Genomic DNA, 137163 nt, shown 5'->3' with positions numbered 1-137163 from the left:
CTCCTACTGGCTCAGCCGAGCTCAGGAAAGCTGACACTGCGCCAGGGGCCTCCGACAAGCTGGATCTTGAAGGCTCAGAAAACAACGCCCTGACAACTTTTGTATTTGCATAAACATTATTTAATCAGTTCTGTGCCATCTCATTTCTACGGGAGGCTGTGCCCAGACAATTTCTAAAAATGAGTTTAAATGCATGTAATTCAGGTGGGAATTGCTTTCCCCGTGACACTTCCTGGAGGCGAAGTGTGCTGGAGGAGAGGCCAGGCAGGGACAAGGAGCACAAACGTCCCTGTGCTGGCTCAGACAGACCCCTGCACTGGGCTGCCAGTTCAGCCCACACAGTCCAGGGAGTTCAGCAAAGGTTCCGGTGGATGCTCTTCCAGCAGCTTCCACTCCAGGATCTTGAGGCTAAGAACTCTTTTCTAAGACATGAAAATGATGTGTTGAGGGTTGGCCTGATCACAGCTCCGAGAAAGAAAATAACCCCTGTGCTTTCTCCTGGGCTGCTGCTGAATGTTTCCAGAACATTCCTGCACATTCGACCTGTGACACATCTTTCCTTGAAAGAACAGACCTTCCTGGATTCCTTTGACTTGGTCTTTGGAATGGGAAAACTTGCTCAGAGGAACTCCAACCCTTTGAAGATAATTCGTACATTGGTCAACAACTGTAATAATGCAGCTAAAATTACAGTGTGCTCCAAGCACTGAACATTAAAGACTCTGCATTTTATAAAACTAATAAATCAAGCAGGGTAAGTGCTCAGCTCCTGGCTGAATGCAGATAATGGGAGCAGCTCCACATCCCCGAGTGGCAGCGGGGTTATGCACTCGGAGTCGCTCTGCCTCCCAAAGTCACGGACTCAGCAGCGGATTTTGCAATGCCTGCTTGGGCTGTTCGAGGTTCAGAGACTCACACGGAGCTGTTTAGCACCAGAGGCTGATCCAGAGTGGCCTCTTCTCCCCTTGTGTCTCTCTCCCTCTTGTTTCTGTCTCTGATCTGTTTTGTTGCTACCAACGGGAGCGATTTTTTTCTGAAGCTGTGCACTGCTGGTGATACGTTCTGAAAAACAAACCCTGTCTTGGAAAACAAACCCTTTTGTGTTCTCAAACACAAAATCAGAGGGGTTTCTCTGACTTCAGCTGAGTTAGGAAGTAGTTCTGCGAAGACTCTCACCAGCTGAAGGGTAACAGCCAGGCTTCTAAGGACAGGAAGCCGACGTTCACATTTTCATGGTGTGTCTGCTCTGTTCTCATGAGAATCCAGGAGCTGCCTCTTCCCACTGGCCTGAAAAGTCCTGGAAAAGCAGCACAAGCTAGGGCCAGGTTTTCGCTTTCCCTTTTGCAATAGTCATAATATTGTACCTATAAGATTTAGGGAGATGTGGGGTTTTTTTCTTGAACAGGGGATGAGCCCTTTGCCCCAGCTCAGTGCAGCTGCTGATTTACGTCCTTTGAAACAAGACAGCTGTCCTGGTTTGTGTTTCTGGCAGGACTCAGCAGGGGATGTGACTTCCCCATGCTTCTAACATGGAGAAAGGAGTAAGAAAAGAAAATTACATGACTTCTTATGTTGTTCTTTTAGGCATTTTTGCACTTTCTTGAAGTGGAATCGCTCTCACTTTCCATTTGGGCGCGACAAGTAATGGCTGGTCTCTGCAGCTGAGTTCAACTGTTTGAGGTATCCCCAGTTCCTCAGCTCAACATCCCAGAAAAGTGCCTGGGAAGGTGACAGAGCACCAGGACCGTTCCTGCAGCTCTGACCTGGCTTCGTCCCCCATCCTGTGCATCCTCCTGGGGTTGTGGATCCGCTTAGCTGTCAGCCCAAGCTGGAGACAAAGGGAATGGGGAATGGAAATTTACTTCCATTTAGCTGCGACTGGGTTTTATGTGGAAAATGCACCCCACCCTCCCTATCCGAGGATCAGCAGCAGCAAGCTCCCAGCGCTGTTTTGCTCAAGGGGAGATCTCCACTGTCAGGTTGATTTGCGACGCGTTTGAGTTGACAGAGCGCCCGGGGCAAGGGAGGAGGTGGGTTTGCAAAGGAAGGAAGGAAGGAGATTAAACCTCCATCAAAATGTGTGGTTACCTGTGCTAGGAAAGGAGACAGGCAGTGGGGGAGGGTGGAAAGGCAGAAAACCTGGGAAAACTGCATTGCCAAATAGGGAAATGAGGAAAAGACAGATTTTACACGAGATCCCGGGTTTTCGGTGCGCTCCTCCAACAAAGCCCCATTAGGGCACTTTCCTCCAAATCAGTCAAGCGCCTTAAGGGAAGCTCTCCCAAGAACAGAGTCAGGAGGCACCAGACATCCCGATGTGAACCAGCAGTGAGCACCAGGCAGGAAAAGGAGCGTGTCCCGATCTTCAGATACTCTAAAAACGGGCAGCTCCTTCGGAAGTTCTGGAAACTTGGATTGCTCAGTACCCTGACAGTAAGATTCCAGGGGATTCCAATGCTGTCCTCATGTCTGGAAACGGGTGACACTGTCCATGCTGGAGACACACAGATACTCCCTGTTCTGGGGAAAAAACAGGCAGTTACCCCTGAGGGAACTCTGTGTGGCTCTTTCTGGTTGAAGGAACATCTAAAAATAAAGCCTTGAATGACACGGAAAAAGAAAAGCTAAAAAAAAAAAAAAACCCACACCAAAAACAACAGTATTTTTTTAGTGCTGTGCCTGCAGAAAAGTACAGGAGATGATCTCAGGGCAGAAAAATTACAGCTCCTCCTTCATGGCCACACACCTGAGTATCCCTGAATCTGGCTTATCAGACTCGATCTGAGACTGAACCAAATCAAAAGCAGTGTTTCCATCAGGTGGTTGAAACGCAAACTCCAGAGTTCTGTTTTCCCTCTTTTCATTCAAACATTTTTTTCAGCCCCTTAGGCAGTGGCACAAGACCCCAAAAAAGATCGTGAAGCTGCTGGTTCCTTTTCCTGCTGGTGCAACATCCCTCCCTCTCAGCGGGAGCAGATCACGGCTGGATGTTCAGTGGGGTTTGATTTCCAGTATTTTCTGTTGAAACCATCACTCCTCTGGGCACATTTCTGCTCCTGCAGCATTGAAAGGCAGCTCTCTGTTTCACCCCTCGCGAGTGGCACCTCCCCACATCCCCAGGAGCATATGCAGGGCGCAGATTGTCAGGAATACGGGATGCAGGATTCTGAACCACACAGCCAAACAACAAATACCTATCACATGGGTGGGAAAAATCTGTGAACCTTATGGATCCACCTCACACCTCCTCCCAAAGCAGCTGCCAGGGAACTCACACTAAAGCATCACCAAGGACAGTAAATATCCAGAAATGAACAGGCCTCCCTTAAGCAATGAAGGCAATAAATTTGAGTCCCAATTTCAAAATATGAGCATTCCAAAAACTCCCTTCTTCCTCCCAGCTTCACAGACTGGGAGAGAGGATTAAGATCTATGGTTTCCTCTCTGGCTCCCTTCTGAGGATGTGTCCAAATGTGGAAATGATTCCTCCTGGGAGCCTGGATTACAGGCACCACTTAGATGTCGTTATGCACTTTCTGGAAAAAGGGCAAGGACTGACGCTGATGGAAACGCAGGGAGGGTGTGCTTGGAACATCCTTGTTCAGTAACTCAGGACTTGTTAGCTGGACCTTCCACCTGGGAAAGCTCTGGCACCACATCCCCATCCCGTGGGAAGGACAAGAATCGCCCTGCCCTGTGCCCCGTGACCAGGACCCAGCTCAGGTGCTGGTGACAGCGGCTCTTTGGGCAGGAGATTTTGGGGCTGCCAGGCCAAGGCTGACCCTCAGTTTGCTCCTACCCACTCCAGGGGCAGCGGTGGCTCAGCAGAGACGTTGATCAAGGGCTGGTAACAATCCCACAATGAGGAATTCCCTCCTAAAACCGCCGGGATCAATAAGAAAATCTTTCCGCTAAAAGTCCCATTGATACCTCAGGACCCCAAGCTCGCCACGGCATTGTTCTCTGACTCAACACCCGACATTCTTCTTTTTAATTGCCCACTGAATTAAAAACTTTTGAAACTCCTTAATGACTGGATTTATACTTCATGAAAGGATCGTTTGTAATTACAGGCAGTTTGGGGAAGGGGGTTTCTCTTTTCATTCTAATTGCAAATAATTGCAGAATATTTCTGAGCATTGCATTTTGAACAAAGATGTCTCCTTTGAAGTCAAAATTCAGTTTATGCCTTTCTGCAAAGGGGATGCATAAGAAAATATGTCTTGCTTCTGGTAATGGGTATTTATAGTTACGGGAGCCAGTGCAGCACTCAATCAGAGCTGGACTTTCTGTGCAAAATGCTCCACTAAAAAAAAATGGATGGTCCCTGCTTGGAGAGATCAGGAGGCATTTCCAGGGTGATTCAGTTACAGGGAGCAAGCAAAGAAATAACCCAGGAGGAAACGGGAAGGGCTGCATCAATCCTCACCTGTTCCCAAACTCACATTTTTTTTCCATACTCTCATTTTCTACCCTCCTTTCCCCATTTTCAAAATACTCCACCATGAATTAATTGAAGAAGGGATGTGGCAGGGGACATCCAGCACCGTGGATTTTAATTCCCAGGGGATAACACACTGAGGCTGACCTGCTGGGAGAATGAGGCTTTCCCTGTCATGGTGTGACCTCCATCATTATACCACAGAGGGAGGAGAGCTCTCTGGGTAAGAATCTCCCTCTCGAGCACAATCATTTCAAAGGACAGGAGAATCTGAAGAAGCCGTTGAGGGCTTGGGAAAGATCAACACCCATGGAAACGTTGAATGAACGGTTTAAAAGTGCCTCTGATCTCCTAATCTCTGAGATTCCCACTCAAAGGAAGGCAGGAGGAGCCCTGGAGGCTGCACACAGAGGTGAATTCTGTGTTTATTTAGGAAAAAGATGACATCTAAGGAAGGGACATACTGAAAGGAACACCAGTGCCTGTGCTGTATCAGGAAAAAATAAAGTGAGGGTTTGTTCTGGGTGAGAATTTATTTATCTTCATTTTCTACAAGTAAAGCATGAAGCAATTTAAAGACATTGGATCATTCCTTTCAGTAAAATAATAGAATTATTCAAGATGACTTGAGAGATTTGGGCCCAGGCTTGCAGGTTTTCATTATTTTCTCCACAGCCTTGAGGGTGTGATTCATCTGTGTTAAAGTCTGGATCTGAACTAGGCACCTTAGGCTCCTCTGAGAGATAAGAGAGAGAAATCAGCACTTGCAAGGTGTGATTCACCTCCTCCTGAGGCAGACACCCAAGCTGGTCCCACAAAGCCCTTCGGAGCAGCCCTGTCTCGGTGAGAAGGAGCAGAGGTGCCCCAGCCCTGCCTGGGGAAGGGTTGTAACCCCAGCTGTTGGAGGAGTCACGCTTCTGCCTGGCTTTAGGAGAGGAAATGTGTCTGCGCCTCTGATAAGGACAGAGACAACCTAAAAACCACCCCCAGACCTGTTCATTTACTTAGGAAAAAGAAAATCGGTCTTCCTTCATCTCCCCTGCTTGTGCTCCTTGAAATCTCCAGGACATGAAATTTTATCCCAACTATTGAATAAAATATCTTTCCTGTTCTTGGTTGCTTAAATTTCAGTAGCCTGTCATCATCCTTCTGCTTTATGAGCTCCCTGATAAAAAAGGAAGTTGAGGTTTTCTGGATCTTGTTCCCTGCTATATTCCAGATGAATGTATCCTAGATTAAGTTTGACAGAAGCAGTGTGAGTTCGATTGTTCCTGGAATATCTCATCTGTAAAAGACGAGGAGAAATCAATTCCACAGAATACCTGGGGGAAGAGAACAGGAGGAAACAACTCCCCTGCAAAAGGAGGTTTTGTCACGATGAGGGAGCGAGGAAAATACAACTCTGGGGTTGTTTTGACAATGTACCCCTGCCCGTAGGTGTGCCTGTCCCGGGGAGCCTGGCAGGGACCATGGCAGTGGGAAAACAGCAGGGAAAAAAAAAAAAAAAACCCTAAAAAAAAAACCCAGCAGGGAGAAAAGAAGGCCAGCAAGAAATAACAATAACGAGAAAAATGTGACACTAAATTGTGAGCGCAGCCCCGGCAGCTGCCTGCACCTGGAGGGGCTGAGCGCGGCCGGCGTGCCGCGGCCTGCGCGGATTCCTGCGGCCTGCGCGGGGCCCGGCGCTGCGGGCAGGCCGCGGCAGCCCGGAACATTCCAGGGCAGCCGCTCTGCCAGCCTGCTGCTGCTCGGGAGGGCTGGGATGGGCTGCTGCTGCTCCTCTGAAAGGGAAACACAGGGCTGTGATGGGCTGCTGCTGCTCTGAAAGGGAAACACAGGGCTGTGATGGGCTGCTGCTCAGAGAGGGAAACACAGGGCTGTGATGGGCTGCTGCTGCTCAGAGAGGGAAACACAGGGCTGTGATGGGCTGCTGCTGCTCAGAAAGGGAAACACAGGGCTGTGATGGGCTGCTGCTGCTCAGGAGGGGAAACACAGGGCTGTGATGGGCTGCTGCTGCTCAGAGAGGGGAAACACAGGGCTGTGATGGGCTGCTGCTGCTCAGAGAGGGGAAACACAGGGCTGTGATGGGCTGATGCTGCTCCTCAGAAAGGGAAACACAGGGCTGTGATGGGCTGCTGCTGCTCAGGAGGGGAAACACGGGACTGTGATGGGCTGCTGCTGCTCTTGAGAGGAAACACTCACAGGGCTGCCATGGCCTCAGCCTGCGCAGCACAGGGAGATGGGGCTGCTCAGACACCCCAGAGCTCCTCAGCAACCCCAGAGCTCTTTAAACACCCTTCAGTAACCCCAGAGCTCCTTAGACATCCTTCAGTAACCCCAGAGCTCCTCAGCAGCCCCAGAGCAGCTCCGCAGCACTGGTGGATGCTCAGGCAAGGGGCAGCAGGGCAGGTTGTGGCACGACAAGTGGGGACTGTTCCTCAAGGGCCCTTTGCTCTATCTTTGCTCACACGGATTTGGGGTATTCGTTTGCAGGAGAAGGAACCCTGGCAATGTTCCTTCTCCTTTGCTCAGTCCCAGTCCCAGCTCTGCACTTCTGAGGAAGCAGGGACAAGACAGCTCCTGTAAAGGATCAGGGAACAAAACCCCCAAAAAGATGAAATGAACCTTTATCTCCCCACGGCTTCACAGCCCCTCTGCTGTGAGAAACTGCTCCGTTTGTGATCAACTACTGACTCTGCTCTGGGTTTTCCCTCAAAAAATGTCTGTAAGCACTTCCTTCCCCTGCTGTGTGCTGCCCTGTGCCATTCCTGGGAACAGGGGACTCTCCCTCCCCAGGACATTGCTACTGATACCAGAGGGGTCTAAGCCCACATCAGCAAATCTGAGAAATCTCAGGTTTCCCCAACTCCATCTCCCTGGGCTCAGAGCACCAAGCAGGACTCCTGCCTCCCCAGGATGCTGCAGCCTGGAAACCTCAGGAATGCAGCATCCCAGGCTGACCTGGAGCAGAGTTAACTGGATGAATTTGTCTCCATGTGTTCTGTAGGATCCCCAGCCTGCTCTAAAAAAACCGTTGGAAGGAGTGGATGGATGGAAACAGAAAGCACATAAAGGCTCAGTTCAGCAGATCTGTCTTTGTGCTGCCTCCTTCCAGTCCTCATCTGCTGCCTGCTGAGCTGACAAGAGGTGCACTTCAGCTCGATTTTTTTCTTCCCTTTTGCCTCCTGTTGTCTTCACAGAGTTTTAGAATATGCTGCCAGATGCTCATTCATGCCGGAGCAGGATGAGTAATAGTTTCTACATTCCGAAATGAACCCCTCTGATTCATGGTATGTGCAAGTCATTTTCTGCAAACACCGAGGGAATCAAAGTTCCTCCTGGGCCCCTGTAGAAAGATGAACATGCCAGCAAAACCCTGGTTGGGAATGTGGGAAAATAATGCTGGTTTTGTGTGTTTGCTCTTTGCCTGCAGTTCTTCCTCTCTGAGCAAAGCCCATCAGCATTTCCATGGGTATTACATCCATTATCATAATGAGGAGGAGGTAAATCTTGCTCACCATCTCCTTGCTAATTCTGCCCTGACTGTGCTGCTCTAATCTCCTCCAGATCGCATCTTCTGCAGAGCTGCAAGAGCTGGAGCTATGAGATCACGGCCAAGGAAGCCCCAGGTTCGTGTCCATGGCTTTATATGGTTTTTCTGAGGAAAACACACAGAGGAAACTCATAAAATGTCTGCTCTTTCTTGTGTTGCTTCAGAACTAAGAGACTTGTAAATCACTGCTGAATGGGATGCTATGTGCCTTTCTGCCTCTATTATGTATTATGGGGAAATTAATAAGTAATGGGATTTGCAAGATGAAAAGCAAGGAAACCCACAGGGCAGGTGATGGAGAGGCATAATTTAAAAAGTCAATGAAAGGTTCCGTTAAATCACGGCTAAATTATGCTGATATTCACCAAAATCCTGTGGTAAATGCCTTTTTCATAAAATATTGAGACTCCTTTCTGCAGTGACAAATGAAGGTTTCCACAGTCCTGGAGGACAGCAGGAGCTGGGGATGAGCCCTGTTTCCCAAGGTGTGAGGTGCTGCAGCTTCAGAGCACTGGCTCACCTTCCCCTGAGCTCTTTTGGGAGCTCTGCCCAGCAGGACAGGCTCGGGGAACCTGCAGCACTGCAGGGCTCGAACTTCCCAGGAAATGTCCTCTCCCTTCCCAGCTCCTCCCGCTGCTGGGAACTCACAACATTAATTCAGATATCCACACAACTTCCTTCAGGCTCACATAAAACCAGGCCTGTTTCGTTCCCTCTGGCCCCATTTCCAGGGGAAAAGGAAGCTCTTGGAGGGGAACAGGAGCTCGGGAGAGCTCGGCCTCGCAGACACCTGCAGCGCTCTGGGGGTTGGGCAGAGCTGCACCTACGTTACTCAGCCCTTTACTCGCAGCAGGAGAGCTCCCCGGTGCCCAGCACAGCCCTGGGCTGCAGGAGCTTGTCAGCACAGGGAAAATGTAAATAACCCTGCAGACAAATCCCCTCCAGCCCTTCCCATTCCCGCTCCCGCAGATGCTCCAGCCTGGCTCAGCTCAGCAGCTTCTCCACACGAACCCAGCGCTGGTGGGGATGTGGGCAGTGGGGTTTTACCTCCCACCCCCTCAGGGTGTGAGAGAAGCCCCTGGAGCCCCTGAGCTGTGCCGTGAAATCAGCACAGCCTGGGACATCAGCTCTGCCTCCCTTCCCTGGCATTTCCCTGGGAAGCTTTGCCCTTTTATCCGTCTGGTGGGTGAAGCAATGGGAACGAGGGTTTGCAGAGGGTCAGCCCCACAGAGCTGAGCATCAGCTTGCTGCTGGGTGAAGGTGGCTGCAGCTCCTGACCCCAGGGACAAACATCTGGGGGGAAAGGATGCAAGGGGAGCACATGGATAAAAAACCAAAACCTCTTCCTGACACCTACGGATTCAGAACCCCATCGGGCTTGAGCTGCGTCCCATCCGCAGGGAGAGGCTCTTCTGGTGCAATCAGTTTGTCTGGGTTATGTTGAATTCAGGGGAAAAAAATGTCCTTTTTCATCCTCCATGCCTTGCCCTGTTGGTGCCAAAGGTGATTTGGCTTTGGCAGGAGCAAGAACAGGCTCCAAGCCTCTCCCAAGGCAATCCTGAGATACCTGAACACTCTCTGTTAAATGGATTCTTGCAGGAAATAGTTCAGCGCTGAAACTCTACCTTAGATCACAGCACTTTAATGCCTTTCTTTTCTTTCCCACCTCCTGTTGAAGCTTGTAAGAAGCAATCTCTGTCTTGTGAAGAATTGTTTTGCATTTTGAGACCTTGGGGAATTAGATGGGGGCTGAGTAATTATCAGGAAACTTCCCCGAGTTGAATACAAATGGACTGAATGGGCAGAAAGCTCCACAGCGCATTAAGATAAGGAAACTAAAATTGGGAAAATGACTAAAAAAGGTACTTTAACCTTTCTGCTGCCTTTAGCCCACTTGGAATTGATTTGAATATATATTTTAAAGGCTGTTTAAAACTGTCTTCTCCAAAGTGCCAAAATACCTTTGTACACCAACACTGCTTTTGACCCAAAGGGGAAGGAACCTCTCTCAGCCCAGGTCTTTACAAACATTTATACACATATTTTCCATTTTGGCATTAATTTAAATTTCACATTAATTTCCAGTAGAATTCCAACATCCCCATTGTTGGCCAGATCTAAAATATGCAATGGGAGAGAGGGAACGAGAGACAAAAGACAATTTGGGAGGGAATTTTGGCTCCCTGTGGAGGGATGAGCAGAGGCAAAGTACTTCAGGAATGAGTAGTACCTGCCTTTCTTTTTTGATGGAAAAAGAAAGGGGTTTTTCTCTTCCTTTGAAGATAAGCAGGAGCTGGGCCCTTCAGAAAGGAGCATCCATCTCTCACTTCCTAAAAATAGCTGCTTTTCAAAAAAAAACCTACTCCCCTACCAAAATCTCAGATTCAGATAAAGCTTCCATCTTTGCAGAGTTATGTTCCCATTTGCATCCAAACTCGGTGTCTGACACTTTATTTTTACAGCGCAGCAGATAGAAAATCTGCTTAGAAATAACCTGACAAGAGAGGCTGGGACTGAGGAGCTTTACAGCCCCGTTTTTACTGGGAGACTCCACTTTCATCACCCTGGCGTTTTCCTGAGCTGCCCGTTACAATCGCCCATTGTTCTCCCTTCGGTTTTCACTGGGGCAAATCCCAGTGATCACAACTTTCCATCCCCACTCTGCACAGCCCCGGGAGAGACATTTCCAGTGCCAAAAGACCTCGAAAAAAAGACACAAAGGCCTCATTCTTATCTCCCGTGGGGCTCAGAACCCTTGAACATAAAGGCAATGGAGGGGAAGAATAATTCCAGTGAGGTGAGCACGTGGAGACCCGTGCTCCAAACCCACAATCCCAGCTGGACACCGGGAATCCCCCAGCACAGAGCAGCACTGCCCAGGATCGGTGTTCCCACATCACAACCTAACCCTGTCCTGATCCCTGCTGCAGGGAATCTCTCCTTTTCCAGGCAGAGATGCACGATTGTTTGCAATTTCCCTCTCTAAGGAAGACAAGGGATCACTGAAGGGGACGGGGCATTTTCCAGCAGCTTCTCCGGGTGCTGCTCTGTTTGGATTGGCGCTGGATTTAACCCCAGTGACAGGCAATGACTTGATCCGGGGGGCTGGAGGTGCCCGTGCGCTCCAAGGGGGCTTTGGATCGGAACTGTGGGAGCACAGAGGCAGGGAGAGAGCTTCCCTTGGGGCCGGCTGCTCCTGGTAGCTGTGTGCACACCTGATGGGGGGAGGAGGAGCTGCCTGTTGCTTTAAAAGTCTCCTTTTTCTTCTGTGCTGTGTCTGGGCAGGACCCACACGTCTGGAATGCGCCTTAAAACAGCCTTATCTCCAGAACCCATCATTACATGGCAGGTGCTGGAGCCTACTTGATTTTCTCATTTCTCTTCTGTTTCTTCTCCTCCTTCTTCCCTCCCCCTCCACCCCAGGGTAGGAATTTCTGAACCCCAACCAGGGAACCTCACACACCTGGACTCCACTCAGGGCTCCAGTGCAGAAAAGCAGTGGGAGGAAGAGCATGAAAAGCCACAACAGAGAGGCCGTGGACTAATCCAGAAGATGCCCGTAATACCTTAAACTTGCACAGCAATGTAACATTAACTTCTCTTCCTATTTACTTGCCCTGGTCCCTGATAAAGACAACTTGTTTCCCCAGCAGGGACTCTCCAGGAGTGGTGGCACTTGGCAGGAAGGATGATCTGGCAAAATTCTGTGTCCAAAAGTGCTGAAATGAGCATTTAGCGCCCAGCTCTACCATCACTTCAGGGAGAGCTGCTGAACTTGGCAGCATTTTCTGCTCCAGCCCAACCAGCCCAGTCCATGAGGATTAAACAGGACAACAGAGCTTCTACTTGGACAAGAGGAGCCATGGAGTGACCCTGCCCCTGCTCACAGTGCAAAGCTGGCACTCTCATCCTCTGAAAATACCGACATGTTTTTGTTCAGAGCTGCAGGGGTTGGTTTACAGTAATTTCCACACCCTGTAAATGATGAGTTTAAGTCTTGTTGGAGCCTTTTCCATCTTTCTGTGCTGCATTTTTTGTCCCATCAGAGCCTGGTGCTCGGCTTCTGCAAGTATTAAAGCACCAATTTGTGTGCTTGCAGCAAAGGGGGAGTGGGTGCTGCAAATCTGGGGCTGCTCTGACTAGGAATGACTTTCCAGATCTAAGATTTGGGTGCAGGACGGGCATTCAGAGGCAAAATCCTCCAAAGTGCCAAAGATAGCACTGACTGCACCAGATCTTTTTGAGTTAACTGCAAATATTGTTCAGGATCAGTCTCACAGAACTTCCAGGACAGCCATAGGAGGCTGATCAGCTAAAGAAAATCTGTTGAAGTCACTGGTGATTATTTTTGGTTATTTTCTGCTTTGAACTTGCCTTGCTGCACACCTGGAGTCTGAGATCTCTGTGAGGACATTCCACAGCAGCAGGAAGGCAGAAGCTGCAGAGCCCCAGAGTCCCCAGAGCCCCAGCCCAGCCCGGCAGCTCCGGGGTGGATTTGGGAGAGCAGAGCCTGGTGCTGTTCTGACTTGTACGGCAACCACCCGGCTCAGGAAAAGCCTCAGGATCAGAAATATGCAAAAATCCTGTAACTGTATTGCCTTTGCTCTGCCAGCCCTGAAAACACAGCCCCCAGTTATGCTTTCCGTGCTGGAAAACCCCAAAACCGCAGCGCACGAGGAGCAGCGGAGCCGCTGGGATGAATTGAAGGAGGTTTTATCCCTCACAGACTTCTCGGGGCTGGGGGAGCAGGGGAGGCACAGAGCTCGATTTGGGAAGTGTTCAAGCACCTCACAACGTTTGCTGAGCACCCCACACCAGCCCAGTCCAGACCACGGGGCTCTGGGAATGTCCCCTCCAGGTGGGGGATGCCGACCACCTGGAAGTGTCATCCCCTGGAAATCCAAATTACACCCCTCTGTGAGGCAGGAGGGAAACCTGCTGCTTCCAAAGCCTCCTGAATGCCTCGGGTTTAATTATCTCATTTGTTCACTTTTGGGGAAAAAAAAATTAATCTGGCTCATGAAGTTACTTCAGGTCTGTGTTTGAAGCAATCCCAGGAATAAATGAATCAATATAAGAAACTAAACATAGAGAGGTATTTTGGTTTGTTTGATTCTTCAAGCTTGGAACAATTCAGGAAATCTGCATAAATTATTTGAATAAAATTCCCGCTCAGCAAATTCCTGGAGTTTCACCTTTGTCTTTTTTACTCTGCCTCTCTTCTTTCCTACACTGGACATTGAGGAATAAAATCTGTTCTTATACCGAAGTGTACAGTGGCCACACATCCACTGAGGCTGGGCATCAACCTCACCCCAGAGGTGGGAGGAGGCAGCTCTGCTTGTGCTGCATGTGCAGAGGCTTTGGGGAGTTGGATTTAGCTTTATTTTTACAGCTGAAATGCAGAAAGAGAAATTGAAATCAGGAAAAGGCAATAACCTCCGAGCCTGCTGCTCATCACCGCATCACCCCTTAAAGAGCAGAGCCCTTTATTAAAAAGGACACGTCTGATTAAAAAGATATGAAACAAAAGTGATTTTTAATTTTATTGGGGAGACAGAGTCATTGCCAGAGACAGCCCATGGCTACGCGCGATGATCGAGACGAGGGAGGGCAGCGAAGCAGTAACACAAATATGGAGTTAATAACTTTTTTACTCTTAGGGAAAGTGCTGTTCAATTCCTGCTGCTCCAGGCGGGTGCAGCTTGAGTGGAAATTTAGAGAAATTACATCCACCTGCTTCCATCTCTTCCATCCAGGGCCAGATCTTCAGCCAGCGTAAATCAGTTTATCTGCATGCAGCCAGGCAGGTTTATGCCAGCTGAAGACGTAGCCCCTGGTCTTGCACTTCACAGTAAGAAGCTTTAAAATACAAATGAGCGTGAACCCCTTAAAACATTCCCCACTCCTGGAACTCAGGAGGAAAACCAGACTTCCCGGACTGCCTCCAATCATCTCCCAGCTCGTGCTGCTGGGGCAATCAATGACAGTATCCGAAGGTTCAGCCACGAGAAGCCCCAGGCAGAGGCTGGGTATGAAAATCCCTGCAGAGTTCCAGGCTGATTTTTCTGCTTCCTCATTCTGGAAGAGATCTGGGATAATTCCTTCAAAATGGACTCATCTAGAGGAGCTCAGACAGGGCAGGGAGGGCTCAGATGAAGCTCTGCAGCCGCTCTGGCACACGCACACCAGGAGGGACCTGTGCCCACCCTGTCAGCAGAGCCTCTCCCAGCCGGAGCCAGAGAACGGAGTCACGGAATGGTTTGGGCTGGAAGGAGCCCAAAGCACACCCCAGTTCCAACCCCTCCCAGTCACAACACAGAGATTGTGTCGGAACCCCGGGTTCCAAGAAGTGTTTTGGGGACAGACACCCTTGAAGGCAGGACAGGGCTCAGCCCTGGGTGCTCTGGTTCGGCTTTCAGCGGCAAAGGAGGAGTTCTGTGTTTTTCTCGGCTCAGAGGAGAGTGAGTCTTGGTTGTTTTTTGTCCCTGGGAGCACCAACCATGTCTGCAAAATCACTTTCTGCCCATTCAAGTCAAGATAAATCACTCATCTCTAGAGCAGTTAGTGCAGACTTTTCCACTGTTCATGAACTGAAGTCAACAACAAAAAAAAACCAACAAAACTTTCTAACCATGAAACAGCTTTCAGCCTTGGCTGAATGAGACAGATTCCCTAAAGTAGCATCTATATTTATATTTAACACTGGTTTCTTACACACCCAAAAATGCCCTCTCAGAACATGAAAATACAAGATAACATCAGGAAAGGCAACCAAACTCCTCCTCACTCAATCATTAACAGAACAATGCCAGACTGGGATTCTGCAGGAAGCCCCTCTATATCAAGTCTGCAAAAAGCCAGAATGTAAAACAAGGTCTCCTGTGGCAGAGATTTTGCTGAGAGTTAGAAATCTTCAATTTTTAAAAAGGCAGAGAGATCCGAATCAAAATTGAACTGCCTCTCCTCCTCCATCTCATTATAATTGTCACCATCAAAAATCCGAGCCGAGATGGCACCTCAGACAGGAGAGCCTGGGAATGCACGTTGCTCCAGTAAATAATGCAGGAGGATTTCGGAGCACAGCAGCTGCTTTATGGCTTTGGCGTGGCTGCTGCTGGCAGGTAGGAACAGCCCAGCATTTGCACAGGAGCTCGCAGCTCTTCATTTTCTCTTCCCCAAGGTGTGGTCAGAGCTCTGAGGCTGGCACTGTTGGCATGCCCTGGAGCTCTGTGTCCCACACTGGGCAGAGGGCAAAGGCTGGAGAGGAGCCAGCAGCCCCCGGGGCAGCGCCTGTGACCCAGCCCGAGACAGCCACGGCTTCAACCACGCGCTTCCGACCTCGCCGGGAGATTTTTATTGTCCCCGTTACCCCAAGCTGGCTCTGGTGTTGCCCTGGTGCTGTTTCTAACCTGGTTTTGTCTCCTCGGGAGCGGGGCAGGCTCGGAACTCACTGTACCTGGGGATGTCACTGCCCTGGCAAACCCCACCCCGGTAACCAAAATAGCTCCAGCAGTGCTGGCTGTGCCTCACCCCCGGGAATTCCACCAGACATCGACTTGGAACACTGCTCTGAACCCTTTCATGTCCTGCTTGACTAAAGCCTCACATCCCCAAGCCCCCTCTGTCCCCAGCGTGCGCAGAGCCCAGAGCTGCAGCGATTTTGCAGGGCTGTAACGATCCATCTCTGATTTTAACACACAGAGAGCTGTTCCCACAGCAGGAAGGGAGAAAGGACCTGCAGGCGCTCCCTGTGACACCCCAAGACCCTCCTGAACTGCACATCCCCGACCCCACAGAGCAGCCCCAGGCTGGGCTCCACCTCCCCTGCGCCCTCCAGGTGGGATGTTGCAGGTGGGATGCAGCACATGGGGCCTCTCTTTGACTTCAGCTTCAAAGGCCCCCCAGAGAAGGTGATTTGCTTTGGAGGTGTCACTTACAGACACAGAAACAGGATTTATGGGTTGTTCCCTTCCAAGCTTCAGATTCCAGGCTGTGTCAAGCAGCTGCCCCGTGCACGTCCCTGAGCTCAGCCAGCTCTCCCTTGGCCAGAGGAACGAAGCCTCAAATTAAAACTTATTTCTCTAAACCCCATAAAAAAGGCTGTGGGTGTTACTTTAACGCACCCCACCAAAGCCAAGGTCCGTGCACGCAAATATTCGACATCCAGGGCAGAGTCTGGATGGCCCCGGCTTGGCAGGAGCCTGACCGTGGCACCGAGCAAGGCTCCGCTCAAAGCTGAAGTTGTTTTCTTTGGGTTTGAGCGGGCACTGCCGGGCAGCAGAGCTCACAGAGGCACTGCCAGCCTCCAGAGCATCCCCAACAAGTCGAGGCAGCGCCGAGCTGCAGGAGGCTGAGGCGGGGAGCGTTCCCAAAGGCGAGGCCCGGGCCCGGCTGGAATTGCTGCTCAGATAAGGCGGCGTGTTCCTTCTTGTCGGGCAGGGAAGGGCTCGGGCTGCTCCCAGCCCGCGCTGAGCCGGCACAAAGGCCAGGAATGAGGTGACAGAGCCCCGCAGGAGCCCGGGGCGTGCTGGAACAGCTCCGGAGCTCGCAGGAAGGGCTCTGACCCACCGCGACGGCACCCGAGCATCCCCGGAGGCTGGGCAGGGAGCGGAGCCCGGGATGGGCACTGTGGGCACAGGAAGGGTCAGGGACCAGGATCTCTCATGGAATCAGAGCGGTTTGGGATGGAAGGGAACTTAAATCTCATCTCATCCCAGCCCCCTGCCCTGGCCAGGAACACCTTTCACTACCCCAGGTCTCCGGGCAGTAAAAACACACAAAAAAAGAACCCCAAAACAGAAAACAAACTTCTCAGCTGCACTCATCACAAATAAATCACGTCATGAAAACCCAAATCCCCACTTCTCAGAGTTATCAGGAAGTGGATTCAAGCAAAGCCAAAACGGTATGAAAAAGCCTCCAGAAGCCAAGGATACTTATCCAAATTAAGCCCAAATTTTGCACTACTGCCTTTGGAAACTCAGCTTTGTCAGCACTTGCAGTGTTATGAGGAGGAAGCCAGAAGCTCTGCTGGTGTTTTTGGGATCGCACACGCACTCGGGAGCAGCGATTGCGCAACCCCGCGGCAGCCGCACTCAACATTTCACAGGAAACCCGAAATTTCCCCAAAACTCTCCGGCTGGCCCGAGCAGGGAATGTTTTTTGTCTCATGCTTTATCTCATCCTGCTTTCCTGAAAGCTGAGGGAGGAACATTTTCCTCCAGTGCGGGGAATCTGTCACTAAAGGCTGGCAAACCGCTCAGGGCAGAGGGCAGAGCAAATCTCACATGTCTGTGCTCCACCAAGAAATCAAATCCAAGCCTGGGAGTCCACAGATTCCTTGGAAAACAAGTTATCCTCTGTCTCTCCACCCGCAAGAGTTATCAAAGGTTCTTCAAAATGCCTGTGATTGCAGAACATAACTTTTTAGCATTGTTTTAAACTCCAGAGCAGAGGGGGAAATATTGCCCCCACAGTTTCCAGGAAAGAGATTTCCGTGTAATTAAATTTCTGTGTAATTTAATTTCTGTACACTTTTGCAATATAAATAACACAGATCTCTTCAGACATTTATCTGTGCCTGTGACTCAGTTATATCATCTGCCTTATGCATTCCCTCCTCAGCCCTGAACTTCTGCCATCAGGTTTTTTTTTCCTTTGCTTGGGAGCATGGGAAGCAAAATTCCAGCCCAGGATGAGGCAAACAGGGCTCCTAAAACCCAGCTGTGCACAGAGGCAGAGACCTCCAGTGATCTGCAAGCTGAAACGATGCTAAATGCTTCTTTCAGGCCATTAAAATTCACAGAGGAATCAGAAATTTCATCTCTTCTTCTTAAAAGTTCATTCCCTGTGAGGGCAGATGCTGAGACTCTTCTCTTGCCTTTTTTTTTTTTTTTTTTCTTTTTTCTTTTTTCTTTTGCAAACATAAAACTGAAAAATACACTCCTTAGCAATGCTCTGGTGGCTTCAGACCACATACATCGGCTTAAAAGGTTTATTTTTAAATTACTGTTGCATTAGTTTTGTCAGCAGGGTGATTCATTCTGCCTCCTCGCCATCAAAGCCAGCTCCCAGAGCCGAGGGTGGGCACAGGGAGGGTTTAATCCTGCACCCACTGGGGAATGCAGAGCTGATTTTGCCCGATGCCTGCAGCAGATGGGTCTCTGCACAGATATCTTTGTTAATAAGGTTTAGACACACTTTGCAGGTAAAGCTCACTGACAGCAGCGAGCTGCCCCGGCCAAACACTCTGTTAGGGTCGTCGGTCTGATCAATGACCCTGTGGCTGGGGGAAATTGTCTTTTAAAGTTCTATTCCACGGCAGAAATCCAGGAATTACCATAAATCTCAGTTCTTGACCTCTTGCAGACACAGAAAGCACAGGTAACCCTCCAGTAATTAAAACACAGCCACTCTGTCTGATCTTCAAAGGCAGAGCGGGCCTGGCTCCCTCCAGAGCCTTGGGATACTGCTGTACAATTAAGGTATAAATCAATCTCCAATTATTTCGTTTGAAGGTTGGTTAAGCCCTTCCCCTGCGCCAGCCCCTTTGGAAAGCTTGAGCAGAGATGGGGCAGCAGCTGCTGAGTCTCCTCCTCCCCAAAAGAGCCCTGCAGAGCTCGACCCAGGGGGCAGGGGCTCTGCCCGGCCCTGGGAGCTGGGACAGGAATCCACAGCCACCACCATCCACTGCGGGAGCAGGAGCTGGCACAGAGGCTCCTCATTGTCTTCTCGAGGAGCTTCACCTCCAGATTTGCTCATTTGAGCAGCACAACTGCATCCTGCCACCTGCACCAGCCCCGGGCTTGGTGCTGCCTGAATGCTCCAATTTATTCACTTTTCCAGTTGTTCAGAAAAAAAAAAAAAATGTATATATTTTATCTCCACCACAAACCTTCATCACACCGGCACTGCTTGGGGGCTGTTGTTTTTCCAGTGACTGAAAGAGCAAAGAGCCCATTTTAGCTGCACTTAAAGGCTGTGCTGCCTTCTTTTCCCTGGTTTATCACCTCAGGATTTGGCTGGCGAATCACAGAGTGAATCATGGAATCGTTGAGGTTAAAAAAAGCCCTTAAGAGCAACAAGTCCAACATCAGCCCGGCACCACCACTAAACCATGTCCTGGAGAGCCACACCCGCAGCTTTTGAACACTTCCAGAGATGGGGACTCCACCTCTGGGACAAAAAGGTTCCAAAGCCTCCAAGCTCCAAGTCTTAACGTTGCAGCACGTGTTTGTTGCTATTCCCAGGAAAAATCCCGGTCAGAGCAGAGAGAGGAGCAGCTGCGGGAAGGGACTGGCTGGGAAACGCTGGAGCTCTGCTCCCACAGCCACCCCGCACATCCTGCAGTCACCCCAGCCCTGCCGAGGGCAGCAGCAGGAGGGAAGGGCCTCCCCAGGATCAAACAGGGAATTCTGGCTCCACTTCAGAAGGGTCCCGGGCTGGTTTGCCTTTCATGCGTGTGGGAGAGGGAGCAGTGCCCAGGGAGAGGGGCAGGAAGGGCTGGTTGTGCTGAGCGCGGGCAGGGAGAGCCGGGAAATCAAACTGGGACCCGGCATCACTCCCAGGTTCCCTCCCCTGGGATGGGGACAGCAGGAATGCACACTCCGAGGTTCTCTTTAATCCCCACTCCTATGGAAGCAGCTGCTTAATAAATGCATTTTTCACAATCATAAAATTTTGAGGTAAACAGTGCAAAAAACCCCCAAGTGACTTTTCTCCAGCCGCTTGTGGACTGAATTTACGGTGGGCAGTTGCAGGAGAGGTGGCCTTGAGCTTCCCCGGGCTGTGTTTGATGTCTCAGACCTCCAGACCCGGTAAACTGATCCCATTTATGGGACAAATTTAGAGGTCAGAGCTGACGAAGCTTCAAGACCACACAGGTTTGCTCTGGGGAGCCAAGGGGAGGAATGTGCCTGCAGAGCCTGCAGGGCAGAGCCTCCATCCCCTGACACGCTTCCATCAGCGGCGCGGGGCTTTGCAGCAGCACTTTCATGATGTGCTGGCAGCTTTTCCCACCTAACGGGGACGTGTTGAAAGTTTAAAGGAAGGGGTAGTTGACATAATTGGGTATTATGGAACAACAGGACATTCCTGCAGCTCCCCGTGCCCCAGCCAGTCCCTCCCTGTCTGTCCTTGACAGTAGCAGCTGTAAACTTTAAAGGTATTTGTTATTTTCCAGTAGGAGATAAAACAAATAAAAGGACAGATTTGTATCTGAAAGAACAACAGCGCCGGCTTCAAACTGTGCAGAGCGAAAATTGTGGCGAGTTTGGCTCCTGGTTTCACAGAGCCTTGAGAAAATAAAAGCAGGCAATGAACAGTGATAACCTTCAGTTCTTATTTCTCACATGAAAAGCTCTGACTTCCTTTTCTCTCAAAGTACTGCAGGAGCCACATTTCTAGACTGATGCGTTCACCTCCATGCTTGAAATATGTAGGCAAAAAGAGATTTGAATTCCTAACTGTGGGCAGTTGTGCTGGAAACTGCTGCTCAGGACAGTTCAGTACAGCCCAAATTAAAGCAGCAAAACTTGTGACCTGTGTCGCTTCTAAAGCAGCCTGGCTTTGGAAATTCGAATTTACCCAATAAACAAAAGGAAAATCAGGACTTGTGTGCAGTCCTTACATGGAAAGCGTTGTAGAGGAACGGGAGTAAACTGTTTGCACTATAAAAGAGTAACAATAAGAGCAGTGAGATTTAATTTTTGTTGTTGTTGTTGTTATTTAGTTATTTACACTCTACTCCACTGGAAAGGCAAACCAACTGGAATATTTCCATTTGTGCAGATGAGCAGACCTAGCAGATCCAGAAGAACTCTGCCTCCCAGGATATTCCTGCTAAATGCAAGGCACAGGCACCTGGAGCCCGGCCTGCTGAGTTCTCACGCAGGAACGGGCTGGGGGCTGGCAGAAAACTCTGCAGTGCCCATCCTGGAGAGCTGTGCCATCCTCCAGATCTGTGCTCATCCAGCGGAGCTGTGCCATCCTGGAGAGCTCTGCTCATCCTACAGAGCTCTGCTCATCATGTAGTGCTGTGCCATCCTGGAGAGCTCTGCTCATCCTACACAGCTGTGCCCATCCTGCAGAGCTGTGCCCATCCTGGAGAGCTCTGCTCATCCTACAGAGCTGTGCTCATCCTGCAGAGCTCTGCTCATCCTACAGAGCTGTGCCCATCCTGCAGAGCTCTGCTCATCTTGCAGAGCTGTGCCCATCCTACAGAGCTGTGCCCATCCTACAGAGCTGTGCCCATCCTGCAGAGCTGTGCTCATCCTGCAGAGCTCTGCTCATCGTGTAGTGCTGTGCCATCCTACACAGCTGTGCTCATCCTCCAAAGCTGTGCCATCCTGCACAGCTGTGCCCACCCTGCAGAGCTGTGCTCATCCTACAGAGCCCTGCTCATCCCGTAAATCTGTGCCAATCCTGCAGAGCTGCGCTCATCCTGCAGAGCCCTGCTCATCCTGTAAATCTGTGCCAATCCTGCAGGGCTGTGCCCATCCTAGAGCTGTGCTCATCCTCCAGATCTGTGCCCATCCTCCAGATCTGTGCCCATCCTCCAGAGCAGCCCCAGTGCCAGCCAGGCCTGGGCTCCCCCTGCCAGAGGGCAGCGATAAAGGGGCAAGGAAAGGAAGAGGCTCCAGAGACTCACAGAACGCACAGAGCGAGTCCTGCTGTAAGTGGAATTAAAACCTGTGCATGGAGGCCCTTGGACAGAGCATCCCTGCGCTTCCCAGAGTCCTCCTCCCCAAATTCTTAACAGGTTTATTCCCACGTGGCAGGTTCTTGCCTCCTGAGCTCCGAGTTCACACGGATTACATCACAGTCCCTATCTCACCACTCATTGGGCACTCAAGGCCAGAACATTCCCCATTTCTTTAACAGCTTTGGAAAAGTACAATGAAATATTTCTCGTACGGAAAGGCAAGTTTAAAAAAAAAACAAAAGGGCAATTGACAGGGCAAAAATTAAAGTGGACTCTTCGAAGGTGTTCTGCTGCATTTTGGATTAACGCTGGATTTATAAGCAAGACTTCAGAGGACAGGATGAGGGGCGGCGGAGCAGGCTGGAGCGTTTTGGGGCCGTTCGGGCGGTTTTGTGAGCGCGGGGCGGGCCGGGCAGGGAGGAGCCCGGAGCTCCATTGGCTGCGGCCGCAGGTGAGCGCGGGGATAAAGCTGCACCTGCGGCCGTCGGGAGGGGTCGGGGCTGGGTCCGCGTTGTCCCGGGCCCCCGCCCCCGGGATTCTGCTCCAAAGAAAGAAAGAACCCCCCAGTTTCCTTACTCGCCCACTGCTCTAGTTGAATCTTTTGTGTCCTTAGCCTGTTTTTTTTTGTTGTTTTGGTTGGAGTTCAGTGGAGCGGCCGCGGGATGGGATTGGGACGTGCTCAGCAGAGCCAGGTGAGTGAGTGACCGCTCCAGCCGCGTGTCCGGAGGGGCTGGGGACAGCTGGGGCAGGGTCATGCCCGGAGTCACCTGTGCAGAGATGGGCATGGGGGAGTGGAGGCGCAGGATGCATTAATGAGGTGTCCTAATGAATCCCGCTCCTATGGCAGCAGCGCGGATCAATCCCTACAAACACCAGCGCAGAGGCCAGGACGCGGTTTTTAAAAGGAAAAATGAGAATTTCCTCAACAGTTCCTGGGGGTATTTTAAGTCATAGTAAAGATATTGAAAGCAGCAGTTGTTGGGAGATAGGGAGATCCTTCCCGAACCAGCAAGAGTGTGGTGGTTGGTTTAAGAGCAGTCAGATTCAATCAGAACATCTGCATTCACTCTGCACTTGCACAGATACCAGATCTGAGCTTCTGTCCAGGCCACCATTTGTAAGGATTTTGCTTCGTTTCAATCCGTCGATTCCTCTCTTGATTTTCTATGTGAATCCCTTAAAATTGTTCCCTGGCCAGTGGTATCCTAAGGAGTGAAATATTTGGAAAACAGTCACGCTTGGTAATTTGCCTCATGGAGACAATTTTAATTTGCTTTAGTTTGGGTTTTCCAAGGTCTTTGAGGTCGCAAAGTCATTGTGACGTGGCATTATGGGATGCTGAAACTTGCTTTGGGTGAGCTCCCTCCTGATCTCTGGGATCAGAGGGACCAGGGGGCTCAGGCTGCATTTCCTCCTTTCTCTGGGTGTCTTGTTTGTGTTCCAGCAAAAGCGTCCAAAGGCCTTCTCTCACTTTTCCAAGAGAGAATCAGGAGCTTTGTCTTCAGCTGCTGCTGAACAATCAGGTTCCTCTCTAGGGATAAAGCCAATTCCAAATGTAACTGATGCTTATGACGTAAAACTCCCTCAAAACCAAGAGACATTTCCCTTTTGAAAGAAATAGCAGCCAACTGCAAGCAAAACGTTTGGGAAAGCGTGGGGGCAACGCCTGAGAAAGGCAGGAAGAAATGGAACCCCCCGAATGAGCAGGAACAGCCCAAAGGTTCTTGTTGGACACAACCCCTGGATCGGGCTGGGGCTGTGGAATTGCTGCCTCTGGAATTCAGAGAGCCAGAGCTGAGCCCACATTACGGGGACAGAAATGATTCGGTGTTTTCTCTCCAGGATGGGGAGGTTTTCTCCTGGCACTTTTCAGAGCGTGCTGAATTCCCAGAGTTTGCCATCCCTGGGGTCGGTGCAAAGCCCTGGCGGTGCAGCCAACGCTCAGAGCATCAGCCTCGACTGCTCGGTTCCCCCACAGACAAAGGAATTGAGAAATGTTTGCTCATTTTAAAGTTCAGGGAAGTCCAGCACAATTTTACCTGACCTTTAGTTAAAGGTTTGCCCCTTGTGAGGATGCAGCAGACCTTTGCTGCCGTTCAGGTGAAGCTGCAGCCTGACCCCCAACAGCAAAAAAAGCAAAAATCAAGGGGGTATCTCATTAAAATTTGAAAAACCCAACTCCCCACCCTTTAAATTGGTTGCTCAGGACTGAGGGGAGCTGTTGGAGGTGGAGCACGTATTTCAGGTTTTTATTACCATGGATTTAATGTGAGATTTCGCTGATAAGCACCTGGATGTAACGATCTGAGCCGCTCCCGAAGGAAGCTGCAGCTGCTCCCTGGGCTGGGCTCGGTGCATTCCGGGCTCCGAGGGGTTAATGCCCCGGAGCTGAGCAGGAGGCATTTGCAGGCTGAGCCCGTCCTAACTTGCCCGATAAAAGGCAGGATTTCAAATAAGGCAGGGTTGCACAGAGGAATTTCAGTTGCTGGGTTCCTGCCTAGGCCACCCTTTCTCAGGGTTTACCCCAAAGCTCCCGACAAGTCCCGACACAGCCGAGGGGGAGAGAGAGAGAAACACCCCGAACTATTTGTTCTATTAAATCGTCCATCAGCACCTCCGCACTGGGGGTTTGTGGGTTGGGTTTTTGGTTTGGGGTTTTTTGTTTTGTGCCTTTTTTTTTTTTTTTTTTTAAATTTAATTGCAGGCAAACATTTCAGTTCACCTTCAAGGCAAGTTTTGCGCCTTAAACCTCTCTTTTCCCAAGCTGCGACGTGCAAGCAAATTAAAATTTGAAATCTGACGTTATCCAAATGCATGGGACGCTTGCCAAAAGTCAGAATTGGACCCTTCTGAAAGCCCCGGTTTTCCCAGGCATTGAGGAGGAAGGAGATGGGACTTTTTTTTTTTTTTTTTTTTTTTTTTTTTGGCAAAGCCGCCCAAACTGGAAACACCATTTGCAATTCCTTGCTGGGATGTGGATAATTTCCATTTCGTTCGTGGGATTTGTGTGTTTTGATGTAGATTTGTTTCAAGGCTTGCGGCTCTTTAGAGGAGACGCAGCATGCAATGCTAATAAGGATATGCATTTTATTCTGATTTATTGATTATATAGCTAAAACCAGGACATATCTATAAAGTAAAATATTGAAATTTATAATCAGATTCTTTTGCAGGAATCTTAGAAATTGAGATTTCTACTGCACAGATGTAGGGATGGGTTGGACTTTGACCGAGGAATTTTCCTGACAGTCTTAATTTTCATTATTTTTGTCTCTTTCACAGATGGGGAGCTCTCGGGAAGAGGCTGCACACCTTTTAGAGGGTTTTTAACTATTTAAAAATTCACGAAATCCCATGAAATCCATGATCCATCTCCCAGAAGAGACGAGCAGGGGCAGCCTGGCAGTGCCAGGGACAGGGGATGAGTTCCGTGCCCTGCCCGGGTTTACGAGGGGAGCAAACCCCAATTCCACATCCCGTGGGGCCGGGATTAATGGGATTATCCTTCCCCTATCTCAGCTAAAGGGAAGCGGTACCTTAACACGCTCCCAGTATGAGCGGAGGTATTTAAAAAGGTCCAGCACTTTGAGGAAAATCACCTCCAGGTATTCCTTGGGTTTTTTAAGTCCAGTGTTCAAGGCCAGAAGGGACCCTGGCCATTATCTGGTCGCACCTCCCTTGTAAAAGCCATAAAAGCCAAAAAAACCGCCTTGAGCATTTAATTTGCAGAAGCTCCTGGTGGCTGAAAGGGAAGTGGAGAGTTGGCACATCCTTGGGTCAGTTGTTCTCACAATTAACAGGACAAAGGGTCCGAAGGGGCTGCTGTGTTCCAGGCCAGAATTACAGAGGTGGAAAGCAGGGATGTGGTGGGGAGGGAAGGAAAACGAGGATTTCAGCCCGGAGAACCCCTCCAAGCACCAAATTCACACCTCCACACACGGCCCCAACCCCGCAGGTGACCCAGCCGGGCTTCCCTAAAGCCACCTGAGCGCCCCAAAACCTCGCCCGCGTGTCCCCGAGGGAAGTGAGGACGATCCATGGGTTCTGTTGTCCTTCATTCCACCGGAGTCTGTCTCGTAGCTAACCAGATTTCAGTGGAGTGAAGCTCAAGAGACATGGAGCTGAACCAGCACCGAGGAGCTGCTGCCGCCGCAGAGCTGGGAAACCTCGCGGAAATTGGGATACACCAGGCAGAGCCCCCGCGGCTGGGAGATGGACAGGAGCAGCACAAGGAGCTCTTTAAAAACCTGAATATTTCCTGAAAATCCCCGCTAAGAACCCTCTGTCAGCATGTACTTCCTTTCTGCATAACGTGTAAAGATTAAAAGTCTACAAAGACCACAAGCTGCTTTCTGGAAGGTTTAAATACCTTATTAGCAGGAAATTAAACCTTAAAGTGGATAAATGAGCTGTGTAACCTCATCCCTTTCAGGCATCTTCCCTCCAGGATGGGACAGCCAGAGAAGAAACCAGAAAATAACCTCATTTCAGGGCCTTTGCACCGCTGCCTTCCCTAAAAATCCTCTCCTTACAGAATCCCCAGTCGTGCCTGCCTCCCTCCAACTCCCCTGCCACAGTGCCTTCAGAACCTGCAAAAACTCCATTAATATTTTAGACCCATTTATTTTGTAATAAAATTAATGTAAATAAGATGGAAGTGGAGGGAGAACTCAGATTTTTCAGGCTGAGCGCAAGCTAGATCTTTCAAGGTGTCAGTGTAAATTCCTTGAAGGTTAATGCAGTTAAACATATTTGATGCATAAATGTGTCACATCTAACGCTAATCATTCAGCAGTTGTAATTGCCTTTCCAAAGTCCTCACCTCCCCGAGACAAATGCCGAAAAAAATGAGATCTGGCAAATTTAAGACAAAAAAAAATACAAATAATGTCTTCCTCCCATCAGGATGTATTATTTGCCTTGATAGATTTAGTAGCAGATTTCAAGAATTTATTGTCCTGTATTATTCTCAGCTGCCTGCCCCTTCTCTCTGACTGATTGGAAAAGCATTCAGGAGCCACTTGCTGCTGGTTTTTCCTACGAGCACAGAAGCTTTGCTCCCAGCTCCCAGCCACCCTGGGGCTGAGCTCTCCCACCCAGCGAGTGTCAAAGCTCCTGGTGTTTCTTCCCAGGCCCATTCCCCAGCCATTCCTGGGTTGAATATCTCACAAAACCAGATTTTGCTGCCCGGTGCTGGGGTTGCACTCGAGTTTGAACCAAATCGTTCCAGCTGCAGACGGGAGCACAACAGATTTGTGAATGGGAGTCTGGCCAGCCCTGCACTGCCTCAGTTTTCTGTACTTTCTTATCCACCTAATATTTCATATCTTGAAATTAATCACAACCAAAGGCAGTCTCGGGAGCTTTTCACAGAATGATTTGGTTTGGAAGGGATTTTCAAGGTTGTCCCATTCCAGCACCTTCCACCATCCCAGGCTGCTCAGAGCCCCGTCCAACCTAGCCCTTGACACCCCCTTTTCCTGAAGGATTTTCCCTCAGAACATGTGGGAGCTCAGCAAGCCATTCTTTGGAGTTCTGGGCGACAAGAACACTGGGAAGAATTTGGAGGTTTGTTGTTTTTTTCCTTTGTTACCCTTTTAGCAAAACCACGAGTCCAAGTGCACCAGGGTAAGTCTCACGTGTCTGGCACAAATGGATGAAAAACGCACAACTTTGTGTATTTACCAGCTAAAAGCAATAAAAGAAAGGGTCCTGCCTTGCCCCAGGTCTGGAGGGCAGAATTCTGTGCTGCTCCCACCCTTCCTTCCTCCTCTCCCTCCCTGGCTTCAGCTCCCCAGCCTCTCTCTGTGGGGCAGGAGGGGCTGGGGACGAAGACACAAATAAATCTGGGTATTATTGACACGCTGGGAAACGTTTACAGCGCTACAAGTCGCACATCGCGAATCCATTTGTTCTTTTTTCCCCCTATACGAAGGACATTTTGGGTAACAGCTTTCCATACATTAAAGCCAGGCACATAATGAGACAGCAGCCGAAGTGGCAGAGCTGTGCAGAGCTGTGGACGAGGCTCTGTCAGCTCGGGCTGAGTTAGCAGAGCTCCCTTCAGAGCTGACAGGCGCTGTGTAAACGCCAGCTCGTTATCAAAGCAACCACGGCTTGCTGCTCACACTGATGTAGCACCAGAGACAAGGAAAAACCCTGCAGTCACTCTTCGGAGCAGGAGCTGCAGTCTGGAGACTGAACACTCCCAGACCTTGGAGAGCAGCCGGTGATAGAGATCTGGCAGCTCAGACAAGGGAGGGTTCCTCTCGGGGGACAGGAATGAGATCAGGGCCCGGCAGCCACCAAGTGCCAGCCTTGGCAGGGTCTGCTCCAGCTCCGGGGAGCTCCTTCACACCCAGGGCCCTCTCCTGCTGCTCTTTGTGAGCACCAAACCCTGAGCGTTTTCTGCCACTGCAGCTTGGTGAGGGAGATCTGGGGAACCCCCATGAAAGGGGTGGATTTGGGGCACGTTTCTTTGCGAGGTTGCACGTGCAAGTCCTGTGCTGCATTGAGGCGCATTAAAGCCTGCAGACACAGGTAGCCCTGGAATATCGGGGGGGAATAATCTCAAATAACCCCTGAGCAGGGCAGGGCTCCCACTCCAGGTTCGCTGTGTGGGCAGCAGAAAAGCAGCGAGTTTTCACCCACTGCAACTTCCTGGCAAAACCTGAACTGTCGGGAGCTGAAAGATGCCTGAAACGGCACAAAACCAGGCTGGCTTATTCCAGCAGAATATCTGTCCTTTCTGAGTATTCCCCAAAGGAAACAGGGTGAGGAATGACACTGCTATGCCCAGGAAGACACTGTTTTCAGGGGGTTTTTTATGGTTCCATTTCAGTGTTGTGCCTAAATGCCTCACTTAAAAGCCTGTTTTTATTCAGGAGACAGCCAGGCCTCAAACAGCATTTCCATATAAACCTTCCAGCCCTTTGAGCTGCTTGGAATAAACGCTGCCTTGTCTGGTGTTAACTTCTCCGAGCTCAGAAGCAGAGGGGAGGTTTGGATGAGAGGCCCTTTAGAAACCCTTTTACAAATGTAGATTTGATTGACTGACTGATTGAACTTAATTGCAGACATTCCCTTAATTGTACACTTAATTACTGACACTGTGTCAAAAGATTTCTGATGCAGCACCTGGAGGACAACCTTGCGAGTGCCAGTGGGAGCCAGCTGCACAAGACATCGGGGAGGCGCCGCACGCTGCCGCAGCTTGGAGGGAGGGAGAGAAAAACAACATCATAATATTTTAATAACATACAATTAGGGTTCCGCCCACCCTCAAACACGCGTGTGCACATGCACGCCATCAGAGATCTCCCGGCGGGGAGGAGAAAAGGAACAAAGGGGGATGATTACGGGCCTCGTGCGACAGTGCCACCCCTCCGCGGTCCCTGCGAGCATCCCCGGGCAGGGAGCGATGCAGGGCGCGGTGCCGCATCCGCCTTTGCCGTGAGCAGGGAACAAACCCACGGTGTTCGTGTCGGGGTTCAAACCCTGGGGTGTCCCTGAGAGGCAGAGGAGAGACCACGGTGATCTCTGCTCGCCGTCAGAAGCGTCTGCAGGAACTCTGAGCATCCTTCTTGTGCTTTCCAGCAGCGAAATGAGTGTTTCAGTGAACGCAAAACCTCCCGAATCAGAGCACAGCGAAACTCCACAGACAAGCAGCAGAGAAGACTGGGATTGTTTTACACACACAGAACTGCAATTTGCTCAAAACACCTGGAGTCTCGTTAATTTACCTGTGACATGTTGCCATACTTAATTGCCTTTGACAATTAGTAACATTTCAACACCTCCTTTAATGGCCCAATTATGAGAACACTTGTCTTCCTTGCAGCAGATAGAGGAAAATAGATGGGTGAATCTCCAATGCAAAACTCCTCTGCAGGTATTTTAGTGAAGAGCTCAGAAAGCAAACCCCGAGGAGGCCGCTGGGGCGCGGTTTGGTGACACAGGAGCTGTGTGTGCCCAGCCCCGGCCCTGCTGCCTGGCGCAGCAGCTCTGCAAAGTTCATTACTGCTAGGAAAATTAATCCACGAGCACCAGAGGTTTATGCCCAAAAAGGGGACAGAGGAGTCCTTTTTTTTTTATTCCAATAAAGGCAGAGGCCATGGGGCATTTCCCCTGGGGTCTCTCAGATTTTTGGAGGATGCAGCCTCCTTTTTATCCCAATTTCCCAGCCGCATTTCCCTCTCTCTTTCCCCATTGGCTGAGGTACCTGAGAGGTGCAGACTTCCCGAAATGCCTAAGTCCTAAGATTCCCCTTTTAATGTATAAACCCCCCCTAGTTTTTAATTTTTATGGGATTTATGAGTTTTTCCCATTGTTACTTTCATCTTTTGATATCCAATTTCATTTATAAACAAACCTGCGGTTTAAAGACAAATATCTTCTTTTCCGTTCATCAATCAATAGAATCCTTCCCATTGTTTCTCTTATCTCCCAGTGCTGGTTTTATCTACCAGCAGACCCAGAACTTGTTTGTAAAGACAAATCTTGTCATTCTCCTCATTACAGAGAACAGTGCTGAGATTCCACATCTCGAACGGGGGTTTGGTGGACTGCTGCTAACCAGGAGCATCCTCTGGGTACCAAATCCTGCTTCCAGCCTGGGAGAGGCACGGGGGGAGCACAGAGCCTCTCCCATCCTCACAAGGTCCTGCCTGCCTGGTGGAAATCCCTGTCAGAACAAAGCTTTGTTAAATCTCTGCGCTCTGCTCTCTGTGAGAAATGCTCGGGGAGCTCCTCACAACACTCAAGGCACAAGTGCTGATTTAACTGCTCCTCTGAGCAGGAGGGACTGGGGGAACCTTGCTGCTCTTTAATTTGAACAATCCCTGCTGATATACACGCAGAATTCACCAGCTCAACAATTCCTCTCCGCCTTCTCTTTTCAGCAGCAGCTCTTCGGTGTCTTGGATCAGGACATGATCTTCTGCTGGCCACGTTGTTCCCTCCCTGGAGCTGTGCAAACCAGGAGCAGGTCTGGAGAATCTCCCCAGCCTCAAAGCTGCCCCAAAGTGGCTCCTCCAAAAGAGCAGGTGGAGTCTCACTGCTGGATGGAGTTTATGAATAAAACTATGTTTTATTAAACTACTATTACATTTTGATTGAACAGCGTTTGGGCTACAGAGGAGCAGACGTATTCCTGAAAGTAATTGGTTTTCCACATCTGCTTTCCTTTCTAATTGGACTAATTACTTCAGTGTAGGATCATGTTCACTACTCTCCAGAAAGCAAGAAACCTTGATTTACAGTGAGAAGAGCAGCAATTAGAGAGAATTAATTCATACGGCAACATCTAAATAAATCATATTATGAGAAGACAGCAATGTAATTATTGTGACTGGTGACTCCCTTGTGGAGAAACATCATCCTTAAGCTGAAATCGAGCAGCTCAGTCCTCCGAGGAATCCACCACACTCCTCCAGCTTCATGGAGCGTGTGGTACTGATTTTAAGACCTAATTGAGGTGCGTTGTCAAAAGCAATAGGTTCTAACACTCGTCAGGCAGCTGAGGAAAAGCAATCAAATCCTTGACAACTCCGTGTTTGTCCTCAGAATCCAACGTGTCTTCAGCAGCCATGGATAACAGATGCCAGCAGCAGCGTCCAGCAGAGGCACAGGGATTTCCTGGGAATGGGATCCTCCCTCCGGGATGAGCCAGGATTTTCTTCCTCTCCCCCAAGCCTAACCCCATCCAGGGCTGGATAAAGGGTTCAGTGAGGAGAACAAGGGGTTTCAGGAGAGGATCCTGCTCCACACGTGGATAAATTTCCTCCCTGTTCATCGCCGGGCAGTCTGGGGCTGCCCTCGGCATGGGGATGGGACTTTGCTCCTTTGGGAAGTGCTGAGAGAGCTCCCTTCCCCTGCGTGTCATTAACCCTGTCATTAATGCCACTCTCAAGTTATTAATGACTCATTAATGACACGTGTCTGTCCTCAATGGCATTCTCAAGAACGCCCCTCTCTTGCTAGGTGAAAACTCTGCGTTCTTCCCTTGCTCTACTTCCAGAAGGAAACCCACAGTGCCTTTTTTAGGGGGAGGAAAGGGAGAATCCTCCCTAAACCTAAACCAGACAGCACTGGATATCCTGTGCCATAATTCCATGGTTTCCATGGAGCAGCTCCAAGTTTACCACACCAAGAGCTCCCTCCAGGCACACAGAATAACCCCGTGCTCCTCCTCGGTTAATTAATTCTCTTAATCTGGTAGTTCTGCTCTCACTCAGGAGGTGTCTCCATACCAGGGACTGACTCGGGGCCGGGCACTCCCTGATTCCTGCCGGGGTCCCACGCTGTCACACAGGACATTAATTAGCATAATGAGACTTTGGGCTCGGTGTCCACGCGCTGACGCCTCATAAATCCCTCCCAGCACAGAGGCACCTTTGCTCACCCGCTCCGAGCCAAGTGATCCGTCAGGAATCAGGGTGATAAATTGTCACTTTGGGCAGGTGCAGACAGATCCATCCCGGTGCTGTGCCACAGCAGATAAACACAGCCATCGCTCCAGCAGGGAAAGGTGTTCAGCGCCGAGTCTGCGGAGAGCAAAGCCTGGGGCTGCGGGGCTTTAAGCAGATTTAGGAGCCTCAGCTCTCTCTGTTATTATTTACTGCGATTCAAACCTCTCCTTTTCCTTCTGAGAGGTTTTCATAGCCGCCTTTAAATCTGGAAACGCTTCCCAAAAAAAAAAGAAAAAAAAAAAAGAAAAAAAAATCAAATAAAAATGAAGAATTCCCTCTGCATTGAGAGTTTATCCAGACTCTCAGACATTTGCATACACACGGTGAGAATCCCTGGGGATGGATTCCCTTCATCCCATACCTGGGGCCATTTCTATGCAGAAAACAGAAAGAGGGGGTGAAATGCTGCACAAAGGGGTGAAATGCTGCACAAAGGGGGTAAAATGCTGCACAAAGGGGGTATAATTTTGTCCCCCAGCACAGCTGCTCTCTGTGACAGCCACAGCTTGCAGAAATTTGGATTTCAGAGCCACGAGGAAAGTCTCAGCTCAGGATAGAGCCCACCAATGCGCAAACACCTCCAGCAGAGCAATGCAAAACTCTCCAATTTCACTGCTTTGCTCCATTTTTTTATATTGATATTTGTTACCTTAACCAGGCAGGCCTGGAAACAGAAAAATGGCGAAATGGATCTAATTTCTCCGGAGTATGGAGGAGATTTTTAATTGATTTTAGCCTTGTATATCCCTAACAAAAATACAGATGCAGAATGAGCAGAGGTCCAAAAAAGAAAACGGAGGCCACAGGAAGCAGAAGCTCATTACAAAAGGAAAAAGAAGAACAATAATAAATACACCCAAGTATCACAACAGTGCAAGAACTATTTTGAAGGGAAGTGGAACAGCTAATAATTCACAGCCATTATTCTTTTATCATTGTTCAGCTGAAGGTTGAGAAGATTTTAAAACTGCAATTATGAACAATAGATTTGCATTGAAATCAGCTCCTCTGCTGCCTTTATCCCTCCTCTCCCCTCCTCCTCCTCCTAAATAAAGAGGTGGAAGCAACAAAGGAAGCAGCATCCTGAATACAAGAGAGCAAAGGGGTTTTTGAGGAATATTCACATAAGCAGACACTCCAAAAAAAGGAAGAAGAGTAGAGCCTGGCTCCTTGGGCATGTCTTGAAAACCAAAGCAGTCAAGTTGGGTTTTTTGTGCAGGTTGGTCAAATAAGTAACAAAGTCCTCTGCTGAACCACACTGACAGATCTTTACATCCTTTACAGCCACCCTGGGGCCAGGTTTCAGCTCCCACTCCTCGGAGCCCTTCTCTGCTCACCGGGAAGGGGAAAGGTCTCAACGCCGGGAGAAGGACAAAGGAGAACGCTCAGAGCCAAGGAGGGAGGCTGCAGATCCAGGCTGGCTCAGCACAGGAGCAGGAAAGGGAGAGGCTTTCCTCTGGAAAACCCTTTGGGGAGAGGCAGCAGCGTCCCTGCGCCTCCCCAGCCTCCAGCAGCAACAGCTCTCCTGACGATTTGCCCCCCTTTCAGCAACTTCAGAAATCAAAAATCACTTTTCTGGTAGAGCACCACCTGCTTTGGATTTGTTTTTCATTTCTGGTGCCTCCTTCCCCCGCGAGTCTCCTAATGACCGTGGATTAATGAACAATTACAAGGCTTCATTCTCACTGCCATGTAATTCCAAGAAAGGAAGAGCATCTTTCTGGAACATTATGCTTGAAAAACAAAGGAGAGCTTTGACTGTCAAGTCACTGATGTTCCCTCTTCACTTAAAAGCTTTCCAATTTACTTACAAATTATAGTGTTTTTAATGCAAATTAAGCACTAGAGAACATTCTTTCCTTCCCCCAGATTAGCAAGAACCAAATTGACCAAGAAAGCCAAACATGGAATCTGGACTCGATGAATATTTAAAATAATGAGGCTGTTTAATTATTCTGATTGGTGAAGGATGATGTTAAACGCCTCTGAGCTGATGACAGGGTTGGAGCACATGGCTTTGTTTGTGTCTGCTGATCCGCTGTGTCCTGGCATTTTCTGCTGAGTGAACTCTGGGAGTGAAATGCAGCTAATAACGCTCCCGACCTCTGGGGAATCTCCTGGTTCAGGGACAAATGCCAGGATGGGAAGGCATTACCCACCCCACCCCAACCTATCTCATAAATCCCATCCCATAATTCCCATCCTACCCCATCCCAGAATCACGGAATCACCAGGTTGGAAGAGGCCTCCAAGATCATCGAGTCCAACCCAGCCCTAAACCTCAGCCATGGCATCGAGTGTCACATCCAGTCTTTTCTTAAACACATCCAGGGACGGTGACTCCACCACCTCCCCAGGCAGAAAATTCCAGTACTTTATCACTCTTTCTGTAAAACACTTTTTCCTAAAATCCAGCCTATATTTGGCACAGCTTAAGACTGTGTCCTTTCATTCTGTCAGCTGCTGCCTGGAGAAAGAGACCAAACCCCAGCTGAGCACAGCCACCTTTCAGCAAGGCTGGGTTGGAAGGAACCTCGAAGCCCATCTCATTGATCCCATCCCATCCCATCGCATCCCATCGCATCCCATCCCATCCCATCCCATCCCATCCCATCCCATCCCATCCCATCCCATCCCATCCCATCCCATCCCATGGATCCCATCCCATCAATCCCATCCCATCCCATCCCATCCCATCCCATCAATCCCATCCCATCCCATCAATCCCATCCCATCCCATCCCATCCCATCCCATCCCATCCCATCCCATCCCATCCCATCCCATCCCATCAATTCCATCCCATCCCACCCCATCCCATCCCATCCCATCCCATCCCATCCCATCCCATCCCATCCCATCCCATCCCATCCCATCCCATCAATTCCATCCCATCCCACCCCATCCCATCCCATCCCATTGATCCCATCCCATCCCATCCCATCCCATCCCATCCCATCCCATCCCATCCTTTGCCCTTCCCCTGGCCCAGCCCCCGGCAGCAGGAGCTGTTTATCCCAGTCCAGCCCCCCCTGCCCCTCTGCCCTGGAGCGGTGACGCTGCAGAGGAGGAGCGCTGTGAGCCCAAGCCCGGTGCTCTGAACTGGGCCAGGAGAGCACAAGAGCAGAGACCGGGCTCAGGAGGAACCCGCTGCAACTCCTGGCAGAGTCATGGAGAGATCTGCTCAAAGTGGGGCTTTGTTTGTTTGTTTGTTTGTTTGTTTTCTAAATATTTACCATTAATTTCTATTTCAGACTGCTCTAAGGAAGGCCAGTGCCCAAGGGCAGGATCCCAGCTCTCTCCAGAGATCCGGGCACGGCGCTGCTGCGCTGCAACACCCCGATCTTCCCCAAAATGGGCAAAACCTGCTGCTCTCAGTGGCCACGGCCCCCAAAGCAGGCGAGCTGCACCAGCCACAACCTCCTCCTGCAGCTCCCACTGAGCTTTCCCACTGCTGGCAGGGAATGGCAAATTCCCCCTCAGGAAAAAAAAAAAATAAAATAATTCAAGCTTCTACCTACATGAGCTAGAGAAGGAAAAGACACAAAACCCACAAAAGCCAACTAAGCAAACAAAAAGGAGATAAAAGCAGTTTGCTTTAAGGCAGCAGCTTTTCTGAAAGCCCGCAGTAAATCTTTAAGATTATCAATAATGAACACATTCAATGTCTTTTTTCGTCTTCTTTTAAATCACTCCTTGCAGTGGAAAGAAATCAGTCCGGGGGGTAGTTCCTATGTGAGCTGCATTTATTATCGAGGGATTGAGAGTGCTGGAGATGGAAAGAGGGAAAATGAGCCTCGACAGGGCTTTGGGAAAAAAAAAAAGCACAGCTCCACTTTCCAGTCCTTCCTCCACCTCTTTGTCACAGCACCCCGTAATGAGCGCTGGAATTCATCTCAGCTCTAATGACACTCACAGTGGTGATGTTGCTCCCAAATTTAGTCAAGTGACAACACAGAGTCTTTAATATGCAAAGGAGGCCTTTGTGTAACTCCCCAGAACTTTGGTGTCTTGTCAAGCCTTACAGGAATTCCGGGGGAAACAAATTGCGCTAATCACAGGAGGGGCAGGCGGGGAGGGGCTGTCACCGCAGCAGGGAGATGTTCCGCTCATCCCGGCCCTTCCAGGCTCTCCTGGAACATCCAGGGATTCCTCCTGAACATGCTCCAGCCTCTGGGAACCCTCAGTGCCACACACGCAGCAGTGCCAGGGGTCACTCGCTCACTGCCCGGTGGTCACTGCCCCAAATTATCCCTGGTCAGTGGTCACTGCCCCAAACCACTCCTGGCCAGTGGTCACTGCCCCAAACACCATCCCTGGTCAGTGGTCACTGCCCCAAACACCATCCCTGGTCAGTGGTCACTGCCCCAAACACCATCCCTGGTCAGTGGTCACTGCCCCAAACCAGCCCTGGTCAGTGGTCACTGCCCCAAACCACCCCTGGTCAGTGGTCACTGCCCCAAACACCACCCCTGGTCAGTGGTCACTGCCCCAAACCACCCCTGGTCAGTGGTCACTGCCCCAAACCACCCCTGGTCAGTGCTCACTGCCCCAAACCAGCCCTGCCCAGCTCTCCCTGCCCCAAACCAGCCCTGCCCGGGTGTCCCCACCCCTGGCTGGCATTTCCCAGGCAGGATGGAACCCACAGCTCCTGGAGGAGCTCAGGAGAGCTCCTGGGCAGTGTCCAAACCCCAGCAGAGGCGATGCTGCCAATGCCCATGGTCCAGAGAGCTGGGCTGGGGGCTCGGAGTGATGGGATGGGCTTTGCAGTCATAGAATTTACAAAAAACCCCCATGTATTTAGACATTTTCATGGGGCTGTCTTTGGGGTTTGGTAGAGGTTGCTTTGGTTTTGTTTCGTTTGTTTTTCCTTTGGGGCTATTTTTTGATTAAATGGGGAGGAAATAAAGCATCACTCCCCTCCCAGCCCAAATCATCCTGTTAGACAATCCTTCTGGCCAAAGGCGTTAAATTAAAAAGAATGTGTCATTTTCTCCTGATAATTTTTAATTGATCACATCCACCACGGAGGTGGAGCTCGGCTAGACAGGGCCTGCACCAAACAGCTCCTATTTGTCTGTGATTTCCCTGCGGCATCTTTTAAACCATTAAAATTTACAAACAACTTCATTTCTTATTAACACAGTTCCTTAATTGCTTCCATGGGAAAAGAGTCAAGTTATTTGCATCTTCTTTTCTTGGGGCTCCAGGGCTTTAGAGCAAACATTTAAGGATAAGCTTTGAAAAGAGGCAGTAGCTCTGCTCCAGACCCAGGCCGGGCTCGTCTCCAGGCTGGCTCAGACACCTGCACATCCCACCAGGCCCTTTTAAACCTCTGGGACAAATAAAGGGATGGTTTGGGGCACAGTTTTTGGATAACCCGCTATTGGCAGCTCGCTCCGAGCCACCTTCCTTGTCCCCCACATTTGCCAAAAGCTTCCTCCAAAAGGAGGGCAGCACCATCACCCCTAGGACTGAGCACCCAGAACCAGCATCTCCTGCCTTGTGGGGATGAACAGACCTCAGTGCTGACACAAATCCTGAACTGGACACCCAGAACCAGCATCTCCTGTCCTCTGGGGATGAACAGACCTCAGTGCTAACACAAATCCTGGATTGAGCACCCAGAACCAGCATCTCCTGCCCTGAGGGGATGAACAGACCTCAGTGTTAACACAAATCCTGGATTGAGCACCCCGAACCAGCATCTCCTGTCCTCTGGGGATCAACAGACCTCAGTGCTGGTACAAATCCTGAACTGAGCACCCAGAACCAGCATCTCCTGCCCTGTGGGTGTGCACAGCTCTCAGTGCTAACACAAATCCTGAACTGAACACCCCGAACCAGCATCTCCTGCCTTGTGGGGATGAACTAAGGGCTCTTATTGCTAACACAAATCCTGGACTGAGCACCCAGAACCAGCATCTCCTGCCCCGTGGGTGTGCCCAGCTCTCAGTGCTGGTACAAACCCTGCCTGCATTTCCCCAGCACAGAGCTCCCAGCCAAGGACATTCTCATTCCCCCGAGCCCCTCATCAGTCGAATGTGTTAATCAAAGCTCCCAGCTCAGGGCTGAGCCCCCGTGCTCCTCAGCAGGGTGAGATGAAGCCGTTCCTGGGCTCAGGGGGTGCCTCACCAAGCACAGTCAGGCGTTTGTGTGCCCAGGTGTCCCTGGCAGCAGAGTTCTGTCTGTGAGGAGCCCTGCAGAGCCCCAGGCAGCTCCGGCAGGGCCCAGAGCAGCGCCCTGGCCTGGGGCAGGGGGGACTCAACAGCCACCAGTGAGACTTTCACTCTAGACAGAGCCTCCAGGCAGGCCAGCAGAGCAATTAATTTAACATTTTTGGTCTTCGAGAGGCTTCTTCAAACCCCAGCAGCCTCCCACAGCCCTTGCACAGCTTGGACTGGGCTTGCAGCACCCTGGGACAGTGCAAAGCATCCTTGCCCACGGCAGGAGATGGATAAACAACCTTTAACCAAACCAAACCCCTGTGTGAGCCATGATTCCGTGAAATCCCGCTTCCCGAATGGAACCGTTCGTGCCGAGCGCTGCATCCCGAGATCCCTCCCGCTTCCACGTGTCTGCCTGAGCGCTGCTCCAGCGGGATCCATCAGCTGCGCGTGGGAACACATTCCCAGGAAGCACCCACATGTGCCATGGGAATCCCCAGCTCCTCCCGTGCCCAGGCTCTCTCTCCCAGCAAACGGCACCGGCTCTGCCACAAGCTGATGCATGGCACAAATTCGCTTTTTACATCTAAAGGCTGACGCGTAAATCCCGGAGCTATATCGAACCTGGATCTCACCCAAAGCCAGGAGTCTGTTGCTTGGCTTTAAATATCGCCGGGAAACAGAAAGGGATCCTTTTAGTTAATACTAATTATTATTCAGTCTATGGTTAACAGCAACTGCGCTTTGATAGACGGGTTGAGAAGCAGCTTTGGTTTGCACTGATGAGTCTGTGACGAGTTGCCAAACTTTTCTTAGTGCTGATAATTAGCTCGTGTTTGTTCATCAGCTGCTCCTGCTCCACCACGGAGTGCTGAGAGCTGCTGCTTCTGAGACAGGAGGGATCTGAGCAGCTTTTCCAAAAATCTGAGTGGGCAGGGAGAAGGGAGAGCTGCCTGCACCAGGACAGAGGGAAAAGGAAAGAAAAAAATTTGCTTCCATGATCGGAACTATTTTTTATAGAAGTGACCTTTGCAAAACTGGAGCTGCTCATCCTCTCCCCAGCATTTCTTACAACACAAACGCAATGCCGTGACTGACCATGGCGACTTTTAGGTTTCCTGCTGGTAAACACGGAATGGCTTCAGGTGCGTTTTAGAACTTCTGACACATCCATCAGGGTATGACAAAGAGAGCTGGGGCGCAGAGAACCCATTAGAGGAGCTTTGCTCAAAATTCCTGGCGGTTGAGTCATACTTTCGCAAAATAAAGCCTCTGTTGATGTCTCCTCGGGGCATAAGAAGTGTTTATAAAATACCCATTACGCACAGGGATTATGAGCAATTTGGAGATTTATTTTCCTACGTGAAACTGATAAAAATCTCCGAAAATTTCAAACCCTCATTTAGCCAAACGTCGGTTCGGCAGCCCCTTTGTTCCAGGGGGACAGCGGTAAACAATGTTCCAGTGACCTCCAGTGGGGACGGGCGAGAATACAGCGACCCTGTGCTGCGGATGCATTCCCTGCATCCCGGCGGGGCTGCACAGCCTGGGCAGGACCTGGATCATCCTGCGGGGGCTGCCCCGTTCTGTCCCGGGCAGGACCTGGATCATCCTGCGGGGGCTGCCCCGTTCTGTCCTGCCCAGGACCTGGATCATCCTGCGGGGGCTGCCCCGTTCTGTCCTGCCCAGGACCTGGATCATCCTGCGGGGGCTGCCCCGTTCTGTCCTGCCCAGGACCTGGATCATCCTGCGGGGGCTGCCCCGTTCTGTCCCGGGCAGGACCTGGATCATCCTGCGGGGGCTGCCCCGTTCTGTCCCGGGCAGGACCTGGATCATCCTGCGGGTATGCCCCGTTCTGTCCCGGGCAGGACCTGGATCATCCTGCGGGGGCTGCCCCGTTCTGTCCTGCCCAGGACCTGGATCATCCTGCAGGGGCTGCCCCGTTCTGTCCTGGGCAGGACCTGGATCATCCTGCGGGGGCTGCCCCGTTCTGTCCTGGCAGGACCTGGATCATCCTGCGGGGGCTGCCCCGTTCTGTCCCGGGCAGGACCTGGATCATCCTGCGGGGGCTGCCCCGTTCTGTCCCGGGCAGGACCTGGATCATCCTGCGGGGGCTGCCCCGTTCTGTCCCGGGATGGACGAACAGAACCAGGGCTCCCGGAAAACCCGCCTTGTTCTTCATTTAAGCAGCTCAAACTCAGCTCCATCCCTCTGATACAGAAACTCAGGTGGAAAACTTCCCTGCTTGGACAACAGGAGCTTGGGTGAAGCGGTCTGAGCCCAACCGACCCCAGAATTCTGCAGATTCTTCACTTTGTCATCAGTCACCACAAGCCAAGGGCTCTTAGCTCAGCCTCATTCCTGGTTATCTCCTAATGACTTCTGAGCCAGCCAAGAACCAAAGAGTTTTAGGCTAAGATTAATCCTCCCTGTTGTTGGTGGGGGCCAGGGAAGAAAAGGAGTCATTTTTAAACCACGAGTCCTTCTTATCACCATCTGGTCCTGATGAATATGGGCAGAAGGGTGGTGCTCCATTAATAAACGCAGGATTACAGGGTAGAACAGAGAGCGGGGGGAGCACATCAGTCACACACAGCAAAGCTCTGCGACACTCACAGGCACGACCTTGAAACGAAAGGAAGCAGAGGCAGAGGGAAAACCCACGATCTGCTCTGGAGCTGAGTCAGGACAGGCACCAGGACTAAAACAAGAGTGAAAATCTTCTCCTGGTGTCATCTTTCACAGCCACCAAGACCCGCAGTGATGTTTATCTCCAAGGGGCCGCCTCAGCCACTGCTGCTTTTAGAGCACGCGGAGGAACTCAGGGGATCTGCTGAAACTTGGGTGTTCCTGGAGAGACGAAACAGCCACAGGCTGCCCTGGTCTGTGCTCACTCCCAAGAGTCCCACAGCCACCCCAGGAAACGGCTGAGCACGGCTCCTGAGCCATCCCAAAACACAGCAGCACTCGCAAGGAGCTGCACATTCCCAGAGAATTCCCCTCCCGTTGTTTCTGCCCGATAGCACGAGAAAGAAAACAAAACAATTGTGAGTTTTGCCTCTTTCTTTTCGTAATTAAAGGATAAACATTTCCCTCAGAACTCATGGAACGTCCCAGAACACCATCCCTCACGGCAATGGAACTGCACAGAGGGGCAGCTCCTCATCATGGAGGGAGCACCAGGACCAGTGCAGGGTCTCTATCTGCCACTGTCTGCACAATATTAATGTAGAAAATAATATATTGGCTGGAATCAATACTTCCCTGGCTCCTCCATCCATCAGCCCCCTTCCACTTGATAAAAGCCCTTCCATGTCACGTTTCCCCAGACTGATGAGATCACAGCACCTCTTCCCAGCGTGAGTGATGGTGTGGGGATGTGTAATTGCCCAATAAATCACACCCTCTGGATCAAAGAGCTGAGATCCTCTGGGTGCCAAGGAGGCACAGCAAACATCATAAAATACAATGAGATAATTAATCGCTGCAAGATTTTCACCACCTTGGGACGGGTTGAGCGTAACTTGTCACGCACAGATACCCTGAAGGGCTCGGGCAGAGACACCTGACTGCAGATCTGGGTGGAATTCTGACCCTCCTGGATGATCCCATCCCTGTCCCGAAAGCCAAGAAAGAGAAGCCACAATCTGAGAATGTGAGCTCAGAAAGAAACCCCAAAGCATCCAGAACCCTCTGCTGCACAGGCATCTGACTCCACAGCCTTTAATCCTTTCTGGCAGCCCTGCAAGTTCAGGTATTAACATCTCTGTAACCTCTTGTACTAATTAAGACAGCAGATCTTTGGAATTCACCTCCCCAGCAGCTTCAAAGCCGAGCACCGACAGGGCACTGAAGTGTTTGTGCTGGTGGTGAGTGGTCCTTGTAAAACAGAAATGATAATGAACACACCGCGGGAAGCTTTAATAAAAGTGTGCAGCCATTAGCAGGTGGATTTGGGCTCGAAAAACCCAGGTTCAGCTTTGGGAAATTCCCAGGCACGGCTCCCAAACACTCTGCAGGTGCTCAGGAGAGCCAGGGATGCTCTGTCCAGCTCTGCCCTTCCCACACAGCCACCGACACACCCCTGACCTTCTGCTTCTCCCAAACCTGCAGCAACGACCGCCAGGAGAACCTGTGGAGCGCCAGGGAAACACAGGAGCAGGGATTCTGCCCTCCTGGAGCTGCAGGGGGTTGGGGAAGGTTTCACATGGACACAGACCCCATGGGTTAGTGTTTAGCATTCAGTATCCAGAGTTCAGTATCTAGGATTTAGTATTCAGTATTTAATGTTCAGGATCTAGTATTCAGTATCTAGTACTTAATATTTAGTGTTCAATATCCAGTATTTAGTATTTGGTGTTCAGTGTCCAGTATTCAGTATTCAATATCCAGTATTTAATGTTCAGTATCTAGTATTTAGTATTTGGTATTCGGTATTTAGTAATCAGTATGTTATATTCAGTATCCAGTATTCAGTATTTAGTGTTCAGTATTCAGTATCCAGTATTTAGTATTTAGTGTTCAGTATCCTGTATGCAGTATTTAGTGTTCAGTATTCGGTATTTGGTGTTCAGTATCCAGTACCTAGTGGTCAGTATTCAATATTTAGTGCTCAGTATCCAGTATTTAGTGTTCAGTATTCAATGTTTAGTGTTCAGTATTCAGTATTTAGTATTCAGTATCCAGTATTTAGTGTTCAGTATCCTGTATCCAGTATTTAGTGTTCAGAAACAGGACCAAGAATATCCCAAGGGAATGGGACCAGGGATTTCAGGGACAGCCCAATTACAAAGTGAATGGCCCCAATCCCAAAGGAAATGGGAGTAGGGATATCTGAATCCCAAAGGAAATAGGAGCAGAGATTTCAGGAACAGACCAATCCCACAGGAAATGGGACCGGGGATTTCAGGGATATCCTAATCAGTGTTCAGTATTTGGTGTTCAGTATCCAGTACCTAGTGTTCAGTATTCAATATTTAGTGCTCAGTATCCAGTATTTAGTGTTCAGTATTCAATGTTTAGTGTTCAGTATTCAGTATTTAGTGTTCAGTATTCAGTATCCAGTATTTGGTGGTCAGTATCCAGTACCTAGTGGTCAGTATTCAATGTTTAGTGTTCAGTATTCAGTATTTAGTGGTCAGTATTCAGTATCCAGTATTTAGTGGTCAGTATCCAGTACCTAGTGGTCAGTATTCAATATTTAGTGTTCAGTATCCAGTATTTAGTGTTCAGTATTCAGTATTAAATATTCAGTGGCCAGTATTCAGTATTTAGTGTTCAGTATCCTGTATCCAGTATTCAGTGTTCAGTATTCAATATTTAGTGTTCAGTACCCCGTACCTAGTGTCAGTACCCAGTATTTAGCATCACTCAGCAGGGTTTCTGCAGCGGTGGGAGGATTCTCCCCTGTCCCCAGCCCACGCCCTGGGCAGGGCTGGTGCTGCTCCCTCCCCAGCACAGCCTGCAGCTCCAGGTCAGGCCGCTGTGACCCCGCTGGAGAGCAGCTCCCAGCCTGGGGCACAGCCCAGCAGCCAGGATTGAACCAAGCTGAAATCCCAAAAGCTGCTTAAGACTTAGCATTGTTTTTTTTTTGTTTTTTTTTTTTTTCTTTTTTGGCTTGTCTGTGATGAGAGGTGAGCACTTTCTTCACTTGCAGCTTGAGAACCACGGTTACAGGGAAAGGGAAGAGGAAAAGATTGAGGTTTTGTATAAATATCACCAACCCCCAGCACAAAACCAGTGGGGCACTGTGAGGTCTGACCTCCCTTGAACCCCTTGTACCTGTGCAGCAACCAGGTGTTCGGAGAAAGCAAAACAGCAAGGAAACAAGACAGAAAAAGAAAGTAAAAGCCTCAAATACGTTTTCTCACGCAGCTTACCCAGTCCTCCGCCAGCCCCAACTTCCATTTCCCTGCTGCTGTCCCAGTGCAGGCTTTGCCAGAGGAGGTTTGGTCAGTGAATCCCTATCTGAACAAAATTCACCTTTCATCATCTGCATCTCCTTCCCCTGCTGGGTCTGCCCAGAGCAGATTCCAATAAAATCATTTGGCCGTAGATGTTCAGCACTTTGTCCCTGTTCTGCCCTTGGCCAAGATGAAGAATTAAAAAAAAAACCAAAAAACCCACCCAAAAACCACAAAAAAAAACCCCCAAAATAAACCCAAAACACACAAATCAAAAAACAAACTCAGAAAAAAAAAATCTTGGTGGGGGGAATAATTCAATTGGAAATTTCAGTACTTTTGCAGACATCTCTGCTGGATTTCACTCCATGCTGGTCTCTCCCAGCTTAACAACACACTTGGCCAAGTTAACCTTTGGAAAGGTTCTTTTATCGATCAGATGTTCCACAGACATTTACATTTCTTGGAGGGAGGGAGAGGCAGGGAAGAAAATTAAATTACTTTGCTCAGTGATCTTAATTATCTGAAATAATTATCCTCAGTCAATTCTCAAACAAGAACTCTCTGGAGAACAGTGTATTTTAGTTTGGATAAAGCAAAAGGAATTAAGTCCAAAGGAACACATTTTGTAACTTATTTAGAAATACCTAATTAACAATCTGAGTGAGGAATCCAATCAGAGCTCCTCCATTACACTTAATTATTAAAAGCCATTTGTGGGGACACGCCAAAGGAGGGGTCTAAAGCAGCTCTCTGTGCCTCAAAGGGTAATTTTGGCAAAGAATGAACGAGTTGTGTGCAGGGACCGTGCACACAGGGGTGACGTGCACGTTTTGGGGCCATTTGAGGCATTTCCATGACTTCTGTGGGATTCATGGAGAAGTCAGGCTAAGGATGCTCCTCCAGCCCCTGCTGTAAAATCAAATTGATAACTCCGAGCTCAGAGGCAGTGAATGGTCCCAACACTGCCCAGGAACCCCAGGTGAGACGTCCAGCGCCGTTCTGGTGGAGCTGGGACGGTTCCCCAGCACCAGGAGCTCCTCTCCTGAATTTCCTGCTGCGGATTTCAGCTCCCCTTGCCGGCCCTGAGGTGATTCCAGGATTTAAAAGCAGGGTGGTGTTTAAAGGTTCAATCAAAGCAAACAAATTGCTAAAAAAAAATCGGTATCCCATCTGTTTCCAGGCAGGGAATTCAGCCTCAGCAATCGGGGAGGGGGATGAAAGGCTGCAATAAACACCTTGAAATGGATATCTGAGGAATTCCGTGGCCTCGGGAAAACGGTTTGGTTTTCTCTTCCTTCTCTTTTAGTTTGTTTTTCCCGAGGGGCTGAGCGAGTGCGGCTTCGTGCGGCACGGGGAGAGGAGCAAACAAACACCGAGCCTCCGAGATTACAGACGTCCCGATGAACTTTTGCCCATAACCGGGGTTTCACGGGCAGGATGTGCTGCTCCGGGATGAGCACGGAGCCAGCCCAGGCTCTGCACCGTCCCCACGGCACCCCGGGAACCCCTCCCTCATCCTCCCACAGCAAAAGCCATCCCGTGGCAAATCCTCTGCTCAGGGAGGGAATATTTTGTGGCCAACCTGAGGTTTATGGGTTATGATGGCCACTCAGGACTCAGCCCTGGGGGAATCTCCCTGGGGAAGCAGAGAAACAGCAAAAGCTGTGGAGGGTTTGAGCAGGGAGAACAGCAGAATCCTCTCCACAGCCTGAGCAGCTGTGGGAAGCCGTGGCAGGGACCCCTCCACTGCCCCGGGTTGTTCCAAGCCCTGTCCAGCCTGGCCTTGGGCACTGCCAGGGATGGGTCAGCCACAGCTCCTCCGTGCCAGGGCCTCCCCACCCTCCAGGGAAGGATTTCTTCCCCGTATCCGACCGAAATTCCCCTTTGTTGGGCGTGAAGCCGTTCCCCTCGTGCTGTCCCTGCAGTTCCTGGTCCCTTCGCTCTCTGGTGCCCTGCAGATGCTGGAAGGGGCTCTGGGCTCTCCCTGCAATCTGCTCTTCCCACAGCTCCCATCCATCCCCCGTGCAGGTGAGTCCAGAGAACACTCCCAGAGCTGCTGCTCAGCCAGGACACAGGAGAGACGTGGGGATGCCACCCCAGAGCTCCTTGGTGAATCAGGATTTCAAAGAGTTAAGATTTTAGCTAAGGGTTAGGAGCAACTTATATTGGTCAAGATGTAAGTTAGATCAGTAAATGGTATGTTAATGATTATTAGATGCCCAAGCTAGAGCTAATTGTTATATTTTGAGCTGGTTTGTAGAAAAAGTGGAGTAAATGAACTGTTATAAGGACAGATTGAAACCAGTAAGAACAATGGCCAGCACCTGGACTTGGTATCAATCAATCATGAACCAGGGCACCTTGGATCGTGCCAGAGGGACACAGAGACCTGATGAAGACTCTCCTGACTTCATCCTTTGAGACCACTGACCCAGTTTGAGACCACTGACCCAATTTGAGACCACAGACCCAATTCAAGAGAAGAACTGCTCACGAGTGAAGGACCAATAACCTCATTTTAGTACAGAGAGGGGATGGGAGGTGCTGGGGTTATGCACATGTATTGTATGTAAGATCTGGGAAAATAAATAGAAAGCAAAGAGCCTTGTTCGGGGCAGCCACGCCTTTGGGAGATGACACCCGGTGAGTAAACACGCCACTTCTAACTTTAATTAGTTAGAGGGTCTTTGTCCGTGATTATTTTGGTTTTTAACGACTCCCTGGAATGCAGTTCCCAATGTCAGGCAAACCCTGCGCTTCCCAGCACTCCCACACGCCGGGAGATGGACTCTGTGGCTGCTCGTGAAATGTTTTGTCATCTCTCTTCCACTTTCCTCGCAAGCTGATGAAAAAAAAAACCAAAAAAAAAGCACAAATCCCTCCGACGTGTTGTCTTCCCAACTCCTGATATGTTTTGGCTACTTGCAGAGAGTAAGAGGAGCCTTTGGAGCAGATGTGAAATTCAGCTCTTTTTTCCTCGCTTGTCATCACCCGGAAAGCAAAACAAACATTTCTGCTCCTGCAGGAGCCAGCCCTCGTGTCCTGCTGCTCTGTGCCTGCTCCTGCTCCCCAGGGACCGCGGCTCCTCTCGCTCCTTGTCCCAAATTCTTTGGAACCTGCTGGGAAGCACCAGAGATCAAGATAATGTTGGTGTATCGCTTACAGGAGGGGTCTTTTCCTCATGTTCTGAAGCCTGTAATCACAGATAAAAATAGAAAAAAAAGCGATTTAAAGCTTCGCTGCAGCCCGGGAGGAAAAAACCTGAGCTGAAACACGCATAATCCTGTACGAGACAAGCCCAGAGAAATCTAATTGGCTTCTTCCCCAAACCAAATTCTACAGCGCAGTTATCTCCGTGATTATTTACTGCTCACTGTAATAAGCTGACAAAGAAAAATTGCTCCCAGAAAAGCCTTTCAGGCAGATTTCAGCATCCTGAAAGATTTCTTTTGCTGGGAACGCCTTCATGGGTCTGGGCTTTAACAGCAATCACCAGGTGTAAAAGGAATGGCTCTGGAAATTCTGGATTCCGTTGCTCCTGTTGCCTTCTTTGTCTGCAACAACTGAAGTTTTGAACCTTCTCTCCCATGGGACCACAGAGCAGGGAGGTGTCCAGGGCCCCAGGCAGGGCAGGCACCTCCCTGCACGCTCTGGAGGTGCTGAGGTTCCGTTCCCACTGAGCTCCTGGGCCCAGGTGAGGTTTCCAGGGAATCCCAAAGCCTTGGGACAGGGAATAAAGGCCAGCAGAGCCCCAGGCTGCCCTGGCTGTGCCCACATCAGCTCTCCCTGTGAGCTTCTCGCGGGAGATGGGCAGGGACTGGAGGGGGTGAAGCTCAGCCAGCAGCAGCCACACTCCCCGAGCCTCCCCAGATGCGCTAAATGAAGTTTTGCTCTTCACGGATGCGTAATTAACTCCTCGAGGTAACATCCATTCCAACCTGCGCCATTAGCACTGGATTTTTCAGAAGGCTGATGGGAGGCACTTTTAGGCTCCTAAGTGGCTTCCTCTGAGCCAGCTCTGGGAATGGACTGTCAGCACGGGAAGGGCTCTGTGTGGCAGGGACTGCGAGGATTGGGAATGTCAGGCTGGAATTTCACACGGGATGGACAAGGGTGCCCAATCAGCCTCTCCTGGTGCGGACACTCGGAGCAAACGTCGCTCAGGCTGGAGAAACGCAGCCCCAGACCCCCAAAGTCTGACTGGTGGGTAAATTTGGGGGTGGTGGTAGGTACAGGGGGTTGGGATGCGTCCCAAATACGGTAGTTTTCTATGGAAATGATGGAGATACGAGAGATGGATGGAATTATTTAGGGACAGCCCACGAAGCTGTGGAGTAAATGTGTCACTGAACAGGGTAATTAACAGTACTTCTCATCAGGAGCTAATTATAGCATTCTTTGCCATTTTTAAATGAATGGTTACCATGTAGTTTCCAGGACCAGAATTCCCAGCTTAAGGAGAGCGTGCAAAACCTGAGACTGAGTTCCTTGGGGAACTCATTCACCAGTTTATCCACTGAACTTTTAAAAATAAAGCCTGGGAAAAAAAGAGCAGCTCTTTCCAGCTGGGACAATGTAGACTCAAAAATCAGCATCCAGACCCACCTCAGCTCATTCCCAACCACGCCATGGACGAAGAAGCCTCCCTGCTTCACAGAACCTCTGGTTTAGGGCAACAAAAAAAAGCAAAATAATGCTCCCAGGCTGAGAAGAACACGTTAATAAATTGCACATTATTTCAAGGAACTCCACTGCAATGACGTCCCCTGGCCAACTCTTCCAAATCCCGACCGCATCACTCGTGTTTTCACAACTTCTCTTTCAGCAAGGACCTTTCCTCACGTGTTTCCCTTTGCTCCAAAGGCCAGGTGGCTGCATTGGCAGTGCTGCAGTGCTCTCTGCTGGCACCAGCCCGGAGCTCCTGGGATGCTCCAGCTGAGCAGGGCTGTCCCAGACCCTGGCACACAGCCACAGCGAGCTTTGGGTTGGGAAAGACCTTCGGGAACGCCGAGCCCAACCATTCCCCCTGCACTGCCACTGCCACCAGGAGCTCACGTCCCCAAGGACCCCTGGGACTGCCAGACCCAGGGCTACGAGCCCCTGAGCCAGGCTCCAGGAGAACCCCGGGACCACCAGCCCTGCTCCCTGAATTTGCTGAGTGTGTGTTCACATTCTGGGTGTCCTGACCCAAAATCCTCCGCCTGGCACCCCCTGGGCACACAGGTCCTGTCCAGAACCCCCCTGGGCACACAGGTCCTGCCAGAGAACCCCTGGGCACACAGATCCTGCTGGGGAACCCCCTGGGCACACAGATCCTGCCAGAGAACCTCCTGGGCACACAGATCCTGCTGGGGAACCCCCTGGGCACACAGGTCCTGTCTGGAACTCCCTGGGCACACAGATCCTGCTGGGGAACCCCTGGGCACACAGGTCCTGTCTGGGGAACCCCTGGGCACACAGGTCCTGTCTGGGGAACCCCTGGGCACACAGGTCCTGTCTGGCACCCCCTGGGCACACAGGTCCTGCCAGAGAACCCCCTGGGCACACAGGTCCTGCCAGAGAACCTCCTGGGCACACAGGTCCTGCCAGAGAACCTCCTGGGCACACAGGTCCTGTCTGGAACTCCCTGGGCACACAGGTCCTGTCTGGATCCCCCCGGGCACACAGCTCCTGCCAGGAACCCTCCGTGACACAGGGTCCTGCTCCTCAGAGGGTGTGGGTGAGAAGGGATGTTAAAAACCATCCATTCCCAACTCCCACTGTCCCAGGCCGCTCCAAGCCCCGTCCAGCCTGGCCTTGGACACCCCCAGAGATCCAGGGGCAGCCACAGCTCCTCTGGGAATCCCACAGGGAGGAATTCCCTCCCAATATCCCCCCTAAACCTTCCCTCCTTTAGTTTACAACCACTCCTTGTCCTCTCACCAGCTGCCTCCGGAAAAAGTCCCTCTCCATCTTTTTTTATGACACCCAGGAGGTTTTTGTTTTTTTGTTTTTTTGGTTTTTTTCCCTTTCCTCATTCTTTGTCAAACCTCCCAGGTGCTTCTCCCCAGGGATGGGATAGCATCACCTTGCCCCCCGTGCAGAGGGGCTGCTGTGCTGTGAACGTTCTGCCGCTCCCCTCACACCCCCTCGCTGTGATTGACGCCAGCAGAGCCAGCAGCGCTGCTTTCTCTGCTGCCTTTGGTTAATAGCTGCTATTTTAGCTCCAGCCCACGGAGAGCTCAGCACAAGTCCCTGAACTGCGTTGCTGCTGTCCCAGATTTCCATCAGGCAAGGTCAGGAGCCACCATCTCCATCGGTTCCTGCTCAGCGGAGCCTCGGGGGAGCTCTGCCCCTCACTCCTGCAGGTTGTTGGGGTTTTTCTCTGACTGTTTCTGAAGGCCGAGCTCTGAACTCCGGCCACGTGGGAACGCTGCAGCTGAAGAGCTCTGCTCTCCCTCCTATTTTTTTTTATTCAGGAATATTTCTCCCTACTCCGACTGCTGGTCATCCCCAGCAGGGCCCTGTGCAGTGGCTGTGGGTTTATGAGACATTTACAAAGCAAAGCGTGGGCACCCAGCGCTGTCACCTCCCCTCCAAGCAGCCCCAGGGCTGGAACTCGGGCAGAGCTTCCCCCTGTGCTCCTCACCCCAGCCTTGAACTCCCCCAAACCATCCCAGGAGAGCTGTGAACCCCCTAATGAACTCTAAAAAAACCACATCCTAATAAACCACCCAATAAACCCCATTAAACTCCCCTAATAAACTCTCTAACATACCTCTCTAATAACCCCTCCCCCCAAAAAGACCCTAATAAACCCCCTAATAACCCCCCAAAATAACAACCCCCCTAATAAATCCCAATAAACTCCCCTAATAAACCTCCTAATATACCTCTGTAGTAACCCCCCCTAAAACCTAATAACCCCCCTAATAACCCCCCCAAATAAACCTCCCTAATAACCCCCATAATAAACCCCCCAACAAACCTCCTAATAAACCTTCCGAAAAAACCCTCCAGTAAAATCCCCTAATAAACCCCAATAAATTCCCCTAATGAACCCCCAATACACCCCCTAATAAACCCAAATAAAGCCCCCTAATAAATCAAATAATCCCCCCCTAATTAAGCCTCTCACATCCCTCTGGCCCTGGTGTCTCCCCCAAATGTAGGACTGGCTCCCCCTCATTCCACAGGTGGGGCCTTACAGTGGCTCTCAAGCTAAAATCCATGCAAATTCCACCAAAAACCCCCCTGCACTGAGGGAAACCTGCACGTTCAAACCCACACCCAGGAATCCTGACCAAAATCCCTGCGGAGTTCCCAGAGATGGAGCCCCACCAGCAGAGAAAGGAACAACACCAAAGAGCTTTTACCTTGGAACCGAGCTACTGAGGGAAAATATATCGAGAATAAAGAAGGTGAATTTCTAGCATTGCCTCAGAGCTGATTTATTCCTGGCATAAAACTAAACTTCACAATGATGTGGACTTTTTCCATGCATTATTCTAGATGGCAGTGTAAATCAACCCAGGATGCAGTCAGTAAAGTTGTTATTGCCAGCTCTTAAAAAAATAAAAAATCCCAGGCTATAGAAAAGATTCAAAGAATTATTAATATTTCCTCTATTCAGACGTGCTGCGCTTGAGCAGGCACTCACGGGGAGGTTTTGAAAGTCAAAAAAAAGAGCCACTGTGTGGGGTAAAATAACCCAGAATTCGGGGCATGGAGGTTAACCTCTGCTCGGCGATTGCTCCCGGTGGGTTTGTGCCATCCACACACCGCGAGGAGCATCCCCTCCGCTGGTCTGGAGCTCCTGCCGGGACAGCCCGGCCCAGAGCAGTCCCACAGAGCCCCCCGCTCCATCCCGGGGAGAACGGGGCTGTTTCCAGCCCCGAGGAGCCGAGGGTCCGAGGAAGGCGGATTGCGTTTGCGTTCCAGCCGGGGATGGATCAGCACCGCGGCGAGCGGCGGCGAGCGGCTGCGCTGCGCGCCCGGCTCCATCCCTCCGCCTGCCGGCACCGGGGGCTCCCAGCGCCGCTGCGCTAGCCCCGTGCCCCTGCTGACTCCCTGGTTACCACCTCGGGGCTCCATCTCCTCCTCCTCCTCCTCTTCCTCCTCCTCCTCGTGGAGCTCTAATCCCCGCAGACTCGGAGCTGAGCGCCAGCAGCCAACAGGAGTTGCTTTGTCCGTGCTGACTTGGGTAAGCAAAATATTCTTTCCTTACGAGCTATCTGCTGCTCCTGCAGTGAAGCAGGTGGGATCCCCGCTCACCTGCCTTGCTTAAAAATGGGTTTTTACCCTGTGACAGGGAAATGCCAGAGGACTTCTCCTCCGTAGTATCCTCCAGCACCCGTGTTGGATTCAGGGATTTCGTAGAAAGCTGTCTCTGGCATTTTAGGTCCAATGCATTTTAGGGAATCTGGGATATTTATAATGAAAACGGAGATTTTGCAAGTGTTCCCCAAGTTGCCTTGGAATGGATGGCGTGGTGGGGGGAATAGGGGAGCTTTGACGTGGGTTTGTTTTTTAATGGCGAGCTCGTGTTTCGATTCCTTGTTCTTTTGTCCCTGAGCACGGAGCCTGCCCTGGCACTCCATTCATTCATTCATTCATTCACATGCAGATTTGCTTGCTTTGCTGTGCTTCTTTTTAAAATCAAAGCCCTTTGAATCAGTTATTCCCTTTTTTTCCCCCCTGTAAACTTCTAATTCCAAAAGCTGCATGTCTGTTCCTCCCTGCACATGGAAGTTTGTCACGAGAGCATTAATCATGACTTACAATCGTTCTGCTAAGGCAGAGCATCCATTCAGGAGCAGGGTCTGGCTGCAGGATGGATTTGTTGCTGTGGGGTGTGGAAGCAGGACAAATTCCCTGGGGAAAGATTTAAGCAAGGTAACAATAACATCCCTTGCACTCTGAGCAGGGTCGTGCTGGATCGGACAGAGCAGAGCAGTTGCTTGGCTCAGGCTTGTAGGAGAGCCCAAAGGCCAGACATTAATATCAAACTTGTTTATTATCTTCTCTCTGTAACATGAACTCGACCGAAGCCCTGCGCGTTGCTGTGTTTGTTCTGATGGGGAAGGGGGAAGCTCCACAAATGAAAGCCGCGTTGTGCACCGGGTTCTGAGCTCCAGAGGTTCTCACCTGCGTTAGTTAACGAGCTTTTCAACCTCATTATGCAACCCTGGCACACCGCTGTGCCCGCCCTGCCGAGAGGTGAACGGGCAGAGGGGCACCACAGCCCCTGCTGGGCATCAGGGGCGGGAACAACGTGAATCCCAAGCATCCATCGGATCCCTCTGCGTGCATCCCACTGCTGGGGCTGGGAGCTGTCCCCAGGACGCCTGGACGGGCTCAGGGTGGAGCTGGCAGGGGAAGGAGGGCATGGCAGGAGTGTGCAGATGGACACAGAGCGGGGCAGGAAAAGCTGCCAGTCCCAGCACCAGGGGTTTGCCCAACTTCTGCCATGTTCTCCCTCCTGCGGGAAGTTTCTCCAGCTGAGCGAGTCCATCCATAACCCCAGGTCTGGGGAACAACAGCGGGGAAGGTGAGGGCACTGGGAAGGGCACAGGGTGCCCGGAGCAGCCGTGGCTGCCCCTGGATCCCTGGCAGTGCCCAAGGCCAGGTTGGAGCAGCCTGGGACAGTGGGAGGTGTCCCTGCCATGGCAGGGGGGCACTGGGTGGGCTTTGAGGTCCCTTCCAACCCAAACCTTTCTGGGGTTTTGGGATTGTTGCACCAGAGCTTGAACAAATATCAGAAAACAAACAAATATGTCAAACATTGCATTGTGACCAACTGCTGAGAAGTGCAACAGGTGATTTAACCAGAGTGAGAGACCAAGGTGAGCTCCCAGAGACTCAGGGAATTCTCCTTCTCCTGATCCCATCATCCTGGCTGGACCGAGAGGTCGCTGTGTCCCGCACCAAGCCCTTGGCAAACTCTTCCCCTTGTACCGAGAGAGGAAAAGCCACGGGGAAGGATGTGATCCAACAGCAGCAAAGCGGGCCAGTGTCCATCACCTGAGCACATCTGCAATCACAGGTTTGGGTTGGAAGGGACCTCGAAGATCGCTGCCTCCCACCCCTGCCGTGTGCAGCTGTACACCTCAGGAGCTCAAACATGCCGTTATTCTGCTCTCAGGGCAGCAGCATTTACTCCCCTTCCTCGCAGAGAGGCCAGGGCAGGCAGGAAATGACTTGCTGCTGGTGGCACAGAGGAGCTGAGGAGAGCAGGAAATCAGATGCACGTTAGGGAGTGAGAGCTGCTGGCGCAGCCTGTCCCCAGCCCCCAGAGCCCACGGGCAGGGACAGCAGGAGCAGCTCTGAGACCAGCAGGGGAGTCACACAAAACACGAGACTACCTCGCCCTGGCAGCAAAATCCCCTTTAAAACAGGGAACTTGTTGAATTCAGGAGGAATTAAACATGAAAATGCTCCGGGAATGGAGCTGAAATGAGCCAGGATGGGGCAAATTTAACCCCTGAATGGGCCAAATTCTCAGAACTGAGTGTCCCCCAGTGGTGGGGACGGTCACCACTGCCCAGTGCAGGAAGGTTTCTCTGCCCCTTTCCCTGTGTCCCACGGGGCTGGTCCCAACCAGGACGTGCTTCAGCACAAGAGCCCAAAATGCCACTGGTCCCCAGGGCCAAGCTGACCTACTTGAGGTGGTTTTTTTTCTCTTTTTTCACCTCATATTCTCTGGTTGACAGCAGCCTGGGAGAGGAATGGAGAGCTCCTCTCAGCTTTCCCTGTCACTCAGCACCACCCTGCCAGGTCTGATATTTATTTCAAGTGGATAAAACTCACCTGCCAGCACAAGCTGAACGTCTCTGCCAGCACATTCTCTTTCTGTGATATTCCAGATCTGTAGATTTGGGACGGGCAGATGACTTCAAAGAGAAAAAAAAAAAAATAATTAGGGACTTAAAATAATCGGCAGAAAGGTTTCTACTGATTGATGGGCATTTTTGTGAAGGACTTTTGACCTTCCCTAATTTCAGACAGCAAGATAAGGCTGGGTTCTAGAAGGAGATGTATTTCTATGACTTACACAGGCAGCAGAAACCAGGAGGTAAATAAAGGTCAAGTTCATGAGGCCTTTGGTGATTTTATGGACTGAAGCTTTCCGCTGTTTACAATTGAGTGAATTTTGGTTTCGATAATGTTAAATCAACCTTTAAAAATTGTGTCAAGGAGCTGAAAACCCTGCAAACGTGCTAATTAAGGAGATAAAGTAGGTTCAGTAGGAATCCAATATCTAAGCTGTCTCTCACGAAAAAAGACCTTTCAGCTTTTTCTCTGCTTTAATACTTCTGCCTTCTCCAAAGGGATAAAAAACACCCATGGAAGCTTTTGCTTTGTCTTCTGAAGGCTCAGCTGTGTCCCACAGCCTTTGGCTCTGGGAAAGGGCATGCTCCACATATCCAGGGATGCTCCCCGTGCCCTTGCTGCCCAGGGTCACTTTTAGATCTGTTTTTCCCTTGTCTCCAGGTTCCTTTCCCACCTTCCAGTGCCCCTCCAGCCCTCATCACCAGTGCTAAGGGGTTTGGGGAGCATTTCACACCCCCAGACCTGGGCCAGCTCTAACTCTGGCTGTAACTGGGGAGTCCTGGGCTGTCCACAAACACAAACCATCAGTGACCTCTCCCCCTCCTCCTCCTCCTCCTCACAGCGTTCCCTGCTTCCACTCTGGAGGAGATGGGGCGCAAGGAAGAGGAAGACAGCGGCTCCTGGAAGAAGCAGACCAGCAACATCCGCAAAACCTTCATCTTCATGGAGGCGCTGGGATCGTGAGTTCCGGGCTGTCCCCAGGGCAGGAGCAGCCCTCTGGCTCCCGGGACAATGTCCCTGTCCCTCCTCCCTCTGGGATGGGCCAGGAGCGGGGCTGGGGGTGCCCAGGGTGCTGCTGCTCCCATTCCTGGCTCACCCATCCCAAACAGCTCCGGGCACAGCTCCAGGTGCCCTCTGCCCTTCCCTGCAGCCCCTGGAACCCTCAGGGAGCCTTGCAGAGAAGGTTTTTGCCCCACTCCTGCCTCTCCTGCTGCTGCAAGGTCAGGGGCTGGCGCAGGCAGAGGAATTACAATAACAAGTCGTATATTTAGCTCAGGAACCCTGACTCAGTTGGGGAATGAAACAAAAACAAGGATGTTGGAGTTGTACAATCCTTCCCTGTGCTGTTAACAGCTTGATTTGCCTATTCATGGGGATGAGACAACAAAACATTTCCAAGGTGGTGGGGGAGGAATTGAATTACCTCCACCAGCAAGTTCTGTCATGGACAAATTTTCTGTGACTTCCAAGCCCACGACAAAGCTCCCAAAGAAGCAGCGACTCCAAATCCTGTGCCTTGTCAGCCTCGGAGATTAATTGAATTATCCAGCAGCTTTCGCTAAAGGAATGAGGTTAGGAAAAGCTTTGTTCTCTCCTGGCCCACTTGTTGATTCATCATTTTTAATAAGGGGCGTAATTATTATAAACTGTTTGGGACAGAGATGTAGAACAGATGCCCCAGCAGCTGATTTGTAGGCTATTCATTTCCTACTATTGCTTTAATAGGAAAAATTAACATTAGAAATTGGGAATTTTTTTTTTTTCCTCACTTGCATCACTTCAGCTCTCTGAAGAGCTGAATTGAAGATCTGGGACTTAAAACCACCTCAAAGTCGTTATCACTTTCCCCCAGGGTCCACAGCGCTGCCCTTCCTTGCCCTGCCCTCAGCTCCCTGCAGGGCTTTGCAGACTCAGAGCAAGTCCCATTTAATGACCCCCAATTAACGAGCTGCTGGTTTGATGAGGATTAGCGAGGATTGACCTGGCCCCGTGTCACTGTCACTGCCCCGAGCCTCGTGCTCAGCTCCCCAGGACAAACCCGTAACAGGATTGGGGTTTTAGGCAGGTTATAATTACCTGCTCCTGCTGCTCACTGTCACTTTGTCACCGAGGGGACACAGGGAGCAGCAGCCTGTGCACACAGGAGCACCATCAGAGGCTGAATTTAGAGATTAACTGGGGCTCTCCGGCTGTTTTGCGTTTTAGACGCGCAGAATGTTGGGTGACACCAACCCAGGCTGCGGCTCCCCGGGGGACTGAGCAGAATCAACATTTTCTCTGCAGGAAAAAAACCAAACCAAACCAAAACAAAAAAATGTAGGGTTCTATTTACATTGCACAACCTCGCCTTGAACATCCCAAGTCTGGGGCTGCTCCAGGCAGGTCCAGCTTTAGAATCCACGCAAAGTTCCCACCGCGCTCTTTTCTCCCGCTATTTCTCAGCCCCTCCCCGTTGCCAGAAGCAGCACCCACTGAAATGCAGCTTCTCCCCCTCTCTGCAGAGGTGCCTTCTCAGAAGTTTTCCTGGTGAAGCAGAAAAGCACTGGCAAGCTCTTTGCCTTGAAGTGCATCAAGAAGTCTCCTCTCAACAGGGACAGCAGCTTGGAGAATGAAATAGCAGTGCTGAAAAAGTGAGTGTGGCAGCCCAAGGAGCATTCCTGATGTGCTGGGTGCTTTAAATAAAGGGTCTGGTCCCCTCCATGGATGGTGCCTGGTGCTCCATGGATGGTGCCTGGTTCCCCAAAAGGAATTGGATGGGCAACAGTGATCCTGGGGGAGGGACAGCAGCCCCAGAGCACCCAGTGAACTCACTCTGGTGATTAAAACGAGATGACTGCGGGGTTTTCCACCTCAGAAGCCCCTTCTCTCCATGCCAGGATTGGTTTCTGACCCACATCTCCCTTTGCAGAATAAAGCACGAAAACATCGTGACTTTAGAAGACATTTACGAGAGCACAACCCACTTCTACCTGGTCATGCAGCTGTGAGTACCAGCAGAGCCATTTCTTAGGGGCCACGGAGGACGGACGGGGCAAGACCAGGGTGATGGGTGGGATTTCAGCACCTGCACCCCAGAGCCCCTCAAGGGTCCCTTCAAACACCCCCAGTGCCGAGGTTGGAACCACCCCAGGCGCTCCTTGTGGCCCCTTGGCCCATCCCCACTCTAACAGCAACTTTCTGAACCATGATTAGGATCTGTTTATGCAAATTCATTCCTCGCAGTTTAGCAGGGCAGAGACAGAAGTATTTCTAATTAAAGCAGCGCCACACAGGGTTTCTAGAAATGGAATGGGCACCGTGTCAGAGAAAGAGCTCTGAGCACCCGGCTGCTGCTGCTTAACTGCAAATTCAGTAAAGAACAAAACCCTGTAACCACTTGTGGAGTGGAGCCTGAGGCAGGGCTGGGTACCTGCAGCTCAGCCCCACCAGGGCTTTTCTCCCAGCCTCACCCAAACTGCCCAGGTTTACCAGCAATCCTCGCTGGAACTACAGCCAGGAGCATCCATCAGCCTCCCGAAACTGCTGTGAAAGGACCACAAACTCAGCTGACCTCGCACAAAAGCTTTGTTGACGTTTTTTCCCAGTCCTTCTCTTTCTAAGCTGCCCCCTCTCCACAGGGTGTCGGGGGGAGAGCTGTTTGACAGGATCTTGGAGCGGGGCGTTTACACGGAGAAGGACGCGAGCCTGGTGATCCACCAGGTGCTGACAGCTGTGAAATACCTGCACGAGAACGGCATCGTGCACCGCGACCTGAAGGTGAGCCCCGTCCCCAGGGCCGTGGGGACACTTCACCCGCTCTGCCCCAACGCCTCCCGCTCCCCTTGGCCGTTTCCTGACCACAAATTCCACCCTCTGACCAACCCCTGCCCCGTGTTCACAGCCTGAGAACCTCCTGTACCTCACCCCCGAAGAGAACTCCAAAATCATGATCACGGATTTTGGCTTGTCGAAAATGGAGCAGAACGGGATCATGTCCACGGCCTGTGGGACTCCAGGATATGTGGGTGAGCCAAGGGGCAGGAGTGGCCCTGTGCTGGTGGATTTCCTTGGGAAAAAAAAGGTTGTGCACATCCAGGACATTGCCTGGAAGAAGGGAGAGAAATACATCAGCGTGCCGATAACAACATGGGACTCACAGATGCGCTGCACAGACCCCACAAACGAGTGCAGGGGCTGAAAAACCTCAATATTTTAAGAATGCAAAGAAAAGGGTAATTTTGAGGGCAATATATTTATTGGAAAAAAAATGAAAATTACTTTAACGCAATGGGGCTTTGTTTAATTCCCACCAGACTGCATTGGGTGGATGCAGCTCCCTGGTTAAACCTCAGCATGCAGGCAGAGATTGTCTGTGGTTTTTCCTATATAATGGCATTAAAAAAAAAAAAAGCCCCAAAACCCACAGACCAATTCAGCTGGGAAATGGGGCTGTTCCTGCCTGAAACTCCTGCTTTCCCCAGTGTTGGGTAATCCATTACTGCTCAGAATCCCCGTTTGCTTTTGCTGTCCTGCAGCTCCCGAGGTGCTGGCCCAGAAGCCCTACAGCAAAGCCGTGGACTGCTGGTCCATCGGGGTCATCACCTACATCCTGTGAGTACGGCACATCCCGCTGGTTCTCCCGGAGCTCCCCGACTCCCCGGGGCTCTGCGGGGCGGGGGCGATGCCAAACCTCCCTTTCCTCCGCGCAGCACGGCGCTGAGTTCCTCCTAAACGCAGAAATTAAAGGGATGCGGGGGAATCAAGCGCAGGAGCGGAGATGAAAGGAATCACATTTGCACTGTGCTACGCCTCATCCTATTGCTTTGTTGTGGTTTTTTGTTGTTTTTTTCCAGTTCCCTACAAATTCCATTCCATCTTCCCGGGTACTTTTTGTTTCGTTTCCTCCCACACCGCTCAGCTCGGAACCAGCTGTGGCTTTGTCCCCTCGCTGCTGCAGTGAAGTTTTTAACTCTTTCGTGCAGCTTTGCTGATCCCCCGAGCGGAGTGGGCAGAGCAGCTCCTGTGTCACCGCTGTCCCTCCCCACTCGTGTGGCCTCCGGAGGAGTCCGTGCCACTTTTGTGGTGGCACTGAAGGGTCCCCCGGCTCTCTGCTCTGTTCCAGGCTCTGTGGGTACCCTCCCTTCTACGAGGAAACCGAATCCAAACTCTTTGAAAAGATTAAGGAAGGCTACTACGAGTTCGAGTCTCCGTTTTGGGACGATATCTCCGAGTCAGGTGAAGCTCTGGGCTTGGGGAGCTCCACACACCCTCCTGCAAGCTCCCACCCCAAATCCCCGAAGCAGCCAAGCCCCTGAACGCCCCTACAGCTCTGAACTGAGTCACTCACACGGCAGCAAGCCCTCGGATGTGGGGAGGATCAGAGGCTCCATCTCCTCAGTGCCCGGGGGATGATGCCAAAGCAAAGCTGCCCTGGCAGAGAGGGGCGTGTTTGGAGCCTCCCTGGAGCGCAGCACCCTCAGCTGAGGCCGTGGGTAATGTAAACCTGACTTTCACAGATGATTACTGAGCTCTGAGTGGGCTCAGATTTCCCCTGGAAGCATCCAAGGCCAGGTTGGACAGGGCTTGGAGCCGCCTGGAACAGTGGGAGGTGACCCTGCCCACGCAGGGGTGGCACTGGATCAGCTTTAAGGCTCCTTCCAACACAAACCACGCTGGGATTCTGTAAGAAGGGAAACGCCAGGTTTTTTCCCCATTTTTTTCCTCCGTCCTGTCAGCCGCCACTTCTCCAAGCTGCTGGTGGAGCTCTGCTGTGCACAGCTCACTGCAGGCAGGATCCTCACGGTTTATTTCAACATCGATCTTTTATACAAACAAACAGACCTAGCAGGGGGTGTGCTGGGGTTTAATAACAAACATCACAACCCTTCCTGCAAGAAAAACAAAGGAAATTAAAAGGGGAGGGATGTAAGGGCTCTTCAGGGCAACTTCTAAATCCACTCAATTTGCACTTCACGATTTGTAGAGTTATTTTTTAGGTGAATAATTCAACTCCAACTCACACAATCTAAGAGTTTGGTACATCCAGAGTTGTTGTTGTTTTGTTTTTTTTTTTTCATCTGGAGCCTGTCACTATAAGAATCTTCCTCTACTGGAGTAATCATAGAATTATTAAGGTTGGAAAAGATCTCCAAGATCAAGTCCAGCCGTGGACTGAATCCCAGCACACCCACCAAATCACATCACCCAGCACCATCTACTCATTTTTTGAGCACTTCCAGGGATGGTGCCTCCACCACTGCCCTGGCCAGCCCCTTCCAACGCCGGACCACTCTTTCCCAGGAATTTTTCCCAGTATCCACCCTGAACCTGCCCCAGTGCAGCGATACAAACCCCTTCTGCTCAGGGCTGACCTCCGTGGCGTTCACCCAGCAGCATTTCCCATGTTCTGTCGGGATCAGCTCTGGGAAGGAGGAAATGACCTTCTCTCTCTGCTTTTTCCCCTTTTCGCAAACAGCCAAGGATTTCATCCGACACTTGCTGGAGAAGAACCCCAGCGCGAGGTTCACCTGTGAGGAGGCCCTGCGGCACCCGTGGTGAGGCTGGGGGTGGCCACGGGGATTCTGCAGCCCGCAGGTCACAGGCTGTGTGCTCCAGGTGCTCCGTGGGAGCAGGGACAGGAGCGTCCCCAGGAATAGGAGCATCCCCAGGAGCAGGAATGTCCCCGGGAGCAGGAGTGTCCCTGAATCAGGAGTGTTCCCAGGAGTGTCCCCAGAACAGGAGTGTCTCTGGAGCAGGAGTGTCCCCAGGAGCAAGAATGTCCCCAGGAGTGTCCTCAGGAGTGTCCTCAGGAGTGTCCCAGGAGCAGGAATATCCCCAGGAGTGTCCCCAGGAGTGTCCCTGGATCAGGAGTGTCCCCAGGAGTGTCCCCAGGAGCAGGAGTGTCCCTGGATCAGGAATATCCCCAGGAGTATCCCCAGGAGCAGGAGTGTCCCCCCATCCCGTCACTAACGTCACCGCCCCCCCCACCCCGCGCTGGCTCCTTCTTGAGTGCAAAGAAAGCAAAAGATGAATAATTAAAGATGCAATTTGTGCATATTTGCCTCCACAAACAGAGGCAGAGGAGAAGTCCCACCCTGAGCTTTCCCCGGCTTTGAAGTGTGTGTTTGTGTTACATTTTGCTGCTGTTTTTCCTTTGGGTTTAATTATTGCTGATTGAACGTACAAAGCAGTTCAGTGCCTCCAGAATGTGGAATGCCTTACAAATGCCATCTGCCTACGAGCCCATTTTCTTCTCTTCCCATCTGCAGGATTAATGGAAACACAGCCCTTCACCGTGACATCTACCCATCTGTCAGTGCTCAGATCCAGAAAAACTTTGCAAAGAGCAAATGGAGGGTAAGTGGCTGCTGCCGGGAGCCCACGGCCATTTCACCAACAAATACCAGTCACTGTCAGCCAGCACCGCGCAGGGCTCCAGCTGCGGGGGTAAACACCCAAAGCTGGATCCTCCAAAGGCTGGATCCTCCAAAGGCTGGATCCTCCAAACCTGGATCCTCCAAACCTGGATCCTCCAAAGGCTGGATCCTCCAAAGGCTGGATCCTCCAAAGGCTGGATCCTCCAAACCTGCATCCTCCAAATCTGGATCCTCCAAAGCTGGATCCTCCAAAACGGGATCCTCCAAAGGCTGGATCCTCCAAATCTGGATCCTCCAAAGGCTGGATCCTCCAAATCTGGATCCTCCAAAGCTGGATCCTCCAAATCTGGATCCTCCAAAGGCTGGATCCTCCAAAACGGGATCCTCCAAAGCTGGATCCTCCAAAGCTGGATCCTCCAAAGCCAGATCCTCCAAATCTGGATCCTCCAAAGCTGGATCCTCCAAAACGGGATCCTCCAAAGGCTGGATCCTCCAAAGGCTGGATCCTCCAAAACGGGATCCTCCAAAGGCTGGATCCTCCAAAGCTGGATCCTCCAAAGGCTGGATCCTCCAAAACGGGATCCTCCAAAGCCAGATCCTCCAAATCTGGATCCTCCAAAGCCAGATCCTCCAAATCTGGATCCTCCAAAGCTGGATCCTCCAAAACGGGATCCTCCAAAGCTGGATCCTCCGAAGCTGGATCTGCCCGCAGTCGATGTTTACGGGGTGTTTGGAGCGATATTCAAAGTGAGCTGGGAGATTCCCCACAGACGTGGAGCTGCAGGGGGGTCACCAGGAGAGCAGAGGGCAGGGGGTCATTTCCAGCTGTTCCCCATTTTCCTCGGCCGGAAGCAGCCGAGAACTCCAGACCATCAGCAGCTTGCACTCGACGGAAGGCGTGGTGCTCATGGCAGGAATGAGCCCACCCCAAAGAGTCGGTGCTGACAGCGCTGTGCTGCTGTCACCTGGGTGGGGGGACGGCGTGTGCTGGCATCACCAGCTGCTCACCGGGGGTTTTTCTCCTTCCCCAGCAAGCCTTCAACGCCGCGGCCGTGGTGCACCACATGAGGAAGCTGCACATGAGCGGCCACGGGGCAGCCGAGGGCTCTGTCCCTGCCACAGACACCTCAGAGCCCCCCAGGCCCTGCAGCCCCACGGGGGCCCCCCTGCCAGCAGCGCCAAGCGATGACAAGGACACAGCACAGGGCCCCTCACAGGGGCACCCAAACCCACCCAAACCTGAGCAGGACGTGGAAATGGAGGAGGAAAAGCTGCCAAGCCTTCCAGAGGAAGGTTTCCTGCCCGGGGACAGCAGCCTGGCCCTGCCGGACACCCACAGCCCCCCAGAGGAGGGACCTCCACCCAGGGACAGCAGCCTGGCCCTGCCGGACACCCACAGCCCCCCGGGCAGGAGCTCCTGTGGCTGCAGCCCCTCCTGTGTGGGCCATGAGAAGACAAAGACGTCCTCCTGCTCCGAGACAGCGCTGCTCAAAAAGTCTTCAAAATCCCAGTAGGTAGTTCCTTGGTCGTTCCCATTAACTTCCAGCGAATTGTATGGGAATGATGGTCCCTGGAGGGAGGTGCCTGGCACAGGAGCTGTGGCCAGGTGGAGGGAGAAGGGGAGGGAAGAGCCAATGCTTTTCCTGGCTGGAAGCTGTGCCCAGCCCAGCTGTGCCCAGGTGTGTGTCCCAGCACGGGGTGAGCAGCGTGCCCAGGCTGGGGGGCACAGCTCCCCACGGGCTGCAGCACGCCGGTTTTCCAAGAGTTATCAGTGCTTCAAGCTGCTGGGACATTGCACCCAGCCCTGCTCTGCTCTCACAGCTGATGTTCTGTACATTGACACCACAATTCCCCTACAGAATGACCCTAAATTATTGTTATTTCTCTTCTTTCTGTTCCCTTTCGCCCTCTCCCAACCAGTCATTTCAAGTCAGAGGTTCTTGTTCCGATGAAAACCAGTAAACACTCGTCTCACTGCGGCACTGGGCAAACTGGAGTTTGTTTGATGATGTGATGGAGGCAGCCACGTGGTCAGAGGTGAGTGCCCTGCAATCCAATCGTCAGCTGCTCTTAATTAATCCAATTAGGGCAGGCAAAAGGAAAAGGCACAAATAGCACGGTGATTGTACACGAAATAAACGAACCCAGGGGTTTTTTTGTGTTTTTTAAAAGAGAAAAAGCCTTTCACCAAACCAGCTCTCCAGCAATGACTCAGCCCTCAGCTTCCATCAGGGCCAGGCCACTGAATCCTGCTTTTACATCACCACCAGGTTGCCCAGGAACATGAGAGAGGAAGCCAAGCATGGGTTTGTCACACAATGATTTCAAGCTATTCACTGGGAACAACGCCGCTGCCAACCCGTCCCTCGGCTGGGGTTAGGGCTGTCCAGCCGTGTCTCAGCTGTGGCCGTGAGCAAAGGGCTGACAAGAGCTGCAGCTCCAGGGCTCAGCACAGGCAGCACCCTCTATCTCTTTCCCAGATGTGGCCCAGGCAGGCTCGAATGTCTTTGTGAGCAGAGCCCAGAGACGCTCATTGTGTAAAGCAGAGTAAAACAATTCAGGTTTGATGCTGTTTGACCACAGCTTGGCTCAGTCCTGTTATCATTTGCACCACTTTGAAGCTTTGCTGTCAGATCCTGCCCTAAGGAGCGTCCCAAAGGTGAGCTCCTGCTGGAAGAGCTCTCCTCAAAACCGACATCAGGTGAGCTCCCTCCTCTCATGTCCTGTGCCAGCCTGCGCTGATGAGGGTGTTTGAGGTGCACAAAGGATTGACAGCAGAGACAAATGCGAGTTAGAGCCACCACAGGCTCTGGAGAGGCCCATCCCGAGGATCAGGGCTGTGACAGCCCTTTGTAAGAGCCCACAAAGGGATCCCAGCTGTCCCTGGCCCCCAGTGCGCCTCATTAGCAGCACGTTCTGCAGGGAGCGGGGCAGTGAAACAAAGCCCAGTCCTCACCTGCAATTCTCTCTCTTGCAGAACCAGAAGGGCTCTTTTACTCTTTCCTGCACTTCAGAGCCAGGCACCGCCAGTGTGAGCAGAAAAGGAGGCTCTGCCCCGCCAGCAGCTCTCCGGAGCAGTGCCCAGCTGGGGACGGGGGCACAGCAGTGCCAGGATCCATCACCGCAGGGAGCTCGGGGCGTTTCTGGATCACTGCAGCTGGGAGGAGGCGAGGGAAGGTCTGAGGCTCCTGCTCCCACACCCAGTGTACATTACCATAGGGCATCATCAGCTTCTGTTTTCTGTACCCTGTTTAGTTGTCAACGCACAACAGCAACCCCACAGACCAAAGCCGTGCAGAGCTTTACTCCCGTGGCAGCTCAGTTGGTTTTACGACCCTCACCCTCTCCTCTCCTCGGGTTTGGTTAGTGCCAGGCTTTGGCACTCTGGAGTTCAGCTGCCCAGCCCTCAGTGCAGCTGCAACAGGAGAGAGAACCTGCTAGAAACCTCCCCGTGTCTGACAATAACACAGCAAGGTCTGAGCTCCGCTTCCAAGGCTGTAATTGCACAACAAACACTTGCTTAATAAAGCTGAGATTTGTTTTGTAGGCTGCCTCTTGGTTATTCATAGAAATCTGATGTGGAAACGGTCTGTTAAGTCTCTCCTAAAGCTTTCCCTGTGCATCCCAGACCTGCTCCCGCTGGTGTTTTTTTCTGGCAAAATGTTCCGTGGTAAATAGAAAGCAGATTGTGGCAGAAAATCAAACAAGACATCTGACTTCACCTTCAACTATGAGCCTGTGTTTCTCTAATTTGCATAAATATAGGCATGTTGTACAGAGGCAGAAAAAATTCTCCGTTTCTCTGATCTGCTTATTTGGAGGAAGATCTCAGAGGGAAGTACTGGAGCCACGGCATGTTTGAAGAATTAACTGCAGCACAGATAAAAAGCTTTAGAAGACCCCACAGGAGGGCTTTAATTTGAACAGTGAAATTCAGCTTAAAGAGCTTGCTAAAAGAAGGAAAAAATAATTTCCTGGTTTATAAAGCCCTCTGGAAATAACAACCTGGGGATATGTTTATTTGTCATGAGAGCCTGATGTCTCTCCCCCTTTTTCCTCCAACCACTGGGCAGCTTCGGCCAGTCCAACCCACTCCATGGGGCTGCTCCTTCAGTTCAGTGCAGCTATTTTCCAGAGGTATGGAAAATTAACTTGCTAAAAATAGGGATACTGGGCACAGGAGAACTCCAGGTGGCAAACGGGAATGAATGCAGCAGTCTGTGTGTGCAGAGGAGGCAGCGGTGCCCTGGAGCACGGGAGCTGCTCACGAGCAGCTCTCGTAGTAGGAGACTTTCTTCTTGATGTTGTCCCGGATCCTTCCCACCTGCTCCTCCAGCCCTGACAGCCGAGACATCCTGGACACCAGAGCCCTGTTGCCTTCCTGAATTTCCGACTCTAAAGCTGAGGAGAGAGGGCAGGGAAGGGAAGGGTTACGCGGTGGGCCAGGGCTGAGCCTCCACCTCACTCCTGCACAGCTCTGACGGGGCAAGAAAACCAACATCCTGCACTCCCTCTGCTCCCCACCCTCTGAACAACCCCCAAATCACCACTCCCATTGGTTTTCAATGCCAACAAGTGGAAGTGAGGATGTGGAGGAAAACAGGAGCACAGTGGCACTGCAGGCAGGGCTCCCCTCCATGGTGACGCCCTGGAAAACTCTCGATTTCCAGGCACAGCACCACCAGCTACAGCCCAAACCCCACCCTCTCGCTGCCCAAAGTGTGTTGTCTCCCTCATCGCTCCCTCCCCTCACCCCACAGCAGTCCACGCTCTCCCCCAGGGCACGGTGACATTGTGAGATCCTTACTTTCCATCCTGAGCATGATGCCCATGGTCTCCTGGAAGAGAGCCTGCGCCTCCCGGCCGATGTTCTGCACCCTCCTGCCCTGCTCCCCCAGCTCCAGGCCCTGCCCCATCCTGCTCTGCAGCTCCGAGTACAGCTCCTTCACCTGTGCAAAAGCCTAGGGGAAAGCAAACACCGCAGGTCAGATCCAGCAGGCAGTGGAGAGGGGGATTCCCAGTGTTGAATCCTGCTTGGACATCAAATGGACACTGCACCAGAGCTTTGTCCCTGTTACCAAATGCGTGGCAGTTCGTGATGCGCTCCGAGACTGACAGACAGCTCCACGAGCTGCCCTGCCCCAGGCAGGACAGACCAGAAATGAATTCCCAGCCAAGGGCGTTAGGATCGGGAACGACCCCGGGATGCTGATGCTGTGATGCGACAGCCCTGACCCGCACAGGAAACCCTCCGGAGCCGGGTCACGGCTGGCAGCGCCGCGCTGGCAGCGGGCACACCGCCAGCCCGTACCTGCTGGGCACCGCCAGCCCGCTGTGCCGCTGTCCCCGCCGTGTCCCGCGTGTCCCCAGCCCGCAGGCGGTTCTGGTCAGCGCCGCGCTGCAGCCGCGACAGCCGCTCGGCCAGCCCGGCCAGCCCGGCCCCCACGGCCGCCACGCTCTTCTCGGCCGGCCCCAGGACAGCCTCGATCTGCGGGCAGAGGGACCCCCGTCAGCAGGGCAGCATCAAACCCACCCCGTCCCCCCGAGCGGGGTCCGGCTCCGCTGGCCGAAGGACGCGCGCGGTGACGGGGACCCGGGCTCTGGGAATCCCTCACCTCGTCCACGCGCTCCTGGATGAAGCGCAGCGAGGAGCCCGAGCCCCTGAGGGCTCCCTGGGCCTCCAGCAGCACCGTGTTGGCTCGCTGCAGGGTGCCCAGCACCTCTTCCACGCTGCCCTCCACGGCGTTTGCCCGGTTCCTGCGGAAAGGTGGGAAGCGGCCGGGAGTGAGTGCGGGTAAGGGCGCGGACTGGAAGCTGACATCACAGAGGTAAAATCAGGGAGTTTGGGAAGCAAGAGAGGATTGCTGCTGGGGAGGTTGCAATCTCCCACCCCCAAAACCCAGATGTCTGGACTCCAGCAGGTTTTCTTGTGAGGAAAACATCAGTTCCACTCCACAGCCTCAAGCTGAGGAGACAAACCAAGAGGAGGAGAGAAACACCTTCCTTCAAAGCGATCAGAAGGGTTTATTTCATGGTGCATGACAAGGTATCAAAGGGAAAGCGGTAACCACGGAAGCAGCTCCAATGAATGGTTTTCTGCTCACAGTGGGGCTGCTCAGGTGACAGAGCTCTGGAGAAAGCCAGGCTCCCCTGGCTCATCACTTCCAGCAGGTTAAGCAGGTGTCAGACACTGCCAAGGAGTTTAGAGATTTATCCCACTGACCTTCTCTCCGGGGTATTGCTGCAAGTCAACTTGTGACAAAGCAGATGCTCCAAATTGGCAAGGGCACCCTGTAATTACTTTTTAAGGGACCGTGGAATAATCCTCCTAACTTTCACCCAGAAAACAAATAGCCCCTTGAGTCTCCCCATGCTCTCTTGTGCAATTAGGATGTAGGTCACCAATATCAACTAATACCAGGGCAACGCTGTCATCTGCCAGCACAGGCACTCGAGATAAGAGAAAATCCTCCACTGCTTTTGATAAAGCCCTTCTCGTCCTGGTATCTATAACAGGAACTATTCTTGGGAGATTTATTCGCACTGGGGCCCCAGGGAGGCGTCTGGAGATTGCAGACTCATTCTTTTAGGCACTGGACGGACACAGAAGACCCTGGCCTAAAAGTTCAGATTGTGCAAGTCAGGACAGCTGGGGCAGAGCAAGATTTGAACCCAGCTGAGAACCACCAGTTCCACCCCAGCCGAGGGACCCTCGGCTGCCAAGGGCCTTGAACTCCCACCGACCTGGCCTGTTCTGCCTCCTGCTGCAGCCTCTTGGCCCTGGCGATGTCCTCGGCCGTCTGGGCAAGGATGTCCTCCGGGCACTGCAGCTCCGCCGCCAGCTTTTGGATCTCGGTCATTCTCCTCCGGACCGCAGCGGCGTCCGTGGGGAGACGCAGGGAGAGAACCGACTCGCTGATTTCCTGGATAGAGGCAGGATCCGTGTCCTTGTCTGCGGAGCCAGCACAAGGACGGCGTCAGGGAAGGTGGGAGTGCAGAGGCAAGGGAGGAGGAGGGCAGACACCCGTGCACATCTCACACACATCCCCTCATTCCAGACAGCCGCCAGGATCCCTTCTGAATTAATCTCCTCGAATTCCATGCACTCCTCATTCGCACCAGGAAAGAGATGAAATGATGCCTTGAATTTGGCAACGATAACGCCATGGCTGAGCCCAGAGCAGTCAGGCAGCCCTCACTGAGCAGATGAGGGGGTGTTTCAAGACAAGCCTTTTTTCATTTCACAAATAAAAGTTAATAAATCAGAAGCAGGCAGAGCCCAAGGGACATTAGCCCAGCGATTAGCTCAGAAATATCTTCACTCATCATTAACACCAGGCAGCACCAAATGACCTGGTTTTCTTATTCGGCTAATGCTCAGGAGGCTCATTATGTTATTACAATCTGTCTGTGAACAATAAGTCATCCCATCAGTTTGTAGGACAACAAGGAATTCTCATCTGATTAACAGCCTGCTCAGGAGAAGGGTCATCTCTCTGTCTGCCTGCATCAGCGAGCGTGGCCGGAAAACCTCTCTGCATCAGGTCACTGCTGGCTGCAAATCCCCATCCCTGGAATGTCCAGGGAACACCTGGCACTCAGTGGCACTCAGTGCTCTGGGCTGGTGACAAGGCAGGGATCGGGCATGGATGACCTTGGGGGCCTTTTCCAAGCTCGGAGATTCTCTGATCACCGCAAACAGCAGCTGTGTCCGTGCTCAGAGCAGGCTGCGCCCCGGAGGTGCTGGAGGTACCTGCCAGGAAGCTCCGCACCCGCTGCAGGAGCTGCCGCAGGCGCCGCACGTCGGCCTGGATCTGCGTCCTGCTGACCCCCAGCTGCTCCGCCAGCCGCCGCACGCTGCTCTGGATCTGACTTGCCGACAGCTCCGTCGTCTCAATCTGCACACAGCAACGGCCTGATGGTGCCTCTGCTCCAGCCAGAGCCCACAGCCCTGCCTCGGCTCTGACCCGGCCCGGGCACGGTGCTATTCCCTGCCCTCACCGGGCCAGAGCTTTGAAGGACTGTAAATGTTAAAGACTGAGGGTTGGATCTGCAAGGGAAGCTCTCAAAGGGGGACAGCACCGTTTAGCTTCTAGAAACGCCTTTGAAATGGATTTTGAATTGCTTTGAAAGCTCAGTCTCTCTTTGCAAGGCACAGAGAGAAGCTGCAAGGATCCTAACACGTGAACTCTCTCTGATTGCATCAAATGCATCAAACCTGCAGAATGTCAGAGTTTTCCATATTCCCAGCCCTTCTGCCACACTGATCCCAACCCAGGATGGAGAAAGAGGCTTCCTTGTGCTGTGTCCAGTGCCACTCACGTGCCTTCATCAGGGGAGGCAGGACCCACACAGACACAGGGAGCCTCCCACTCCAAAATCCCTGGATTTCTGAAGCTGCCTAAGGGATCAAGCCTCAAACAGGGTTTGAGGTGCGTATTCCTCACTCTCAGCTGTGGTAAGCAGAGGTCTGAGCCGGGGGACGGGCAGTGCCCACACTCACCAGCTGTGCCGTGTCCTGGAGCCGGGCGCTCAGGCTGCTGAACTCCTTGGCCGCTCGCCCGGCCGCAGCCAGGGCGCCGCTGGCCAGCGGGAAGAGGCCGTGGCAGGGCCGGCCAGCCCCACAGACAGAGCTGTTGTCCCGGGGGCACAGCAGCCCCTGGCAGCGGGCAGGGGTGCACGGCTCCGCTCGGGCCCCTCCGCACACCTGGGCAGGGAGAGAACGGCTGGAGTTGGGCAGCGCCCGGCTGGACACACCTCGGTGCCCACGGGGAGGGAAACGCAGCCCCACAGGGATGGCAGGGCTCAGCTGGGAGCTGCTGAGGTCACTGCAGGAGCTGTGTGGACACGGGAGGGAGCCCAGCGGGCTGGCAGTGACACAGGGGGCACAGCCCAAAGCAATGGAGATGTGCCACCGTGGGAGAAGGGCAGCCAGAGCTGGATGCCCTCCCCTGAGCCGGTGACACCAGCTCAGCACGGCCTCACCAGCCCGAGCTGGGGCAGAAACAGGAGCAAAGCAGGAGCCGAGCCCCAATGGTTCACAATGAGTAACCGCACATCTATGTGGAGCAAACACCTCTGCAGAACGAGCCCTGTGCCCTGTTTGCTTTGGGGGAGACCTGGAGGAGAAGCCCCTGGAGAGCAGCGGCAGTTTTAACTCTGGCACCTGGCAGAGCGTGCCCCAGACTGTCACTGCAGCAGGGGCACGTGCACAGCCAGGCCAGGCTGGCGGCTCGGAACGTGCCGGTGGCTCGGAACGTGCCCGTGCCCCCGGCAGCAGAGAGGGGAGGCTGGTGGTCTCCACAGCAACCGACACCGAGGATGGGTCTCCATGGCAATAACAAAGCAGAGAAGGAGAAATGAGAGAAACCTCATCCAGAAATTAAGTGGGTCTTGGAGATGGAAGGAGTGAGATGAGAGAGTCCCCGCAGGGAAAAGCACGCGGCAGGGAGGGGGTGGAGGGCAGTGCTTTGGGATCTGTGATCCCCCAGCCGATTCTCCAGCCGGGGGTGTCTGGACAGAGCCTCGCTCCTGCCGTGCCTGAGAAGATGCTGTGGGATGAGGCTCCTGAGCTCCTCAGGGTGCCCTTGGAACCCAGACACACCCCGTGGGGAAGTGAAAAACCCGCTTTGCATCTTCACCTGGTTGATGACAGGGGTGAGGTCGGGGGCTGAGGCCAGCTCTCCCTTCAGGGCCAGCAGCTTGGCCGTGTCCCCAGCCAGGTCCCCCTCCAGCCCCGCGGCGCTCTGGCGGCTCTCCCTGGCCTGGGCCAGCAGCCCCGGGGCAGCTGCAGCCAGGCTGCTGGCGCTGCTGGAGCTCTGGTAGGCAGAGCGGATGGTCTGGAAGGCTCCTGTGAGGAACGAAGGCGATGAATGGCACAAATGACTCAGAAATGCAGCGGGGCCCCTCGGTGAGCACAGGAGAGGGTGCAGCCGGGGGTTAGTCACCGGGGCATCACCAAAAACCCCTCTTCATTCCAAATTTTGGCCATTCTCTCAGCAAGCTCGAGGTCTCCTGAAGGGCTGAACTCAGGGTTGGGGTTAAAAGGCTGAAGCCAGCCAAGGCACACACGCTGACCCTGGGCTTTGGCAGGATCAGATTCCAGAGCCTTTTCCCAGCTCCCCAGCAGCCCCACGATTCCCCTCCAGCACAGGCTGGAAGGAAGGCGGCCAGGACACGGAGCTCTGAGAGGACAGAGGCGCAGAGTGAACTGTCCTGGTGCCACTGGGCATGGCTGGCATGTCCCCAAGCTGTGTGCTGTGGCAGGGAGGGGACAGCAGTGAGGCACTGCAGGAGAAGGGGCTGGAGCAGGGACTCATGGCCCAGCATCATCACAGGGCTTAATGAGCTCTTCTCCTCCCCAGCGCCTGACAGGCGCCTGGCTCTCTTCCCCACCCTCCATCCCTTCCATCTGTGCACAGCCTCCGTTCTCCCGGTGCCTCATGGATTCAGTGGCACTCCCCAGCAGGGCTGTCCCCTTCCCACCCCTCCCTGGCAGCAGAAGCCGTGCTGGTGGGGAACAGGAACACAGAACACCAGAGCAAATGCCCCAATTATGAAAGGCCAGGCCATGGAAGCACCCCCCTCGCTGGGAGAGATCTGTTTGCTGTGCTGAGGCTGACAGCAGGTTAAAAACCCCTTCTCATCCACCCAGCCGGGGGGAAACCCCAGGCAGTCACGCTGAGGTAAATTCAAGACTGCAAATGAAGAGACGCAGAGCCGTACCTGACAGGTCCGTGCTGCGGCTGGATTCAAACTGGGTCCTCTTGCTCTGGTACTGGGAGCTGGTGATAAACAAGCTGCTGTTGAGGGCCTCCAGCTCCCTCGACAGAGAGGCGGTGTCATCCAGGAAACGAAGGTTGGGATTTATGCCTCGGACCTGCTCCCTGGGAGAGAAAAAGAACAAAATGTGAATTAGGTAGAGAGCAAAGCAGCTGCAGAAAGAGAGCGGGGCCAAGAGGGGCCACCTGGGCTGGGGCACAGCCAGCACCTGGCAAAGGGGCACTTCTGAGCCCAGAGACCACCAAGTACACCCCAGGGCCTCGCAGGTTTGCAGAGAGAGGAGCTGGGCTGCAGCCCCTCCACAGCCCTGTGCCCACACAGGGAGCACGAATGCTGGATGTGCCCTGAGAGTGCCACCACACATCCCTGAGTGCCACCACACAGCTCTGAGTGCCACCACATGGCCCTGAATGCCATCACACCATCCTGAGTGCCACCATGCATCCCTGAGTGCCACCACACATCCCTGAGTGCCACCGCGCACCCGAGTGCCACCACGCATCCCTGAGTGCCACCACACAGCTCTGAGTGCCACCACATGGCCCTGAATGCCATCACACCATCCTTGAGTGCCACCATGCATCCCTGAGTGCCACCACACACCCTGAGTGCCACCACGCATCCCTGAGTGCCACCACTCAGCCCTGAGTGCCACCATGCATCCCTGTGTGCCACTGCACAGCCCTGAGTGCCACCATACAGCTCTGAGTGCCACCACACACCCTGAGTGCCACCATGCAGGCTGCCCACGCTCCCCCTGCCCCGGGGACGCTGTGCAGGGGACAGGCCCACACAGAAACACTGCTCTGCTGCTCCCCTGCTCCCCTCCTGAGCGGAGCCAGGCGTGGCAGGGACAGGAACGGAGCAGAAGCCGGGCGAGCAGCTCACAGAGAAACCCCAGCAGCTCCAGGGATGCGCCCCACGGGCAGCGCCCGCCCCTCACCTGATGGCAGCCAGCGCGCTGCCCGCCTGTGCCAGGCCCTGCTGCGTCACGGCGGGGTGGCCGAGGACGCCCTGCGCCTGCCGCAGGTTCCCCTGCGCCCGCGAGAGGCGGGGGCCCAGCCCGGAGCCCCCCGTGCCCGCGGGCAGCAGGGCCGTGGCGTTGGCCAGGCCGGCCTGGCGCTGGCGCAGGCGCTCCATGTCCCCGTCGTAGGTGCGGAAGCAGGGGTGGCACAGCTGGCAGCCGGGGTAGGGCCCGCAGCGGCCCTGCTGGCACCGGTCGCAGCGGGGCCCGGCCACGCCGGCGCGGCACAGGCACCGGCCCGTGGCCTTGTCGCAGCCCGCTTCCTCCGTGCCCTGGAAGTCGCAGTCGCACGCTGGGACGGCAAAGGTGGAGGGAGAGAGAAGGTGGCGGTGAATAACTTCGTGTCTGTATGAAACCAGACTCTTAATTAGGGTTAATGAGGTCCCAACCCAAGCTGATGCCCGTCCCCTCCCGCCAGCTCCTGCAGCAGCTGGGACAAAGGTGGCACAGGCAGAGGGATGGGAAGAGCCCCCAGGCTAGGAGCTGGCACAGCCCCTGACCCTACAGGGCCAGCCCAGCGTGGCCCAGGACTCGCCCAAGGCTGCTGGGAGGGCACTGGAGGATGCTGGAGATGAGCTGGGAGCCTGCTCCAGAGAGGAAATCTCTCTTGCCAAACAGGGATGTCAGCACGTGGGTCTGCCGCTCCCTTTCCCAGATAATCCGTGATCTGACACAGGAAACCCTGCCCCAGCCAAAGCGGTACCTGTGCACCCTCCCCGTGCGTCTCTGTAGTGCCTGGGCGGGCACTGCTGCTGCCCCGCGGCCGAGCACGTCTGTCCTGTGAAGCCGTCCCTGCACGGGCACTGCCCTGTGAACTGAGAGGGGAGCACGTCAGGAGCACCCACTGCCCCACACTTTCCTGCCAGAGCTTCCCCCAGCGGCTCTGGACCACCAAAACCAGCACGTGGGCCATTTCCTCCCCTCGGCCTGCGCCCAGGGCACGCCCGAGGTGCCCGTGCCAGGCTGCAGCCCAGGCACAGGATGCCAACAGGCTCCGAACAGCCCCAGCACCACGAGGAGGGCGTTCAGCCTTGTTTCGAAAACAAAGCGACCGCCCACGAGCAGCTGCTTTGCTGTCTCAGGTCTCCTCCCCACGCTGAGCTCCTTTGGAACCTATCTTAGGCTCTTAGAATTTGTCATGGTTTGGGGTTTTTTCACATTTAATTTTCCCAGTTGCCTCTTAAGCCTGAAGTGGCACACATGCTTTTCATTGACAAATGAGCATAATTAACTTCCCTCGCCTCTATGAAGATGTCTTATTAGGACTTCCTTGGTAAATATCAGGCTTGTTAAAGTGACTTAATCTTGCCTCAATAATTAGCACCTTCTCTCATTTTCCTGAATAGTCTGCCGTGGTGTTTTCTAAGAGTTAGGAGAAGGGAAAACAGGAGTGGGATGCACTGGGGAGCACGCGGCTCCTTTTTTTGAAGGTTCCTATGGATGGCACGGGTCAAAGGAGGTGGGTTTGATGCTCTGGCACGTCCCCAGTGAGGGGACACGGAGCCATGGCCGTACCACCCTGGTCTGAGCAGCTCAACCCCCGAGAGCCCCTCACAGCAGCAACGTGGAGTCAGGAAAGGAAAAAGCAGAGCAAGCGCAGGGAAATGGAAAGGAAACGGTGCTGCAGGAAGAGCAGCGACCCCGAGGCTGCCCGGCGGGTACCTGGTTGCAGTGGGGGCTGTGGGAGCCGCGGGGGTGGCAGGCACAGGGCCGGCAGCCCTGCCCGCTGCCCAGGCCCCAGTGCCCGGCCGCGCACTGCCCGCAGTCGCTGCCCACCACGTTGGGCAGGCAGGAGCATCTCCCGGTGTCACCGTCACAGGGCACCGTGTCCTGCCGCGTCCCCAGGGCATTGCAGGCGCATCCTGCGACAGGGAGGGGCTGGCTGTGGTGGGAACAGCATCCCGAAGGAGCCGCAGCCACCCCAAGAGGGGCTCTCCCTCCCTCCCTCCCTCCCTTCCCACCTGACCTCAGGAGATCTGCGCCTCGCTCTGACAGCACCCCACAAATGCTGCAGCAGGAATTGGGGCCCGAGGAGCCTCAGCATCCCCCAGACCAGGGGACACAGCAGTGTCCAGACCCACAGCTGCCCTGCTCCCTGCATGGCATCACCTCCTGACCCACAGCTGCTCTGCTCCCTCATGGCATCACCTCCTGACCCACAGCTGCTCTGCTCCCTCATGGCATCACCTCCTCAGGATACATCTGCACCTCCCCAAGCCCCACCTGCCCTGTGCTTTTTGCTGCACCTGAAACCAGCCCCAGACTGAGCAAGGAGCTTTTATAAACCTTTACAAAACGGGCCCTTGGCTTGAAAACCCCAAACCAAAGCTGGGCAGGACCCGGGTCCCTTTTGGAGGGGGCAGGGGGGTGTCCCGGGGGTACTCACTGTGGCACCCAGCGGGGTTGGCACCGGCCAGCTGGGCAAAGCCCGGCTTGCAGAGGTGGCAGCGGTCGCCGTGCACGTTGTCCTTGCAGACACAGCGCCCCGTCCCCGGGTCACAGACAGAGCCGGGCACGCTGCCCTCCGGGTCACACTCACAGGCTGCCAAGGGGCAAGAAACGTCCCAGCTGAGGGGGGCAGGTCCTGGGGAAGGTGCTGCGGGGGGTTTGGGGCGTCACTCACGCAGACAGGCCTCGGGGTGGCTCAGCTCCCGCCGCGGGTTGCGGAAATAGTTGGCTTTGCAGCGCTCGCAGTTGTTGCCCTCGGTGTTGTGCTGGCAGTTGTCACACACCCCCCCGCTGGCCCCGCTGCTGGCCCGGTACAGCTCGGGGTCAAAGTGGCACGAGGACGAGTGACCATTGCAGTCGCATCCTAAACAATCCCAGAAAACGGCTGGGTTGGAGCTGGCACCGTGCAAACCCCTCCGGCAGCAGCGGCGTTGGCACTAGAGGGTGCCCAAGGCTCCCGTGTGACACAGTGACACCCGTGACAGCCCCACGGTGGCACCAGGGGCTGCGGACTGGTGCAGCCCATGAGAGGCAAAGGCGCCGAGACACCGTGTCACCACCCAGCCCCACAGAGCCCCAGGGAAGGGAGCTCCTGGCTGGGCAGGATTTGGGGATGGGGGAGCACTGGCCGTACGCTGGCACTCGTGGGGGTGGCTGTCCTCGGCGGGTGCCCAGGGCCGGGCGTTGAACAGGGCGGCGCAGCGCTCGCAGTGGGGCCCGGCCGTGTTGTGCTGGCACACGCAGTGAGCGGTGACCTGCTGCGCAGACAAGGTGTCACCCACCCTGGTGGCACGGCTCAGGACAGAGCCTCACCCTCCCGATGCCTCTCCAGTTCATGCTATCAAAGAGCCTCCCACGGCCCATTTGTGGTCACTGCAGCCAAGGTGTCCCAAGGAGCACCTTGGACAGGCAGTGGAGCCATCCCAGTGGTGTCCATGCCCTGGCACCCCGAACAGAGCCATCCCAGCGGTGTCCATGCCCTGGCACCCCATGCAGAACCATCCCAGTGGTGTCCAGTCCCTGGCACCCTGAGCAGAGCCATCCCAGTGGTGTCCATGCCCTGGCACCCCGAACAGAGCCATCCCAGCGGTGTCCATGCCCTGGCACCCCGAGCAGAGCCATCCCAGTGGTGTCCATGCCCCAGGCAGTTCACACCAGTACCATCCCAGTGGTGTCCATGCCCCTAGTATCCCACAGCAGAACCATCCCAGTGGTGTCCATGCCCTGACACCCCGAGCAGAGCCATCCCAGTGGTGTCCATGCCCCAGGCAGTTCACACCAGTACCATCCCAGTGGTGTCCATGCCCCTAGTATCCCACAGCAGAACCATCCCAGTGGTGTCCATGCCCTGACACCCCGAGCAGAGCCATCCCAGTGGTGTCCATGCCCCAGGCAGTTCACACCAGTACCATCCCAGTGGTGTCCATGCCCCTAGTATCCCACAGCAGAGCCATCCCAGTGGTGTCCATGCCCTGACACCCTGAGCAGAGCCATCCCAGTGGTGTCCATGCCCCAGGCAGTTCACACCAGTACCATCCCAGTGGTGTCCAGTCCCTGGCACCCCGAGCTCACCGTGCTGTGCTGGTCCCCCGCAGGGGCGCAGCGCTCGGCGTGCCCGTGGCAGAAGCAGCTCCCCAGCACCTGCATCTCCGTCACGGCGTAGAAGGTGCTGGGCGAGTGGTACCCCTGGCGTGGGATGTGGGGCAGCTCCGTGAAGTTGATGCGCAGGTTGGTGAAGGGCCCCAGCTCTGGTGGGGACAGGGGACGGGTGTGAGGGGCAGCAGGTGCCCAGCAGAAGCTCCTGGCAGTTGGTGGGGAGGGCTCAGAGCAAGGGAAGGAGGAATCGGCACAAAGAGCAGCAGCTGAGCCATCAGCAAAGACCAAAAGCTGCTCCTTGACAGCCCAGATGTGCAGCTCAGGGTCCCCCTGGGGTTACCCCAGCTCAGAACTTCCCGTCACTGCAGGGAGAACCACGAGGAGCCTCATTCCCTTTCAGCTCTGGAGGACGCCCATCACTTACTCTCAACAGCTTGGCTGTAAGAGGAGCTGATTGTAGACCCCAGGTCTCGGACGCTGAATTTCACCTTAGAGGGGAAAATAAACAGGTTACAAAGCTGGGAACTCAAGCTGCTCCCTGCTCTGGGTGCTGTGTGCTCTGGACTTGCCTCTGCACAACATCACTAAACCCAAGGACAGCTTTGAGAGCTGCAGAGGACTTTGCAGGAGGTCCAACACGACACCTCACCCATCACAGAGCAGCAAAGGCGTTCCTGCCAGAGGAGCAGGAACCTTCCCAAGGACTGCCCTCAGCAGCGCTGGGTGCCACGGGCCCCACCCCTCACCAGGTGTACGAGGCCTCCAGCCCCCCGTGTTCCTGCAGCACCACCCAGCCCAACCCCAGGGCCACAACGGGGGGTCCCCGCCACGAACCCCCAGTCCCTACCGTGCCCCCGTGCAGGGGGTGCCCTCGCAGCTCCTGGCACCGGGGGTCCTGCCAGCGCTCGGGGGAGCCGCGGGGCACGCGGGGGAAGGCGGCGGCGCAGTCGGATGCCAGGTACTGCAGCACCTGCCACGTCCTGCCGGCGTCCACCGAGCACTCGATCAGCATCGCTGCGGGCGGCGACTGCGGGCAGGGACAGACACAGGCTGGCACCGCGGGGTGACACCGTGGGGTGACACCACGGGGCAGGGACAGACACAGGCTGGCACCGCAGGGTGACACCGTGGGGTGACACCAAGGGGCAGGGACAGACACAGGCTGGCACCGCGGGGTGACACCACGGGGTGACACCATGGGGCAGGGACAGACACAGGCTGGCACCACGGGGTGACACCGTGGGGTGACACCACGGGGCAGGGACAGACACAGGCTGGCACCGCGGGGTGACACCACAGGGTGACACCACGGGGCAGGGACAGACACAGGCTGGCACCACGGGGTGACACCGCTGGGTGACACCACGGGGCAGGGACTGACACAGGCTGGCACCATGGGGTGACACCACAGGGTGACACTTTGGGGCAGAGATAGACACATGGACTGGCACCACAGGGTGATACCACGGGGCAGGGACAGACACAGGCTGGCACCACAGGGTGACACCTCGGGGCAGTGATAGACACATGGACTGGCACCACAGGGTGGCACCATGGGGTGACACCATAGTGTGACACCACGGGGCAGGGACAGACACACAGGCTGGCACCGCGGGGTGACACCACAGGGTGACACCACGGGGCAGAGACAGACATAGGCTGGCACCGCGGGGTGACACCGCTGGGTGACACCAAGGGGCAGGGACAGACACATGGGCTAGCACCATGGGGTGACACCACAGGGTGACACTTTGGGGCAGAGATAGACACATGGACTGGCACCACAGGGTGACACCGCTGGGTGACACCAAGGGGCAGGGACAGACACACAGGCTGCCACCATGGGGTGACACCATAGTGTGACACCAAGGGGCAGGGACAGACACACAGGCTGCCACCGTGGGGTGACACCACGGTGTGACACCTCGCCAGCAGAGGAGCTCCCACAGACACCAACCCTGAAGTGCAGCACGACGCTGTCCAGCTGGAACATCTGCTCCAGGTCCAGCTGCAGGGACACGCGCTCCACACCTGCGGGCACAGAGAGGCACCGTCACAGGGACACCCTGGTGACATCGGGGCAATAACCAGTCAGGACGGTCATTTCCCCCTGTCCTCCCCGTCCACGGAGCTCAGCGCCATTCCCTCTTCCCCTCGGGCGGGTTGTTGGCAGCAGCTTGTGTCCCCGTGACCCCGGTGGCCCTCACCGTTCTGGGACTGCCACCAGCGCGCGCGGCCGGCCGAGGACAGGACGTTCTCCACGCGGTGCCCGCCGTAGCTGTGGGGCAGCCTCGAGTCACACCTGCAGCATTTCATGCTCCACTGCAAAAGAAAGGACGGGAGTGACCATCCCAGCATCCCGGAGGGAAAAGCCTCAGCGGTGAGGAGGAAAGGCAGGGTGGATCCAGTAAGGACCAAAGAGCATCAGCACAGCTCGTTTAGGGAGAGCTGAAGGGCCACGATCAGCAACACACAAGCCTCAAGAGCTCCCCTCCACACCTTATTAAAAGCCACAGCTCGAGGTTTTTATGGACTGAAAACTAAACCCAAAATGCTTTTGACTAACACAGATTTTTGGCGAACCACCATAACTGCGTTTTTTTTAAGCAACCCCCCTCTGGTTTCCAGAACGCCAACACTTGATAGAAAGCCCTTTGCAGCTTTTCAGGACTGGTTTGCCCTTTCCACACTGCCGAGGGGCTGTCTGGTGAACAGAGGGCCTTTCTCTCCTATCCACGGGCTCCGGCAGTGCTCGGCCCCCAGGGCTCTCCCCCAGGAGCAGAGCAGGAGCAAACAGTGGGTGAGAAGCCAGGGGGTGGGAAGTCGAGCGGCTCAAAGTTCAGCCCTTCACTTGAGCAAGTGACCCAAGGAGTAAACAGAGATTTAGCACGGGGAATGTGGGGACTGGAGAAAACCGTCCCCCGGGAGCAAACAAATACCCAAAATGTCACTAACCAGGCAACGCTCCCTGCAGGCACCGCCGGCCGCCACCGCGGGGCTCCTGAGCCGGCTCCGAAACGGGCAGAGAGCAGCGGGGAAGAGACTGAGCAAGAGCCGGGAGCGGGGAAGGGCTGGACAGCAGCCAAGGGGAGAGGCAGGCACCGGGTGGGCGAGCAGGTTGGGCGAGGACCACCACGAGAGTGGGATGGAGACAGCCAGGTGAGGCCAAGGTGGGGAAGGGCAGGGAATTAATTAGGAGATGGTGAATTAGGAGATGGTGAATTAGGAGATGGTGAATTAGGAGATGGTGAATTAGGAGATGGTGCCAGAGCCCACAGCAGCATCCCCAGGGGACACGGGGAGGACTGAAGCGCTTGGAGTGGAACAAACGCCAGGGACTGCAGAGACCACTGGGAGGGGAAAGATGCTGCTCAGGGCATGAAATGATGGGCTCAGCACCCCCAGCCTGGTGGAAAACAGGTTATCCACAGAAACTGTGCCTGCCTCATTCCTGACAGTGTCCAAGGCCAGGTTGGACGGGGCTTGGAGCAGCCTGGGACAGTGGGAGGTGTCCTGTGACAGGGCACTGACACTGCATCGTCTCCTCCAACCCAAATCCTCTGGAATTCTGAGCTGTCAGAGGCCTGAGCAGCAGATGAGCCTCCCAAAGGGAGCAGTGGGACACGTCTGTCACACGGACACATCGCAGAGCCTGGGGGATCAGGGAGGATGGGGCAGAGATGGCAGGAGCCAGCCCTGACGGCTCAGAAAGGTCACCCTGGGTGCAGAGTGGGTCTGGGTCTGGCAGGGGCACAGCTGGCACAGGGAAGGCAATGAGATACCCTCTGCAGGGCTGGCAGGGGCTGCAGGGGCTTTGGGTGACACCAGAGGCACGGGCATGTTGGGACCCCAGTGGGGAATCAGCTTTCAGTGACTGGGCAGGGACATGGGCTGACAAGTGACAAGTGACAAGTGACAAGTGACAAGTGACAAGCAGCACTTCACAGCCAGCTCCGTGCTAAAACTTTCCACAGGATGCTTAAAATAGAGGAATCAAATCCAACCCAAAGCCAAAATAGGGCCCTTCAGAGGGAAGGGACAGGTCTGTGCTCGGGAGGGCAGCCACTGGGCCACGGTGACACCACAATTTCTGGTTTCTCCTTTAGAAATTAATCTGTGGTTTACAATAATTAATCTGTGATTTCATTCTTAACACAGTCCAGACCTGAGTCTGCTCTGTCCCAGGCCTGGGAGCCCTTCCCCAGCTGGGTGCACAGTGAGATCCTCACTTGTAACCCATCTGTTTCCATATTTTTCACCATCTTTATGTTCTCTCTCTATAAATACCCCAGCAGGGGAGTTGGCAAACTACAATATTTATAACAATATCACAAAGTAAGCAAACATAGCACTGAAAATACATAATCATGCAATTTCCCTGGCTCTACCAGTGAGAATCACAAATAATTTAATCAGGACTAGGCAGAACTCATTTCAGATAATGGCCACGAGCAGCGAATTGTCGGGGAGCTGCAGGAATTATCCACAGAAATAATCTACTGAACAATTGCCAGCGGTGATTAAACTTCCCACCAGTTCTGACTGTGCTCAGCAAAGGAGAAAGGAAGGTTTTCTGCAAGGGGAAAGGTTAATCTCGGCTAAATTATTCATTAGGAGTGACTCGTGCATACTTATGAGATCATTCACACAGCCAGGGACAGCGCTGCTCTCCAGCAGCCACAATGCAGCTGCAGCCCCACTTCAAACCTGCTGCTAAATCAAAATGAAGCTTCAGCTCTGTGAGACAAACCCTTCCCAGGCAGCCCGGGGCTGTGCTGGGTGCGAAAAACTCTTTTTTTTTTTCTTTTTTTCCTCTTTTTTTTTTTTTTAATTAAGACTAAAATTAACGCTGGAAGCCAGATTCATTTCACATCCTCGGAGTAAATTGTGAAACCCCTGTATTGCACAACAGCAGGATCTGCTCTTACCAGCAGCGACTATGTGTCTCAAAGTTCCTTGGGACAGAGGGAATTACCAAAAATGACAGCCCAAAACGAGGAGAGATTCACCAGCACGTACCTTTTTCCAGCTCCCATTTTTTTTTTTTTTTTTTAAACCAGGCTGAGTGGGTCCCTGGGAGCTGGGCCAGGAACACACGAGGGCTGCAGCACTACGTGATGAATGACAAGGAAGATTTTGGGTTCTACTCTGGGTCAGGCACCCCGGGGCAGCGCTGGCTCTTGGCACGTCCTCCCCTCGCTGCCAGGCAGGGAACTGGGCCGTGTTTGGGAAGGGGTGGGGGCTGGCAGGACCATTTTAGGAAGGTAAAAGAGGCTGTGGGTCGACAAGAAAATCTCTTCTCTCCTTCTGTGCCTCCAAGCTACTCCAGAGCCACACAAAGTATGGGTTAGGGAAGTTCTGGGATTAAGGGAAATTCATTCCAGACTTTTCAAAGAAAATTCACAACGCAGTTGTGTGAGAGGGAAAATTACTGTGCTCAGAATAAATAGAGTCATGGCTCAGAAATAAATGGAAGGGGGGAAAAGTCCACAAAGAACGGCTTGAAAATGCCTGAGCGTGGCACTTGTGCAGGTTTTGCTGCTCTGCTCCTGCCCTGACCTTGTGACCCAGCTCCTGAGCAGCCTCTCTGCTCACGCAGGGCCAGCAGACCTCACACAGCTCCAACCTGACAGCCCCAAAGTTATTTCAGGAGCTCCTGCTGCCATTTTAACATGAGCCCTTGAAATAAAAACCTCCTGGCACAGGAGCACAACCCAAAATAAAGTGCCCTTATTCATCAGCAGAAAGGGAAGCTGAGCTGTGCAGCCGTGGAACAGAGACCTCCCGTGGCTGCGGAGACCTCGGGGGTCCCACGTGTGACCCCGCTCGTGGCAGGGGGACAGCGCGGTGCCAGTCGGGCTCCTGGCACTCAGCCTCCCACCAGGCAGCTCTTGCACAGCCGGTATTCCACAGGGACAGCAGTTACCACTCCAGTTTTATCTGGGAACAATCTGGGGATTTGTACAGAGACAGAGATTTAGGGTTATTAAACAATGGGGTGGGCAGAGACCGTAAGTTACCTGGGGGACAAAGGCACCTGCCAAGCCAAGTGATGTAATTCCCTATTTTCTGCAGGACAGCTCTCTATCCCAGCACAGTTTTCTGCAGGATATTGATGTCATTCCCTATTCCAAGCCATTTTCTGCAGGACAGCTCTCTATCCCAGCACAGTTTTCTGCAGAATATTTATGTCATTCCCTATTCCAAGCCATTTTCTGCAGGACAGCTCTCTATCCCAGCACTGTTCTCTGCAGGATATTGATGTTATTCCCTATTCCAGGCCATTTTCTGCAGGACAGCTCTCTATCCCAGCACTGTTCTCTGCAGGATATTGATGTCATTCCCTATTGCAGGCCATTTTCTGCAGGACAGCTCTCTATCCCAGCAGTTTCCTGCAGGATATTGATGTCATTCCCTATTCCAGGCCATTTTCTGCAGGACAGCTCTCTATCCCAGCACAGTTTTCTGCAGGATATTGATGTCATTCCCCATTCCAGGCCATTTTCTGCAGGACAGCTCTCTATCCCAGCACTGTTCTCTGCAGGACATGGCTGTGCCAGGCTCATGGAGAAGGGCTTGCCATGCCTGTGAAGAATTCCATAAATTTGTCAGGGGAAAAGGCAGCAGAAGTTCCCATGGCTCTGTCATCATGGTTAAACTTCCCAGAGAGCAGCTGGTGCTCACTAATCACTGGGATTCCGTTTTGGAGCACAGATCCATCACAGAATCACAGAGTTGAGACGGAGCCATCGGGATCCATTTCCCAGCCCTGCACAAGACACCCCAAAATCCCAGCCTGGGCCTGAGGTTCTCAGTGTCACTTCCTTGCTTGTCTGGTTGGAAATGATGCTGAAAGGGAGCTCCAAGGTTATGCTCAAAACACAGAGAAATGGGGGAAAGCCACGAGCTGGACAAACATCCCAGGGATGAGCTTTAAGGAAATGGAGTTCCTTTCCCTTGCTCAAAAGCAGGCACGTGGGTGCTGTTTTCCTCACCCCATCTGTTCTCACATCAGCAAAACTTCGTCTAAAATCTGCCAGGATGATCTGACAGGCTGCAAACCCCAAACTGCGCCAGCTTATCCCACCCCCCACACACGTCCTGCTGCAAGGCAGCGAGAGATGTCTCCCAGCGTGTGTCAATCTGCAGCCCTGAGGCAAAAAAAAAAAAAAAATACAGTGAAGGGAGGAGGGGAAAAATAATGGGAAATGAGCTTTTTCTTGGGCAGGTAGGGACACATCCCTGCAGCAAAGAGCAGGGCGTGCCGGAATGCCTGGGTGAGATAAGCCCTGAGCAGCAGCCTGTGCTTGCTGCATTACCTTCAACCCCTCAGGAGCACAAATTACTCAGTGCAAAGCCCTGACTTGATGAAGGAAAGCCCCGAACTAGAAGCCATGCTTTGGTCCCATCCTACCACGGTTATTTCATGATTTTGTGAATGTGTTGATCCTGTCAAAAGCTTGCTGTGGGGCTGGAACCAAAGTGAGCAGGGAGGCAGAGCTCTCCCAGTGTGCTGGGGTGGGCTCCCAGCTCCCTGAGCGACTCAGGCAGGTGGCCCAGCAGATGCAAGCACTAGCCAGCACCAGCACGGCTCCAGATCCGTCTGGCGCTTCCCTCCTGGCAGACATTGGATGGTATTTTTGGAAGCAGCCAAAGAGGAGTCGGTGCTGAGGCTCCAGAGCAGCCCTGCCAGGCAGCTGGCACTGTCCATCAGCAGGAGGGACCCCTGTGCTGTGCCAGGAGCTCGCAGGGGCTCATATCTCCCTCCCCCGCCTCCCACAGGGCCCACAGGTCCCTCTGGAACCGCTCCTCTCAGTCCCCCGTGGATGGCTCCAGACACCGGAGCTGATAGAGGTGACTGCCCTCCCTTCACATCCACCAGGTGCCCACAAAGATCAGGTGAGAGAAGGCAGAAAATCCCACACAAACATTTTAAATATCAAAAATCCACCAGGGCTGGAGGGTGAGGACTCCCAGTCACAGCCCCCAAGCTGCTCCAGGAGCACCAGCACAGGGACACAGCTCTGCTCCTGTCCTGCCTCCTCCCCTGCTCTCTGGCTCAGGATCTCACAGGGATGCTCCAGGCGTCTGTGGAAGCCGCTCTGTGCCTCCCCTTGGCTGGGGGTACAGCAGGAGCTGCTCCTCTCTGTGCTCTGCATACATTTATATTTACATAGAAAACACATATATTTTTATATATTCTATGGTAAAAGGAAGAGAATTGTTAACTGAGGCTCGAATCACACCTCAGTCCATCACAGTCTTTCACGCCGAGCCTTTCCCCAGCACCTCCCAGGCTCCAAACCCAGCCTCGCTTATTTTCCCATTCCATTTCCAGTTTCCCTGCCCCGCTGACTCCGGCACCGGGTGATTTCCAGGCAGGACCATTGGCCCGCCCGGTTCCACCTCCCGTGGCTGCTCCGGTCGCTGCCCTGTGCTATAAACGGCAGTGCTGAGTGTCCTCTTTGGCTTTCACCGGGCTGAGCCCCCGGGCGGGGATGGAGCAATCCCCAGCGCAAAGTATAAAGGTTAGAGGGATCCGGAGCTGGGGCAGACAATGGAGCAGAGGCTGAAGTTGATGAGTGACCACCAGAGTTGCAAAAGAGGGCCCTGGGGCAGCGCTGGCAGCCGCGGGCACCGCAGCGGTGACAGCAACGCCTGTCCCATGCCCTCCGCTGAGGTTGCAAAACCACCTCCGGATTTGTACCTCTTTGGCAACTGAACAAGAGCAAGGCTTGTAACCAAAAAAGGGTCCTAGGAGTCTATAAATTAAACGGGCTTGCTTTTTATAGGATGGGAACGGGGGAAATGGAGTTCAGTTTTGCTTAAATTAGGGAAGTAGAGAAAGGGAGGGAAAAATTAGGAAATGCTGAGCCCGTGGGGATTTCTCCCAAGTTAAGAGTTGGTATGATCAAACCTCCATCAGCAATTACAGCTGCAGAACAGAAATCGGGGGATTTGCTGTCATTAACTCCGAATATCTCATTTCAGTAAAGGAAAGTAGAAAATGTTAGGAAGCTCCCAGAGCTAGAGCTGGAGAATCCAAGTCGACATAATGTTAATTGTCCCCTTTAACCCTGGTCCTTGTAAGGCAAGGGACGAGGGATATGAAAACCAAGTAGTTTGGGGATTTGTAGCCTGGAAAAGATCACTGCAGCCTCGCTGCCTGCCTTCCTCCAGGAGCTCTCACCCCCTAATCCTGCACCCAGCTCATTCCTTCTCCAGGAGTAGCGCAGCCAGCAGAGATGTCCAGGCTCCATTTCAAAGATCACAAATGATGCAGAGGATCTCAGTGATGCCCTTTGAAAGAGCTCCTGGGCTCAGGCACAGGGGGGAACCAGCCCGTCCCAGCTGCTGTTAGCATGAGCAGCTTAATCAGGGTTTTGTCCACACTCACTTCCCAAGCACAAGGCCCCCAAGCCCCCTTCTCAAATAAAAGTCGCTGCCAAAAGTCATTGTTAAATGAAGAGGCGCAGTAATGAGCAATTTTCCTCATCTATAAGCAGAAATTCGGAAGGGAAAATCTAATTAAGCCACGGGAAGCAGGAGGGGTTTATTTGTTTGGTGAGCACAAATCCTGATCCCTGGGAGCAGCAGAAGAGCTCCAGAAAAAGGGAGTGGAGGAAATGCCTGGCTGTGACTGTCAGCCCAGAAAAGGCCCTGAGGGAGGAGAGATGCTGCAGCCAGCCCTGCATCCAGGAGGATTGGATGCTCACACCCCTCTGGGCCGGGAGCTGCCCCCTCCCTGAGCTCAGGGATGAGGGGAAATCTCTCCAGCCCAGCCACAACACCACTGGCTCCACAACAAATCCGCTCACAGCCTCATCTTGGCCTTCAGTTAGGAGGGGAATTGAAACCAGGAGAAGGCTGACTCACTGGAGCTGGGCTTCAGTGCAGGGAACACTGGAGGGCTGCCACCTCCTTTCCTCTGGAGCATCTCTTCCAAGACCCTTTCTGCCTGTCCTGCACTGAACCCTCGGGGCTCCTCCGGAGGCATTTCCTATGGAAAGGGTGTAGGAAATGCTCACACCAGGGAGGCATCACCCCTGCAGCTCTCAGCCCTGTGCTGGGGCAGATTTATCCCTAAACTCTCCCTCTGGTTTGGTGGCAGCTCTGGGAATGAAGCAGCGTCCCCCCAGCAGGATCTCCTGCCCCCGCAGAACCAGTGACTGCAAACTGTTGTTCACTTCAGCAGCATTTCCAAGTCTTTGTGACAGACCTGAAACGTACCCATTCATGACGAGTAAAACACGAGTTTAGTTCATAACTAAAGTGTCCTGGGATAGGAGGGTTTGGGATATTTTGCCCACAATGCTCCACACCAGGATTTTGCTGCCCACGCCCTGCCACTGCCTTCATGCTCAGCTCCTCAGTGACGAGGACGGCAGAGAAGAGCTCCAGGGCACTCTGCAGGTGGGGCAGCATGGCTGGGAGCGGGACACATCCCAGGATCACGGGATGATTTGTGTTGGGAAGGACCTTAAAGCTCATCCCATCCTGTTCCAGGGGCAGGGACAGCTCCCAGCAGCCCGGCTCAGAGCCCGCACACATCGCTGCCGGCGGGGAGGGGAGGATGGGATGGATGAAGCCTCGGGGTGAGCAGGGGCTGTACCTGTCCGTGGGGTGTGCAGTACGTCTCGGGCTTGCTGAGGCCGCAGGTGGAGGAGGCTCTCAGGTGAGGGGCTCGTCCCAGCAGCAGGTCCCCGGGGGGAGGGTAGCAGGCTCCCTGGGAACAGGCTCTCTGCGCTCCCAGGAGTCGTGGGGCAGCTGGAACAGCAGGAACAGGGATCAGGGCAGTGTCAGGGAGGCACGGACACCAGCCAGCCTCAGAGAACAGCAGCTGTGTGCTGCACCAAACCAGCCCCCGTGCTCGGGACAGCCTCCCCAGGGCAGGTGCTGGCAAAGAGAAAAGGCACTCACCCCTGAGGCACTTTTATTTTTTAATAATGCTTTGTACTAAGAGTTATTTCCAAAACACTTCCTTGCCCTGGCCCCAGGTTTTGGGCTGCAGGGATGCTCCGTGCCGTGAGCATTGAACTGACCAGCCCTGGTGGTGTCCCCTGTCCCCAAAGCCAGCCTAAACTGATGTCCCCTGTCCCCACAGCCAGCCCTGGCTGATGTCCCCTGTCCCCACAGCCAGCCCTGGTGATGTCCCCTGTCCCCAGAGCCAGTTCTGGCTGATGTCCCCTGTCCCCACAGCCAGCCCTGGCTGATGTCCCCTGTCCCCAGAGCCAGCCCTGCAGCTCAGGGCGCAGAGCAGCAGCCTCCTGCCATCCCCCAGCACTACAATGAAACCCAGGCTCTCTGTGGCTGCGGATACAGGAGCAGACCCCATCAGCAGCGGTGCTGTTCAGCCAGCTGGAGCCCTGCTCTTTCGGGAGCACCGCGTGTGAGCCTTACCCAGCAGCACAAACGCTGCCCATGGCCACAGCCGGCAGCGAGGCTCCATCCGGCCACGGACACACCCGGGGAAGAGTTTGCAGCGAGACTGAAAAGAGGAGAAAACGTCAGTACAAAAACTCTCTCCATGTCCTCCTTCCTTCTCCCTCTACAGGGAGATAGTTTTAATCAATCTACGCGGAATAACATGGAGGGGAAAAAAACCCAAGGGTAATGAAGAGGAAAATCAGATGCTCAAAGTGACTTTGCCTCTAATGCAATGAGCCCCGGCCCCGCGGTGGCTGGTGCCAGGCAGGAATGCGGGGCTGAAGGGGAGGGATGGAGTGTGCACACACACACACACACACACGGAGCCCCCAGCTGCCCGTCCCCAGGCGCTCCCTGTGCTCCAGCCCCACCCTCGCCCCGCGCTTCCAGAGCCGATCCCAGACCCAAACCCCTCGAGCGGTGGCCCCAAGTCTCATTCCAGGAAAAGGAGAAATCCATAAAAAACCTCCCGTGAGCGTCTCCTGCGGGGAAAGGAGCCCCGTGGGACAGCCCGGCGGAGGAAATGCCGCCAGCACACGCCCGCAGAATCCTCACCTGCCCTGTCCCCTGCGGTGTCCCCGCGTCCCCCCCGGCTGCCCCGAGAGCGCTGTGAGCGCCGGCGGATCCTGGCAGGCTTTTAACGCGCAGCTGCCTCACCTGCGGAGAAGGTGCCCGTGGGTGCAGTGATGATAAAGCGGTGATTCAGGGATCCCCAGACATCCACACCCTGCTCTGGTAGCGCGGAACTCATGACAGCTCCCAGACGGGCGCAGCGCACGCAGCGATCCCCCGGGCACGGCGGGGCAGCGGCTCCGCGGGCACCCAGAGGGGGAGAAAACCAGGCTGGGGCTCGTTTCACCCACCTGGAGCTGCGGTGGAACCTGGAACCGGCTGCTCGGAGCCGGTGTTCGCCCCAGCGCTCACCACCTCCCGGGCAGGGTTTGTTTAGCTCCAGCTGACAGGGCAGTGCAGCTGTCAGCAGCTCAGCTCGATGGCTTAAAGCACAATTTTGTTATTATTTTACTGCAGCAGCAAAGGAAGAAACCTTTAGAAACCTGTTTGAAGTGAGGACTGTTGAGCAAAAGCAGCTGAGAGTGCAGCCAGCGCTGCTCACACGCCGAATTTCAGCTATAACATTTTTTTTTTGCCCTCAGAAAAACTTTACCGAGCCTTTTCCATTGACTTCGGTGAAATAACCCCAAAGTCACCCCCCCTCCCATCCTGCTGAGGGGCTCAGCATGACCCTTCAGGTGACTCCAGGCCTTTCTTCCCACTGCTGTTGGTGTCACCCACCTGCCAGCCCCACCCTGGGTGACACAGGCTGAGGACCAGCAGCTCCCAGCAGGGCTGCACACAGAGCTGGAAAAAAAAAAAAAGGAAATATTGTCCCTCAGGCTACAGTGTGAGAAAGCTGGGCCGAGGTGTGGCACGGCTGGGCGTGCTCGGGCTCAGCAATGCCGTAACGCCGCATTCCTCCTCCCCGGCCCGGCTGGCGGCAAAAAGGGGAGCGAGAAGAACCCCTGGAATGTCTTAGGGACAAAGGGAGGGATGAGACACGAGCTGCCGACACGACCTCTGCGCTGAGCGAAGCCCTCGGTGGAACCTCGTGCGTGTAAAGCGCTCCCACCGACACCAGGGAAAACATCGCCTGCAATTCCCGGCTCCGCCAAGTTCAAACAGGAACAAAAGCGAGGAAAAGGCTCCTTTGCAGAATATCGAGTGCAAACCCATGAAAACGGGAAAGGAAAAGATTCCCTGTGAACTGGCGGGTGCTCAGGGGGGTCAGGGGATCCCTGAAAGCTCAGGGCCCTGACAGAGGAGCCAGAAGGGCTGGAACGGCTCCGGGCTGCCTTGTCCAGTTGTCCTGGGTAGCAGGGAGGGAATAGTTACAGACAGAGATTGTAATCGGTGGTAAAAATGCCCCACGGCAAATAAAAGGTGAACGCTGGAGCAATCTGGGGACCGTGGGACAGACAGGGGGATGCTCACAGGGCTCGAGTCCCTCTCCAGCTCAGCCTGTGCTCACCTGTGCCAGGCTGTGCCCTCAGAGGGCCGGGCGAGACATTCCCTGGAAAACAAACACCATTAACTCCTGCAGGAAATCCTGCTCTGAGTCATGGGCCACCCCTGCCCTGATGAGGCACCGAGGGGCATCACTCGGCAGGAAGCCTCTTCTCCGGGAGCAGATCAGCTCCAGCTGCTGCCTCCCCATCCAGGGACAGCCACAGGAGCAGGGCAGGCTGAGCCCTGTGCCGCAGGGTCCCTGTCCCAGCCCAGCAGTGCTCGCAGGGCAGGAGGGCTGAGAGCACCTTTGCTGCAAGAGCAGCTGCTTTACAGTGGGGAAAAAAAAACCAAAACCAAAAACAAAACAAAAGCAGGCCAAAAAAACCCCCAAAACGTACCAAAAAAAAAAAACCCACACCACAAAACCAAAAATAAAACCACCCCAACCAAACAAAAACCAAACAAACGAACAAAAACCAGGCAGAGGGATAATTTGCATATGTGGAGCAGGGTGTTGGCACAGGGGAGGGCAGAGCCCAGGACTCCCAGCCCTCTCCTGCCCCTGGGATGAAACCTCCCATCGCTGGGCAGGCGCAGCCTGAGTCCTGTCAGGTGCCTGCAACCTTCGTGGGAAAGACCTGGAAGAGTCATGGGACACGGAGCTGGAAGCACTGAAGCTGCTTGGGAAGAGGAAAACTTGGGAGGGTTTTGTCAGGGGTAAGAAATTGCCTCGTGTCGTAGCTTTTTGACAGCTCTCTCGGTTGCAGGGTTAATGATATCAGTAATAAAATGGTGGATAACCTCCACCTAATATTTTCATTTCCCATTTTCATTCAAACCAGCAAGCCGCCTCCTTATTCCAGCAGAGATGCTTTAAATCATTTGCTTTGCTAATTACCACGATCTCCTTTAAAAGCATTTCAGGAATTCCTGACGAAATTCCGATCCATGTTCTGAAAACCTGCTCTGAAAGCAAATAAAACTTTGAACCGAGACGCCACTGACCTACTTTAGGTCGAAATTCCAATAAGTCTGGGAGCCGGCTCCAAAGTGCAGCAGCCCTGTGACTCCAGGCTCCCTCTGCAGCCCCTGCCCGGTGCCAGCTGTGGGCACAGCTGGGGCATGGCCCGTGCTGCCATGGGGGGACAGCTCTGCCCAGCACTGAGCTCCAGCCCTGCCTCACACCCAGCCCAGCTCTGGAGCAGAGCAGTTGTCCCAAATCCCCTCAACACCACTCGTACAGCAAAGCAAAGGCTCAGGATTTGCCCTTAAACTGAGTTTTCCTTTTCCTCCCCAGCTCCTTTCCCCACTCCAGGGAGTTCCCTGCGCCCTGGCGCACGGTGGGTTGGCACAGAATTCCCAGTATCCCCAGTATCCCCCACAGAGCAGCAGGGGCTGGGCTGCACGGGCCCCAGGCACGCAGGAACACCGTGCAGGGCTGGCAGGGCACAGGCTGGCACTGTGCCCGCTTCCCACCAGGACCTTGATAAAATTATCCTTGCAGGGGACCGGCGTTATTTTTGTCACGTCCCCGTTTTCTAAACGGGGAAATATTCCATTGGGAAAGTGTCCAGCTCCCCTCTGGAGGGTTTTGACTTTTCCAGGCAGTGGAATGGAGGGGTCTCTGCACCCCTGGTGTATCCCCCCACAGCCTCCCTCTGCAACATCCAGGGCAGAAGTTTAAATTAAGTCTAAATCAAATTAAACTTTATTAAAGGGGGCATTTAGGAGCCCCCTTTAAGCCGCAGATTGTCCCTGTGTGTGACACGAAGGACAGGCTCTTTGCTGCTCCTGGTAGCCAGCTCAGGCCTCCCCAGTGCTGGAACTGGAACAAGGCTGTGCTCAGGTTTGAGCTGCCCAGGTAAAACACAGCCTGGTGCCACCTCTGCTGCCCTCCCTGGCCGGGCTGAGGGCTGGGCACGGCCACGGAGCTCACAGTGCTCACGGACTGACCCTTGTCCGCTCAGGGACGTGCTGGAGATGAGGCAACAGCTCTGTCCCGTCCTCTCGCTGCTGCCAAGCGCACGGAGGGGACGGCTGTGCCCCATTCCCGCAGCTGGCACCCACAGGCTGGCCCGGTGCTCTGTCTGGAGGTCCCTTCCACAAAACAGGGCAAGGTTGGGTGCCAGGCAGCAAAAGCCACTGCGGCTGTGCCTCTGTGACCCGTCCAGGGCTCCTCAGACGCGGCGGCAGAGCAGGTCAGCACAGCAGGGACCGGGTCAGCACGGCCCGGCCACGTGGCCAGAGCTGTCGTCACCCTGTGTCCACCACGGCCTGGGGGAGGCTCCTCTGGAACCACACCTGCATTATTTTATTCCTTTTCAATAGGACAGACCTTTAACGTGCCTTGCTGGGCTTTTAGGGTTTCCTTCCCTTTTCCTCTCCTTTATTCCCTCAAGCGTTTCAGGGCGACACCAGCCACAGCAGCTTGTGCCCGCGTGGATCGGATGTCTTGGAAATTTCCTGGAGCTTCCTTTGGGGGTGTTCTGGCAGGAGGGGCAGCTCCCTTTCCCCCCCTCCCAGCCCCTTTCAGGGCAGTTCTGCTCCTCCCCGAGCCTCCAGCACGCTCCCGCGGCGTGGCCGGCTCCTGCCGTGCCCCTGGCAAAGCCAGCACGGAGCGTGCCAACCCCGGGCACTGAAACCGGAGCCGAACCACCTGGAGCCCTCCCCAGGGCCGGGAGCTGCTGGCTCCGCGTCCTCCCGCAGCCAGGGCAGCGCTCCCGGTGCCGCTCCCGTTCCCGAGAGCATCGCCAAGGTAACGCCTGCAGAGCCAGGCGTGCCAGCAGGAGACACGGGGCTGGGAGAGAGGAGCCCCAGCAGCTCAGCATCACCCGCACCTGGAAAGGTTTGGGTTTATTTTTGTTCTTTTTTGGGGTTGTTTTGTTTTTTGGGGTTTTTTTTTGGTTGGTGTTTGTTTGGGGGGGTTTTTTGTTTGTTTTCATTTTTTTTTTTTTTTTTTTAAGGTTAGGACGAATAATATTTGGGAAACGTTAAGCAATATTTGGGAAACGTTAAGCTCGAGTTTGGGCTTGGAATGTTTATTATATTTTATTTGTCTACAGGCTCACGCACTGTCAGCTCTTAGAAAATGAAGGTAGCGTGGAGTGTTTCTAACTTTTTTTTTAAGGTTATTTAAGCGATCATTTTCTAATAATGAGATGACACTTACTTATATTTTTATTTGATAATGGTTATCTGAGGCTTGTAATGTGGACTTTTTTTACTTAATTACAGAAAACAACTCAAACTCCTGAAGAAGAAGGAAGAAGAAGGTGAAGAAGGAAGAAGAAGGTGAAGAAGGAAGAAGAAGGTGGAGAAGGAAGAAGAAGGTGAAGAAGAAGGATTTAGACAACACCTAAACTCTTCCATTGTGACTCACACGTACTACTATACACCAAACCCTTAAACTCCAAATTTTTAGGATTCCAACATGCACCCTCCTCCAGGGCCATTCTGAGATTCCACGAGCTGAGGAGCATCATCCCCCGAGCTGTCACACATCCCAGCCTCCCCTCCCGGCAGGATTTAGGCTAAGCCGAGGCTGCTGACGTTGCTCTGGAAGTTCAGGCAGAGCTCTTCCCCCTCGATGACGTTCAGCTTGTGCAGCTCCCCCAGCCACAAAGCCTGCTTTAATCAAAGTTGCGATTAAAACCTGTCAACGTCCTCGTGCAGGCTCCCCTAAATAAGATTTAGAACAGCTAAAATTGGTCTGATTTAGGATTAATCATTAATCGCTTTATCCACGCTTGATTCAATGTAGATGTCCACACAGCGAGCTTGCATGGACTTTGTTGCTGAAATCTAAACCAAAATTGAATTAAACGTTGTAAAATTAGATCAACACAATCTGAGTGCTGCTGTGAGGAGTGTTTGCCAGAGATGATTATCAGCTGATTGGTTAATGCTCAAAATAACCCCGAGCTCTGTGTTATCCCAAAAGCTGCAGCTCTCAGTGTTTTGGGAATGCACGGACATCTCCATCAGTATTTAATGAAATACCCTTCCCAGCCCCCAGGAAAAGACTCGCTGACATAAGGTTCAGCAAGCAACAAAAACCCTGCCTGGAAAAAAAAAAAAAGAAAAAAAGGGAACCAAAAATCACCTTTTTAGGTGAAAAGTCAGGATTCCAACACTCCACGGTGACCTTTGTGCGAGGGGCCGGGTGCAACTCAGCCGCTGCTGCTGGGGTTGGGCAGGGCCAGGGCAGCCCCCACCTCAGCACAGTGACCCCCAAAGAGCCTGACCTTGACCTTCCCCTGTCTGGTCGCTGTCTCCTCCCTCTATCTTTTCTCCAATGGTCATTTTGTTGAGTGTTGCAGAAGAGAAAAAAAAAAAAAACCACGGCCCGAACGCAAGAATCAGCTGCAACCTCGGCTGCCAAGTTGGCAGAGAAGATAAGGACCCGTTATTTAAAGTTAAAAAAAAAAAAAAACCCAGACGTTGAGGAGGGATAGACAAGTCTTTAGCAACTTTTACAGCCAGTCTTGCAATACAATTTCCTAAGCGGACTCAAAACTTGCAAAAAGAAAAAAAAAAAAAAAAACCCACACACGGGAAAAATAATTTTAGTTTTCACCAGGAGCATTTCCTTGGAGCTCTGCGCTGCCGTGGGGGCAGGGGCAGCTCCAGCCGCCTCAGGACGTGCAGGATGTGAGGGATGTGAGCAGCCAGGGGTGACTCAGTGCCCCGCACACCCCCATGGCACAGAAGGGGGAAAACCCAACTGCTTCAAGGCTGTGTCCCTTTTTGGGGTGGGTCAGCAGCGCCCACGACCTCGCTGGCAGGGAGCTGAGCAGTGTGTGAGGCACCAAAACCTGGGCAGGAGGAGGGAAGGGAGGGAGGGAGGGAGGGAATTGCTCACCTGCAGATAGGGCAGGCACAGCACCAGCCAGCCCCATCACTGAGAGGTTTCCCCTGCGCGGGCCGAGGCAAAACCCAGCTCGGGGGCATCACACCCGCATCCCCTGTGCCACAGGGCCTGTGTTCCGTGCGCTGGAACTGAGGGAACCCCCCTCCTTCCCTCCCTGGTTTGGGGACAAGCTCCTTTCATCTCCAGGTGCTCTGGGGGCTGCCTGCCCACCCCCTGGGGATCCAGCCTCCTTCACAGCATCCTTTGGAGGCTCCCTCCGAGCTTTACCTCCTTCCACATGCACCAACCTCTCCCTAAAACTGCTGCCAAACATCAGCTTGTATTTTAATTTCTATAGCAGGGCTATTCCCGTCATCTCAGCCACGTGGAGCAGCCAAGAAATCTGTCCCAGAGTCTAAATCCCAAAAACTTCTCATGGCTTTAGCAGCTCTCTGCGCTCCGCAGCTGCTGGGATGTGCATGGAACCCACGGGATTCCTGCAGCCAGAGCAGTGTCTGTGCTCTGATGGCCCGGAGCAGAGGATGGCGGTGATGATGATGATGATGATGATGATGCAATCGTTGTTGCATCATCAGCAGCGCCGGGGGTTATTGGCGCAACTCTCCCTGGCCGCAGCCCAGGCAGGCAGAGCGGCAGCTCCGCTTGTGCCCGGGATGGGAACGGCCCCGTCCTGCAGGTGGCACAAGGAGTGGCACCGAGGAGCGACGGAGATTCAGCACCAAGTGCAGGAAAAGTGACGGAAAAAAACCCTTACGTTGATGTAACTTCCTCCAGCTTTGGAGTTTCCAAGAGTTCTCTGTCTCAGGAACTCAGGGGCTGTCCCACGCTGTGGGATCACCTGCTGATGGTTCCCTTTGCCACGAGACACATGTAGAAACCTTTCACAGACACCGGCACACCTCGGCCTGGGTGACCCCGGACCGGGGATGCCCTGGGGCATTTTCTCCCCCATTTCCACTCGAGAAGGGGCAGCAAGGCAGGGACATTTTGTTAAATTGGCCACCCACAGCCCCAAGCCCTGGATCCAAACGCTGCCCTGTTTTGGGGGCTATGGATACAGACCCTGTCCCTCCCTTCCAGGCAACCAGCAAAGCTTCCATCAGCATATTAATTATTGATTGCAAAAGCAGGTACAGAGCAGCACAGCAAGTGAGGCATCAAGTCTCTAGTTCGGGAATCAGACTCTGCTTGGAGGCAATTTGGACTTTTATTTTTTTTTTCTTTTTTTGGAGGAGGTAAAAACAGACCTTTTTTTAAGAGAAAGAGGAGAAATGGAAGGAGGGATGGGAAAACACGAGGAGAAATGGAAGGAGAAATAAACAGAATGAGGAACAGAGGGAGAAATGGAAGGAGGATATAAAAATAATAAATTTTAAAAAATTACAAAAGTGGAGAGGAAAGGGTTTAAAAAAAAAAAAAAAAAAAAAAGGCTTTTTTTTTTTTTTTTTCGTCTGGCCGGATTAGGGGCAGGAGCTGCCAAGCGGCGCGGGGGGGCCCAGGCTGGCCCGAGCTCCGGCCCCGCTCCCGGCCCGGCCCCCGCCCGCCCCGCCAGCGATAAAAGGAGGCGGCGGCGGCCCCGGGCAGCAGCTGCAGCGGAGCGGCCGCGACAGCGACAGCACCGGCACAGCCCCGCAGCAACACCGCAGCGCTCACTGCACAGCACAGCCCGGCCCCGCAGCAACACCGCCGGTAAGGGCTGCGAGGGGATGGGATGCCGTGGGGATGCCGTGGGGATGCCGTGGGGATGCCGTGGGGATGCCGTGGGATGGGGACGCTGCGCAAAACGCGTGGGACCGACAGCGTGCGCCCCTCAGCGCAGCCTGGAGAGCGTGGCTCTGTCCTGGGGAGGGTCTGCTCTGTGCTGGGGCACAGCGCGGGTGCGTTTTCCTGAGGCAAACCTCCAGCAAAAATCCCCGATCCCCATTTAAAGCGCAGCCGGGGGTTCTGCGGGGAGCCCGGAGCGCTCCGCCACCAAAGAGCTGGATTTAACTCACGTCCCTCTCTCTTCCCTCCCAGAACTGCCACCTAAACCTGCCGCGGCAAAAGGAAAATGGAAACCATGCACGAGCTGATCCCCTTCGCCAAAGAAATGCTCAGCCAGAAGCCCAACAGGAAGGTGATCAAGCTCTACATGCTGGGCAGCGTGCTGGCCTTCTTTGGGGTGGTCATCGGGCTGGTGGAGACCGTGTGCAGCCCCTTCAGCTCCGAGCGCAGGCCGGAGGAGGAGGAGGAGGACAGGAACAAGCCCGCGGCTCCCCGGCAGCAGCGGCTGCCGCAGAAACGGGAGGATTTGGTGCTGGGCAAAGGCAAGGAGCCTCCGGCGCTGCACAGAGCCCTGGTGACCCGGCACCACGCGTCCTAGGCCGGCTCAGCGCCGCGCACAGACTCCGCCCGCCCAGGTGGTTCCAGCACGGAGAGAAGGCTCGGCTGAAGGAGGCTGCACGCGAGAGGCTCGCCAGAAGTGAAGGGGTTATATTTGCTGCTGTGCAGCAGTGGGAAAAAATACCTTTTGTTGGTATAAAACCCGTGCAGGACGCACAGCACGGTTTCTTATTTTTTTCTTACGGACGCATTTTACAGCCTTTTGCAAGATCAATAAATGTTTTATATGGTACCGGCGCTCTCTCTCTCTCGCTGCATTTATTTTCAAAGCCTCCTCGTGGTGATTTGAAAAGAGGTTTTGTTCACAGCTCTGGCTCACTTTGCGGGGCAGGGGGGGACAGTGGAGGAAGGGGATGTCCCGTCCCCATAAAGCCCCGTGGGGCTGCTCTGGGGGTCTGTTCTGCCTTGTCCCTTCTGCTGCTCCTTCCCAAAGGGACCAGCAGAGGAGGAGGTGGCACTTGTGTCACACGGGCGCCACATGCCCGGAGCTGGAGGTGTGGCTGTGCTTCAGGGGTTATCGGGGTTCACTGGCACAGATTTGTCTCTGCCACGGCCACGTGTGCAGAGAACTGGTTGAAAATAAATCCGAACCCCGTTCTTGCTCTGGCAATCCTCCAACGGGCTCCAGCTGCTGCGCAGCTGAAAACCTGAAAAACAAAACCATTCCTTCCTTTCCTGGGACCTTTCACAAAGCCACCACAGACAGCGGATTGTGCAGAGCAATGTTGGCTCCGGTGTCACAGGGTGCCACAGATGGAAAAACCCGGAGATGGCACAGCCTGGAGGGTGTGGAAACTGTTCCAGGCTTCAGGCTCCACTCAGAGCACTGCCAGGATCGTTAGAGGACTTTCACCTATTTAAAAATGTTCTGGGGCTTAGCAAGAATCTGTTGCATTTGGGACTGTGTCATGTCGGTCAAATAGAGTATCCAGGCAGCCACAGCTGAGTGATCCTGAGCGCGCTGCAGAGGGGAGGGCAGGCAAACAGGCCCTGCCAGCCCTGAGAGGGCAGAAAATCCTCTTTTATCTGCTCAAAGACACCCGCAGGGCAGGGGGAGTAGCAGGACACACACCTCACACAGGAAATGGGAGATGCACCCAGCAGTGTGACACTGTCCAGCTGAAAGCCAAATAATTGAGCCAAACACTGGATCATGGAAAATGACAAACCCCTGCCAGACCTCAGTGCCCAATGCACAGCTCCTCCCAGAGCTGCACAAGGTAAGGTCAGGACCTGAAAATATCAGAATGTGGCTGAAGTTGGCGATTTCATTTTCATAATACATAACCCACAATTCAGACAATTATTTCTGTCACCAAAACAAACAGCGTGGAGAAAGAATCCTACCCAGTATCTGCACAAAAACTCTGCTCAAGCTTTACATCAACTTTAAAAGCTTAACTTCAACTTTCCTCAATTAAAGTATACTTTATTTTAAATACCTTTTGATAATTACATCATTTAGGCTGTAACAAGAATGCTCCCACTCCTCACTGACACCAACGGAAGTTTCATGGGAAAACAGGAGAATTCGGGCCTGAAGGGAGCCATCAGCTGAGTGCTCATTACCCTGCTCATTCCAGCTTTTAAAGAGGTTTTACATTTACAGCAGGGCCTCAGGGGCAGGGCAGGCTGGGCTGGAATTCCGTGTGGCACACCTGGTGCACGGACAAAGCCGGGAGCTGGATCCTGCGGCTGTACCAGCGATGGAAGCGCGCCCAGGTCTGGTCTGGTCTGTCCAGCATCAGTCCCAGCCCCTCCGGGACAGCTGCTGATCACCCCCAGTCCCCAGATCAGCGCTCCTCTGCAAATTCCGGGTGTCTCATCCTGCCCCGAGGGAAAGCGGGATTGCAAAGGGAGGAGAGGGAGCTCCTGAGCCCGGGGGGCTCCGGGTGAGTCCCCCACCACGCCAGGTTTGCCTGCCCTGCTGCCCACACCTCCTCTTCCCCGTGCTCCAGCCCCGGCGTTATGAGCTTAAAGCAAAGAGGGTTGTGAACAGTCGAAATAGCTGCTCCTAAGACAGCTAACGGGATTAGACAGCTAAAGCACGGCCCTGGGAGCACGGGCTGCTCCCTGCAGCCTGGGGCGGTCACCAGACACAGCTCACCCCGCCAGGCCGGGCTGGAGGTCAGCCCTGCCAGCTGCCGCTGCCCCGGGCATTGCAGGCACCCGAGGCAGCGCTGGCTCTCTGCGGAGGGGGCAATTAGATGAGTGTTAATTAGATGAGTGTTAATCACTGATTTTACCACTGCGACCAGTAAAGTCTCGTTCGAACCACAGAGGCTCGGTGACCCCTCCGATGGTGAGCAGGGATGAAGCAGGAGAGTGAAAGGCTGCGGCAAAACGTGCTCATCATTAAACCCCAGCAGAACCTGCAGCACAGCCGCAGCAAAGAGCATCCCCAGGGCACCAACCCCTGGGCACCATTCCCAGGGCACCGACCCCAGGGCACCATCCCCAGGGCACCATCCCCAGGACACCATTCCCAGGACACCATTCCCAGGACACCATACCCAGGGCACCATCCTCAGGACAACATCTCCAGGACACCATCCCCAGGACACCATTCCCAGGACACCATACCCAGGGCACCATCCTCAGGACAACATCCCCAGGACACCATCCCCAGGACACCATTCCCAGGACACCATCCCCAGGACACCATCCCCAGGACACCATCCCCAGGACACCATCCCCAGGGCACCATCCCCAGGACACCATCCCCAGGACACCATCCCCAGGGCACCATTCCCAGGACACCAACCCCAGGACACCATCCCCAGGACACCATCCCCAGGGCACCATTCCCAGGGCACCATCCCCAGGGCACCATCCCCAGGGCACCATCCCCAGGACACCATCTCCAGGGCACCATCTCCAGGGCACCATCCCCAGGACACCATCCCCTGGGCACCATTCCCAGGGCACCATCCCCAGGACACCATCCCCTGGGCACCATCCCCTAGGCACCATTCCCAGGACACCATCCCCTGGGCACCATTCCCAGGGCACCATCCCCAGGACACCATCCCCACGGCCCCTGGGCAAATGGCAAAGACAAAGCTGAATTATCAACGCTGGGATAGAGCAGAGAGAAAGCAGATGGGTTAAAGCACACAGACAGGAGCAGGGAGCGCTGCGGAGAGCAGATGAAGCATTTAAGGCTGAGTTAAACCCAGATCCTGAGGGACAAACTCCTGGGGAGAGCCACACATCACCCCAGGGCTGAGTTACACTGCTGGGTTCACATGAGGTTGATTTCTGTTGTTCTCAAACTTGTCTGAATCTGGTTTATTCCAACCTGTAAGCGTGACGCTTTCCTGGTACATTAAATCCTCAGGAAAAAATGCAGTTGGCACAAAATCTGGCGAGTCTTTGTCTGTACCCATCTCTCCAAAGATCTGGTTTCAGCCTGGAGCTGTCATCCAGCCCCTCAGCCCATGGAGCAGCCCTCCCCTCACAGCTCAGCCACTTCAAAGGCAGGAGCTGAATATCTTCAGAGAGTCCTCACTCGCTATTTGCAGGGTGGACACTGAGTGTTTCAGCGGCTGCCAGGCTAAATTTAGGGGTGCAGATAAGAATATCAGCCTCAGCCACTCAGCTCCAAGGGCACTGGGAACGTGGGCAGCGGCCAAGGCTCAGAGCAGCCACAGTTCCAACAATGAAATTTCAAGGCAGCAATTCCCAATTTGGTCACAAAGGGGAAAAAAAAAAAAAAAAAAAAATTAGGGCTTGGAAATTACTTAAATACCACAGTAATTTCTCTAAATCAGCAGTGTGTAGAAATGCGATGTCAAACCACACCAAACCCATCCTACAATCCCCTCATCTCCCTTGGGACTGGCAGTGTATTTCCAGTGGTGACAGCGACGGGGTTGTGCAGGATGTGCAAGCAGAGAAGTAGAACTGAGGGCAGCCCTTTCTACCGTGATGGCCCTGTCTGTAAAGAAGGGAATCAGAGCCGTGTTCATGGCAAAGGGCACTGGGACAGCTGAGTAGGAAAAATTATATTTTAATGTCTATGAGATAAAGGAAAGCAAAAGGGGAAAAAACAAAAAAAAAAAAAAAAAAACAAACAAATCAAACCAAACCAAAAAAAAAGAAAAAAAAAAGGGTCGGGGGTGGAAAAGAAGCGGCATCATCCAAATTCCTGCCAAGTGTTTTTGAGTCTTGGAGCTGCCTGCACAAACCTGCCCGAGCCTCAGCCGTGCCCTGGAACGCGCTCCCGGCAGGGGCTCTCCGAGCTCCCCTCTCCCAGCTTGTTGTCAGAACAAGTCTCCTTCCCAGATTCGTTTCCTCCCCGCAGCACCGAGCGCAGAAACCCCCGCGAGCAGGAGCATCCCCGGGAGAGCGCAGCTCAAACACACAGGGCACAGCGGGGGAATCCATCCAGAGCACCCCAGCGAGGTGTTCCAGGAGCAGCCGGGCTCAGAGAACCCTTCCCGGGCAGCCTCTCCTGCCCCCCTCTCCCTGCCCGCGCTCCCCGCCCCCGGGAAAATGTCAAAAACAAGTTCTTAAGTTGCGCGGGGGAAAATAAAGCCAGAAAAAGCCGCGAGTGGGAGTGAGGAGCAGCAGCACCCTGGCGGGGATGGGAGGACAGCAGCAAAACCCTGCGGGCAGCACAACGGGGCCATGGCCCCGCTCCCTTCCACACACCAAACAGCACGGAAAATAGGAAAACTGAGCTCGGCTTTGACCAAAATATTCCATATTTCAGTCCTTTATTATCAGCTACTCTGCAAACCTCCAGCCCAACCCCACAATTCTGGTCAGCACGGGCGAGGCAGGCCGGTGTTGGCTCTGGAATCTGGAATCCCTCGGTGCCTCCGTGCCCACATCATCCCCTGGTGCCACCAGGGAGCAAAGAGCACGATCCCTTCCTGTCACACGCGCAGAGGGTGCACAAAGGTTGGTGGTTATTGCTTTACTAATGCCACTAATAAACGAAAATATCTTGAAAAGAGCTTCTCTCCCTGCCGGCTGCAGACAAGATCCCAGCTGAGATACGGTTAATTACTTCATTGTCTCTCCTTCTCCATAGCCAAGGAATGAGATGGTTGCCCTCTGATCACAACCCAAGTTCCAAGCAAAGGGAGTCAGGAAAAGCAGAGTGACTGTGCTGGTGTTATCTGAACAAGTGAGGGCTGAGTGCTTCTTATCAGAGAGAAAGTTGAGGCTGGAGTAGAAAGGGAGAAAAGGAAAAAGACGTCCGTAAAGCAGCAGCAAGGCCAGGGAGCAACACTGCCCTGCCAGGCACACCACTGGAGTATTTTAAATATGTAATATGAGGCAAAAAAAAAAAAAATTAAAAAAATCTGCATGGTCCTGTTGGAGAGAGACGAGTAGAGTTCTGTGCCCGCAGAAATCAGACCTCAGAGCAGCTGCTGCCCTGCAAACACAGCTTTTGTCCCAGCAGAAAAGGCTGAGGCTCTGGCAGGGCAGTTCCAGGAGCTCCCACAGCATTTCCCCACCACGGGCACTGTGGGATGGAGATCCCAGCCCCACACCCAGGCTGGGACAGGGTTTATCCCTACGGCACAAGATCCACAGCCTTGAATTTGCTGCTGCCGAGGCTCAGGGAGCTACAGGGCGTTCTGTGGGCTTTCCTCAAGATTATATTGATCTAAAAGTCAGAACAAAGCTCTTGCAAAACCCAAAGGAGGAACCACGGCAGCAGGGTCACTGATTCCTCCGCAGAAAACACATCCAGTGTTCCCCTGCAAAGCTCCCTATGCCCCTTGGGGCTGAGGTGGCTGCGCCCCACTGGTGGGTCCAGCTCAGCCCCTGCTCCCTCACCTGCTCACAGACAAAAAAAATGAAAGATTAAAAGCTCTGCCTCAGCAGAGCGTTCCTGGGGCTGTTTGGGGTGCAGTGTGCTGCTGGGTCCCTGCCGCCAGCACCCCCGTGGCAGGAGCTGCTTTGGGGCACGCAGCCCCGGGGAGCACAGGAGCAGCTGTGGCTGTCCCCCGAGCCATCACATCCCAGCCAGGGCCCGCAGGAATAAAGGACAATGTTTAACCACCTGCACCGGGCTCCCTCTGATGTTCTCCAAGTGAAACTTGATGCTGCTCAGCAAAGACACACCTCTTCCAGGGTGTTGTGCAAAATTCTGCATTTTAACGTAGGACAGGAAATATGAAAAGAGGTGGGCAGAACCCAAACAGCCCCGCTGGCCGGGCCGAGCAGCAGGGAGCAAACCAAAGGCTTTGCTTGGCTTATCCATCCACCCTCCCGTGATTTTCCAGGGCTTTGGAAGCTGAAGCTCCTCCGCTCACAGGTTTTTAAAGGGTCACATTGCTGCTCCCCTCGGCAGCAGCTCTGCAGAGGGTTTTTTTGTTCCTTCCTTCTCTCTCATGCCGTATTTCCTGGCTCCACAGTGGGATGGGTCGGTTGCAAAAGGTTCTCATTCCCTTTCTGGGATTGGTTTTGGCCTTCTGGTTCTATTCTGCGAGGGACACTTTCAAACCGGGTAAGTATCCAAAGTGAATCTGTCTTTAAGGAAAAAAAAAAAAAAAACCTTCAAAAAGCCACATTTGGGTGTTTTGCATAGAAACCGGACAGAGCTCGGACCAAGCCACGTCCGAGCCTTTGTGTGGTGGCGGATACTGGAAAGTCGCTTTAACAAAGATTTGAAACCAAAGTGAACAAGGACTGTGCTGAAAAACCTCCCGAGGGAGCAGGTGAAGCAGGGGGCAAGAGGCAGAGGGCACTGAGTGCTCCGTTTTCCTGCGTGCAGGAAAGGAGTTTGTAAAAGGGGCTTGTAAGTGGTAGAGTTTAAGTTTGGAGCAGGCACTCGGTGGATTGTTTTTATTACAGAATAGTTGGGGCGTTGATAAATTGTGCCCTGGCTTGTGGAAAAAGCTGCTGGAAGAGTCCAGCGCTGTCCCTGTGTCACTGCATTCTGCAGCAGCTCCACAGCTTTTTCCATGAGATGGGAGAGCCTTGCTGGTGCCGGAGGCTTTGCACTCGCAGGCTCCTTCACCTTCCAATTAACTGCACTCAGCTTTGGGGTGGGTTTTTTTTTTGAGTTTTAAGTTTGTTTTTTTTTTTTTAATAACATTTGGATAACTGAAGTGGCTGTGCCTCCTCTGCAGAGATGCTGCGGGGGAAGCGGGTGATCGTGACGGGAGCCAGCACGGGCATCGGGGAGCAGATGGCCTATCACCTGGCACGGATGGGATCCCACATCCTCGTCACGGCACGCACCGAGGCCAAGCTGCAGAACGTAAATGGGCAACCGGGGCTCTCTCGTGTTCACGGCACGGCTCACACGGACACGGGGAGGGAACTTCCCTTCACAGCCACGGGAACATCCACAGCACAGGTTCCGGCCGGGCACAGTGACGGGCACAGGTCCCAGCCGGGCACGGCCACAGACCCCTCTGTGCTCTGGGAGTTCCTGCAGGCACAGCACCCCTCTCCTGCAGGCACAGCACCCCTCTCCTGCAGGCACAGCACCCCTCTCCTGCAGGCACAGCCATCCCCTCCTGCAGGCACAGCACCCCTCTCCTGCAGGCACAGCACCCCTCTCCTGCAGGCACAGCACCCCTCTCCTGCAGGCACAGCACCCCTCTCCTGCAGGCACAGCCATCCCCTCCTGCAGGCACAGCACCCCTCTCCTGCAGGCACAGCACCCCTCTCCTGCAGGCACAGCACCCCTCTCCTGCAGGCACAGCCATCCCCTCCTGCAGGCACAGCACCCCTCTCCTGCAGGCACAGCACCCCTCTCCTGCAGGCACAGCCATCCCCTCCTGCAGGCACAGCCATCCCCTCCTGCAGGCACAGCACCCCTCTCCTGCAGGCACAGCACCCCTCTCCTGCAGGCACAGCACCCCTCTCCTGCAGGCACAGCACCCCTCTCCTGCAGGCACAGCCATCCCCTCCTGCAGGCACAGCACCCCTCTCCTGCAGGCACAGCACCCCTCTCCTGCAGGCACAGCCATCCCCTCCTGCAGGCACAGCCATCCCTCTCCTGCAGGCACAGCCATCCTCTCCTGCAGGCACAGCACCCCTCTCCTGCAGGCACAGCCATCCCCTCTCCTGCAGGCACAGCCATCCCCTCCTGCAGGCACAGCACTCCTCTCCTGCAGGCACAGCACCCCTCTCCTGCAGGCACAGCACCCCTCTCCTGCAGGCACAGCACCCCGCGCTCCACGCTCCAGAGTCTGAACTGAACACACACCCCCGCACCCCCTCATCCCACGGCAGCGCTAGGCAGGCCCCCGCTCCCCTGCACACGTGCAGTTCCAGCTCAGCCTGCGCGCAGAAGGAGCCAGACTGCCTCGGGTAACGCGCTCAGCCAAGGAATCATTTTCCAGGCTCCCTTTGAAGCTCCAAATACACCCCCAAAACTCCAAACCGCCGGTTTAAGGTGGGGACGCAGCACAGGGAGCTCAGACACGCACTCCCACCTCCCCGGGGGCTCCGGGGGCAGGGAGGGGTGCTGCTGACCGCGCTGTCGTGCAGGTGGTGCGGCGGTGCCTGGAGCTGGGAGCAGCCTCGGCGCGGTTCGTCAGCGGCACCATGGAGGACACGGCCTTCGCCCAGCACGTGGTGAGGGAGGCACAGACCTCCCTGGGTACGTCTGCAACCCGCTCTGCATCTCAGCCTGGCCCTGCTCTTTGCCACGTGCAAAAAAATTGTGGGAGAGATGGGGCGAGTGGGGGAAAAATTCTCCCCTAATTCTGCCCTTTGCAGCCCTGCTCCTCTGGCTGCATTGCTGCCTCTCAAACTGAACTGCGCTCTCGATTTCAGCTCTGTGGCCTCCTGACATCCTGTTGCAGTATCACAGCCCTGGATTTCATCAGCCCAGTGCCGGGGTCCGATGGATCCGGCAGCCCCGGCCACTGCGGCCATGGGTCACGGCTCAGAAATGCACCAGTCCAGCTCCATGGGGAGCACTCCCTCTCCCTCCCCAGCCCACAGACAATTCAGGGGTGATCTCTCTGGGGCCGTGGCATTTGCATTTTGAGCTAAAAAAAATATATGTATCACAACAAAATATTTACTGGCAGCCAGCACCCAGGCTGTATCCCTGTTCTGGAGATAACAGGCCACAGCTCTGACCCAAAAACCTGATTTCCTTGGGTTACACTTATTCTGCTCCCAGAAAATGTTGTTTTGCTGGTCGCAGCCCTCTCCCCCCCAGCACTAATGCCCATTTTTTCTGCTTGCAGGAGGCCTTGACATGCTGATTCTTAACCACGTCGGTGCATCCTACTTTGGCTTTTTCGATGGGGACGTTGAGCACGTACGAAAGCTCCTGGAAATCAACTTCCTCAGCTACGTGGCCATGACCACGTCAGCCCTGCCCATGCTGAAGGAGAGCGAGGGCAGCATCGTGGTGGTTTCCTCCATGGCAGGTGAGTGGGCAGTGTCGCCAGCCCGGTGACGTGGGACTCACCCCAAAGGCAGCCGGGCCGATTGCCAGAGGCAGCACACAGGGACACCAGGCACCCCACAGGAGTCACAACAGCTTAACAGCAAAACCAGCCCCAGCACCCAAAAATCCAGATGGGTTTGGGATTCTCTTGATGGAATTTGTTTTCTGCTCAGTCCAACAGCTCTGATTTGTTCTTTGACCAGCGCTGAATTTAAACCCCACAGCTGCTGTGGTGGTCAGTGCTCTGGTGATCAGCTCAGTGGCCAGGGACAGGAGTTTGAATTTTGCTCCATCTCTCCCCTCTGAGGTCTTTGTGGTTCCTGTGGGTTGTCCATGCCCTGAGCAGAGATGTGAGCCGTGGCTTTGGCCTTAAGAGCTGGTAGCCAACAAGAACATTGTTCAGGTGCCAGGATGACGCTCTGCTGACTGTAAACCCCCTTCGGGTAAAATAGTATCTGATGAAGGGCAAGGGAGAGGCCGAGGCAGAGCAGCCTCGTGTGCTAACACAGAACTTCACTCTGTGCCCAGGTAAAGTCGGGTTTCCCTTTACCGTCCCCTACTCTGCGACTAAGTTTGCCCTGGATGGATTTTTCAGCTCCCTGAGGCAGGAATTCACCATTCAGAGCATTAACGTTTCCATCACGCTCTGCATCCTCGGCTTCATCGACACCGGTAAGAGCAGAGCTGTCCTGTCCCTGCTCGGGGCTGAGCATCCCCATCCCTCCTCCTGCCCCCGCCCCTCTGCCCCCACCTCCGCCGCAGCTCCTCTGGGTGATGCCACTTCCCCGCCGCCAAAAAAAAAAAAAAAAAAAAAGCCTCAAAATCATTTATTTCCCTGTGCCGCATAAAACCGGGAACCGCGGACAGGCTGGCACAGCCCAACGCCCCCTCGGGAGCCCGATCTCCCTTTATCCTCCGGGGATCCCCGCTCTCCCTGGGATCCCCGTTCTCCCCTCATCCCCCGAGGATCCCCGATCTCTCCTCATCCCCTGGGGATCCCTGCTCTTCCTTCATCTCCCGAGGGTCCCCGATCTCCCCGGGATCCCCGCTCTCCCCTCATCCCTCGAGGATTCCCGACCTCCCCTCATCCCCGGAGATCCCTGATCTCTCCTCTTCCTCCGGGGGTCCCCGCTCTCCCCTCATCCCCCGGGATCCCCGACCTCTCCTCATCCCCCGCGGGTCCCCGACCTCTCCTCATCCCCCGGGGATCCCCGCTCTCCCCTCATCCCCCGGGGGTCCCCGATCTCCCCTCATCCCTCGAGGATCCCCGATCTCCCCGGGGTCCCTGCTCTCCCCTCATCCCCCGGGGGTCCCCTCATCCCGGGGGATGCTCTGACCCGGCCCGCAGAGCGCGCAGTGCGCGCCGCCGCCGAGGTGCTGCGGGAGCGGCCGGCTCCGCGGGACGAGTGCGCGCTGGAGATCCTCAAGGGCGCAGCGCTGCGCCGGAGGGAGCTCTACTACCGCTACAGCTCCACGCGGCTGCCGCTGCTGCTGCGGGACTGCGCCGCCGAGCTCCTCGATTACCTGGTGAGGAGCCGCTACCGCCTGCCCGCGCCCCCCGGCGCCCCCCGCCCGCCGCACTGAGCCGCGGAGGGTCCCCGGCCACCCCCGGCCCCTGCCCGGCGTCGCCACCGCCCGCTTGGTGATGCGCTGGAGGCACCCGCGGGGACAGAGAGGGGCCCGCAGCGGCGGCTCCGTGCCCCGCCCGGCCGCGGAACGCTGATTATTAAGCTAATTGTTGAATAAATTGTACTAACCGGACGGCTCTGAGTGTGCTGGAGGGGGTTTTATCGCCTTTCGTGGGCACAGCTTTGCTGGACACTGACAGGGATGCAGGGCCTGCACACCCTCACAGGGAACAATTCCTTCCTAATTTTCACTTCTCCTTACTCAAAGGTCACCTACACAAACCGACACACACGGAGTGGGTTCTGCCCTTTAAACTTTCAGAAAGTCACTCTCAAACCCGTTATCAGCAGACACTGAGCAGCATCACAGCATGGGGAAAGCTGAAGATCTTTCCTGTTCATCTTCTTGGCCCTTTTATTGCCTTTTGCAACCCATGGATCCCTCAACAGTGATATTTTTTTAGGGGTAAGAGCCCCCCAACAAACTGCCAGTATTGTTCCCATGGTGATATCCCAGAGGATAAACCAGAACCATCAGTAATGGTTGGAAAAGGGAACCTTTGCCAGCCCTGTTCCCTCCAGATATTGCCACGAAGGTGTACAACAGTGAGAGTGCTGATCAGTAAATCCTTGTGGCAGCCAGCAAGGAAGGGAAGAGAAAGGCTCTTTCTGGTTTGGATGTGGCATGGGGACACAGGGATGTCCCCCAATCCCACAGCTGTCTGCTCTCAGGGGACACTGCTGTCACCAAACCTCACACCCACGGCTCTGTGGAGCTGGAACTGTTCAGTGCCTTCCCTTCTGCACTCTCAAAAAGCTCACCTGACACGCCTGGCAGGCCAAGGGTGCAAAGGGACAGCCTAAAGTCCAAAGCCACACGCTTCATTAGGTTAATGTTTGCTAAATCACCGGCAGGGCAAAGAAAAGGTCCAACAGATACCAGCAAACTTGTGTGAGATAAAGAACCAGCTCAAAACTTCCCAGCCCCATTTGCAACCTCCAGCCACCTTCACCTCTGCAAAGGGATGGGATTGCTCCTGAAGGTTTTCATCCCTTTGCTGGGAGCAGCACTGGCTTTTTATTTTTATTCAGCACCTGAGAACTTCAATGAAGGTAAGTCCTGGGAGAAACAGGCTTCAGGAGCACAGCAAGGCTGCTGCCAGAAGGGCAGCGTGTGCCGTGCTCAGGAACCCGGAACGGCCTGGCAGAGGCAGAGCAGGAGGGCAAACAGCACCTGGGCAAGGGGTCAGAGCACAGGGAAAACTCATGGAGCTCCGCTGGGACACAGCGTCTGACCTCTGGAAATGACTTAGTTGGGAAATAAGCCGTTTTCTCACTTTAAACATTCAATCCTTTTAAACATTCAGACCTTTTTGGTCAGCTCTCACCACTCGAGCCTCACACGTGCTCCCCACCAAACTGGGACCAGGGATCAGACTGCAGCAGGGTCTGCTGAGGCTGGCAGGGACAGAGAGGAGCCGCAGGGACATGGAAGAGCTGCAGTGCCCACGTGTGGAAGGACAGCCGGGGCCGTGCCAGCTCTGAGCTCTGCACCCTCCTCTGCAGAGATGCTCCGGGGGAAGCGGGTGATCGTGACGGGAGCCAGCAGCGGCATCGGGGAGCAGATGGCCTATCACCTGGCACGGATGGAGGCCCACCTGCTGCTCACGGCACGGACAGAGGCCAAGCTGCAGAAAGTAAATGGCGAGCAGGGAATGCCGGGCTGGGCGTGGATATTCACCCCCTAGGGCACACACCTGGAACCCTCCAGATCCACCCCAGCGCTTCCCCAGCACCATCCCTGTCTGGCCCAGGGCAGGAACTCCCTGGGATGAGGGTTCCATGTTGGGGGGAGCCCATCCAAGCCCGTCCTGTCCCCGCAGGTTGTGGAGCGGTGCCTGGAGCTCGGTGCTGCCTCCGCCCGCTACATCAGCGGCTCCATGGACAGCCCCAGCCTGCCCGAGGAGCTGCTCAGCGAGGCTGAGAACACCTGGGGTAGGTGCTGTGCCGCTGCCCCTCCTCACCCCACACGCAGCCCAGCCTCCAGGAGCTGGTGCGAGGCGGCGGTGGCAAACCCGCTCTGCCCCCAGGTGGCCTGGACATGCTCATCCTGAACCACATCGGCCAGAGCAGCTTCAGCTACTTCAGCGGCGACGTGGGGCACGTCCGAAAGCTCATGGACATCAACTTCGTCAGCTACGTGGCCTTGGCCACGGCTGCCCTGCCCATGCTGAAGGAGAGCGAGGGCAGCATCGTGGTGGTTTCATCCATAGCAGGTGAGCTCGCAGGGGCTCTGCCCACAGCCCTGCCTCTGCCTCTGCCTCTGCCAGAGATCTCTGCCGAGATTCTTCTTCAAAAGGCAGAGTAAGCACCTCAAACAGAGAGCTGGGAGTTGTGGTCAGCACACGATTTAGACCTTTGGTGCACAATTCAAGTCCTCTGGGAAATTTATTCTTTGTCCTGTCAGTCTCCTGGCACCCTCTGATCACCGTCACACGCTGCAGCGCAGGTGATTTCACAGGCACGGCCACACATTGAACACCTTTGCAATACGTGGGCATCTCTGCAGGGACACAAGAGCAGGATCAGCAGCATTGGATGGCACTTTGTGCCATGTGTTACATTTTAAACATTCCTGCCAGTGTTTATTTCTCTCAAGCATTCATGACAGCTTATTCCAACACCCTAAATCCCAACACCGTAACTACTGGCAGGGCAAGAGGAAGGGAGAGCTGTGCCTGCCCAGCACCTGAACCCCAGCGTTGTGTCTTTGCCCCAGGTAGAATTGCCGGCCCTTTTACTGCTCCCTATTCAGCCACCAAGTTCGCCTTGGACGGATTTTTCAGCTCCTTGAGGCAGGAACTCATCATAGAGAAGGTCAACGTTTCCATCACACTCTGCATCCTGGGCTACATCAACACAGGTAAGCTCAGCCCCACCGGGACCCCGTGGCCCAGCCAAGCTGAGCCCACCACCCTGGCCCTTGCCTGCTCTGCCACTGCTGCTGGAGCATCCTGCAGGGTCTGTGCAGCTGTGGAAGAAGCAGGATCCCAGCTCTTAAAAAGGTGCGGCCTGAGGCCTTTGCCACTCTCGCGGTGAACTCAGGGGAGGTCCTGTGGCCGCTCAAGAGGTGGAAAGGGAAGGACATCTCACAATTGTTATTTTCACACCTCTAAGCCTTATTAAACAGGTCTGATCCCCGGAGTTTGCCGGGGTGAGGATGCCCCAGGCACCCTGAGTGAGCTGAGGGCGCCTGTGGCCGCTCCTGACACGTCCCTGTCCCCCCTTGCAGAGAGCGCCGTGCGCGCCGTCTCACACGTTATCCCGGACACGCCGGCCCCCAAGGAGGAGTGTGCCCTGGAGATCATCCGAGGAGGAGCCCTGCGCTGGCGGGAGGTGCACTACCCTCCCCGGACCGTGAGCAGCATGCTCCTCCTCCGCAGCTTCGCCCCCGAGCTCCTCGACTCCATCGTCCGCGGCAGCTACCGCGTGGAGAACGTCAGGAGAACGTAGGGCTGTGCTGGGACACCCGGGGCCAAGCAGGACGGATCTGGGTGTTAACCCAGCTGCTTGGGTGCCCTCTTCCACAGCGCTGTGCTGTGCGACATCCTGTGTGCTGTGCTGTGCGACATCCATCCCTGTGCTGGGGCAGGACGCTCCAGGAGTCTGTAAGGCAGCACAAAAATGTTCTTTTTACTAATGGACTCTCGTAAAGGGATTTTTCCAACCAGGAGGCACTTCAGAGAAGTCCTGCAGCAGCGTCTGCTTCGAGTGTCCTGCTCACTGGCAGGATTCCTGTTGCAACCTGCAGAAACTGCTCCCTCTGGAAAGGCACCGAGGCAGCTGAGATGAGCCCTGGCCCCGAACCGAGGTTTGGGCCGAGCAGCACAAACCACCCAAAGCCACGAGAGAGTCTCTGAATCTGGAGATTTTCTGTCACACCTCCCTTCCATGCCTGTCTTTTTAAAAATAAATCCAATGTTACTTTGAGATCTCTGCTTTTCCGGGTGTTCCTTCTCCACGTGCACAAGCAGGGAGCCCTTATCAGGGCACAACGCCCTTATCAGCGCCCAGCTGGCTAAACCAACCTCCCCCCGATTTGCATTAACGAAGCTTTCACTTCTCTAAAGACCTTAATGAATTTCTGCCATTCCTGACCTCTCCTCAGCTGCCAAAACACGCTCTTTCCCCCCCCTCTCTTTCCAATCTGCAAGGAGCCTTACAATAATAGCATTACTGTACTTCCCTAAATCTGGATTTCTCTGCCCCAAAGCCGCTCGGGGAAACTCCATCCCCGAGTGCCACAGGCAGTTCCATGAGCCAGAGCTCAGCCTCTGTGTCACAGAGCAGCAAGGAGGGGATGCCCCAAAAGATAAGAGCTGGCTCTGCTTCGAACCAGGCTGGACACTCGGGGCTCCCAAGATAAGCCCGGTCCCGCTGCGAGCACACACAGGAACCAGGGCTCAGCCGCAGCTGCAACGTTTCCTGTTTGACAGAGAGAAAAAGAGAGCGAGAGCACAAGATGAGGTGGGTGGCATGAAGAGGGCAGCTGGGGCGTGTTCCTGCCCGATAACACCCGGCTCGGCACGGCACTCGGGGGGCAGGACGGGACCCTGGCACCAGGTAAGTGCTGCAGCACCCACAGCACCAGGCTGGTGGGACTGGAGGGGAGCAGAGGCCACGAGCAGCACCGGGCACCTTTTTATCCTCTTTTTTCACCCCACTTTCAGCCTACACAACTTGCATCGGGAAACTGTAACGTGAGCCAGCACGAAGCACAAGTTTTCTTATGGTTTCCCTTGAAGCAAGAAGTGTAACAGCTTGGAAAGCGCAGATAGAGGACATGCTTAATTAGAGAGGGTAATTTGGGGTAACAGAAGGAGGAAATAGAGAATTAGCTTGTCAAGAAAGCCTCAACGGTTTTCTCAGCACGGGGTGAGTAATGGACTGTGTTTCTTTAAGCTTTATCCTGCTTTTCCGTGCATTTTTGGTGAACCGAGGCTTTTACAGCCCTGGGACAGGCTGGGCAAGCCAGAGGCAGCACAGATGGGAGAGGGCTGAGCTTTTCCTGACGGGAAGAGATGGATGAGTGGAGACTGAGCAGGACACACAACTGGGCCTTTTCTAAAACAGAGCAAAATGAGTTGAAAAAGGCTCAGCATTTGGGGTTTGTGGGCACCTTCCCCACCCAGGGCAAGAGCTGCCCACCCCAAAAGCGCTGCTCACCCTCAAAGAACGCCCCTACAATAAAAGACAGCACCAGGAACAAGCTTTGAGCACCCCACAGCTACCACAAGGATGCTAACAAGAATTACAGAGCAGATTTTAACACAAACTAAAAAGCACCGAAGCATTCTGCAGGTAAACGGCTCTCCAGAAGCTCTGCCCGATACCCCGGGACCACTAAATCCTAAAAAACCGCTGATTTCCGCTCAGCCCTTGTGTTTTGCCCCGGTTTCACAGGGCAGAAGCCCCGAGGGGACGAGGTCAGAATGCCCAGGAGGGCTCGGCCAGGGCGGCGCCCGGGAGAGAGCTACGAGGAGAGGAGCGAGCGGCGGCAGGAGGCTCGGGAGCGGCTGCGCTGCAGGAACAATGTCACCACCTGCCGCCACCCAGCCCGGCCAGCCCCGCGGCCGGAGCACAGCCCCCGGCAAAGGGAGTTCCTCAGGAGGAGGAACCTGGCGAGCGAGGCCGCGGGGATCCTGCCGGGACAGGAGCCCGAGGCACGAACCCCTCCGGAGTCCTCCTCGCGGGTGGAACCCATCCCCAGCATCCCGCTCCAGGTAACAGCTCAGAGCTCAGCCACCACTAGAGCATCAGCATGCGAGTCAAAACACAGCCAAAATGCAGATTGTACGGACAAAAATGTGCATTTCCCTACGAACCTCTGAGTCAGGTGTGGGGACAGAGCTCCCTGCTCCTCTCCTGTTTGCTAAGCCCTGAACCACGGGGAGGTTTCTCTGCCATTTCTCCCAGTACTACTCCACCGTTTTTTGCTGCCAGGCTGCAGTTTTGCACTTACACAAATTATTTTTACCCTTGATTAAGTGAGCTCCATCCGCCTGGCTCCCCTCCATCACCTGTGCTGTGAGCAGGAAGGGTGGAGGAGGCAGGAGACTCCCTGGCACTCATCACCCACCCTGTGCCACACAGGAACCCAGAGGGCTCCCTGCCTTCAACAACACCTTTGGAAGGGTGCGAAACACCCCAGGCAGAGCCAAGCAGGTCTCCTTGTAAATGTATTTCTGTGTAAAAGTCCCTGGTGCACCCTGGGGGTTCACAAAGCTGTGTGAGCAGGGAGGTGATTTACACGCACGCACCTGCAGCTCCCCGCACTGCGCCAGGGTGAGCAGAGCCATCGCCCACCTCCTGCTGCCACTCGCTTCAGCAGCTCCAGCCGCAGGAATCTGGGACAAGCACTGACGTGCAGGGACCTTCCCTGCTGAGCTGGCACAGCCTACGAGGCCCCAGCCTGGGGAAGCAGAACTGGCACCTCTGCTCCGACGCAGCAGGAGCCACACCAGGGCCCGGCTCCTGGTCACACTGTCCCCTTCCGGGGGTGTCATTCCCCCCATCCCAGCAGCCAGGCTTTTCCCCAATTTGCCACAAAGCTCTGGAGCTGCTGCAGCCAAAGCAGCTGATCCCTGTGGATTTGCCACGGCTCCTTGGCATCTCCTTGCTGTCCTTCACCTACAGCCCCAGCCTGTTTTGGGGAGACACTGACTCCAGCTCTCCTCTCGTTCCAGCACCCGAGGAGCTGCCCCACGTTTGCCCCCGCTCAGTCCCTGCTGAGCCTCAGCATCCCCCGGGGACGAGGGGACTCTCTCAACACCCAAGGTACGTGAGGGACGCTCAGATTTGCCCAACACAACATTCCCTTCCCACCTTCACGTCTCCATGGAGCTGTTTGGGATCAGCTGGCAGCTCCCAGCCAGCATCCCCACCCCGGTCTGAGGTTTTCCTTGCACACTGCAGGAATTAGGAATTTTTTTTTTTTTTTTTGTTCCTGGGGAAGGATAAACCAGCCCACAGCTCAACCAGCAGTGCTGCTGAGCAGCTGCTCTGCCCCAGGGCTGCCCTGTTGCTGTCCCAAGATCAGCCAGGATAACTTCCATGCTTCTCTGCCCACCAGAGCAGGGCATTTCTTTGCCTCTTGTGCCCATTGAGCTGTCACTGGACGCTGTTTAAGCTGGGAGCAGAGATGGGCACCCTCACGGGGAAAACATTCACACGCTCTCCTTTTGCTTCCACAGGAACCCAGACCCTCCCAAAGCCAGGCTCCGGAGTGAGAGACTCCAGCCAGCAGACAGAGTAAGCAGCTCCTGCCCCGTCCCCGGGGATTCCCACAGGGCAGCAGCTCCCCAAACCCTCCCCTCCAAGGATTGCTGCACAGACTCTCACAGCTCAGCTCAGGCTGTCCAGGCTGAATACCCGCCCTGACACCTCAGTAACACGCTTCGTTTTTCATTTCAGCTGGGGAATAGCCGTTTTGAATAAGGTAAGGAAAGCACAGGTAACCACCAGCCTGGAACTGCTGTGGAAATATTGCCACTCCCCTGGAAAAACTAACCCAATGCACCCCAGCAGGCTCTCATTTTCCAGCCAAATACAGGCTGTTAATTCCCTTTCATTTAAAAATATTCAGATTTTTGTAGCAAGTTCATGACATGTTTATAAACTGAAACAACCTTATTTTTAAACATTTACCCTTTCCCTTCCAGGAAATGGTACAGCTCTCCAACTACCTGAAGGTAGGCACCAAACAGTGCTCAGCACCCACTGGGACGGCTGGTTTTCATTGAGAATAATACTTTTTAAATTAGTAATAATAATGCTAAATGAAGGGGTGGTAAAAACCCAAATGTAAAATGGCCAAAAAAAGCCAACCTCAAAGTCCTGGCGCCCCCAGGCAGGGCCCTGGGGGGCTCTGGGCTGTCCCCCAGCTCTGTTCCCCACTGACCACATCCCCCTTGCCCACAGGAGGCCCTGCACCGCGAGCTGCTGCTCAAGCAGAAGATGGTGATTTTACAGGAGCTCTTGTCCACTCTGCTCCAGGCATCGGAGAAATCCTGGCAGGTAGCAGAGAGCTGCAGAACCCCTCATCACCTCCTCCTGGCTCCCCTGCCTCGCTCCCCCCTCTCTGCTTAGGGAGGGTGGCACAAACTCGGGGGAAAAGGGGAAACTCAGTCTGAATTTTTCTCTTTTGTGCCCCAAGAGATCCTTGATAAACGCGCTTTGATTTTGGATCAACAGCAAGGCTAAAAAATCTGTATTCTTCTGTGAGGTTTGGGGTTTTTTTATAGCTTGACTTTCCCACTGTTCCTTAAATAAAAGTGAGTGGGGAAGAAATAACAGGGTTATCCTCCCTGTTCCCGTCAGGGATGTATTCTGGGCCCCAAACACAGCCCAGAGACCCAACACCAAGGTCATTGGTGCTCAATCATAGCCTGGCATCAAACTGTCTCCCCACAGCTCAAAAAAAAATCTGGGCACCCTGAAATAGAGCTCTTTTTTTTCCTTCTACGAGGATGCAAAATTAAGATGATGCATTTCATGTAACACATGAGGCTTTCTTATAGGATCGTTAAGTCAAATAGTTCATGCCATTGTGGCATTAAAAAAAAAAAAAAAAAAAAAAAGGAAAAAAGAAAAAGAAAAAAAGCGGTTTGAAAGTTCTGTTGGGGCAGAGAAGCGATTGGGTGAGGGGGTACAAAAGCCTGTGTTAGACATCCTGTGCTCAGAAACTTCCGCCTTCGCTCGCTCCTTCAGTATAACAGGAGCAGGAAAAAACACGCAGCCACACTGGCAGGAAGTGGCCATGAGACCTCAGGTTCCGAACAGGTGGGTGCTCCTTGCTGCTCCCTGCCCCTGCTGCACGGGAGACTTTGCCGCTGCCTCTTGCTGTTCATCAGCCCGAAAATCAGCTTTTCATCAGCCTAAAACTCAGCTTTTCATCAGTGAAAATCCCCTCAGTGCCGGAGCCGGCAGATGCTGCTGCTTGGAGGGGATTGCACCAGGCAGGTGGGGCTGGGGGGCTTCTCCCGAGGGATGGGTGGAACATTCCCCATGACGCTGCGCCATGGAGAGTGAGGGTTGGCTGCCCCTTTCCAGCCTCAGGTGAGATGCCAGATGTTGGTTGCGGCCGCTTTTTCACCCCGTCTCACAGTCTGGGTTTTGAAGATGAGCTGTTGAATACCTGCGAATGATGTGGCAGCGACCCTTGGAATGGCCACAGAGTCATTCCTGAGGCGCTGCCCAGGTGTGGTTGTGGTTTGACGGGGCAGGAGAGCGCTCTGCAGGAGGATGGGGTGTCAGACTGCAGGGACAAAGCGTTTGGTTCCTTCCCCCTCCCACAACTTCACTTCGAGGTCAGAGAGACCTTCCTGCCCCAGGTCTGTGCCTTAAAACCCCACCAGCTGTAAAACTTGCTCAGCTGATCCAGAAATGCTGCCAGATGAAGGATGATGCTCAGTGAGTCTCCGTTGTGATTAAGGCCCCTTCCAACCCAAACCCTTCCATGATTTCTGCACCAAAGCACAGGAAGGGCGGGATTGCCTCAAACATGGCACAGCCACATCTGTGCTCAGCAGCTGGAACCTGTGCAGACAACAGAGGAGAGCTGAGGAAAACCAGGCAGGATGTTGCGTATCTAAAATTGCTTTTCAAAATTCCACCTACTTACTAAGAGCCTTTAGTTCTTTGCACCAACAACTCAACTGGGAAAATTTAGTCTTTGGGACTGTAAATGTGCTTCTGTGCAAATTTAAACAGCGCTGAGACACCAGGGAGTCTGGTTTTGCTTGGGTCTGTCAGCTATTCCTGTAGCATCAAGGAGTTTCTTTTCAGAGTCGTGACTTCAAACAGCAGTGGGCAGAGAGGATATTGGTGTTCTCAGTATTGCTGGTGGAAAAACCAGCCTACGTGAACTCTTTGCTAGAAATGTTATCTGAATTTGCATGCAGTCTGCTTTCACCAAGCCTGAGCAGCCTGACTAACACCGAGAGATGATGGTAGTGAGGAAAATGAATCATCACCCGTGCCCTCCATCCCCCTGCCCAACTGCAGATGTTGCAACACAGACCCAAGCTATTTTCTAAGGAAAAGAGCAAGACAAGACCTTTCCAGCAGCTGGAGCTGGAGGCAGGGAGGGAGCACAAGCAGAGAACAGGAGGATCCGTGGGGACAGGCAGCAGCTGCATTCCTGCCAAAGCCAGCCAGAAGAACCCCAAATCCCCTCTCTCCTAACTTGTCATGTCACTGCCAGCACCTGCACTCAGTAACCAGAGAAACTGCCTCAGGACAGGTTTCCAATCCATAAAAGTTTTACTTCCCCTCTAACCCATTTATTCTGAGGCTGGGAAGGTTTGCTTGAGCTCTCAGCACTGAGGAGACTTTGATCTGATTACAGATGAAGGGAGAAAATGAATCAAAACACAAGCCACCAAAACATTTGGGGCACATTGTGCAGTTCGTGGTTTCACGTCTTGCTTCAATTGCTTTTTCCCCAGGGTCAGCTGAACGAAGACAAACTGAGGTGCAAACTGCGGGTGCTGGAAAATCAACTGCAGGCCTGCACCCAGGTAATGTCTGATTCACTGGCAAACCCATGTGAGGAAAGGCTGGAAAACAAAAACCAAGCCGTGTAAGTGGGTCGGGTCTCAGTTTCTACATCAATCTGATTAGATACCTATCCAAGAAGGACTTTAACTCTCGTCTGAAGCAACACCTCACAGCACTTTAGCAGTAGCATTTACACACTCTGGGTTTGCCAATACTCAGGTTAGCAAGGTCAGGAATCGGACACATAAGCACTTCAAGCTTTCTTCCCTTAAAGAGTTACTCAAAGGAGGGTGTGAAGCAGATCCTGATAGAGATGGAGGACCAGAAGCAGACCTATGAGCAGAAGGCAAAAGAGGCTCTTCAGAAGATGCTGGAGGACAAACTCCAAACAGAGCAGCAGCTGGAAAACTCTCAGGTGAGCAACATGTCTTACACCTGGCTTGGCTTTAATTTAGTCCAAGTATGACAAAGAAAACCCAGATGTCAGGGAAAGGTGATGACAGGCTTACCATTAGCAGCAAAGATTAAAAAAAAAAAAAAAAAAAAAAAAAAAAAAAAAAAAAAAAAAAAAAAAGTTTTAGCTATTCAGCAAAGCCCAAAGCAGCTTTAATGCAACCTGTGCTCACTGCAGGAGCTGCACATCAAGTTACAGACAGCTCACAGCTGGAGAAATGTACTGGGGTTTGTCAGCTTGGATTGCAATCCCTTCCCCCTCACCATCCCTCTGGGCCATCCCCTGCCCTGCACACACGGACACAGGGCTCGAGGTCTCCAGAGCTGTCTTTTCTGGATTTGCTCATTTATACGAAAACAGACTTTCCCCAAGAGGCAGCAAATCCCTTTGACCCGCGGGATAACTGGTATTTGCAGAAAAACGGGTGAATTTGATCCCAAGCTCGGGGATGTGCTCCGGAGGGAACGCTGCCCATGTTGGCTCTGTCCATCAGATGGCATCAGCCCCACACGAGCTCCTGTATCCTGGCGCTGCCGGAGCCAGCGCAGCCCGGCCGGTGTCACCCAGGGCAGGCTGGCACCGCCGCCCTGGGTCACACCGCCCCCGGGTCCCTGCTGTCCCCTCCAGAGAAGCCTGGCAGAGACACGAGAGGACCTCGCCCACTGGAAAGAGCGCTGCGCCACGCTCAAAGCCGAGCTGACCAGGGTGACCGCAGCGCACACCGAGCTCAAAAACAGCTTCCAGGCTTTACAGAGCGAGGTCCAGGTACGCCAGCTCCCCGCGGGAGCAGCTTTCTCTGGAATGCGGGGTTTTGCCGGGCTGCCCAGAGCAGCACTTCCCATCCCTGGGAGCGCCCGAGGCCGGGTGGGACGGGGCTCGGAGCAGCCTGGGCTGTGGAAGGTGGCCTGGGGGCAGGCCGGGATGAGCTGTAACGTGCTCCCAAGCCGAAGCAGGCTGTGACCGTGTGTCCCGCGCCCAGCGAGCGGACTCGCAGAGCGAGCGGCTGAGCCGGGAGCTGCGGGAGCTGCGGGACGAGCGCACCGAGCTGCTGCACACAGCCAGCGCCCTGCGCAGCGACAACGACCGCCAGGCCGGCCACATCCGCCACATCCAAGGTACCCGGGGCCGGGAACGGGGCGGGATGTGTCCTCCAAAACCACGGAAGGGACAAGGAAAACGCTGCTAAAGCCACGGTGCTTAGAGCAGCGTGCACGCAAGGCTCACTTCCAACGTGCTGCACACAAAAGCTTCTGATTGCCCAAGTCCTCCAAAAGCTGTTCCTGACCAGATTGAAGAGTTCAGAGAAGCGACTTTGCTAGAGGAAAGGATGTAATGGGAGATCTGAAAAGAAATAAAAGTCTAAGATGCGTCCTCAGCTTGAATCAGGGATTTTCAGCCTTGCCAGACCATCAATCACATCGAGTGCTGTGTGATGATGGTTTTACAGGGGAGCTGAGAATGTCCTAAAGCACCAGTTCAGACAGAGGCCAGGAAACTGACACACGTTATTTCAAACTCACACATGGCTATTTCAAAACATTATTAAGGAAGAGAAAGTGGGTTGACGTTCTAATCTCACAACAGGACTCGCATGAACAGCTTTAAAATAAACCGTAAATGACTTGAACACAAGGCACGAGAGAAAAAGCTGCCAAAAAAGAAAGGGCAACAAAGAGCTAAAAATCACATCCCTTCAGAGAAGGAAAGTCCAGAGCAGGATACAATGTCTGCTCCACTCTACGCATGTGGAGAACAGAAAAGTATCACCCTTGCATAAAAATACACCAACCCTGATTTCCTTCTGTCCTTATTTCAGATAAACTGCAAAAAGCACAAGAGCAGAAGATAACACTGGAGGCAAAAATCAGCCATTTGCAGAGTAAGTAACACAGAAATGCACAGAGTTAGAGACCTCCTTTAGTGCTGTAGACAATAATGTTGCTTTTTGTGTTCCCAGACTTGATCCACAACCAGAACAACCAAGGGAAGAGCCAGGAGGTGACGGTGCAAAGGAAAGGTCAGCAAACTTTGTAACCCCCACGTAGCACTCCCTGGACACAGGAACACTAGCCCTGACTCTAGGAAAAGCCTACAGTGGTTTAGAATAAAGGGTTATTTTAGAGCTGCACAGAATGAGTTGTTTTGCTAGCTAACATTAAAACATAAATGTATTTATGATGGCAAACACTTTAAAAAATAAATGGATTTCACTGCAAATTCTACTCCAGTGGCTACACCATATTTTTTTTTTCCAAACCAAACACATTCCAGTTTATAATTGCAATTACAGCTGTATTTGATGAAAAGAAAGTAATAAAAAAAGGCATTTTAACTCTCCCTCCCCCCCATTTCTGGCAACTGCCTAGAAATACTGCTCTTAAGGTGATAAACTCGTAGCTACAGCAGAGACAGGCCTGTGATAACAAACTCAGCTCCTGTGTCTTCTGCTTTGTGCATAGCACACAAATATTATCCTTAAACTGTGCTGAGTAAACAAGAGCTAAAGCCAACCCAGAGCCCAGAGCTGTTTCTCATCAGAAGCCTGACTGTTTTCTAGACCAGGTTTTCACCACACAGACCCCACCTCTCACTCCTGCCGAGGAAAAACAAAACGCTCTGTTAGAGCACCCCGAGGAGGAGGAGGAGGGAACAGAAAGTCTGAAGGATGAGATGCAGAAAAGGACATCCCAGCTCACAGCAAAGGAGAACGAGGTGAGGAAGTGACTCGGTGGTTGCTGGTGCGACAGCTCCAGCGGAAACACCACGCACCAGAGCTCCTGCAAGGATTATCTGCCCTAAATTTTTATCCTGATACCGCCCTTGCCTGAATTCCCAGTGAAGCACTTACACACAAGGACAGGGCTGCAGCAGCCCAGGCTGCAGGAGCAGAGCTCTCTCTGTACAAACCCACTCCTGCTCACACGGACAGGAGAGCCTCAGCAGCCTCACAGGGAAAAGCCAAAGCCACGCTTTAAGAACCAAGCCCCGAGCATAAAGGAAGGAGAGGAGGAAAAGAAAATGCAGCCATAACAACAGAGAAGTGCAACAACAGAATGTTTGGAACAATAACAACAAAAAATAACAGGAAGGGTCTGCCAACAGAAGCAATGCCCCTACAACTGGGCTGCAAAAAAACCCCAACCAACCAAAGCTTTACAGATTTTTACACACACTCTGCCATCAAACCAACCAAAAGCCCCTCAATTCTTACAGCATTGTTCAGCCAGCAAGGATTTACTAAAAAGGACCTATAAAAAGTAGTTTATAACTTTCTGTAGCAGAGCTGAGAGCCACACAGAGAGGAGAAGAGCTTGTCACACTAACCCACAGAGCTGAGGGCACCAGCACCATCAGGCATCACCCAGGAGCTCTGGGAGGGGTTTACAAAGCACAGCCACTGTAAGAGGGAACAGCGGGGGGGGAACAAGACACCCAGGTACCCCCATTTTTTCCTGAAGCCTCTGGGCACAGGCAGCTCCTTCCACAGCTGCTGCCTGTGCTCTGCTCATCAGAATGACAGAGAACTCACTCTGTCTGGGTGGTCAGGAAAAGGGGCCATCCCCGAGTTTTGGAGTAGCGCAGCACAACCAAGGCACCTGTTCCATGTGTCCCATCTCTGGGAGGGGTCAAAGGACTGTCAGGAGTTGCCGTCAGGATCAGTGAAATGCAGAAGGAACTTCAGATTGAGGGGCAAACCCTGACAGGAGTCTGCATTCCACATCTTCCTGACCTGCACACTCCTGCTGTCATAAGGATCCCTATCGCTCCTTTCTCCCCGTGATGCGGCTGTGGCAGCAAAGGCAGGCTGGTGTGGGACGGTGGCAGGCCAACACTGGCCCAGCCCCACGCTGCAGTAACGCTGAGCTGTGCTCTGTCCCCGCAGGTACACGAGGCACCGGAGCTGGGCCATGCCCCGGTGCAGGTGAAGCGCTGCAGCCACTGCAGCAGCCCGGCCGCTCTGGGTGTGTGCAGAGCCGAGGGGACCCCTCCTGCTGAGCGCCCCTTGCTGTGCTTGCAGTGCTCGGAGCTGCGCTGGGAGCTGGAGGCGCTGAGCGAGGAGTACCAGTCCTGCCTGACCCGGCTGCGCCAGTGCCGGGACGAACTCAACCGCTCCCACGGCAGCCAGGCACAGGTGGGAGCTCCTGTCCCCACCCCAGCGCTACCATCAGCCTGGGACAGATCCCTCCTCCTTTGGGCCGTGCACAGGGATAAATGACATGTTTGCTAGGGCTGAGATGAGAAGAGGTATCCCCCAGCACTCTCATAGTAACACAAGCTTCTCCTGGCAGAGACAGCGCGGGCCCTGGATCCCTCTCCTGGTGGCAGTGGCAGCAGTGGCCATCGCCACCTTCCTGGCGAGTTCCAGGCTGTGAAGGAGCTCCTCGATGACTGACTTCACTGCAGGAACTGACCTCTGCTCCACCAAAAGCAACCTGACCTCACCGCACCTTCTGCCGTTGTGTAATGTGCACATGGGGTTCGTATCCCGAGCCGGTTTCACTCCAGACAGCTCCCAACGAACACGGGGATGCCACCCCTTCCCTCGGCTGCTTACATTTCTGTGTTCTTCTGAGGGCTGCACTGACCAATCCCCAGGACACTGAGGGACACCGCTTGCTGTGGTGAGAGGGACAGGGCATCCCGTGCCCTTGGCCCCCAGCCTGCCTGGGTTTTGTGCCCCCCCAAGTTTTCCTCCTGTATTTATTGTCTCCCCTAAATGGGAGGTACTCATCCTGAGCCAGCTCTACTCTTACCTGACAAAGAGACCCAGCTTAGGGGGGCTCTTCAGCACAGCTCCCTCCTGTGTCCTGAGCAATTCTCCCACCTCACACCCACCAGGCCCTGCTCTATCCCAAGCCCCCCTCGTGGCCGAGCATCCCCACAGCCACATCTGCTTCCCTTTCACTGCCAGCACCACCTGAATTCATCAGAGACAGGGGTTCAAAGTCCCTTTTACAGCTGCACCATGCAGGTTTCACAGCAGCACTTGCCCCTCAATTCATGTGCAGGCTCACACACAACACGGGCCATGACACCACCGCCCATGGGAAGTAAATATACCTGAAATATACATGCAATATACACATAACATACACATAGTAAATACGCATGGAGCCTACAATAAAATTCACTAATTCAAAGCACTCTGGTGTTGAAATCATTTATTAATCTTCAGCTGCCCACTGCAAATAAATACACACTGACTTTGCAGGGTGCAATGTGCAGGCAGGCAGGACGGAGGCAGCAGAGCAGCTGGGAGAATATGTCCCCATAGTCGTTTTTTTTAAAGAACATGTATTTGGTTTTGCCACCAGCCTGCAGTGACTGTCACAATTAAGCCTTCAGTGCACAACGATCACGAGAGATGCAGGGAACAACCCACACAGGGAGCTGGATCTCCTGTCTCGGTCCCTGGTGCAGAGAGGCGGCTAAAATGTCTGAGTATGCTCGTGTTTTACAAGGCAACCGCTGGAAGAGACACGACCTCGCTCGAAATGCAGAGATCCACAAAATCACTCTGAGCGCTGAAAGCCTCCTTGAGCTCCTCGCACCAGGCATCCAGCACGTCCCCGAGCTCCGCACAGAGGCTATCCGGCACGCTGAAGGAGTAGATCTGCACCCTGAGCCCATCCTTTATCCGAGGGCAGGAGGCCTGGGCCGTGAACACCCTCAGCGGGGTCAGCGCCAGGCAGTTCTCGGCGCCCTCGGCGAAGGTGTACACGGCGGGGTAGCCCAGCAGCACCCCGGCCACGGTGCACAGGTTCCAGTCGCCGGGGACGACCTCGCTGGCGGTCACCGGCTCGGCGCCGTCGGCCTCGGCGTCCCGCAGGTGGCCCAGGAGGGCGGCGAGGTGGCCGTGCACGGCCCGGGCCCGGGCCGGGGCGCAGAGCTCCGGGCCCCGCCGCCCCGCCGACACATCCACGAGCGGAGCGGGCCGGGCACGGAGCACGGCCCGGACCCGCCTGAGGGCCGGCCCCGGCCGCAGCACCAGCGCCGAGCCGCCCATGCCCAGCACGTGGAGGCGGCCCGGGGCCAGCCCGGCCTCCCGCAGCCTGCCCAGGTAGCGCCGCAGCTCGGCCGGGCCCGCGGCCCCGCAGTCCCACAGCAGCGCCGGCTTCAGCCCGGCCGCCACCGCCAGCACCTCCCCGGCCGCATGCAGCGCTCGGGCCGCGGGCAGCCGCCGCCTCCGCCCGGGCCCGGGCCCGGCCCCCAGCGCCTCCCGGGCCGCCGCCACCAGCAGCGGCACCGGCAGCGCCCCGGGCCCCGGGGCCATGAGCGGAACCCGCCGCGGGCCCGCGGTTCCGGGGAGGGCCCGAGCTCGGCCCGGCCCCGGCGCAGCCGCTTCCTGCTGGGCGGGGCCGCATCGCCACGGCCGGGAGAAGGGAAGGGAGAAGAACAGGGCCGGGAGGAAGGCTGGGAGAAGAACAGGGCCGGGAGGAGGGCTGGGAGCTGGGCCGGGAGAGGAAAAGGACCAGGAGAAGGGCTGGGAGACAGGGCAGCGGCACGGCCGGGAGAAGGGCCGAGAGAAGAACAGGGCCGGGAGAAGGGCTGGGAGCCGGGCCGGGAGAGGAAAAGGACCAGGAGAAGGGCTGGGACCCGGGCCAGGGCAGTGGCACGGCCAGGAGCGGGCCGGGGCAGCGGCCGCAGCCTGGGCACAAAGCAGGGGACAGAGACAGCGCCGAGCCCTGCTGGGAGCCGCTGACAGTTCTGTGCCATCAGTGAGTGCTCAGGGTTGTACAGATCCAGACAATTCTGATCAGCCCCCAAGGAGACTGGGGGAGCTCAAGAGGTCCCTTCCAACCCCATTCTGTTATATATGTATTTGTACTGCCCGTGTTTATGCATCCCTATTAAAAAACCCCCACCCTCTAAGGAGTATCAAGATTGCTGCTCCAGCCCCATTAAAGAGAAAAACACTAGACAAGGAGATATTGTCTAGGCAGGTTTAATAGAGCACAGATTATTTTCTTTCTCCCCCTTAATGATCAAGTGTTATATACATTGTATTATAGCAGATTAAAAAATATTACAGAATTGAAAATCCAATTTATACAGAGGAGTTGCTTAAGCAAACAGCTGTAAAGGGTGAAGGAGTTCAAAGTATTCCTGTAATCCCCTCTGTACTGAGCCACCTCCAAAACGAAAGCACCAGAGACTGCTGAAATCGTGGAAGCAGATGACGAGATTTACAGATTTTATTTATTCAGATTCAGGCAAGGCACTGGTTAAGAAACACTTCTGCATATGTACAAGGTAAGGAACCCCGGAGGAAGCCGAGGGCGGGTCACTGTGCTGGGAGTGGCTGTGCCATGTGCATGGCAGGGCCCTGCATGGGCCAGCCCTCCTGGTGGTTCTGCAGCAGCCGGTACAGCTGCTTCAGGTGTGCCACGATGTTGTCCTTGATGTCCGGCGTGGAGATCTGCAGCCGCACGCTGCCGCTGTCGAAGGAGCGCGTGAAGTCACCGGAGAACATCTCGTAGATCATCCGGGCCACAACGGGGATGACCTGTTAAAGAACAAATCCCGTTTTTTAGCCTAAAGGCGTGTGGAATATCCCTGTTGCTCTGCAGGAACCCCTGTCCTGGATGCAGAGATGGTTTCCACAATACTCTAAAACACACTCACAAACCAATTCTGTTCGGCACATGTCACATTTGTATTTGCTCTCCCAAACTACCAGTCTTACTGGGATTTTCCTGGTGTCAGAAGCCAAAGCAGAAAAGAACAGGTCTCAGTATCCATGGGAATTACCCCAAACCCAACAAGGCTGGCACAGGTCACCCCAGTGCCCTACCTGCACCACGATCAGCTTCCTCTCCCTGGGTTTTCCATCGGGCCACTCTTCTCCAAAACAGAAGTAGATCTCGTATGGTGGCTGTTTCTCGATTTGTCCCTTCTGATGGGCAATCAGCTCTAGGAAGAAAAGCCGAGTGCTGCAGGGTTGTCCTCTTCAGGCTGGAAACACCCACGACATCCCACCTCATTGCATCACCCCCGGTCTTACCTACACTGTCCTCTGCCACCTCTCACGCAATTACAGCTCACTCCTTGCACATGAAGTGCTTTCTTTAAAAGCAAGCCCTCTGCTGTCTCTCAGAGCACTAGATGAGTACAGTGCCTTTTTCTCCTGCCACACACTCGCTCCAAGCTCCCCTGGAGCCAGGGGAGCAGTGGCCCCGAGCCGCTCTCCACACCTGGTGCATCCAGGCAGAGCCCCACTGCACCCCACCCCTTCCAACAGTGCCACCACCAGTGTGTAATGCTCTTTCCCAGAAGAAGAAATTACCTACCGCTTAGGAACGTTTCCAGACAGAAGAGCTTGACCTTCTTTTGCCTCTCGATCAGATTTGGGGTGGTGGAGGAGGGGGCACAGGGCCCAGACCAGTACACCTTGCACTGGCAGAGCCGCACGGCGTAGATGGCGTGGCCGCTGACCTCCAGGATCAGTCCCCTGTCCATAACATCCAGCAGCCGACTCGTGAAGATCTTCTGCCTTTCATTGGTGATCTGCTCTGTCCCTGGAAACTTCACTTGCTCCAAACTGATGGGCCCAAAGAGCTCCTCCTGGTCTGGCATAGGACCCAGCTCTCCGTAGAAAAGTCTGCAGCCCTGCGGGTTGCTCACGGTCGTCGTGGGTCCAGTCTCCTTCCCTCGATATTCGAACTTGATTTCTAGGTCTGTCACTGAGAGAGAAAGCGTGGCTTTTTCTGGAGCATCAGCAGCAGGGACACCACGCGAGCCCCGCTGCCCTCCTGGGGGTGTTTAAACCACACACAGTTCTCTTTAAACTGCACAAGTTCTCCTCACTCACCCACAGACAACCACAGGAAATAAAAGGCAAACCTCTATTTTCGGTGGAGTTTTAAAGTACAAAAGCAGAAGCAGTGTTACAAGCCCATGCACGTACTTGGCAGGGAGCTGATCCAGAGCTCGGGGCTGCTGAAGAAGTCGTGCTGCAGCGTTGTTGGGGGCATTTCCATATCCAGAGGTTCATTCTTTGGCCACACAGTTTCAGGGCTGCAGTTTTCTGCAGTGGCTGGAGCCATTGGAGAATCTACAAAAAAGGCAACAACTCTTCAGTGAATCAAGATTTTATTTCAAGCATGCAGCAATTTACAAATACCTTCACTAATACATTAGTCTGTGCCACCAACCATTGATATTAAGAAATGGAAATGTCTCTTGAATTGGGACATGCTGAGATTGATTCAATTCTTCCTCCTCTTCATCATCAAGATCATTATCCTTTTCATCCCATGGAGCTGAGCCAGTGGAACCTGCAAACAAGCACATTCTTGTGGGTGGATGATCAGCACGAAACACTGAAAAAAACCCCCTTCATATTGGATATTAATTTGTGTATTTTTCAAATTTCAGTAAAAAGGATAGATTTGAGCCACACAACATGCCAATTCCAGTTTAATATACAATTCCAGAAAGGTAAGGTTAAACTATTGATGAAGTAAGACACAGCATTGCCAATATTGGGCTGTTTAACAGGAAAACATACAGCTGTGTGCAGCTTTATTAATTTTAGTACTGCAGCATGGTTTAAAGTCCTTTTAGCTGAAGTACAGGCTTCAGCTGGCAGCTGCTCCCGCTGCACAAGGGCAGCTGGAGAGTTAATGCAGAGAGGGAAGGAGCTCCTTGGACCAACGCCTGCCCAGGAGCCAGCCCGTGTCAGCAAGGCCCTCACCTGGATTAATGATTGATCCCTGCGACTGCGGGATGTCGCACACTTCATAAATTTTAATAGGGTTCATGGGCACCTCCTTGGTGCCATCGTACATCAAATTAAACTCCCGGCTCTTGTTAAGCGCACATCGGAGCTGAGCTTTCCACTTTGCAGGGTCTGGCTCGTCCACTCCTTCCTGGTACTTTCCTGTTTCCACGGCCCATGCCTGGGGACAAAGTACAGCCAGCTCAGTCCAGCCCTCCCCACAGAGCAGCTTTTATCAGAAACCAAACTTCCACCTGTAAAATCCTTCTCTTGCAGAAGTCTTAATTAGAGCACTTGTGATAACAAAAAAAAAATGGATTTTCCCACTTTAATAGTTTTTCCAATTAAAAGGAAGTGAGAAAAAGATGCAAATCCAAATTCCAAAAGAATTTTCACAATTATGGGTTAGAGATCTTGTGGGTTTCAGATTCAATACCAGAAGTCATTTTTGACAGGAAGCCTGTGCAGGAGGAATAGACTCGGTTAAAATGGAGTGGAAGGGCAGCCACAGACATCCAGCTGGCCTCTTCCTCTCTCACCCCAAAATCTGATTATTGGTCCAAGATCCCTCCGAGACAGAGGTCAGAAATTCCTCAGAGGGGTGCAGGGAGTTACAGTGAATCCCTTGGGATAAGAATATTAGGGACAGCAGCGATGAGTGCTTGTGGTGGACCTCTTAAGACTTACGTAACAGCATTTCATGGTTTGCTGCCAAGAACAAGCCAGTGACCACATCCCAGCCCGAGCAGATGAAGCCAACAGCAGTCATCTTCCAGAGACCATGGCTCACACAGCATCCGGCCTTTGGTGGTGGGAAAGGGTTAAAGAACTCAGCACCATCTCAGGCAGTGCCAAGCTTGGCATCCAGGTGCACAAAGTGGCTTTTCTGAGGTCAGATAAATAGAGCACAGCTCCCGAGATGCCTGGCCAGCTCCTGGGCCAACAATCCAGCCCTTTGTGTCTGTTCCAGAGCCGTGGGATGCCCGTGCTCTCCCCTGCCTCACCTTGAAGATGGTGTTCTCCTCCTCGTGCTGGGGGCTGTGCCGAGTCGCATGTTTCCAGGGGATCTGGAACCGCTTCGCCTCGCGGTTCAGCCAGATCAGCCCGGGGTACATCCCGCTGTCCACCTGGGCCACCAGCCACGGCTTCAGGCGCACCCTCCGCGGGTGGAGGGCCATGGTCTGCAAGGGGGGACAGCAGAGCCGCTGCTAGAGGTTACTTCAGCCTCATTTGCTTCAAAGGCACTGAATTAATTTAGCGAGAAAGGGCCATGCGCTATATTACTGCTGTTACTTTTATGGAGCTGCACCCTGAAACCACCAATTCACGTTCAGCTGGGTGACTCCTCTGCCGGGAAGTGTCACACACACCTCCCTAAGCGGGGCCCAGGACTGTTACAAGGACAACAGCTCGCATTCAGTGTCCCAGAGCGCGTTATTTGCGCTCGCCGAGCACACCGAGGGCGAGCCCCGAGCAGACCTGCGCTGAAAACCCTGAGCAGGAGATAAAGCCACGAACAAGCCACAGCAAGAACAGGCAGCAGAGTTTCCAAAGCCTCCACGTACACCTTGGAGAAGGGGCTGATCTGATCTCTGCTCCTTGAGTCCCGTCAGACTCGCACCGAGGACGAGAGAGGCTTTAGCCCAGCCGAGGTGCAGAGCCAGGCTGAGGCACAGGGGCTGCTTTACCACAGACACAGAGTCTGAAAGTCATTTTATGACTTTTCCATGAATGCCCTGAATGCAGCATAATCACTGGCAAACAGCACTGACCTGTAATAACCAGGATGTTTATCCAGAAGGACATGAACTGCAGGTCTGCCTGCGCTGCTGCTAAAAATCGAGTGCTGTTTACTTAATGTTTTTGTTAAGTAGCCCTGTGTTGCTCATACAATTGCAGCCAGCCAGCAATATTTTCCTTGTGTAGAACAAAGCCAAACAAACAAAATTAATGCCTGTCCCTCTCTAAGAAGAGGCAACATTCAGTATCTCTAGATTTCGGGAGGGGATTTCTGCACTACAGGCGTGCTCGGAAGATGCATCTCCCTACTCATTTGTAAATCCAGAAACAGAGGTGAGAAATCACAAATGTTACCATTAATAATGCAGTTACAGGACAAGTAAAACCTTTGCCATAAGCCCTGAATATTGCTGGAGGAGTTGCAAAATGCGTCTGGTAGCAGAGATGGAGAAGATTAAAAAAAAAAATCCTATCCAAGAACTAGTCTAGGAACTGGTTTTATTTGTTCAAATACCTGCAGATCCCATTCAGATGCAAGCGCTCACACAAAATTAATCCAAACACAGCTCAGTTTATCTGTTTATCTTTTCTGCAAAGAAAACGTTCAGCTTCAACTGCAAACCATCTTTAAATAATAGTTTGAAAATGTGTGGGCATATTACCAGACTGTTTCCCAGGAGCTGCAAAGGATCAGGAAGCAATCACCAAAATCATTTTAGTGCTCCTGAAACTCTGCCCTGTTGGTTCTCCATGTCGAAAATGCTGTCAGAATTAAATCTTCAGAAGAGTGCTTGCAAAGACACAAAGTCCAGGTTAATCCTGGACTTCCAATTGAGACCAAAATCAGGTACTGATTCCTCTTGAAAAGGGAAAAAAACCCGACATTTTGAAGAACCCTTACTGCGGTTGGTTTCCACAATCTCTTTTACACTTTACCTTAGGAGCAGTCCCTGCTCACTGTGCACACACACGTTTGCAAGGCACGGAGTCAATTCAAACCCCCGGAAGAGCAGAGGTTCGTGGCCCTGTCCCAGCTGAGCAGTCGGGTCACAAGGTGGGCGCTGGCTGGGATTGTCCCCGTGCCCGCAGACAGCGTCTGTCAGCGCTCCACACTACAATGCTTTATGGCCTTTTATCGCCAATGACTTGTTGACACAATAACTGAGAGCAAATCAACTTGAATCCCATTGCTGGGCTCAGACGGTGAGTCAGCCTCTTACAGCCTTCAACTTCGATCCGGTGGGTCCCACTAATGCCAGACACCCGGGGAATGTCCGTGCACACTCAGGGCTCTGCCGAGGCAGGCTCAGCCCTCTCTTGAGGCTCCCCAGCGCACAAACCCAGGGACTCTCCAGTTCCCTTTATTCCCACTCAATTTGGGGGGTGTGTAGGGATAATTAGCACATCCCTGCGCTGCTAATGCATCTCTGGTCAGTGATGTAATTACTCTCTATGGCCTAATTATTAGTATTTCTCCTCGGAGACATTCAGCCCAAGAAGAACAGCTCAAACTCTGGAAGGAGCAGACAGCCTGCAGCCGCTCCCTGGAGGGCTGCAGAGGGGTGACCAAGGTTAGGGACAGCCCTGGTCAGCTGCGGTGACAATTCGGGACCCTGGTGAGGTGCCAGGCAGTCCAACAGCACATGGAGCACCAGGAAAACCACCCTGAAGTCCAGCTGAGCTTTGCTGCACCGATGCTTTTGCTCCCCGCCTCCACACCCAAATATATTCGGTGTTCTGCTCCACCTCATCCATTAAAGCCTCTGAAGATGGAAGGGTCTTCCCGGGGTTCACCGCCGTGAACCCGCAGACCCCGCTCCATGCTTGATACCTTTGTTTGACTGTGTTATCCTGGATTTCATGGACCTGTATTCATTTTTTTCCAAAGGCAAACCTTCCCCCAGAGAAACAGGCTGAATTTCCATCCGACACTGAATCACCTCCCTACACAGGAACCTGGGGCTCCCGCATTTCAGAGGTCTGCACATCTCCTGCCTCCCAGCGCCCGTGCTGTCCCCAACACACCCGAACGCGATTAACCCTTTGAATTCCCAGTTTGGGCACACCAATCTGGTCACCTCGGCCCCCGCCACGGCCAGGCAGCCCCTGAAACTGGAAGGGGCGCGAGTTGTTACACCAAGTGCGGGGTTTTGGGGTGTAACAGCTGCGATCCGAACATTACAGCGGGTGAAGGGGGCGGGAGGAAAACACCAGCCTTGCCCTAACTTTAGGCCTGGCTTTACACCGACCTGAAAGGCGTAGCCCGGGGCTAGCCCAGCGCAGCCCATGGGAAGGAGCGCTAAATCGGTATTTTCAGCGGGCTCTGCCCTCCCGGACCCGCACGGCGACCCCGCACCGCCGCATTTCCACCGGGGCCGGGCGCTGCAGCCTCCAGACCCCCGCACGGAGCTCGGCGAGTGCCCCGATCCCCCGCTCCGCACCGGCACCGGCACCGGCCCCGCTCCGCCCGGGAGCTCCGCCCGGGAGCCGGACACGGGACGGGGCCGCGCCCGGCAGCTCGCGGGCCGGGCGGCTCAGGGGAGCGCTACCGCCCGATCCCCGCGTCCCGCACCGCTCACCCCGTCCGTCCGTCTGTCTGCCCGTCCGTCCGTCGGTCCGTGGGGCTGGGGCGGGTCCGTCCCGCGGGGGCTCGGGGCCGCCCCGCGGGGCCCGCGCGTGGGGCAGCGGCGCTCGGGCAGCGGCGGCCGCGCTGAGCCAGCGCCCGCCCCGCCTCACCTGCCCCGCCTCACCTGCCCCGTTCCGCCCCCCCTCGCCTGCCCCGTTCCGCCCCCCTCACCTGCCCAGGTGCGCTCGGCGCAGCCGCGCCGCCCGCCCCGCCCCGCTTCGCTCCCGCAGATCCCCCCGGAACCCCGCACAGATCACCCCAAACCCCGCAGATCCCCCCCAAATCCCTAATAGCCCCCCCGAAACCCCGCAGATCCCCCCCGAACCCCGCACGGCCTCCTCTGAACCCCGCAGATCTCCCCCGAACCCCGCACGGGGGCCCCGCGGCGAGCGGAACACCCCGCGCCCCCGCTCTTCTGTCGCGGCCCTTTTCCTGGCAAATGGAATATTTAGGAGATTTCCAAACGGGATTTCCCCCCACGCCCCCACCCCCGGTAAATGGAGTATTTAGGAAAGGAAGTTTGCTTTTAAGTGGGCTATCTTTGCATTTTAAATGGAGTATTTTGAGAGGAAAACATCAAGTTCCTGGGCTTTTTCGCAGTTCAGAGCATATTCAGCTGAGTCATAGAATCGCAACATAATTAAGGCTGGAAAAGATCTCCAAGATCACCGAGTCCAAACATTAACCCAGCGCTGCCGGGTCCACCACTAAACCGTGTCCCTTGGCACTGCATCCGCAGCGTGTTGAACGCTTCCAGGGACGGCGGCTCTGCCACTTCCCCGGGCAGCCCGTTCCAACGCTTGTCCATCCTTTCAGGGAAGAAATTCTCCCAGATATCCAATCTAAACCTCCCCTAGCACAACCTGAGTGCATTTGCACTTGTCCTACATCCATCCGTCCATAGAAATCCATATCCAGTTAATGATGGCACGGGATCAAGCCAAACCCTAAAGCTCCAATTAAAGCCATAGGCAGTTTTTCTCTGAAAAAAGCATAAAAATATCCCTTTTCCCTGCCTCCATCCCCGCTCTGGGGTCACACCTACCCCTGGGAAGGGGTTCAGCAGCTTCTCCTTGGTCCCTCTGCAGTCTCCTGCCCTCCAGCCTCGCGTCTTATTTATTTTCCTCGTAGGTGGAGAACCGTGACTCAGTGGTGAATCTTGGTTTCAAGGATCATACAATACTTCACCATTCAGTTTCAATGAACCAGAAAAAAAAATGGGAATTTCCCTTCTCCTTCTTACCATGAACATGATGGAAAATGCTGAACCCTGACTTTGGGAAGGCTGACTTAAACCCACTTAAGCTCAGTCCCGAGCCAAGGGTTTGGAACTAAACAAAATCCTGCAGATCTTCACACAGAGACAAAACAATTCCCTGTTTTTCAGGGGGAGTTTGCCTTGCTGGATGCCAAGGACAAGGTAAATATTTCAGCATGGAATTTCACTCAGGGGAAACGTGCAGGAGTTTGTCAGCACCTGAGAAAATCTTTTTGGCAATAAGCAGAAGACAAGATGTGACCCTCCGAGGTCAGCGCTCTCTGTGTTGGGTGGGATGGGTTTGGTTAGTGGTACCTGACCATTCCTGATGTGTAAATCAAGGGACAGCTGCTCCTGGAATAAAACACCCTGCTGTATAAGAGCATGCAGTGGTAGGACAATTTTGGGAGCAGCTGGGAAGAGACACGGGGAGATATTGGGCTGAACTCCAGGCCAAGCTCTGGAGGATCTTTGATCTCTCCTCAGATGGGTCAGCACAAAAGCCACCGTTCATCCTGCCTGCATTCCTGCTGTCCACGCCTCCCTCCCTTTCCCCGAGACAGGGAAATGTGAGGATGCTTTGGGATGTTTGTGGTGGGATTCTGGGGAGCTCTGGAAGGAGTCACCAGCGGTGCTGCTGCCTCGGCTGTGTGTGCAGTGCTGGGAGCTGCCCGGGCAGGGTTTTGCCCTTCCCGACCCACTGCGAGGACACTCGAGATGCCCGACCCTCAGGAGGAGTCCTGGGGCAGAGGGATTTAAAAAACCGGAGCAAAGCGGCGAAGCAGCTGGGTGAGGACTGCTCCAGCTTGGGAGCTCCAGCCTGGGAGAAGGGTCCAGTCCTGCCTGGAGCCGGTT

The 137163-nt window shown here is 53.8% G+C and overlaps 8 protein-coding genes across 11 annotated transcripts; 5 read left to right on the top strand and 3 right to left on the bottom strand.

The window, feature by feature from the left end:
* Positions 1-52296: 52296 nt before the first annotated feature.
* CAMK1G (calcium/calmodulin dependent protein kinase IG) lies at positions 52297-65965 on the top strand. Of its 2 annotated transcripts, none has more exons than XM_040085535.2 (13): positions 52297-52421; positions 55893-56010; positions 57553-57681; positions 57960-58034; positions 58669-58807; positions 58932-59055; positions 59566-59641; positions 60153-60265; positions 61506-61581; positions 62299-62386; positions 63438-63916; positions 64327-64443; positions 65384-65965. In XM_040085535.2, the coding sequence occupies exons 2-12, from the start codon at positions 55919-55921 to the stop codon at positions 64418-64420; spliced, it is 1485 nt and encodes a 494-aa protein (XP_039941469.1). In that variant the 5' UTR covers positions 52297-52421; positions 55893-55918; the 3' UTR covers positions 64421-64443; positions 65384-65965. The 2 variants fall into 2 exon arrangements, with proteins under 2 accessions (XP_039941469.1, XP_039941468.1); XM_040085534.2 differs by having other exon boundaries at positions 61506-61584.
* A 421-nt stretch (positions 65966-66386) lies between these two features.
* LAMB3 (laminin subunit beta 3) lies at positions 66387-89705 on the bottom strand. The gene is made up of 22 exons (XM_040085619.1): positions 89657-89705; positions 88869-89023; positions 80464-80578; positions 80214-80287; positions 79104-79283; positions 78681-78744; positions 78233-78408; positions 77295-77415; positions 76836-77024; positions 76599-76754; positions 75875-76074; positions 74916-75027; positions 74132-74504; positions 73132-73292; positions 72048-72256; positions 70910-71113; positions 70160-70304; positions 69151-69358; positions 68022-68163; positions 67718-67894; positions 67214-67367; positions 66387-66807 (listed from the first exon to the last, which is right to left on the bottom strand). Exons 1-22 carry the CDS (start codon positions 89703-89705, stop codon positions 66671-66673), a joined length of 3501 nt encoding a protein of 1166 aa, XP_039941553.1. The 3' UTR covers positions 66387-66670.
* Positions 89706-98132: 8427 nt separating this feature from the next.
* Positions 98133-99176, top strand: G0S2 (G0/G1 switch 2). Its single transcript, XM_040085637.1, has 2 exons — positions 98133-98246; positions 98574-99176. Exon 2 carries the CDS (start codon positions 98608-98610, stop codon positions 98917-98919), a length of 312 nt encoding a protein of 103 aa, XP_039941571.1. The 5' UTR covers positions 98133-98246; positions 98574-98607; the 3' UTR covers positions 98920-99176.
* A 5897-nt stretch (positions 99177-105073) lies between these two features.
* On the top strand, positions 105074-109905 carry LOC120762848 (11-beta-hydroxysteroid dehydrogenase 1-like). Its single transcript, XM_040085670.1, has 7 exons — positions 105074-105216; positions 105317-105408; positions 106034-106164; positions 107406-107517; positions 108116-108301; positions 108850-108993; positions 109670-109905. Exons 2-7 carry the CDS (start codon positions 105321-105323, stop codon positions 109903-109905), a joined length of 897 nt encoding a protein of 298 aa, XP_039941604.1. The 5' UTR covers positions 105074-105216; positions 105317-105320.
* A 1069-nt stretch (positions 109906-110974) lies between these two features.
* LOC120762855 (11-beta-hydroxysteroid dehydrogenase 1-like) lies at positions 110975-113462 on the top strand. Its single transcript, XM_040085685.1, has 6 exons — positions 110975-111062; positions 111516-111646; positions 111833-111944; positions 112040-112225; positions 112729-112872; positions 113242-113462. Exons 1-6 carry the CDS (start codon positions 110975-110977, stop codon positions 113460-113462), a joined length of 882 nt encoding a protein of 293 aa, XP_039941619.1.
* A 1001-nt stretch (positions 113463-114463) lies between these two features.
* Positions 114464-126077, top strand: TRAF3IP3 (TRAF3 interacting protein 3). Of its 3 annotated transcripts, none has more exons than XM_040085886.2 (16): positions 114464-114572; positions 115413-115732; positions 116696-116786; positions 117203-117260; positions 117423-117447; positions 117671-117700; positions 117930-118025; positions 120458-120529; positions 120784-120924; positions 121591-121728; positions 121943-122078; positions 122780-122842; positions 122921-122980; positions 123521-123675; positions 124847-125095; positions 125253-126077. In XM_040085886.2, the coding sequence occupies exons 2-16, from the start codon at positions 115442-115444 to the stop codon at positions 125334-125336; spliced, it is 1689 nt and encodes a 562-aa protein (XP_039941820.1). In that variant the 5' UTR covers positions 114464-114572; positions 115413-115441; the 3' UTR covers positions 125337-126077. The 3 variants fall into 3 exon arrangements, with proteins under 3 accessions (XP_039941820.1, XP_058279434.1, XP_039941821.1); XM_058423451.1 differs by lacking the exon at positions 114464-114572 and adding an exon at positions 115017-115310 and having other exon boundaries at positions 124982-125095; XM_040085887.2 differs by lacking the exon at positions 114464-114572 and adding an exon at positions 115017-115310.
* Positions 126078-126110: 33 nt separating this feature from the next.
* On the bottom strand, positions 126111-127237 carry C24H1orf74 (chromosome 24 C1orf74 homolog). Its single transcript, XM_040085889.2, has one exon. The coding sequence runs from the start codon at positions 127235-127237 to the stop codon at positions 126419-126421; it is 819 nt and encodes a 272-aa protein (XP_039941823.1). The 3' UTR covers positions 126111-126418.
* Positions 127238-128145: 908 nt separating this feature from the next.
* IRF6 (interferon regulatory factor 6) lies at positions 128146-135084 on the bottom strand. The gene is made up of 8 exons (XM_040085533.1): positions 135004-135084; positions 131689-131865; positions 130661-130865; positions 130119-130241; positions 129872-130018; positions 129255-129647; positions 128759-128877; positions 128146-128470 (listed from the first exon to the last, which is right to left on the bottom strand). Exons 2-8 carry the CDS (start codon positions 131860-131862, stop codon positions 128249-128251), a joined length of 1383 nt encoding a protein of 460 aa, XP_039941467.1. The 5' UTR covers positions 131863-131865; positions 135004-135084; the 3' UTR covers positions 128146-128248.
* Positions 135085-137163: the final 2079 nt, after the last annotated feature.

This window comes from Hirundo rustica, chromosome 24 (genome assembly GCF_015227805.2).
Source record: "Hirundo rustica isolate bHirRus1 chromosome 24, bHirRus1.pri.v3, whole genome shotgun sequence".
Taxonomy (NCBI): Eukaryota; Metazoa; Chordata; class Aves; order Passeriformes; family Hirundinidae; genus Hirundo; species Hirundo rustica.
This window is presented reverse-complemented; position numbering and strand designations above follow the sequence as displayed.

What these genes read in the sequence shown, in the direction of transcription:
- CAMK1G (XM_040085534.2), top strand. Translation starts at nt 55,919, where the DNA reads ATGGGGCGCAAGGAAGAGGAAGACAGCGGCTCCTGGAAGAAGCAGACC. An exon ending in GAAATAGCAGTGCTGAAAAA is followed by an intron (nt 57,682 to 57,959) that starts GTGAGTGTGGCA and finishes CTCCCTTTGCAG; the next exon opens with AATAAAGCACGAAAACATCG. An exon ending in GGGGTCATCACCTACATCCT is followed by an intron (nt 59,642 to 60,152) that starts GTGAGTACGGCA and finishes GCTCTGTTCCAG; the next exon opens with GCTCTGTGGGTACCCTCCCT.
- LAMB3 (XM_040085619.1), bottom strand. Translation starts at nt 89,705, where the DNA reads ATGGAGCCTCGCTGCCGGCTGTGGCCATGGGCAGCGTTTGTGCTGCTG. An exon ending in CTGGTGGCAGTCCCAGAACG is followed by an intron (nt 80,288 to 80,463) that starts GTGAGGGCCACC and finishes CTGTGCCCGCAG; the next exon opens with GTGTGGAGCGCGTGTCCCTG. An exon ending in GGTGCGGAGCTTCCTGGCAG is followed by an intron (nt 69,359 to 70,159) that starts GTACCTCCAGCA and finishes CTGGCTCCGCAG; the next exon opens with ACAAGGACACGGATCCTGCC.
- G0S2 (XM_040085637.1), top strand. Translation starts at nt 98,608, where the DNA reads ATGGAAACCATGCACGAGCTGATCCCCTTCGCCAAAGAAATGCTCAGC.
- LOC120762848 (XM_040085670.1), top strand. Translation starts at nt 105,321, where the DNA reads ATGGGTCGGTTGCAAAAGGTTCTCATTCCCTTTCTGGGATTGGTTTTG. An exon ending in CCGAGGCCAAGCTGCAGAAC is followed by an intron (nt 106,165 to 107,405) that starts GTAAATGGGCAA and finishes GCTGTCGTGCAG; the next exon opens with GTGGTGCGGCGGTGCCTGGA. An exon ending in GGAGGCACAGACCTCCCTGG is followed by an intron (nt 107,518 to 108,115) that starts GTACGTCTGCAA and finishes TTCTGCTTGCAG; the next exon opens with GAGGCCTTGACATGCTGATT.
- LOC120762855 (XM_040085685.1), top strand. Translation starts at nt 110,975, where the DNA reads ATGGGATTGCTCCTGAAGGTTTTCATCCCTTTGCTGGGAGCAGCACTG. An exon ending in CAGAGGCCAAGCTGCAGAAA is followed by an intron (nt 111,647 to 111,832) that starts GTAAATGGCGAG and finishes CTGTCCCCGCAG; the next exon opens with GTTGTGGAGCGGTGCCTGGA. An exon ending in GGTGGTTTCATCCATAGCAG is followed by an intron (nt 112,226 to 112,728) that starts GTGAGCTCGCAG and finishes TCTTTGCCCCAG; the next exon opens with GTAGAATTGCCGGCCCTTTT.
- TRAF3IP3 (XM_040085886.2), top strand. Translation starts at nt 115,442, where the DNA reads ATGCCCAGGAGGGCTCGGCCAGGGCGGCGCCCGGGAGAGAGCTACGAG. An exon ending in AACTGCAGGCCTGCACCCAG is followed by an intron (nt 120,530 to 120,783) that starts GTAATGTCTGAT and finishes CTTCCCTTAAAG; the next exon opens with AGTTACTCAAAGGAGGGTGT. An exon ending in CCACATCCGCCACATCCAAG is followed by an intron (nt 122,079 to 122,779) that starts GTACCCGGGGCC and finishes TCCTTATTTCAG; the next exon opens with ATAAACTGCAAAAAGCACAA.
- C24H1orf74 (XM_040085889.2), bottom strand. Translation starts at nt 127,237, where the DNA reads ATGGCCCCGGGGCCCGGGGCGCTGCCGGTGCCGCTGCTGGTGGCGGCG.
- IRF6 (XM_040085533.1), bottom strand. Translation starts at nt 131,862, where the DNA reads ATGGCCCTCCACCCGCGGAGGGTGCGCCTGAAGCCGTGGCTGGTGGCC. An exon ending in AGGAGAACACCATCTTCAAG is followed by an intron (nt 130,866 to 131,688) that starts GTGAGGCAGGGG and finishes CTTTGTCCCCAG; the next exon opens with GCATGGGCCGTGGAAACAGG. An exon ending in TCCATTTCTTAATATCAATG is followed by an intron (nt 130,019 to 130,118) that starts GTTGGTGGCACA and finishes CCTTTTTTGTAG; the next exon opens with ATTCTCCAATGGCTCCAGCC.